We start from the raw sequence: 143,759 nt of genomic DNA, 5'->3' as shown, positions 1-143,759 counted from the left end.
TTAATGTCTTCCTTGGTGAAGAGAACAAGCCAATAAAGCCTTCTCAGGCTCTGTTACCTTTGTGGTATTTCTTTGCAAGTCAGAGTGAACGGCTGTGACACTTTGGGCGGCCACGTTTTGGTTTTCTTGCGAAAACGGACGCAGCTATGAGAATAAATGGACGAGTACCGTGGAGGAGCCTCTGGGTGGTGCAAACGGTTAACACGCTCGGCAGCTAGCCAAAAGGTTGGAGGTTTGAGTCCATCCAGAGGCCTCAGAAGAAGGGCCTGGCAATCTACAGCCAAAAAATCAGCCACGGAAAACCCTACGGAACACGGTGCTGCTCTGACACACGTGGGGTCGCCACAAGTCAGGGTCGACTTGATGGTAACTGGTTTTTAGGGTCAGGGAGGTTCCGGTTTCATGTCTCCACAAGCCTTGGCAACCTTTAGGTTCCCATGTTGCTTCCTCCCCCCCGCCCCCTACTCTCCCTTCTGCACTTTCTGGAACAACAGGAAGGTTTGAGTGTGGGAAGCTGAACAGGCCCTGACTGGTTTTCCACACTTGCCCAGCCTGAGCTCCATGCACTGCGTCCATTCATGGGGCCTTATTCAGGCCAAACACAGACCCACAATCCCACCCACCATCCCACCCAGCTCCTGTCACGTCCCAGAGCAGCCGGAATTATGCACCTTCTGGGGGAGGGATTTCCTGACCTGAGCCCTTTCTCCCCACTGGAAAAGATACAAGGGCTCCCTTCAAAACAGTGGTCACCTGACAGCATCCCTAGAGTAGCACCAATCCCAGTTGTCACCCGCAGACTCCTCCTGCGGGCAGCCCCACGTGTGTCGGAGTACAACTGTGCTCCACACGGTGTTCAGTGGCTGGCTTTTTGGAAGTAGATCCCCAGGACTTTCTCCCAAGGTGCCTATGAGGAGACTCCAGCCGTTAACCTTAAGGTTAGCAGCCAAGCGCAGTAACCATTTGTACCACCCAGGGGCCTCCACCATCCCAGGAAGTGAGCTGTCATTACCCTTGTCTTACAGGAAAAAGTCTGTCAGTAAATGGTCCAATAGCTCCCTGCTGAGAGAGGACAATATCAGGACTTCCTGGTCTCTAACTCCAAAGCCCTGCGTGTCACTTCTAAAGCTCAGCAGGGTCACCTCCCAGGCCATGGATTGAGTCTTTGCAGTGAGACCTCAGACCAAGGGAAGCATGGTCCCTTACTCAGGTCCTTGTCACCCAGAGCAGCTCTGGGCCAGACATCTTCCCAGTTCTGCCTCTGTACCCCTGTCCTCCCAGGCCATGCCCAGCCCCTCCAGCCTCAGCTGCTGGTCCAAGGTGAGCTCCTCAACCCCCACCCTTCCAGAAACCATTCCAAACATGCTCTTCCTGTCTCTTTGTGCCCCTCTCCCTCCAGCATTCCTGCGTTTCATCTCTTGGAAGCTCCATCCCCACCCACCCTGAGACTGCATGGTGCTTAATTCCTGCTGGTCTCAACCCCTGAGTTTGTATTCTGCTGGGTGGGCTTCTCCATGCTGACCCACAGCCACCAGGGGAGGACATGCAGCAGGCCATAGAGGGTCATTGTTGCCTTGGAGGAAGGGAAGGGGGGCATGGTAGCACCCCACACCCATTTAGGGCACCCACAACGAGGCTCCGTTTCACTTTGTCAGTCTTTTTGTCCTGTGTGTCTTGTGTGTGACAGCCAGAGACACACTGCCATGACTGGGCTACAGGGCTCTGAGGGAGTGTCCCGGGGTGGCCCAAATAGCCACTGGGTTTGCATGCTCTACAGCCCACCAGGGGGCCTCAAGGAGGGCTCAACATCCTGGTAATAACGGGGTGTGTGTTTGTGAGAGCCAAGGCCCCAGGCAGGAACATGTTCCCCAGGAGAAGCACCAGGTTCCAAGGCTCCAGGATACCTCTCTCTTTCAGGTGGGGCTCGGTGGTCCTGGTGGGCCTCTCAGCATTTCTGAGATGCTGCAGACACTGTCTGCTGGTCACTTGGTCAGAGTCAGTGCATCTCTGGTACTACTGGAATGGTCAAGGCCACTGCTACCCCCAAGGGGGAAACAGTCCTCGCCCCACTTTGTTGGCTGTTCACAGGCCCCGTCTTGAGAAGCTGTTTCCTAGGAGCCTGGAAAGACCACCCAGGGTCAGACTGAAACGCGGACACCAACACCTTCTGCAGCACAGAAATCTCATTTAGAGACCTCTTGGCTTAGGGAAACTGGGATGGTCGGCAAGCGAGTGGGTGGGGGTGGCGCAGCCCCTGACAATACTCACAGTCAGGCCACGGTGTTCTGTTGAGCATTAACGATTCCACAGAACTCTAACAATGTGACCAAGATGGGTCAAGACAAAAAAAGCCTGCTTGCACAGAGGAAACATGGACACAGATGGAACTGCACAGCGCCGTCTGCTGGCCAGAATGGGGAATTGCTGCTCCTTACCAATCCCAGCTTTACACCCCTTGACCCTCCCACTTTCTAGATGAGATTTAGCATACTTAACCAACATAAACGGCGACTATACACATGGACCTCGCCAGATGGAACACGCAGAAATCAAACTGACTACATCTGTGGAAAGAGACGATGGAAAAGCTCAATATCATCAGTCAGAACAAGGCCAGGGGCTGACTGTGGAACAGATCATCCATTGCTCATATGCAAGTTCAAGCTGAAACTGAAGAAAATCAGAGCAAGTACACGAGAGCCAAAAGATGACCTTGAGTATATCCCACCTGAATTTGGAGACCGTCTGAAGAATAGATTTGACGCATCGAATGCTAGTGACTGAAGACCAGAGGAGTTGTGGAATGACATCAAGGACATCATACATGAAGAAAGCAAGAGGTCATTGAAAAGACAGGAAAGAAAGAGAAGACCAAGATGGATGTCGGAGGAGACTCTGAAACTTGCTCTTGAGCATCGAGCAGCTAAAGCAAAAGGAAGAATTGATGAAGTAAAAGAACTGAACAGAGGATTTCAAAGGGCCTCTCGAGAAGACAAAGTAAAGTATTATAATGACATGTGCAAAGAGCTGCAGATGGAAAACCAAAAGGAAAGAACATGCTCGGCATTTCTCAACCTGAAAGAACTGAAGAAAAAACTCAAGCTTCGAGTTGCAATAGTGAAGGATTCTATGGGGAAAATATTAAATGATGTAGGAAGCATCAAAAGAAGATGGAAGGAATACACAGAGTCATCATACCAAAAAGAATTAGTCGATATTCAACCATTTCAAGAGGTGGCATATGATCAGGAACTGATGGTACTGTTAAAGTCCAAGCTGCTCTGAAGGCATTGGCGAAAAACAAGTCTCCAGGAATTGATGGAATATCAATTGAGGTGTTCCAACAAACAGATGCAGCGCTGGAGGTGCTCACTCATCTATGCCAAAAGATATGGAAGACAGCTTCCTGGCCAGCTGACTGGAAGAGATCTATATTTATGCCTATTCCCATGAAAGGTGATCCAACCGAATGTGGAAATTACAGAACAATATCATTAATAACACATGCAAGCAAAATTTTGCTGAAGATCATTCAAAAACGGCTGCAGCAGTATATTGACAGGGAATTGCCAGAAATTCAGGCCGGTTTCAGAAGAGGACGTGGAACCAGGGATATCATCGCTGATGTCAGATGGATCCTGGCTGAAAGCAGGGAATACCAGAAGGATGTTTACCTGTGTTTTATTGACTATGCTAAGGCATTCAACTGTGTGGATCGTAACAAACTATGGATAACACTGCGAAGAATGGGAATCCAGAACACTTAATTGTGCTCATGAGAAACCTTTGCATAGATCAAGAGTCAGTTTTTCGGACAGAACAAGGGGATACTGATTGGTTTAAAGTCAGGAAAGGTGTGCTTCAGGGTTGTATTCTTTCACCATACCTATTTAATCTGTATGCTGAACAAATAATCCGAGAAGCTGGACTATATGAAGAAGAACAGGGCATCAGGATTGGAGGAAGACTCATTAACAACCTGCGTTATGCAGATGACACAACCTTGCTTGCTGAAAGTGAAGAGGACTTGAACCACTTACTAATGAAGATCGAAGACCACAACCTTCAGTATGGATTACACCTCAACATAAAGAAAACAAAAATCCTCACAACTGGACCAACGAGCAACATCATGATAAACGAAGAAAAGATTGCAGTTGTCAAGGATTTCATTTTACTTGGATCCACAATCAACAGCCATGGAAGCAGCAGTCAAGAAATCAAAAGACGCATTGCATTGGGCAAATCTGCTGCAAAGGACCTCTTCAAAGTGTTGAAGAGCAAAGATGTCACCTTGAAGACTAAGGTGTGCCTGACCCAAGCCGTGGTATTTTCAGTCGCATCATATGCATGTGAAAGCTGGACAGTGAATAAGGAAGACCAAAGAAGAGTTGTTGCCTATGAATTGTGGTGTTGGCGAAGAATATTGAATATACCATGGACTTCCAAAAGAACGAACAAATCTGTCTTGGAAGAAGTGCGGCCAGAATGCTCCTTAGAGGTAAGGATGGCGAGACTACGTCTTACATACTTTGGACATATTGTCAGGAGGGATCAGTCCCTGGAGAAGGACATCATGCTTGGCAGAGTACAGGGTCAGCGGAAAAGAGGAAGACCCTCAACGAGGTGGATTGACACAGTGGCTGCAACAATGAGCTCAAGCATAACAACGATTGTAAGGATGGCGCAGGACTGGGCAGTGTTTCGTTCTGTTGTGCACAGGGTCGCTATGGGTCCGAACCAACTCAACGGCACCTAACAACAACAACAACCCTAGAATGTATTCCTCTTTCCCAACAGCATCCAACCCAAAGCAAAACCCCATTTCCTTGAACCTCCCCCAAATCACCTACCACTGCTTCAATCCTATAATAAATCCTAATACCCTCTTACTAAGATCCCCCCATGGTGTGTGGTGCCATAAACCTAACTTCGTTCGACTACAGGGTTGTCCCTAGTGGTCTGTAGCTGGATGGCAGTGACAGGACACAGGCCCAAAGATTCTTCTTTCCTCTCTCCAAACCTGCTTCTGGGTTCCCTCACACCTGGTCCCCTCTAGGGTTTGACACACTGACAAGCTGAATTTGAATAATTAATTCCAATTAATTCTAATGACTTGCTTACCATGAGTCAGCAGAAAATCCTATTGTTAACTCAGCACTTGAGTTCTCTGAGAGCCCCCGGGAGGTACGATTCACAGGAGAGTATCACCAAGGGGTGTATGGTATTCCTCAGGAAATTTAAACACCATTCTTGGTTTTGGACCAAAAAGCCAAAACCTGTTGCTGTCTAGTCCATTCGGACTCTTGGTGACCCCATGTGTTACAGAGTACAACTGCTCCATAGGGTTTTCTCAGCTACAGTGTTAACAGAAGCAGATCACTAGCAAATTGCTGCTGGGTGGATTCGAACCGCCGAACTTTAGGTTGTTGAGCACAGACCTTTTGCGTCACAGAGAGTCTGGGCAGCTGATGTTAATTAAGTACCCCCCAAAACAAACAGACGAATCTGCTGTTGTCGATCCCTGCCCCCCTCTCCCCCAAAAAACCTTTTGCCATTGAGCAGATTCCAACTCAATTTTTTTTAACTTTTGCTGAGGGAGTGCTGAAGAGCGGACTGGAAACTTTTTTTTTTTTTTTTTTGTCTTTTACCTAAAGTGCAGTGAGTAATTTTATATTTATTCTTATTTTACTGATGAAGAAATGGAGAGAAATTTGCTCAAGAACATAGAGCTAGCAGGTGGCTTTGCTGAGGTTCAAACCCAGGACAGGCTGGCCATGTTCACAGGGCTGCATGCGATTTAATATTCATGGCTAAGAAAGTACCACAAACTTAAAAAAAAAAAAACCCCAGTGCCATCGTGCCTTAAAACAACAGAAATTCATTGTCCCACAGTTCTGGAGGCTAGAGGTCCAAAACCAAGGTGTCAGTGGGGCCGTGCTCTCTCCGAAGGCTCTAGGGGAGAATTCCTCCTTGCCTTTCCAGGTTTCTGGCGGCTCCTGGGGTTCCTCGGCTTGTAGTTGCATCACTCCAGGCTCTGCTTCCGTCCTCACACGGCCGCCTTCCTTCTCTTTTATAAGAAAATACTCAGATTGGGTTAGGACCCGCCCGACTCCAGCGTGACCTCATGTGAACTTAACTGATGACATCTTCAAAAACTTTATTTTCAAACAAGGTCAGGTTCACAGGTACCGAGGTTAAGACTTCAACATATCTTTTGCGGGAAACACAATTCTACCCACAAAAGTGGACGGACTTCAGAGCACCCTGCTCCTCAATTAACCTGACCATCCAGAGCCCAGATGACTCTTCAGAACTGCGGGTTAAAACCTTCCCACCCACTGGGGAGTAAGCCTCTAAAGTTTGCATTTGCCTGGAGCTCTCAAGGCGTATTTAAATAGCGAATTGGGTTCTTTAACATCCTGGGATTATTTTCATATCAAATACCTTCATCACCGACTTGGAAATGGTACAAGTTTCCAGAACCTTGAGGAGCGATGGAAGGAGAGCTTTTAATTGCCCAGAAAAAGGGGGAACGTGTGAGGCCCTCCCCTTGCTGCTGGCGTTTGCTGTTTGGTGGCCAGGGAGGATAAACCCTACCCACCCCCGCTGTGGCCATGGAGCCTGCTGACTGTGTCCTGTGGCATTCGTATGTCTCTTTCTCTTCCTCTTGAGTTTAATTACAGTTGATAATTAAGAGTATAGCCTCTGCCTCAAAAAGCTGAACATAGAACTATCATACGACCCAACATTCCCAATCCCGGGTATATACTCACAGCATTGAAAGTAGAAATGCAGACAGAAACCTGTGCATCGATGTTCCCTGGAGCACAGTTCACAACAGACAAAGGTTAGAAACAACCAAAATGTCCGTCAACAGATGAATGGATAAACAACAGGTGGTGTATCTATGCAGTGGAATACTACTCAGCCATAAAGAGAAATGAAGCCCTTTATACACGCTACTACACAACATAACAATAAATGGCTACGTAAAAAAGAAAGGTCCAAAACCAATAACAATATTTATTTGAGTAGCTACTGTGTTGGCTTTTTAAAAAAATAATATTTCATTGTGTTTTTGGTGAAAGTTTACATAGCAAGTTAGGTTGCCATTTGACAATTTCCACACAAATTGATTAATTACATTAGTTACATTTTTCATAACGTGTCAACAATCTCTTTAACTGTGTTCTGGCTGTTCCGTTTCCAGTACTCTAGTTTCCCTGCCCCCTTATCTTCTCATCTTTGCCTTAGATTAAATATCATCCTTTTGAGCTCATAAGAATGTTGTTTTTTAGTAGAGCACTGATCTAATGGGCAATGACCTTTATTTTATATGTCACTGTGCTTTTCTGCTAAAAGGTGATCTCAGGGGATCATTAGGGTTCAAGGTTTAAAGAGTGTCTCAGGGTGTCCTCTGGTCTCAGGTGGTCTAGTTAGTCTGGGCTTTTTTAAGAATCTGAGTTTTGTTCTTCATTTTTCTCCCATTCTATCTGGGATCAGCTTTTGTGTCCCCAGTCAGATAGGTCAGTGGTTGTAGCCAGGAACCATCTAGTTCTTCTGGTCTCAGTGTAGTTAAGGTCATGGCTTGTGTGTAGGCTATTAGCCTCGTAGATTGTTTTGTCTCTGAGGTTTTGGTTACCTTCATACTCTTTTGCTGACTAGTAGAGACCAATAGAGACAAGCCTTTAGGACCCCAGACACTACTTACTTCATTAGGATGCAGAACATGAACTTTGTGAACTATATTAAGCCGATTGACTGAGTTGTCCCATGAGACTATGGTCCTAAGGTTTCAAACCTAGAAATCCAGTCTCAGAAGTTGTTGGCTTATGTCTGAGGAGTATCTGTAGTTGTGTCTTCAATGAATATATCTGCTTACCCACGTGTATGTATTTACACGTATATAAAAACTTCTGTCAGTCTCACCTATGTATACACTTGTACCTACCCATATACCTGTATGCTATACCCATCCATCTGTGATCCTAGACTCATTTTTTGGTCTTTGTTGGAGTTGTTGCCATCTTATATGTGTCCAATTCACATGCCCTCCAGGTCCATCCATGTTATGTCTCATGGACTCCTCATTATTCTTTACAGTTGTATACTATTCTGTTTATATATGTACCACATTTTGCTTATCCACCCATCTGTTGATGGACACTTTGGTTATTTTCATTTTTTTTTTTTGCCATTGTGAATAAAGCTGCAGTGAACATGGGTGTGCATATGGCTGTTCCTGTCACTACTTTAGGTCTGTAAGGTATACACCCAGGAGTGCGGCTGCCGGATTACTGTGTAGTTCTATTTCTAGTATTTTGGGGAAAGTGCCGTACCATTTTTCATTGCACATTTTACAGTCCCACCAGCAATGGGTCATTCCAATCTCCCCACATCCTCGCCAACATTTGTTATCTTTTTTTGTTTTTAATCGGTGCGATTTTAGCCAGGGCGAGATGGAGTCTCGTTGTAGTTTTGATTTGCATCTCCCTGATGGTTAATGATCGTGAGCATCTTTTCATGGGTTTGTTGGCTGCTCGAATGTCCTCTTTGGTGAAGGGCCTGTTCATACCCTTTGCCCATTTTATAGTTGGGTCGTTTGTCTTTTTGTCCTTGAGTCGTTGAAGTTTTCTATGCATTTTGGAACTTAGACCCTTATAAAAAAAAATATAGGGTATATAATTTCTGAAGATTTTTTTCCAAGTCTGTAGGTTCTCTTTTTACTCTTTTGATGAACTCTTTTGATGAGCCTAAGTTTTTAATTTTTATGAGGTTCCATTTATCTATTTTGTCTTCTTCTATTTTTACATTTGTTGTTATGTTTGTTATCCTATTTTTAAAGAAGATTAGGTCCCATAGTTTTCTCTCAGGAATTTTATAGTTTTAGGTTTAACATTTAACTTTGATCCATTTTGAGTTAGTTTTTGTATATATATATATATATATATATATATATATTTGTATATAGTGAGGCATGGGTCTCCTTTCACTTTTTTGCAAGTGGATATCTAGTTTTGCCAGCACCATTTATTGAAGAGACTGTTTCTGCCCCCATTGAATGGGCTTTGATCCCTTGTTAAAAATCAGTTGTCCCTAAATGGCTGGATTTATTTCTGAGTTCTCAGTTCTTTTCCACTTGTTTACATGTCTATCATTGAGCCAATACCAGGTTTTTGATTACAGTGTCTGTACAGTATGCTTTGCTCTCAGGGAGTGAAGCCTCCTGCTTTGTTCTTCTTCAATATTGCTTTGGCTATTCGGGGTTTCTCTCTTTTCCATATGAAGTTGGTCATTAATTTTTCTATTTCAGTAAAGAATGTTGTTAGGATTTGTATCAGGAGTGCATTGTATCTGTAGATCAATTTAGATAGAATTGACATTTTCACTATATTAAGTCTTCCAATCCGTGAGCACGGAACGTCCTTCCATTTATGTAGGTCTCTTTCAGTCTCTTGTAGTAGGGTTTTATAATTTTCGTTGTATAAATCTTTTATGTTCCTGGTTTGGTTAATTCCCAGGTATTTTATTGTTTGGGGCGGGGGGTATTGTAAATGGTATTGTTTTCTCGATTTCTTTTTTGGAATACTCCTTGTTAGTGTAAAGGAACCAACTGCAACATTGCTGAATTCTTCTATTGATTCCAGTAGTTTTCTTGTGAAATCTTTAGGGTCTTCTACTTGTAGAATCATGTCATCTGCAAAGAGAGATAGTTTTACTTCTTCCTTTCTGATTTAGATTTCTTTTATTTCCCTTTCTTGCCTTATTGCTGACTAGAACTCCCAGAACAATGTTGAATAAGAAGGGCGATAATGGGCATCCTTGTCTAGTTCCCGTTCTCAGGGTGAAGGCTCTCAGTTTTTCTCCATTGAGTATAATGTTGACTGTTGGTCTTTGTATATGCCCTTGATTTCGTTGAGAAATTTCCCGTCTATTCCTAGTTTGCTCAGGGTTTTTATTAGGAAAGTGTGTTCAATTTTATCAAAAGCCTTTTTGCTTCAATTGATGTGATCACATGGTTCTTTCCCTTTGTTTTATTTGTGTGGTGGATTACACTGATTGATTTTCTAACGTTGAACTACCCTTGTAGTCCTGGTATGAATCTCAGTTGATCATGATGTAAAATTTTTTCAATATATTGCTGAATTCTGTTGGCTAGAATTTTGCCAAAAATTTTTGCATCTAGGTTCATGAGGGATATTAATTTGTAACATTTTTTTCTTCTTTTTTTCGTGATGTTTTTGCAGGGTTTAGGTACCAGGACTATGCTGGCTTTATAGAAAAAGCTAGGGAGTGTTCCTTCCTCTTTTATGTTTTTGATGAGTTTGAGCAGAATTGGTGTCAACTCTTCTCTGAATGTTTGATGGAATTACCCAGTCCTGGATTTTTGTTGTTGTTATTGGCAGTTTTTTGATGACATTTTCAATCTCTTCCTTTGTAACAGGTCTGTTTAGATTTTCTACCTCTGTTTGTGTTAGTTTAGGTAGGTTGTGTGTTTCCAGGAATTTATCCATTTCATCTAGATTTTCAAATTTGTTGGAGTACAATTTTTTGGTAGTAATCTGTTATGGTCCTCTTTACCTCATTTGGATCTGTTGTAATGTCTCCAGTTTCATTTCTTAATTTGGCTATTTGCCTCTTCTCATTTTTTTTTTTCTTTTCTTTTCTCAATCTAGCTAGTGGTTTGTCTAGTCTTGATCCTTTCAAAGAACTACTTCCGGTTTTGTTGATTCTTTCTATTGTTCTTCTATTTCATTTATTTCTGCCTGATCATTATTATTTCCTCTTTTCTGGTAGCTTTAGGCCTCCTTTTGTTCTTCCTTTTCGAGTTGTTCAAATTATTCGTTTAAGTTATTGGTTTTGGATCTTTCTTTTTTACGTGGCCATTTATTGCTATGAATTTTCCTTTGAGAACAGCTTTGCTGGGTCCCAGAGATTTTGACACGTTGTGTTTTCAATTTCCTTTGATTCAAAAATTTTTTTAATTTCACTTTTGATTTCTTCTATGACCCAATAGTTTTTTTAATAGTGTATTGTTTAGTTTCCATGTTTTTTTTTTTTTTAATCATTGATTTCTAGCTTCATACTGTTATGGTCTGGGAAGATGCTTTGCATGATTTCAGTCTTTCTAAATTTGTTGAGACTCATTTTGTGCCCTAGCATTAGGTCTATTCTGAAAAATGATCCATGTGTGCTGGAGAAAAAAGTGCACTGTTCTGATGCTGGGTGGAGTGTTCTATATATGTCAGTTAGGTCAAATTTTTTTATGATGTTATTTAAGATTTCAATGTCCTTAGTGATCTTCTTCTTAGTTGTTCTGTCTAGAATTGAAAGTGGTTTCGAAGTCCCTGTCTTAGTTATCTAGTGCTGCTATAACAGAAATACAAGTGGATGGCTTTAACAAAGAGGAATTTATTCTCTCACAGTCTAGGAGGCTAGAAGTCTGAATTCAGGATGCCAGCTCCAGGGGAAAGCTTTCTTTCTCAATCAGCTCTGGGGGAAGGTCCTTGTCATCAATCTTCCCCTGGTTGAGGAGCTTCTCAGTGCAAGGACCCTGGGCCCAAAAAGCACAGTATTTTCTTGGCTCTTGTTTCTTGGTGGTATCTCAAAAAAGACTGACTTAAGATAAAACCAAATCTTGTAGATTGAGTCCTGTCTCATTAACATACTGTCTTTAATCCTGCCTCATTTACATCATAGAGGTAAGATATACAACACAAAGGAAAATCACATCAGATGACAAAATGGACAATCATACAATACCAGGAATCATGGCCTAACCAAATTGACAAATATTTTGGGGGGACACAATTCAATCCATGACATTCCCCAATTGTTATTGTGGAATTGTCTATTTCTCTTTTCATATTAGTCAGTATTTGTTTTATATATTTGGGGATTTGCTATTAGGTGCATATATAATTGTTATGTTTTCTTGCTGGATTGACCCTTTTATTATTATGTAATGTCCTTCTTTATCTCTTGTAGTAGATTCTGATTTAAAGTCTATTTTATATGCTATCAGTATGGCCACCGCTGCTTTTTTTTTGTTTACTGGTTGTATGGAATATTTTTTCCATCCTTTTATTTTCAGTCTGTTTGTGTCCTTGTATCTAAGGTATGTTTCTTGAGGACAGCAAAAGGATGGCTACTGCTTTTTTTTTTTTTTTTTAATCCATTCTGCCACTCTGTTTTTTGCATGGGGAGGTCAGACCATTTACATTTAAGGTCATTACTGCAAACAAAATGTCTACCTTATTCTTAGGGCTATTTGGTTTTTGGGTGTTTTGTACCTTCTTTGTCTTTTAATGGAAACCCTGGTGGAGTAGTGGTTAAGTGCTATGGCTGCTAACAAAGGGTAGGCAGTTCGAATCCTCCATGCACTCCTTGGAAATCCTATAGGGCAGTTCTACTCTGTCCTATAGGGCTGCTATGAGTCAGAATCAACTCGACGGCACTGGGTTTGGTTTGTCTTTTTATTCTCATTGTTCTGTTATTATTTGTGTTTGCTGCTTTCTTGTGATGAGCCTCTTTAATTTCTCCCGTGTATTTTTTCTTGGTGATTTCTTATTGGTTACCCCACATATTACATTATACAACTTGCAACTATGACATTTAATATATGAACAACAGATGAAATACAACATTAACATATTAAATGTACTCCTGATTTGCTCTTTCCTCCCCCATTTTTGTTGGTGAGTCTCCATTAGCATCATTCTATGTTCTATATCCCATAGGTTCATTTTGTACTTACTTCTTGTTCACTTGATGTTGTACTGCTTGCAGGATTAAATTATCGAGTTTATCCCCTGAATATATTGTGTACTTGGTTCTTATGATAGCCCATATATATATATTTTCCTCCTGTATGGATTTGAGTATTTGTTTAATGTTCTTACATTTCCATTTGGAGTACTCCCTTGAGTAATATTTGCAGAGCTGGTCCAGCAGTGACAAATTCCCAGAGCTTCTGTCCACTTGGGAATATCTTGATTTCCTCATTCTTGAATGACAACTTTGCCAGGTAAAGTCTTGGTTGGGGCCACATAAACCAAAGACTCCCATGAGCCTCAGACCAGAAGAACTAGAGGGTGCCTGGTTACCACCAATGACTGCCCTGGCAGGGAGCACAACACAGAGTCCCTGATGGAGCGGGAGAAAAGTGGGTTGCAGAACTCGGATTTGTGTAAAAAGACCAGACTTAATGCTCTGATTGAGACTGGAGTAACCCCCAAAGCCTTGGCCCCCTGAAACTCTGTTAACCCAGAACTAAAATCATTCCCAAAGCCCACTCTTCAGATAAAGATTAGACCAAACTATAAAATATAAAATAATGCTCGTGAAGAGTGTGTTTCTTAGTTCAAGCACATACATGAGACCAGACGGGCAGCTCCTGTACAAAGGCAGGTTGAGAAGGCAGGAAGGGACAGGAGCTGGTTGGAGGGACATGGGAAACCTGGGGCAGAGAGGGGAGTGTGTTGTCACATTATAGGGATTACAAATAGTGTCATGTAACAATATGCATATAAATTTTTGTTCGAGAAATGTCATGGATTGAATTGTGTCCCCCCAGAATATCTGTCAACTTGGCTAGGTCATGATTCCCAGTGCTGTGTGATTGTCTACCATTTTGTAATCTAACTTGATTTTCCTATGTGTTGTAAATCCTATCAATATGATGTTAATGAGATGGATTAGTGTCAGTTATACTGATGAGATCTACAAGATTAGATAGTGTCTTAAGCCAATCTCTTTTGAGATATAAAGGAGAGAAGTGAGCACAGAGAGAGGGAGACCTCATACCACCAAGAGAGAAGAGCAGGAGTTCACATCCTTTGGACCCGGGGTTCCTGTTCTGAGAAGATCCTTGACCAGGGGAAGATTGATGAAAAGGACCTTCCTCCAAGGCTGACAGGGAGAGAAAGCCTTCCCCTGGAGCTGGCACTCTGAATTCAGACTTCTAGCCTACTAGATTGTGACAGAATAAACTGTTTGTTGAAGCCATCCACTTGTGGTATTTCTTTTATAGCAGCACTAGATAACTATGACAGGAAATTAATTTGGGCTGTAAACTTTCACCTAAAGTACAATAAAAAAAAATTTTTTTTAATTAATAAGAAAAAAAGATTATCAGGATGCAAACAGGAGAAGAAATACAAAGAGTTTTTAAACTTTTCACTCATCTGATTAGCAGGAATTAAAAAATAAAAAGAAGTCTTGGTTGGCAGTTATTTTTGTTCAATATTTTATATATGTTGCTCCATTGTCTTCTCACCTCTAGAATTTCTGGAACTGAAATCTGCACTGATTCTTATGAAAGACCCTTTGTATGATATATTATGTTTTTCTCTTTTTGCTTTCAAAATTCTCTCCTTGTCTTTAGTTTTTTTTTTAATATAATTTTTATTGTGCTTTAAGTGAAAGTTTACAAATCAAGTCAACACACTCCCAATTACTCTCCCCCTAATGAGGCAGCCTGCTCTCTCCCTCCACTCTCTCTTTTCCTGTCCATTTTGCCAGCTTCTAACCCCCTCCACCCTCTCATCTCCCCTCCAGCCAGGAGATGCCAACACAGCCTCAAGTGTCCACCTGATCCAGGAAGCTCACTCCTCACCAGCATCCTTCTCCAACCCATTGTCCAGTTCAACCCATGTCTGAAGAGCTGGCTTTGGGAATGGTTCCTGTTCTGGGCCAACAGAAGGTCTGGGAGCCATGACCACCAAGGTCCTTCTAGTCTCAGTAAGACCATTAAGTCTGGCCTCATGAGAATTTGGGGTCTGTATCCCACTGCTCTCTTGCTCCCTCAGGGGTTCTCTGTTGTGTTCCCTGTCAGAGCAGTCATTGGTTGTAGCTGGGCACTATCTAGCTCTTCTGGTCTCAGGATGATGTATTCTCTGGTTTATGTGGCCCTTTCTGTCTCTCAGGCTCAAAATTACCTTGTGTCCTTGGTATTCTTCATTCTCCTTTGATCCAGGTGGGTTGAGACCAATTGATGCATCTTAGATGCCTGCTTGCTAGTGTTTAAGACCCCAGACGCCACTCTTCAAAGTGGGATGCAGAATGTTTTCTTAATAGATTTTATTATGCCAATTGACTTAGATGTCCCCTGAAACCATGGTCCCCAGACCCCTCCCCCTGCTACGCTGGCCTTCAAAGCATTCAGTTTATTCAGGAAACTTCTTTGCTTTTGGTTTAGTCCAGTTGTGCTGACCTCCCCTGTATTGTGTGTTGTCTTTCCCCTCACCTGAAGTATTTCTTATCTAGTATCTAATTTTTTTATCTAATTAGTGAATACCCCTCTCCCACCCTTCCTCCCTCCACCCTCTCGTAACCACAAAAGAATGTTTTCTTCTCAGTGTAAACTATTTCTCAAGTTCTTATAATAGTGGTCTTATACAATATTTGTCCTTTTGCAACTGGCTAATTTCACTCAGCATAATGCCTTCCAGATTCCTCCATGTTATGAAATGTTTCACAGATTCCTCACTGTTCTTTATCAATGTGTAGTATTTCATTGTGTGAATATACCATAATTTATTTATCCATTCATCCATTGATGAGCACCTTGGTTGCTTCCATCTTTTTGCTATTGTAAACAGTGCTGTAATAAACATGGGTGTGCATGTTTCTGTTCATGTAAGGCTTTTATTTCTCTAGGATATATTCCAAGGAGTGGGATTGTTGGGTTGTATGGTAGTTCTATTTATAGCTTTTTGAGGAAGCGCCAAATTGATTTCCAAAGTGATTGTACCATTTGACATTCCCACCAGCAGTGTATAAGTGTTCCAATCTCTCCACAGCCTCTCCAACGTTTATTATTTTGTGTTTTTTAGATTAATGCCAGCCTTCTTGGAGTGAGATGAAATCTCATTGTAGTTTTGATCTGCATTTCTCTAATGGCTAATGACCATGAACATTTCCTCATGTATCTGTTAGCTACCTGAATGTCTTCTTTAGTGAAGTGCCTATTCATATCTTTTGCCCGTTTTTTAATAGGGTTATTTGTCTTTTTTGTAGTTGAGTTTTTGCAGTATCATGTAGATTTTAGAGATCAGGCACTGATCAGAAACGTCATTGCTAAAAACTTTTTCCCCTAGTCTGTAGGTAGTCTTTTTACTCTTTTGGTGAAGTCCTTGGATGAGCATAGGTGTTTGATTTTTAGGAGCTCCCAGTTATCTAGTTTTTCTTCCGCATTCTTAATAATGTTTTGTATACTGTTTATGCCATGTATTAGGGCTCCTAACATTGTCCCTATTTTTTCTTCCATGATCTTTATCATTTTAGATTTTATATTTAGGTCTTTGATCCATTTTGAGTTAGTTTTTGTGCATGGAGTGAGGTATGGGTCTTGTTTCATTTTTTTGCAGATGGATATCAAGTTATGCCAGCACCATTTGTTAAAAAGACTGTCTTTTCCCCATTTAACTGTTTTGGAGCCTTTGTCAAATATCACCTGCTCATATGTGAATGGATTTATGTCTGGATTCTCAATTCTGTTCCATTGGTCTGTGTATCTGTTGTTGTACCAGCCCCGGGCTGTTTTGACTACTGTGGTGGTATAATAGGTTCTAAAATCAGGTAAAGTAAGGCCTCCCACTTTGTTCTTTTCCAGTACTGCCTTATTTATCTGGAGCCTCATTCCCTTCCATATGAAGTTGGTGATTTGTTTCTCCATATCATTAAGGAATGTCATTGGTATTTGGATTGGAGTTGCATTAAATGTATAGATCGCTTTTGGTAGAATAGACATTTTTATAATGTTAAGTCTTCCTATCCATGAGCAAGGTATGTTTTTCCACTTATGCAAGTCTCTTTTGGTTTCTTGCAGAGGCGTACTGTAGTTTTCTTTGTATAAGTCTTTTACATCTCTGGTAAGATTTATTCCTAAGTATTTTATCTTCTTGGGGGTTACCGTAAATGGCATTGATTTGGTGATTTTCTCTTCAATGTTCTTGTTGTTGGTGTAGAGGAATCCAACTGATTTTTGTATGTTTATTTTGTATCCTGATACTCTGCTGAACTCTTCTATTAGTTTCAGTAGTTTTCTTGAGGATTCCTTAGGGTTTTCTGTGTATAAGATCATGTCATCTGCAAATAGAGATACTTTTACTTCTTCCTTGCCAATCTGGATGCCCTTTATTTCTTTATCTAGCCTAATTGCTCTGGCTAGAACCTCCAACACAATGTTAAAGAAGAGCGGTGATAAATGGCATCCTTGTCTGGTTCCCTATCTCAATGGGAATGCTTTCAGACTCTCTCCATTTAGTGTGATGTTGGCTGTTGGCTTTGTATAAATGTCCTTTATTACGTTGAGGAATTTTCCTTCTATTCTTATTTTGCTGAGAGTTTTTATCATGAATGGGTGTTGAACTTTGTCAAATGCCTTTGCTGCACCAACTGATAAAATCATGTGATTCTTGTCTTTTGTTTTATTTATGTGGTAGATTACATTAATTGTTTTTCTAATGTTGAACCATCGCTGCATGCCTGGTATGAATCCCACTTGGTCATGGTGAATTATTTTTTTGATATGTTATTGAATTCTATTGGCCAGAATTTTGTTGAGGATTTTTGCATCTAAGCTCATCACGGATATAAGTCTATGATTTTCTTTTCTTGTGGTGTCTTTACCTGGTTTTGGTATCAGGGATATGATGGCTTCATAGAATGAGTTTGGTAATATTCCATCCTTTTCTATGCTCTGAAATACCTTTAGTAGTAGTGGTGTTAAGTCTTCTCTGAAAGTTTGGTAGAACTCTGCAGTGAAGCTGTCCAGACCAGGGCTCTTTTTTTGTTGGGAGTTTTTTGATTACCTTTCCAATCTCTTCTTTTGTTATGGGTCTATTTAGTTTTTCTACCTCTGTTTGTGTTAGTTTAGGTAGGTAGTGTGTTTCTAGGAATTCATCCATTTCTTCTAGGTTTTCAAATTTGTTTGAGTACAGTTTTTCATAGTAATCTGTTATGATTCTTTTCATTTCAGTTGGGTCCGTTGTAATATTGCCCATCTCATTTCTTATTAGGGTATTTGCTTCCTCTCCTGTTTTTCTTTTGTCATTTTGGCCAGCGGTTATCAATTTTGTTGATTTTTTCAAAAAACCAACTTTTGGTCTTGTTAATTCTTCCCATTGTTTTTCTGTTTTCTGTTTCATTTAGTTCAGCTCTAATTTTTATTATTTGTTTTCTTCTGGTTCCTGTGGGTTTTTGTTGTTGTTGTTGCTCTCTTTCTGTTTGTTCAAGCTGTAGGGATAATTCTTTGATTTTGGCCCTTTCTTCTTTTTGGATGTGTGCATTTGTTGATATACATTGACCTCTGAGCACCGCTTTTGCTGTGTCCCAAAGGTTCTGATAGGAAGTGTTTTCATTCTCATTGGATTCTCTGAATTTCTTTATTCCATCCTTAATGTCTTCTATAATCCAGTCTTTTTTGAGCAGGGTATTGTTCAGTTTCCAAGTGTTTGATTTCTTTTCCCTGCTTCTCCTGTTACTGATTTCCACTTTTATGGCCTTATGGTCAGAGAAGATGCTTTGTAATATTTCAGTTTTTTGGATTCTGCTAAGGCTTGCTTTATGACCTAATATGTGCTCTATTCTGGAGAATGTTTCATGTGTGCGGGAAAAGGAAGTATACTTGGCTGCTGTTGGGTGGAGTGTTCTGTATACGTCTATGAGGTCAAGTTGGTTGATTGTGGCATTTAGATCTTCCGTGTTTTTATTGAGCTTCTTTCTGGATGTCTTGTCCTTCACTGAAAGTGGTATGTTGAAGTCTCCTATTATTATTGTGGAGCTGTCTATCTCACATTCAGTGCTGATAGAGTTTGCTTTATGTATCTTGCAGCCCTGTCATTGGTGCATAAATATTTAAAATGGTATATCTTCTTGGTGTATTGTCCCTTTAATCATTATACAGTGTCCTTCCTTATCCTTTCTGATGGATTTAACTTTAAAGTCTGTTTTGTCAGAAATTAATATTGCCACTCTTGCTCTCTTTTGATTGTTTGCTTGATATATTTTTTTCCATCCTTTGAGTTTTCGTTTGTGTGTTTAAGTCTAAGGTGTGTCTCTTGTAGGCAGCATATAGACAGATCATGTTTCTTTATCCAGTCTGAGACTCTCTGTCTCTTTATTGGTGCATTTAGTCCATTTACATTCAGCATAATTACAGATGAGTATGAGTTTAGTGCTGTCATTTTGATGTCTTTTTTTGTGTGTTGTTGCAAGTTTCTTTTTCCCACTTGATTTTATGTGCTGAGTAGATTTTCTTTACATATTGTCTTTTCCTCATATTTGTTGTTGTTGATTTCGTTTCTGCTGAAACTGTATTTTCCCCTTGTATTTTATTTTGATGAGTAGGATAGTTTGCCTCCTTTGTGGTTACCTTATTATTTACCCCATTTTTCTGAATTTAAAACTAACTTTTATTTCTTTGTATTGCCGTATCTTCCTCTCCGTATGGAAGTTGTATAATTACATTTCTTAGTCTCTGCTTATTATTTTAATGTTGTCTTCTTTTATATAATAATATTGCTGTTACCCTGTTATGAGCTTTTTTTTTTTTTATAATCTTGCTTTGTTTTTTTGATTTCCCTGTCTGGTTTGATTTCTGGTTGCTCTGCTCAGTGTTCTGGTCTTGGTTTGATACCTGATATTATTGATTTTCTAACCAAAGAGCTCCCTTTAGTATGTCTTGTAGTTTTGGTTTGGGTTTTACGAATCCCCTCAACTTGTGTTTATCTGGAAAGGTCTTAATTTCACCTTCATATTTAAGAGACAGTTTTGCTGGATAGATGATTCTTGGGAGGTTATTTTTTTCCTGTAATTTTTAAAATATGTCATCCCATTGCCTTCTTGCTTGCATGGTTTCTGCCGAGTAGTCCGAGCTTATTCTTATTGGCTCTCCTTTGTAGGTGACTTTTTGTTTATCCCTTGCTGCTCTTATAATTCGCTCTTTACCTTTGGTTTTGGCAAGTTTGATTATAATATGTCTTGGTGGCTTTCTTTTAAGATCTGCCTTATGTGCAGTTCGATGAGAATCTTGGGTAGATAGCTTCCCACCTTTCACAATATCAGGGAAGTTTTCTGCCAACAAATCTTCAACAATTTTCTCTGTATTTTCTGTTATCCCTCCCTGTTCTGGTACTCCAATCACTCGTAGGTTATTTCTCTTGATAGAGTCCCACATGATTCTTAAGGTTTCTTCATTGTTTTAAATTCTTTTACCTGATTTTTCTTCAAATATATTAGTGCCAAGTGATTTATCTTCGAGTTCAGAAATTCTAGCTTCTACTTGCTCAGTTCTGCTCCTCCTTCTATTGAGCTGTCTAATTCTGTAATTTTATTGTTAATCTTTTGAATTTCTGATTGCTGTCATCTATGGATTTTTCCAGCTTATTAAATTTTTCATTATGTTTCTGAATAATCTTTCTAATTTCTTCAGTTGCTTTATCTGTGTGTTCCTTGACTTGTTCGGCGTATTGCCTCATTTCCTTCCTGATGTCTTGAAGGGTTCTGTATATTAAAGTTTTTTATTCTGCATCTGGTAATTCCAGGAATGCACTTTCATCTAAAAGATCCCTGGATTCTTTATAATGAGAGCCTGTTGAGGTGATCATGGCCTGTTTCTTTATGTGACTTGATATTGACTATTGTCTCCGAGCCATCTAGAAGTTATTGTATTAGTTTATGCTTGCTTACTTTTTTTTTTTTTTACTGTGTTGTAGCTGCTTGCTTTGTTTTGTTCTGGTATACCCCTATGGGTTGCTTGAGTGAGCTAGCTTGATTATTTTCACCTTTGGGGCTCTGCTGTCCTGTCCCCAGCTGGCTAGAGCTGTTATCAGGTATATGAGTCTAGGATTCCATTCAGTTTTCTTGTATGAATTCTGCTCAGGTTTCCAGGTAGTTGATCATCAAGTGTGTGGTACAGGCTCTGTCCCACAGTCTTAGAGGGGCAGGGGTGATTGCCATATATACCGGTATCTGATTGCAGCAGGGAGTCATGCTCTGAACAAGGCATGGGGCTGAGAACCAACCCCCAAGTGTCTCTGAGGAAAACATGTCCCTGTTCCCTAGAGCGTGCTGGTGGGTGGGTTCTGCAGACCTACCATGGGCACCCAAAATTTTTGGTTGTAAGGACTGGGAGGTACCAGTTATCTTTGGACCCCTGTCGTGAGTGGCTGGGTGACCTGAGTGGAGCTACCAGTTCTTAGGTCCCTGATGTGGGTAGGTGAAGACCTTGTTTAATAGGCAAAGCAATGTCAAACGTCAAACACACACCTCTCCACCACACAGTTGAAATGGTTGGAGTTTGCCAACAAGGGCCTATTCTCCTGAAATAGGCCCACACAGGTCCATGCAGAAGGGAAAGGTGCTCAAGGTCCACGCACAGTTTATGCCTGGACAGAAGCCGCTTCTGTCCTGAGCTCCCACGGTTAATGAAGCTAGCAAATTATCTTTTCACCCAAATGCAATTTTTTTCCTTCCCCAAGGCCAGGAGGATGGCTCTAGGTGCTCAACAGGGCCTATCTCAGGCCCAGGGATTCAGCCGCTGAAGCCGGCTTGGGGGTCAGGAGGTGCAGTAAAATATACGGAAGTCCTTAGCTTTTGCTGAGAGCGCCGTTCTTCTCAGGTTCCGGAGGTGTGAGCAGGCTGTGTGGCTGGCTGCTTCTCCCTGAGGAACCTGAGGCCGAACACTAGGACCAGCCCGCTGCCCCCGCTCCGGGAATGATGCCTGAGGGCTCCCCATGATTCAGGTCTGGTAACTCCTCTCTGTTTCTGAATGGTCTCTTCGTCCCCCTGCCCCTCAGTTCGCTGTCTAAGCTTGCCTTTGATGCTCAGTGCTCCCAGCTTGCCACAAATATACTTATTTCACTTGTTTTTTCTGGTCTTTGTCGTAAAGAGGGCTCGCTGGAAGCGTCTGTATGTTCCACCGTCCTGGCTCCACCCCCCTCCTTGTCTTTAGTTTTGAGGAATTTTATTAGAATGTGGTACGGGGTTGATCTTTTTGTGTTTCTTCTAATTGGAGTCACTGTAGCTTCCTGTATTTGCAGGCTTGATTCTCTATGTAGTGCTAGGAAATTCTCTATGATTATCTCTTGGAAAATTCTTTCTATTCTGTTATTATTGTCTTGGCACTCTGGAATTTCAGTAATTCTGATATTAGATTTTTTAAGTGAGTCCCATATTTCCATTTGGCTTTGTTCACTTTTTTTTTTCTCTTGTTTTCCTTGAAACTTGATAAGTTCAGTTACTCTTCTAGTTCACTAATTCTATCATCTCTATTCTTTTTGACTCTGTTGAGTGTTTCTCTTGCATTTTCAAATTCAGTTGCTTTATTCTTCAGTTCCAGTAATTCTTTTTGTTTTTTTATGTTTTCAATTTCGCTTATTGAGTTTCTCATTTTGTTTCTCAATTTGTTTCCTGATCTCTGTTGGTTTGTTTTCTGTATGCTTTTTTGCTTTCTTTAAACATGTTTAGCCCCACTGTCTGAAGCTTTTCTATTTTTTCCATAATCCTGATCTCCATGGGAGAAATTTCCTCTTCTTTGTTTTTCTTTTGAAGACTGATAATGACCCTATAGTACAGAGTAGAACTGTCCCATAGAGTTTCTAAAGAGTGTCTGGTAGATTTGAACTGCCAACATTTTGGTGTGCAGCTGTAGCTCTTAACTACTATGCCACCAGCTCATATATATATACTTGAATTCTAAGCTTCCTGATTTTCATGGCAGTTATACTTATTATATTTATCTCTGCTAACTTCTCCTCATCTGTGTCAGTCTGGAAGCTCCTCTGAAACCTGCCCACCATGGGTGACCCTGCTGGTATTTGAAATAATGGCAGCATAGCTTCAAGCATCACAGCAACTAATGGTACTGAAGGAAGAAGTCCAAGCTGCCCTGAAGGCATTGGTGCAAAACAAGCCTCCAGGAACTGACGGAACACCCGTTGAGATGTTTCAACAAATGAATGCAACACTGGAAGTGCTCGCTCCTCTATGCCAAGAAATTTGGAAAACAGCAACCTGGCCAACCGACTGGAAAAGATTAATGTACATGCCTATTCCAGAGAAAGACGATCCAGTGGAATGCAGAAATTAGCAAACAATATCATTAATATCACACACAAGTAAAGTTTTGCTGAAGAAATTAAAAACACGGTTGCAGTAGTACATCAGTAGGGAACTGCCAGAAATCCAAGTCAGATTCAGAAGAGGGTGTGGATGGAGGGATATCATTGCTGATGTCACATCTATCTTGGCTGAAAGCAGAGAATACCAGAAAGATGTTTGCTTGTGTTTTATTGACTACACAAAGGCATTCGACTATGTGGATCATAACAAATTATGGATAACATTGCAAAGAATGAGAATTCCAGAACACTTAATTGTGCTCATGAGGAACCTGTACTTAGACAAAGAGGCAGCCATTTGAACTAAACGAGGGGACACTGTGTGGTTTAAAATCAGGAAAGGTGTGCATCAGGGTTGTATCCTTTCACCATACTCATTCCATCTGTATGCTGAGCAAATAATCCAAGAAGCTGGACTATATGAAGAAGAACAGGGCATCAGAATTGGAGGAAGACTCATTAACAACCTGTATTATGTGATGACGTAAGCTTGCTTGCCGAAAGTGAAAGAGGACTTGAAGCACTTACTGATGAAGATCAAAGATGACAGTCTTTGGTATGGATTACACTTCAACATAAAGAAAACAAAAACCCTGGCAACAGGGCCAATGAGCAGCATCATGATACATGAAGAAAACATTGACATTGTCAAAGATTTCATTTTACTTGCATTCACAATCAATGCCCATGGAAGCAGCAGTCGAGAAATCAAATGAAGTACCGCATCAGACAAATCTGCTGCAAAAGGACCGTTTAAAGTGTTAAGAAGCGAAGACATCACTTTGAGAATTAGGGTAACCCAAGCCATGGTATTTTCAATAACTTCGTATGCGTGTGAAAGCTAGACAACGAATAAAAAAGACCAAAGAAGGAATGACGTCTTTGAACTATGGTGTTGGCGAAGAATATAGAATATACCATGAACTTCCAGAAGGAATGTATCTGTGTTGGAAGAAGTACAGCCAGAATGCTCCTTGGAAACAAATAGAGAGACTGTCTCACTTACTTTGGACATGTTATCAGAGGGATCAATCCCTGGAGAAGGATGGTGAACAAAAAAGAGGAAGACCTTCAACGAGTTGGATCGACACAGTGACTGCACCAGCTGGCCCAAGCATAACAATGATTGTGAGTATGGTGCAGGACCAAGCAGTGTTTTGTTCTGTTTTTCACAGGGTTGCTGTGAGTTGGAACCATCTTGAAGGCACCTGACAACGTCTTCTCCTACGAACTGCTAGAGGGCACTCTTGTCCTCAGGGTTTTTCAGCGCTGAGTGACACGTTCTTACCAAAAACAAAGAAACAAACTTGTTGCCATGGAGTCAGTTCCAACTCAGAGCGACTCTATGGGACAGAGTAAAACTGCCCCATAGAGTTTCCATGGAGCACCTGGTGGATTCGAACTGCTGACCTTTTCGTTAGCAGCTGTAGCTCTTAACCACTGGTTTTTATGTGGATGCTTAAGTCTCTGTGTGTTTATTCTGGCTGGCTCTCCTTGAGGTGGCTAACTTTGCTGGTGTGTTAACTCTTTCTGTCTTCCAAGGTCTTGGTTGTGGCCCTGGCTGTATCCCAGGAGTTGGTTTCCTTTCCCCCTTTATGCTGAGTTTGGGATGGCTTAGCTTTTGTGTGTGTGTGTTTATTTTCCTGGCCTAAGACCTGACATAAATCAGTGGGGCTTGGCTTTCCTGAGGCAAAGGTGGAGAGCGCTTTATGTCTTTCCTGCATGGGAGCCCTTCTACAGCCTCTCCCACAGTGCCCTGCTGTGGACAGGGAGTTAGTTGTTTCCTTCTGAGTTGCCTGTCTGATGTTTTTTTTTTTTTTTCCCCACCCTGGCTGAAGGCTGGGTTTTGTGGACTCCCAATATGTCAATTTCTAGAGCCCATCTGCCTTAGGACTCAGTGAGGTTCTACAGTACTCGCTCACAGCGCCTAGGCCTCTCTTCACTCTCTCCCAAGTGTGTGGTCTGTGAATTCCCACAGCCAACCTGTGCACCTTAAAAACTGGCTATGGCTTCCTCGGTTTAGCTCCCATCCTATGTTCTTTGTTCAGGGAGTTATCCATCCCTGTCCCTAAATGACCACGGTGAGCCTAGTCCTCTAGGTGCCAGCAGCTAGTCTCTCCCATCTTCTGTGTTACCCCAGCTTTTCCTTCCCCTGTTTCTGGTCTCACCTCAACTCTTGAATGCTCCAGGTGCCACCCGGAGTCCTGAGATCTCAGTCTGTGCTTGTTTTCATCTGTTGTTCAGTGGGTTAGTTGCTGGGGATAAATGGGAGTGACTACTTATTTGCCATCTTGCCCCGCCCTCTCCAGAGCGTCTTTGATATTCACTTGGGACACCACTCTAGTCCAAGAATTCTTAGTCTCTTAATGGTTTAGAAAGGAGGATTTTTCCTTCAAACTTGGACACTAAAACATGATCAGAGGAGCAGAGTTTCACTGGGGGACACCTGTGAAAGATAAAGGAGGCAGGAACAGCTGGAAGTCTCCAGACCTGGATTCAGACATGGCACCTGGGAAAGAGGAGGGGGAAGGAAGGCTGGGGGGAAGAGGTTCAGATCATAGCTCAGTGTCTTAGTTATCTAGTGCTGCTGTAACAGAAATAACCCAAGTGGATGGTTTTAACAAACAGAAATTTATTTTCTCACAGTCTGGGAGGCTAGAAGTCAGAATCCAGGGCACCAGCTCCAGGGGAAGGCTTTGTCTCTCTGTCAGCTCTGGGGGAAGATCCCATTCAACAATATTCCCCTGGTCTAGGAGCTTCACAGCACAGGAACCCTGGGTCCAAAGGATGTGTTCCCCTCCTGGTTCTTCATTCTTGGTAGCGTGAGTTTCCTTTCCTCTCTGCTTGATTCTCTCTTTTATATCTCAAAAGAGATTGACTGAAGATACAAACTAATCTTGTAGATTGAGTCCTGCCTCATTAACATAACTGCCTCTGATCCTACCTCATTAATGCCATAGAAGGTAGGCTTTACAACACATAGGATAATCACATCAGATCACCAAATGGTGGGCAACCACACAAAACTGGGAATCATGGCCTAGCCAAGTTGATACACATTTTGGGGGGACACAATTCAATCTATAACACATGGTTTGGACTGGCCATGGAGAAGGCTCAAACACGTGCCCCATCAAGGCTCTGAGGAATCCTGTGTTGTGCAGGAAGGGCCTGGCCGGGGGCAGTCAGTGCAGTGTGGTCTGGTGTGGTGTGATGGTGGTGGATTGAAGGCATGGCAGCTGGGGCATTGGTCAACTGCTCCAGCAGCAGGTCTTCTTGGAGGGACATCTAAGGGCATGGCACATCTCCAGGGCTTCCACAGAGCCTCTGCCCTCCTTCGGAGCATCCGCTCTGAGACCCTAGGAATGCTCAGCCATGACCCCCTTCAACCTCTGTTCTTTAGGGTTAGAGAGGCTCTGCCATGTACTGGAAAGAGTCGGAGCCCTCTGAGCCTTGAAGTCCCAACTAGGAGAATGGAACAATTACAATAGCTGAATTGGAGGGTTGTTGATGGCTCACTGAGTTCAACGAGATGCAGGCTAAAAAAAAATGCTATTCACATGTGGTCATACTCTGGTGGGCAGGGGTCAGTCAGAGCCAGCAAACCTAGGCCAGCAATAATGCTTTAGCACAGCGTTCTCAATCTTTTTGCTTTTAAACCAGACATGAAAGGGAATATATTGTGTAATTCCATTTATATGAAATGTCCTAAACAGGCAAATTCGTGGAGACAGAAAGAAGATTTGTGGTTGCCAAGGGCTGGGAGGAGGGGAGAATAGAGGAATCATTGCTAACGGGGTTGGAGTTTTCCTTTTGGAGTGATGAAAATATTCCGGATTTAGATAGCAGTGATGACTGCACAGAATTCCCTGGGTGGTTCAAACAGTTAACACACTCAGCTGTTGACCAAATGGTTGGAGGTTCAAGTCCACCCAGAGGCACCTCAGAAGAAAGGTCTGATGTTCTGCTTTAGAAAAATCAGCCATTGAAAACCCTATGGAGTACAGTTCTTCTCTTACACGTGTGGGGTTGCCATAAGTCAGAGTCAACTCAACGGAACAGGATAAATGGTTGTACAACCCTAACCAAAAAACCCAAAGCCACTGCCATTGATTCTATTTCATGGATACCCAATAACTCTGAATATATCACAAAGCACTGATCTGTACACTCTAAAAGGGTGAATTTTTGTGGCATATGAGTTATGTCTCAATTAAAAAATATATACAAATCTAAATGTGCTCTCTGCTGGTTTGCCAATTTTTAGAGTGCGTCTTTGACCTTCTGCTCAGAGAATTGAGGGTTTACCTTCAAGGGCACACCAAGTGCCAAGATGTGGGCTGACTCATCGGGTCCTCGAAGTCATTGGTCCTGCCAGGTGGCCTCTGAGGTGGCCTTGTCTCCTTCTGGGTGGCCCCTCAGACTCAATAGCTCTCTCTCCCTTTTCTGGACCATACTTGGGCACACGAGAGATTGTGTTCTTCCTGTCTCTCCTTCTGTTGGCCTGGGTGCTGCAGTCTTCCCCCCTTGGGTTTTTCAGGGTGCAGCCTCCAGGAGTGGGTCACAGATGCCCTGATCCCACACACCCTCTACCGGGTGCTCCATTCTCCAGGGAAGGAGCTGACTGGCTCCTTGCCCCCACTGTGCACAGCTCCAGTGCCCACTGGAGGGAGCCCTTGGACATTATCCATCCGTTGCTTCTCTGCTTCCCACCCCAGCCCTCACCAACCCAGGGAAATTCTTTAGTATTGAGATATGGGGAAATGCCTTTTCCTTCTGAGGCCTGCTCTCACATCTGACAACTAGGTTGTTGACATACGAAGAAATCAAAAGGAACATATCTGGACTCATGCTCACCCCAAGCTCCAGCTGCTGACACAGAGGGCCATGTAGCACTAAGAACCCCACAGCCGATTCCTGGGGACGTCCACCTACCATCTTAGCCTTGCAAGTGTCTGGAAGAAGGAGTTTCCACTACGTGTCTGCTTCCCAGGGAAGGGAGTATGCCCAAGTGGCAGGAGCTCTGGCTGTTCAGCTAGACTACCACCGTCTGAACTCTGTCTCCACCACAGGGCAGCTCTGTGGCCTTGGGCCAGTTGTCTAATCTCCCCAAGCCTCGGTTCCCTCATCTACAAAATGGGTACAGTGGTGGCTCTGTCCCTCCGAGGTTGATGGTTAGAGGGATAACATATGAAAAGGCCGTGACATTATGCTATTGCAGGGCAAGTGCTCAGTAAGTGCTGGTGCTGTGGTTATCATCAGCATCACACTGATGTTTCTTCTAAATCCAGTATAGTATCTAACAAGGGGATGAGGGCATTGGTGTCCAGTGGTAGATAGAATTTGTGCAGTTTCGTGAGGGAGACGTGGGTTCGATTCCTGGCCAAGGCACCACACACACAACCATCCAACAGTGGAGTCTTGCATGTCGCTATGACGCTGAAGAGTTTTCAGTGGAGCTTCCAGGCTAAGACAGACTAGGAAGAAAGGCCTGGCGATCTACTTCCAAAAATCAGCCCAAGAAAATCCTATGGATCACAGTTGTCCAATCCTGTTCGGCATGGGGTCACCATGAGTCAGGGCCGACTAGATGGCAGCTAACCACAAGGGAATCGCTGTGTTAGTAGTGAGGGGGGGGCGTCTTGTGGCATCTGTTTTCTCAGTTTGGAGGCTTAGGGTCATGGTTTCGTGAGATATTCCAGTCCATTGGCCTAATATTGATCCGGGTGCTTCTGCTTTAACGCCTAGTTCGTTGTGTAGTGCTTGGGGTCTTAAAAGCTTAGGAACGGCCATCCAAGTCACAACAATTGGTCTCTATTTGCTAGGAGCACCAGAAGAAGAAGAAGGGTCAGGAATTGATGGAGGACACAGAATGGGTGGCTAATTCCCTCCGTGAACAACTGCCTCCTTTGCCATGAGACCAGAACAGGATGGTGCCTGGCTACCATTACTCAACATTTAGATCAGGGATTCTGGAGTAGAATCCTGATCAAAAAGGGGAAAAATGAGGAGCAGAATTCTAAATTCTCATGGAATGCAGATTTTCTGGAGCCACTGAGGCTGAAAGACTGCCCGGAACTATTACCCTGAGGAAATCTTTAAACCTTGAACCAAAACCATCCCCTGAAGTCACCTTTGAACCAAACAACAGTTTAGCCTGATAAGAAAAGAATGCCTGCATGAAGCATTATACTCTCTTAAAGAATTATCTTAGGCCATCAAAGTGACAACATTTCAAAAGGATAGACGAGAATCTTGGGGGGCAGTGAGTTTGTATTAACGATGATGAAATGGTCTGGAAAAGGTTACCTAGAAAGGTAGCACAACTTGAAGAATGTAACTGGTGTCCCTGAATTGCACATGTAGAAAATGTTGAAATGATGTATGCTTTGTTGTGTATGTTTTCCTTAAAAAAAAAACAAAAGAGAGAAAGAGAGTGCAGTGTAAGAAGGAGAAATATCCCAGGCCTAATTTCACCAGCAGGTCAGAGAGTGGATGTCGCTGAAAGCAAACACAGAGAGAAGTAGAAATCTGAAAATAACGATGCTTTATTTGATTTATGTCACATTTTCATAAATGTCATCTAATTTCAGAAAACAAAGTTCAAGTCTGCAAAAAACGCACATACAAATCATCTAAGGAGGAAACTCTACAGAAATATACAAAGCAGGACCAAGGTCTTTGAGTTAGAATGCTCACATCCTAGGGTCTGTTCAGGTGGTGTTCCAATGGAGGAAAACAGGAAACAAGTACCTCAAAGAGCCGATATGATTTTTAAATAAATATATATATATATATGTACGTATGTATATGTGTCCTGTTTATCTACGACAGTGCAAATCTCTCCCAGCGTGCAAGCAACTGTATTTCCTAAAGTAACAAAGTTAAATCAATGTCAAGTTCTCCATACAGCATTATAAAAACAGATATTATATCATTACCTATTAGATATACAGATCTATACACATGTTTGCACGCTGATTAAAAATGTCACTTGCATTGATTCTTGCTTTGGAAGGAATAACAGGAAAAACATTAAATAGTGCCTAACCAAATAAAAATTAACAGTCCACGACAGATTCAACTAACATCAGGTCTTGCACCAATATATCTAAAAAAGAAAACTAGGGCAAGTTGATCAGCAACATAGATGAATGTTTAAACATGTGTGTTCTAACGAAAGGAAAACAAAACTATCCCCAGTCACCTCCTTCCACAAGGGAACATGCAACTATAAAAATGGGAAACCCATGACGTGGGTTTCGTGGTCTATTTTATCAGCAGTTTGGATGAGAGGATGTTTTGCTCCGATTTGTAATTGGCCAGGGACTTAAAAACGAGACACGTGCTTATTAAACTTGGGCAGCTCATGTTCCAAACATCAGAGAAAAGGGACCACCAACACAGTGACAGAATTGGAAAAAATCCAAAGGTTCAGAAACAAAATAGCCACTGTGGCCATTAAAATACTTTGAGAAAAACCAGGGCATGGTACTGTTCAGATTAGGGCCACCCTGGGGTCTCGAGGAAGCCACGAGTTCAGGGTTCCCAGTCTTAAGCCCCTGGAATCCATGACTTCCTAACAGTATGGCAGGTGAAACACTCTTCCTTTCAAGGTCCAACATGCTTTAACCAGCAGGCAAGGACAAATTCAGGGTCCTCCAAAGAGGGAAAATGGCCTTGGTGGCTTCTCCCCAAGAAGGTTCAGAAATGGATGAGACTGCCGTATCTACCACCCAAGCAAACTCCCATTTGGCAAACTTATGGTTTTCTCATAAGCTCCATGTAACCCACTATGCAAAGAGAAGATCCTTTTGGAAGGGGCTCAGGGGTGGACCAGGGCCTCAGGGGTGCACTGCCCTTGGGCAGGTAAAGTGCAAAGGTGAATAGTCCTGAGGGTGAAGCCTCATGAAGTCTCCTCCAAGGATGAAGGGCTCATCTGGGGACGTGGGAACTGGCTTCCAAGCAGGTCACCCATGGAAGGCCATGCCACATCACACCACCTGGATGCCAGCGGCAGAGCTTCAGTATCTGTGTCCCAGCTCACCTGAGCCCCTGCACAGGTGAGGAACGATTCCTTCTAGCACGTCAAACCCCGGTGACTGGCATGCTGGACAGAGGGAGCAGCAGGTGGGTTACAAGTACTCAGAAATCAGATCTCACCATAACATCAGTTAGTGTAAAAATCAATGCCATCTCTACCTGTATACAATCACATGGCCCTGTTTTAAATTCATGGGCAAGGTAAAAGCCAAAGGCACCCAAAAGTGACCAGCTGGATTCTGTATTTATTCAGTCAGACATGTCAAACTGAGGATGGTGCTGCCCCAATGAGAGAAAACTTCAGCTGAATGTAGTAATTGTGAGTTTTGCTATATTTTATTTACATGACTCGGGATAACACCTATCTCAAGATCTGGTCTTCCCCCTTAAGGTCTGAAAGGCTGGCCCAAAACAATGAAACAAACCCACATGTGCCTGTACCCACGTCCTGGACTTGGGTCTGGAAGGATGGTGGCCAATGATGTTTCTCCCCAGGGAAAGAGGAACAGACCACACCATCTCAAACCTATAGCCTTGGCAGAACCTCAGAAGAGGTGACTGTCCCCCCAGGGAGCTGTACACCTGCACAAAGCAGAGCCCAGAGCCAGTTTGGCAGCCCCACTGTGTTTGTGACAAAGAGAGCGCTTTGCGCTTCCTCTCCTTTCTCTCCAGCTTTACATGGTCATTCTATCCTGGGAAAGCCCCATTGCTGTGCCCCTCCAGATGGCAACCACTGGACAGGGCTGGAATGTGGTGACCAGGGTGCAAGGATTTCAATTGTTTTCTCCTTTTCAACTCACAACCAAATCAAACCAAACCCACTGCATTTGAGTGGATTCCAACTCATGGAGACCCCATGTGTTCAGAGTAGAACTGAGCTCCACAGGGTTTTCTTGACTGTAATCTTTACAGAAGCAGATCACCAGACCTTTCTCCAGTGGTGCCACTGGGTGGCTTTGAACCACTTTAGGTGATCAGTTGAGTGCACTATTTTTGAGACTAAGGAGACATCAAAGTACTTCACCCTGACCTCTGCTGACATGCATTATTTACATAAACTGTGTGCAAAGCAGGTTTCCTTGCTTGCTCTCAGGACTGACCAGGGTAGGCCCCAAAATGTGTATTCTGAGGAATGATTTCAACTTGGCATGACAGGCAGTGCCCTTGTTGAGAGATAACACAAAATATTGGGCTTAGGCTAAGCCCTTCTTTTTCCTCAAAGATTAAAAAAGAGAAAGAAAAGGAATGGGGAAGAATCTAGAACAGTTATCACAAATGAGAGCATGCATGTGTCATCTTCACGCTCCCTCCTGCCAGAAGGCATGGGTTTTAAGTACAGGGTGAATGGCACTTGCAAGAGCCAACTTGCAGTGGGGCGTGGGGCTCTCTTCTCTGCTTCTCGTCTCAGGGAGGGTCCCACAGTAGTTCCTAGACATACAAGGTAATCTCCAAAATACAAGCTAAAAATCCATTTTACTTAGTAAAATTCAAGCAAATCATTTGAAGCCCAAATCACTGGAAGCAAACAACTCCAGTCTCTGCAGATGGCAATGCTTCGGGAGAATCTCCGGGAAAGCGAGCTCCTTAAAGAAAGCCAGGGACCCAGAAGGACCATGGCTTTAATCTAAGCTGCACCCAGGAAGCAAAGTGAGCTGGTCGGCAGGCACTGCCACTGCCATCTTGTTTGTCCACCTGTGCACCCTCTGATTATGCACAGCACGCATCTCTCCCAGGACCAGGAGGACTGCAGGGGCTATCCTGGTCGCCCTGGGGACTGCGCCTGCCCAGCTTTCTGCTCTAGAGGTGGGAAGGAAACCCAGTCTGGAAGGCCCTGCCCTAAGCTCTGCCACTGTGACTGCCCGTTGGAAGGCCTGCTGTGTCCATGTGTTCACACGGCCGGAGCTCAGCAAGCTAGGGAATTGACTGCGGCATTTGACACCAGGCTTCTTCCAGGCCCTGCACAAGTGGGCTTTGGGAGCCAGGGCCTCGGGCGGGAGGGCTTTCCCCATTAGTGAATGCCAGGGCCTGAGAAATGGATTCCCGCAAACTAGAGCAAGGAATAAGGGTCTCCCTCTCCTGTGACTATCACCCAAGTGTCAGCCTCGGTAGTGACCTTTGCAATGGTGGAGAAGACCAGGAGGAAAGGCGTGGCTCAGGCATTTGGGGCTTCGGCAACATTTCCATTACAACAAGCCTTTTCTGGGCAACTTTTGAGGTCACAGCCACCACTACTAAGGAGGCAGGGAGAAATGGGTGAGGAATCGGGTGAATGGAGGGAAAATACAAAACTTTAAAACAGTTGCACATAAAACATACAACTCACTGATAGAGAAAGCTTATTATTTACCAGCGGGGTCAGCCCGCAACACTAAGTAATAAATCGAAACTCTTACCAGACCTACCAGGTCTACCCAAAATACAACCAAAACATCCATTTTACTTAGTGAAATTCCAGCAAGTCATTTGAAGCATTTAACACTGAACACAAACAGTTTCACAGAAAATATTTTATTAGCAGTCTATGTCTTAAAAGAATCTAGCATGTGTAGTCATACACTCCGTGTCCTTCCCCCACTGGGTGGTTTTCTTTTGCTTTTTGTCACATTCTAGTTTACCTGGCATTTGATGGAAGTCTTAATGGGTTTGATTACACTTTTATCATCTGTACCACAGGCAATGAGAGAATTTTCTCTTTCCTTCCTGGGGTAAAGGAAAATTGAGTGAAGATTTAAGGCTCATATTCTACTAAGACTAAGAAAAGACCACAGAATAATACTAGTGAACACACACCGGAAGCAAGCCTGCGTGTGCGTACGCATGTGTATGGGTATATGTGTGCACACATGCGTGTTTATGCACTGGTATGTATGTACACACACACACATGCATACCAGTCCCTCTTCACACTGAGCTAGTTCTCAGGTGTGTTGCAGTCAGAAGCTAAGACCAGGGCAAGGGCAGAAGAAGGTACCTCTCCACTAAGACAAGGAGTGAGACAAGTCCCCCAAACCAGCCAGTGATACTCCTGGGGTGCTCTCGGATGCATGGCAATTGCAGGGGTGAGAAGGGAGAACCTCTCTCCCGTCTCAGCCATCTGTTTGTCCAGAACAAATAGCCAAACTAACAACATCTAAGCTAGTATTGCACATTCTATCTTACAAAGTAATTTCAGGTACGTTTGTACATCATGAGCCAGAGACAGTGCGGTGAAGCAAACAAATAGGGATGCTGGGATCAGACCTGGGCTCAAATTCCAACTCTGCCTTTCCTAGCTCTGGGATTCTGGGTACATCACTAAGCCTTTCCCATCCTCAGTGTTCCACGTCTGCAACTTGTAGGCGCTTTATCCACCTTGAAGGGTTGTCCAATGACCTAAAGCAGATCAAACACCACCTCAGAGGAGGTTCTCTGACCCCACACCCAGTGCAGCTCTAGCACTTACCGTGTGATGGCTGCTATTGAAGCAGCCATCTGGTCACCTTCCAGCCTGCACTAGAGAGCACTGTGAGGGCAGGCCCATGTCTGAATTGAACCCCCACTGAACCCCCAGTGCCTGGGGGAGTCCCATGTACATGGGATGGTCAGTAAACCCCTGTGGAGTGAGTAAATTAATAAGGGATTCCTAAGGGATTCAACACAGTCCCTGGACACTCAACAAGAAAGGGTGCTCAACAAACTGAAGCTCATTGTTTTATCTTCTCATTGAAATAGCCCAAGGTGTATTTTGCCCCATGCACACAGCCTGTCTGTGGGTCTCTGAGTTTTTACCTAACAGCTCTACATCCAATTTCCTGGACTGAAGACATTTCTCCAAAGGTCATTTCATCAGATCCCAGTATCTACGACATAAAATGTTTTCTTGTATTACTTCTCTTTCTCCCTCTTCTGAGGAGAGTTTCCCACTCCACCCATGCAGGAACTTTTGAAGAATTAAATTCCCTGGTTGATACTCATTCAGCAAGAATAGAAGGAAGGGAGGTACAAAGTACTTTCCTGTGGATACAGGTGAAAGGTTTTATGTATGGGATTGGTTAGCAACATTCCCCGGGAAGATCTGAAGCTTTCTTGAAGCAGTGTTAGAATCCAGTGCTGCTCCGCCATCTCCTGAAAAGTTCCATTTAAAAGTGATTTTCTTGGGACTTTTTTATTGCTACTAACAACTAATGAGGCTGCACATCTTTTATCCAAGGTTTAATCCTTCCTTCCAAATGAAGAAACTCAACCAGAGGAAAAAAGGAATATTTGGATCATTCCATCCAGAACTCAGATGAATTATATTTGGGAAGTCGGTCTGGGTTTGAACTCCAATGTATGAAAGACAACATGTCATCAAGTACCTCACTATTTAGAAAAAAAATTCAATAAGTTGCTTGGATATTAGGCCACTGGAATAAGGCATTTTATGAATCTACCCTAAAACAGAAAGCAGAGGGAACATATCTGGAAATTCAAATGAAAGAGGGAGGAGATATTTCACTTAAATAAAGACTGGGAGAGGTTTATAATGACCATGGTCCCACAAGGGCACTTGTTGATGCTTGCAGAGGGACACAGGCAGCCTCCCAGGGCCGACACACCCTCACCTATCATGGCTTTAGATCCTCCTCAAGTCTACAGTGGAGTTATAAGCCAAAGTACCCTGTGGTGGTGGCCTTCAGAAGGCTTGCTGTACTCTAATGAACATCTGGAGTTGCTCTGCATATACATTTCCCTTCTAGCACCCTAATAGCCCTAGCATCCCCCAAGATCCACCCCTTCAGGGGACCCCAATTGGTTCCTCATCTACTAAGGAATGGATAGAATCTTTTAACAGAGGAGAACTGAAATATAAGGGAGCACGAGCACCTGGGGAATAATGCCCGGGAGGGCTTCAGTGCTTTTGGAAACCATTTCACAACACTGTGGTTTCAGCAAGTGAGATGAAGTTGCCTTTGGGGCAGAGATGGTCGTCCGGACACAGCAGTTCCTGGCATGCACGTCCTTATTAGGGTCACGGACGCACTACACAAATCTATGGTTGGGAAGGCACACCTGGAGGGAAATGGCTCTTTAAATATTTACCTCATCCAAGATAATTCTGGGAGTGATCACTGACTTTTCCCTCTTTCCAATTCTATATTCCACAGTTCAAATCCACCAGCCACTCCTTGGAAACCATATGTCTACTCAATCCTATAGGGTCGCTATGAGTCGGAAACGACTCGATGACAATGGGTTTGGTTCCTCTTTAGGTCCCCCCGGATATGTGATGTCTTCTAGGCAAATCTATCTTGAAATAAGATGAAGACTTTTTTTCTATAAAGGCTAAGTTTGCCCCTGGTTAAACAACAACCTGGAAGGCAATGCCATGTTTCTACATGACAAACAGGCTTAAAATTAAATTTTAATATATCTCAACTGAGTTCACGCAAAAAGATCTAGGGGCGAAAAAGGAATCTCTAAGCATTTGCAGACCGAATCAGTGTGTATGTGGAATTTTTTTCATCCATTTCATTCTCTCCAAGTAGGAAATAAGAGCTTTGGAACACAACTGGGGAATCTCAGACCCTTTTAGACTTGAAATGGCCTTGAAGGTGGTCTAGTGTAACTGTTTAACAGATGAGGAAACTGAGGCTCAGAGAGGTTAATTCATTTGCCCACAGAATTACAATCTTTCATGAGGAGACCCTGATGCCAGGATAATGGCATTCTAGAAGGGAAAAATAATTGCATTTTCCTAAAGATGGCTTTCTCCGGCTAGCATCACCTTCCACCCCTGCAGTCAAACTGCCTTTGGGACAACTGATGAATACATGAGCAGCCCTGTTATGAATTCAAAGGTCCTTTAAAGGATGCTCATTGTTCCCGCCCTAGAGCGATTTTAGTGACATTAAGGGGCTTCCGGTCTGAGGATAGGCCAAGTTTACACAAGCCCAACATCTGAGAAACTAAATGCCTATAAAAGGGATAACTTGTACCTCATACAAGTCATACTTTAGATTTTTGTAGCCAAGATGCTGTAAACCCCAAACCTAGGAGATGACGTTACCCACAACTCTGAACGCATTGTTTGTTCAAGCTACAATCACTTCCACCATACTCGGCATCTTCCTCAAGCTCTTTGAAGGTCTTGGATTCTCGTTAAATTGGGTCAGCATCTTCCCCTCTCGCAGAGCTAGCTTATCTTTTACTGACATCCAACCGGCCATGTTTACCCCTGAAATTGCCCGAAGCCCAGCTTCCCTAGGTTCACTGGAGGTAGTTGATGTGAGATGTGAGGAGAGAGAAAATATTTTTAAAAAATCAACAAGGTTGATCTTCTAGAAATCTTTTTTTAGGCAAAATTAAGGTGCTCAGAAAGTTAGACAGAAAAAAATATATATTTTTTTGCTTAAAATAAGAAACACATGAAGAATAAGAGATTTTGAAAGAGTTGGCCAATATCATTCTACAACTTTTTTTTTAAAAATATTCTGCACTGTTTAGTGCCCACGGTTTCAAAGTCCTCACTTAACCTGGAGCTTGCGTTTGACTCTTTGCCAAGTCCTGTCTGTAAACCAGACCAGCTCCGTGATTGAGTTAAACCCCTGTATCTTGAAACAAAGTATGTCATTTATCCTGAAGAATTCTCTTCAACAAGTACTAAAAAGATACAATTTCTTAAAAGGCATGAAATTTATAGACTTTTGGCTTGGAAAGCGGCTTCTCACTGGAAAAGAGACAACCTTAAAAAGACGTAACTATGAAAAACAACAGTCATAAAATGGAATCACTCAGCGTTTCAACTTTCTCCCACAAGACACCCACGTGGCTGCTCAGCGAGCAACCAAGCTGTTTGCAATCCCCTGCCCAGGACTAAAGTTATCTGGTCATAAGGATGGATTTTACCAAGGAGACCTCTTGTCACAAGCTGTTTCGCAGTTTTAAATTCTGCCCCAATTGTGGCTTTACATTCTGCGTGTAAAAAACAAAAACAAAAAACCTTCCTCTATCTTCTTCCTAGTTAAAGCTAGAAAGGGTAATGGAGAGAAGACCCAACCCCACTGGGCGGAGAAGTTGAGCACTAGATACCCACAAACCAAGTGTGGTTTCTAGGAGCTGGGTCACAATAGTCTCTGTGTCACCGGGCGCAGGCCTGCCACCACAGTTCTAGAAGTGCCCTTGGCCACCGTGTCTAATTTTTCTCTCGATGGGCATCCAGGCATTTTACCTCTCTGCCCGGATTTTGTACCTCAGAACAAAATAGGCAATGAGGCGCAGGGAGATGAAGAAAATCCCAAGGACAATAAAGTCCAGGTACAGCTTGGCATTTTCCACATCTAGTTCTCTCAGGATGGCCTCCGACTTCTGAAAGTGGCACGTCTCATCAATGTCGCAGTGCAGGTCTTCCCGGTCAAGGCCATAGATGGAGAGAATGACACCTTCAAACCCGTACCTACCACGGAAAGGGAGAGAATGAAGCAGGACTCAGACCAGCCAGCCAAGCTGACTCGCCCCTGCTCCCCGATTCCTGCTGCCATTTGCCAGAGGAAAACACTGCTGTGACTCTGCCTGACTTTCCTCCCTCCCTAAAGGGCTTTCTTCACCAAAACACATTTTAGCCTTTCAACAACTTCCTAAGGTAAACCCATCCAACAGCTTGACTATGTTTTTCCAAATGTTGCTTCCTCCAGAGCCTCCAACTACCACCACCACAACAAAAACTCAACCTGAACTAAGAGTAGGTATGGCTTCAGTGGTGAAATAAACAGAAAAATACATTGATTGCTTCTGATGTTACATAATTTTTAACAGGTAGCTATCACAAAGGCTCAGATAGCTTTCCAAGGACTTTGGAGCATTTAAATAAGACCTTTTGGTACCCTATATTATTCTGTTCCAGCCCTACATTGTTAGAACAAAAACACTGGTTTTTGATTTCTTAGTATTGGAGAGCATACAGATCGCTGATACTCTGTACAACAGCTTTGTTTTGACTTTGTTTTTCTGAACAATATACCTGGGTTTGGATTGACTTGCTAGAAAAGCAGAGCTTGGTCCCAGCTTTGCATCTTTTGTGTCATGTGGAACCACTACAGATGAGGGAGAAAGGTTCTACAGACAGGCATTGGTGACTGAAGGGCCAACGTGCCAAGGAACCACTGGGCAGGGAGGTTGGAACCTGATAACCTAAATGTCTGAGGTGCTAGAATATTCTTTTTTTTTTTTTTTATTGTGTTTTAGATGAAAGCTTACAGCACAAGTAAGTTTCTCATTCAAAAATGCGTACACAAATTGTTTTGTGACACTGGTTGCAATCCTCACAATGTATCAGCAGTCTCCCCCTTCCTTTTTACATCCCAGGTTCCCAGTGTCCATTCAGCCAGGTTTCTGTCCCTTTCTGCCTTCTTAGCTTTGCTTTTGGGCAAGTGTTGCCCATTTGGTCTCGTATACTTGACTGACCTAAGAAGCACGTTCTTCATGTGCGTTACTTGTTTCATAGGCCTGTCTAATCTTTGGCTGAAAGGTAGACTTTGGGAAGGGCCTCAGCTCTGAGTTAGCAGGGTGTCTGGGGGCCACAGTCTCAGGGGTTTCTCCAGTCTCTGTCAGACCAGTAAGTCTGGTCTTTTTTTGTGAATGTGAATTTTGATCTACATTTTTCTCTCACTCTGTCCGGAACCCACTATTGTGATCCCTGTCAGAGCCGTCAGCGGTGGTAGCTGGGCACCATCTAGTTCTTCTGGACTCAGCCTGGTGGAGACTGTGGTTCATGTGGTCCACTAGTCCTTTGGACTAATATTTTCCTCCTGTCTTTGGTTTTCTCTGTTTTGCTTTGCTCTTAACGTGATTGATGTATTTTAGATGGCCGCTCAAAAGCTTTTAAGGTCCCAGACACCAGTCACCAAAGTAGGATGTAGAACATTTTCTTTATGAACTATGTTATGTCAGTTGACTTAGATGTCCTGAGACCATGGTTCCCAGCCCTCAGCACCAGTAACTCAGTCCCTCGGGATGTTTGGATGTGTCTAGGAAGTTTCTGTGACTTCGCCTTGGTCAAGTTGTGCTGATTTCCCCTATATTGTGTATTGTCTTTCCCTTCATCAAAGTTAACATTTTCCCCTCCCCACTCCTCCAACTCCCTCATAACCACCAAAGATTTTTTCTTCCTGTGTGTAAACTTTTTCTTGGGTTTTTATAATAGTGGTCTTATACAATATTTGTCCTTTTGTGATTGACTTACTTCACTCAGTATAGTGCCCTCCAGATTCATCCATGTTGTGAAATGTTTCTCAAGTCCATCATAGTTCTCTACTGCTGCGTGGTATTCCACTGTGTACATGTACCATAATTTGTTTATCCATTCATCTGTTGGGGGCACTTAGGTTGTTTCCATCTTTTTGCTATTGTGAATAATGCTGTAATGTGCATATGTCTAGGCGTGTGATGGCTCTTATTTCTCTAGGGTATATTCCTAGGTAGGCTATTCTTAATCAAAGATATTAGAAAACAAAAAAACCAAACCCGCTGCCGTTGAGTCGATTCCAACTCATAGTGACCCTATTAGGAGATTTAAAACATGACTTATTTTATTTTCCCCTGGATTCCTTATTACAGTTTACAAATACCTGGAGCCGTATTATAAGCATTGTTCATTTCAGAGAGGAACATGAAGCTTACCTAGTGGGGTGAAGTTTCTAAAAGATGAAAACACTCTCTTGCTAAGGCAGCTTTCAAATACCCAGAATATGGGAATATACCATGGTTTCTTCTGAGTATGAATTCCTTGTGTTTATTTTACCCTTGTTTTGTGTGTGTGCTGGTGAGGGTGGGGCCACAGACAACAAGGAAAAAAATAAGTCATCGATATCTTCGGATTCATGACCAGCATTTAGCTGACGGCCAAGAAGTGGCTTTTGTGAACAAGTACACATTGGCCCCAGGCCCTCCCCTCTGTCATGATGAAGTCCCCTCCCACACTACCTGACGTAAGAAATGTAGGACATCCACTGCAGGTATGTGGGGATGGTGTCGAAGCTGACGAAGAATCCCGAGAAGAGGAGGACAGGGATGGCAGTCACAGGGCCCACAAAGGTCGCCACCTGGGAGTGAAGCAGGGACACAGGAGAACTTACTCTGGGGACAGGCAGGAAGTCTTGCCTACTTCCTCCTCAAGTGATAGGCAGGTGAGACCATGGATAGGATGACTCCCCCAAGCACCACGGTGTTAAGGATGGGTTGGTACAAGAACCAAGATGGTGGCCGAAAAGCACCTTGTTTCCATCTTGTGAGGAGCCGGTGCCCTGGTCCATGCATGGGGAAGGGACTATGTTTTTATGCCTAGACAAGGACTGTGTTTTTATACTTAGACAGGGACTGTGTTTTATGCCTATGGTTTAAAAACCAAAAATAAAATAAAATACAGCTTCCACTGAAGAGCAGAGGCAGGTGTCTTCTGGGAACGGTAATTAGGCATGTTTAATTAAGCACAGGGGACGGGGTCTCCCTGAGGAGCTGACAATTAAGTGGCGTCACCGTATCTGAAGGCTCCGCCCCCACCTGGAGTCAGACACACGGCTGTCTGCTGTGACATCCATCGCAAGTACCCAATGAGCCTCCTTTAGACCCCAGAGGAGCGGGTGGGAGAGCCCTTGGACGCTGTCCTTTAGCCAGGCTGAGTGTCCTTCCCATTGGAGACCCATGGGGAGGGAGGCCACGTGTCAAAGGTAGGACTTCTTGGCACTGGGCCCCAGGTTTCAAACACCAGTGCTTGGCACATGGTAGGCTCTCAGCCAATAGTTCCAGAACGAATGGATTAAACCAACTTCAGCTTCCTCTGTGTGACCACCTCTGTAGTACCAGTAGCCACAGATAAATCCCCACCACCAGCGCCACACAACTCTTGTCTTAAAAGTGAAACAAAAATCCAGTGAGACGTTGTGGTGTGTATGTGTGTGAGTGTGTGTGTGTGTGTGTGTTTGAGTGTGAGTGTGTAGTGTGTGTATGTGAGTGTATGTATGAGTGTGTGTGCATGTGTGTAACTGTGTGTGTGTTTTGTAGGCGGGTCTAAGTGTTGTGTGTGCCTGTGTGTGGTTTGTGGGTGTGCACACTTGTAAACAGGAACATCACAAATGGTGCTATGGGTATACTTGAAGCCCCAAAGGAGGGCTGGGGAGTCTCCCTAGGGCCAGTGGGGCTGGCTCTTTGGGGGGTGTCACTGGGCAGGTGAGGAGGGGTTGAGCTTTTGTGGTGGGTGGTGGCTCTCCAGGCAGTCCCGGGCATGCCAGACTGAGGGAGCAGAGACAACAAAGGACTGCAGACACAAGGTGCCCCTGTCAGCAGGTATTTCCAGGGTAGCTGGTGGTGAAGCACAGGGCTGAGTGAGCCGAGTGGTTCTGAGGGCCAGAGGATGGCGCATGTGGTACACTGTGCTCATAGTGAGGACTATGTCCTGTGGTGGTGTCCCGTGGGGTGTCCCAAGGGCGGCTGAGTGGAGAAGGGTTAGGAACCCTGGAGATAAATGCCTGTACAGTCTGGGCAACAAACGCTTGTGAAATGCCTGGGATGTGCCTGGCACTGTGCTGGGCCTTGGAGACAGGGTTAAACTAGATAAAGCGCCTGTCCCTAAGACATGAAACCAGCAATCTTCAACTACAAGGCAAGTTCAAGGGCAGAGATGGGGGGCAGGGGGGCAAGCAAGGAGGCCCTGACTCAGGGCCAGGGCCTGGGGTAGCAACCGTGCTGTGAGAGCATATCAGACCCAGGGAGGAAAATCCACCTCCCAGCTGGCTTGCTGAGACCAGCGCAAACCACACAGGAGAGCCCAGCCCTACTTCTCCTTTAAAAGCCACTTGGTACCTGACTCCTCACAAAGATGCAATGAGGTTTTCCTTTGTGCAAGATGCTGAGGAGACTCTGCAAGGGAGGCCATGGTGAGGGGAACAGTGGGGATTATGGAAGGAGTAACTAGCACCATTTCTTGGGTGCTGACTGTGGGCCCAAGCACCTGACGTGGAGTGTCATATTTAGCCTCACCACAACCCCAAAACCAAACCTGTTGCTATAGGGGTGATTCTAACTCATGGTGACCCCATGTGTTATGGAATAGAACTGTTCCATAGGGTTTTCTTGGCTGTAATCTTTATGAAAGCAGATCACCAGGCCATTCTTCACAGTGCCACTGGGTGAGCTCAAACTGCCAACCTTTATGCTACTATTCGAGTGAATACTGTTTGTGCCATCGAGGACCTCATGACAATCCTACAGGATCAGTATCACTGCGATTCCCATTTATGGATGGGAGGCTGAGGCCCTGGAGGTTCAGAAGCTCATTCAGAATGGATTGTGGAGGTGAAACAGGAATACCAGCACACAAGCAAGGGAGGGGCAGAGGGCCCCAGGTATCCTCACTGACCAAGGAGTTCTTTAGTTTTTGTTTAAAAGGATAGAACTCGAGTTAAAGAGGAAGGAGCACAGAGGTGAAGAGTTGGAAACCCATGTGGGTTTGGGATGCTGGGGGGGCAGGAGTGGTTCCAGGAGTCTTGGAGGCGAGGGGGAGGAGGAACGGGCATGTGAGGCCAGTGGTGGGGTATGTGTGTGGAGTGTGTGAGTGCCACAGGGCAGGTCTGAGGATGGCTGAGTGGATCACACAGTGGCAGCAAAACACAGGTGTGTGACCCTGACCAAATCATGTCAGCACTCTGGGCCTCAGTCCTCCCACCTGTGAAGTGGGGATAGTACAGCATCTAACTCATGGGATGTGGTCAGGACTATGTGAGTTAATATATGCAAAGCCCAGGAAACAGCACCTGGTCTACAGTAAGTGCCATGTAAGGGAGTTCTGGAGGTCCCTAGTTGGCACAAATGGTTTGTACATAGCATAGTGGTTAAAGAGTTCAGCTGCAAACCAAAAGGCTGGCGTTTGAATCCACCAGGCACTCATTGGAAACCCTATTGGGACAGTTCTACTCTGTCCTACATGGTCGCTATGAGTTGGAATCGACTTCATGGCAACGGGTTTGGTTTTTTTTGGGTGGGGGACTAACATAAAGGTCAGTGGTTAGAACCCACCCAGTGGTTACCACAGAAGGAAGCCCCAGAGATATGCCAAGAAAACCCTATGGAGTAGTTCTACTCTGTAACACAAGGGGTCGCCATGAGTTGCAATTGACTTGATGGCAGTTGGTTTCTTGGTTTGGGAAGTCCCTGGCTGGTGCAAACGGTTAAGGCGCTTGGGTTGGCCATTCAAGTCCACCCAGGGGTGCCTCGGATGAACGGTCTGGCAATCTACTTCTGAAAAATTGGCCATTGAAAACCCTTTGGAGCAGAGTTCTACTCTGACACACATGCGGTCACCATGAGTCTGAGTTGACTCGATGTCAACTCGCATCAAGGGCACCTGCACTTTCTCTTTGTGCCAACACTGATGGTCCATGGCCACGTGATTGTCTCCCATGGGAACAGCCTCGGAAAGCCAGGCTAGGAAGTCAGGGCAGAAGGGGAGGAGGGGTCGCGGGAGGAGGGTCTAGCCTGCAGTGTCCCTTGGACAGTACCTGCAAGGATGTGGATGCGGCCCCGATAAGCAGGCCCAGGGACTGGGCCACGAGCGACGTCATGGTGCCCAGAGCGGCGAACAGGACAAAGCGCACGGCATCACAGGGCTGTGAGGTCATCCAGTACACAATGCTGCAGTAGGCCACTGGGAACATGATCTGGGGACAGACACAGAGCGTCATGGCAGCACTCAGAACAGGCAGAGCACCACTGCCCTATAAACCCCTAGGTTCCAGGGAAAGTCCACCATTGAGAAAGCCCTGTCGCCCTGCTGTGTGCCCCAGCTGATCCCTCTTATGGGATTCAAGGTCCCTCACCCTGCTCTGTAGGGTACAAACGAAGAACCCTTCAAGTGACACTCTCTTATACCACCTACCTGGAAGGGGACGTCAGCCATGGTCTTGGCCAGGTAATAGGCCTTCAGGCTGTACCAGTAATTCAGGTGTTCCCGAAGGAATACTCCCATCTCAAGGGGAACTGGGAGAATAGGAAAATGGAGAAAAATGGGTTCAAGCAGACAGGTATAGTGTGCCAAATGTTTAAGTAGGGCGGTCTTGTGCTGAACTGCTTCTAGCCCCATTCTACGTAGGCCTTACAATGCTTTAAGCAATTACAGTTTGAGCAAGACGATGGGAAACATTTTACCAGCCTGGAAAGGAGTCCTGGTGGTGCAACGGTTAAGCACTTAGCTGCTAACAAAAAGATCAGTGGTTCAAATCCACCAGCTGCTCCGTGGGAGAAAAGACCTGGCCATCTGTTTCCATGAAGATTTCAGCCTAGGAATCCCCATGGGGCAGTTCTACTCAGTCCTATGGGGTTGCTATGAATCAGAATTAACTTATCGGCATATAACACCACCACCACCAGCCTGGAAGGACTGTCAACCATCTTACAGCCTGAAGAGTCACTGAGTGGGGCGTCATGGGTGAACAACATCTACGAGAGTGATGAGCATTATTTTAGTTATTAATCCAAGTATCCACCGCTAATCTTATTCTCATCGAATCTGCCTCTCCTGAAACTCTGCCACAATGTGGCTCCTTCTCACGGGCAAGTCTTCCCAAGCTGGTCTCAGAAAGTCAGGGCAATTTCAAGAGGGGTCACAGCAGGGAGGGGGTGCTTATACTGGAGCGCTGCTAAAACAACATCTCTCCACTCTATCAGCTTCAAGTGACTTAGGGAAGCCTACTTTGAGAGCAAATTAGAATTACATGGAAATCTGTCTGTAAGAGCATTACCCGCTCACAAAGTTGGCCATACAAGGGCTATTTTAATAGCTGAACTGTTGTTGTTTTGGTTTGCCCCCGACTCGGCAACCCCATGCACAATGGAACAAAATGCTGTCCGTTCTTGTGCCATCTCAATGACGGGTTGCGGATCAGACCCTTGGGATCTGTAGCATTTTCGCTGGCTGGTTTTTGAAAGTAGATTGCCAGGCCTTTCTTCCTAGTCCATCATAGTCTGGAAGCTCTGCTGAAACCTAGTCAGCACCATAGCAACAGACAAGCTTTCACCGATAGATCAGGGACAGCTGCACAAGAGGTGCACTGGCCAAGAGCTGAACCTGGGCTTCCCGTATGGAAGGCGAGAAGTCCACCACTGAACCATCGGTGCCCTCATAACCTAACCAGGTAATGCTTAAGTAGTAGAATTTGAGGGGCTCCTGATGAGTGCACCTTTTGGAAATATCTCCCCATCAGCCTTTCCACCATGCTTCAAAGCCTTCATTAGCAATTCATTCCTTTGGCTTAAACAATGCATTTTCTTGACTAATAGCAAAGATAATAATATCTGTATCTGTCCACAAAAGAGATGGTCTTCATAAAAGAAGACACCATGCTTGCAGGAAATTCACCTATTGGTCAAGCCGTGACCTCAGTCCCCATTCTTAGGGAGGAAACACAGGTAACAAAGCAGAGGGTCTGGGGTGGTCACTCACAGGTGAGGACGGTGGGCATGAGGGCAGCGAACATGAGGAACAGCATGGAGAAGAAGAGGAAGCCGGAGTTGCTGAGGACTTTCTTGGCTTCGTTCCCAATCCCCAAGTAGAGCAGGCCAATGAGAAGGCCGATTCCAATGTGTGAGGTGATCCGCAGGTGTGTCAGGACCTGGGGGGCAAACACAGCTCTTACCCAGCGTGCATGGAAGTTGGGACTGGGCGTTCCCCGAGAGCAACGAGGCCAAGGCCTTCAGAAGCACTGGAACCTGGCTCCATCCTGCTTCATCCTGCCCCTCTCCTCCAGAAAAACAATCCCCAAACCCTAAACCACTTCCAACACATGCATGGACACACATACACACACAGGGCAGGATTTTGTTCCTGTCACAATAGAAGTCCTTGTTATCCTTTGTTAAAGTCCTTCCAAAAATGACAAACCAACAAGGGCAGTCTACATTCAGAGAAGCAAAAAGGATGGTGGGGAGGGAGGCAAAGAACGGAGAGACCAAAGGCTCACGCTTGAAGAGCCCTACAGTCTTCAAATTAGGTCCTGGAGGCCCCACTGAGCGCTCAGACCCTCCTAGGCTGGTGGCCAGATTGTCCACTTTCAAGGTGGGTACTATTATGGTTCCCCATTATCAAGTATGCCTCCTTTCTTGCAAGGGATTACATATTCAGTCCATTGCCTTGTGACCTACAGTGGTTTACTGAAGGAAGAATATAGTCCCCCATTTCCCCTGGCATCAGGAGTAGCCATATGACTTGTTTTGACCAGTGGAACATGAGCCAAGTGACAACTGGCCACCTTTGAGCAGAAGGCTTCAGGGCGGCCACTTGGTTTTTCTCTTGCCCTTTCCCTTCACCATGGGACAGGCACAGTCCAGAAAGGAGGTGCTCTTTATTCTGGGTCCCAGAAGGAGAAGACACATGAGCAGAGGCACAACCAGCCCCCAGCTGCCAACATGTAACACGAGCAAGACACAAATAGTTACTGTTGTGGACACTGGCGTGCAGGGTTGTTTGTTACTGCAGCATACCAGAGTAAAAGCTGACTGATAAAAAAAGAGGAAAAACAGTCCAGCAGTTTGGGCAGGACGAGCTTCCTTGGCCATGAGAGTAGTCTGAAGCACCCTTACCGAGTCTCTCATGATGCTGAGGAACGTTCTTTTGAAGAGGATGCAGAACTGGGTGAGGCAGCTGGCTGAGAAGCTGTGGCAGCCTTCCACGGACGCGGAGTCCTACGGGCATATCCAAGAAGGGAAACGAGGTGAAACCCCACCCCCAGGTCCACTGCATCTCGGCGAAGAGTCCCGTGCAGCCAGGTGCTTAGAGCAGCATGCAGCTCTCCCCCAGGCGTTAAGGGGTCTGCGTTACCTTTCTCCACCCCTTTAATCATTTTGCCTGCTTTACCTCTTCAGAGGGCCGGTGCCAAAGAAAAGGGTTCGCCTCGGCGTCACCCTCAAGGTCTTTCCTGTAGGCGGCGTTGCTCGTGCCCTCCCGGACAGCTCTCACCAGGCGGCTGTTCTGGTCCCCATACTCGCCGGACGCAACCTCCATGACTGCACAGAACACAGACACCGCTTAGGCCCCGGCGTCGGCAAGGTGGGTGCCTGAATACTGCTCATACGCATTGTGGGTCGCCTTGGTTTTATGACTGACCAAACCCAGCTGCCATCGAGCTGACCCTGACCCGTGGTGACCCACATGTGTTGGAGCAGGACTTCGCTTCATAGCGTTTTCAATGGCTGATTGTTTGGGAAGTAGATCGCCAGGCCTTTCTTCTGAAGCACCTCTGGCTGGACTTGAACCTCCAACCTTTCGATTAGCAGCCGAGCACGAGTGTGTGAACTGTCTGCATTACCCAAGGACTCCTGATTGTGCAACTACAAAGTCCTTATTGTCGAGGAAAGGATGCGAGTGGAAATCATTTAAAATGATTACGCAGGTGCCACACAGTGAGGGGAACGATGGCAAAATCATGTATCGATCAGCGTTAGACTCTAAAACCTGGAGCGAGGCCACTGACCATGTGGGGAAGTGGAAGATGCAAAGGTGTACTGTGAAGTCGGAGACTCTGAGGAGCCATCCGCTCAAGCACCTAGGAATGTATTCACCACCTGGCATTTATGACCTACCAACGTGACAGTTGGTGCTGGGAGATAAGCGGGACCAAGCAGCCCTTCTGTTAGAAGAGCTCGAAGTTTAGCAGGTGTGAGTGATGAGGGCAGTGACCGTTCTACAGGGACACAGAGTACCTGGGGCCAGATGGGGTGCTTGCCACCCAGTGGCTTTCAGATCGTAGAATGATCTGCCAGCACCTCTCAGATCCCCACGGAGTATCCCCTCCTTCTCTCCACTTCCACCACTTGCTCCCACCATCACCCCTTCACCCTGGGCATCACCCAGCTTAAAGGCCCTCCAGGATCACTACCTCTGCCGGTGCCATCACATCCTCTCTGGCCAGCTGGCATGTTCAGCCACTCCCATGATGCCGGCTCTTCCAGTCAGCCATCTGGTCTGCCCTCTCCTTTCCCCACGTCCCTCCTTGTGCAGCACCCTTCCCTCCAATAACATTCTTGCTCACCTCCAATCTCCCTTGTCCCCTCGCCTTTTTGTCACAGCTTTCTGGCAAAATCAGCTCTCTGCATCGGGGCAGCCAAGCACGCCCGAGAAAGTCACAACCCAAGATGCCTTGCCCACTAGAAACTCATCATCAATGACATCAACAACACCCTCACCACTCCAGGCCATCTCTGCCTGCTGCCCTGACACTCACACCTGCCACATCCCCTTGCCTCCTGCCCTCTTTTCAGATGCCCTGGACTCCTGTCCTCACAGAGGAAATGGAGGCCCCCAGAAGGGAGCACCCTCATCTTTCCAGGGTCTCTCCCCATTTCCTTGCGCGCTGTCTCTTCCTGCCTGTTCGTTCTCCCTCTAAGGTCTCATCTCTTCTCAGGCTTAGGGTCTCTGCCTCCACCTGCTCAGGAGCACCCCGTCACCAACTGTCCCTTCTTCTCTTCTGCATCAACAGGCAACTATCGAGCAGATCCTTCCCACTGGCGTTTCTACACGCTCAAGTCTTCCCTTTAAGCAAGGCTCTCCCTCAGCCTCACCTCCTTCCAGCTGACTGCCTCGTGTCCTTCCCTCACAGCCTACTTCTTGCTAGTGAGAAGCATCCCCTGGAACAATGTCTTGGGTGACGCCAGCTGGGGAACAGTGTAGAAAATAAGGACTCGTGGGAGTGGCATATCCAGATGTTTTTAAGAAAAACAACTGAACGGGAAAGGCTAATGGCAGAAAAAGCAAGGAGGAGGGGATGGCAACGACAAAGGCTTGGATTCCAAGCACAATGGCCAAGGGGGCCCTGGGGAGTGAAAACACTGGCTATCTCCAAATATGAGAAGTCAGGAGGGACGCCAAGGGCTCCTGCTCAGAGAGCTGGGCAAAAGAGGATGCTATTAACTAAGAACAAGATCAAGGAGCTGGTGGTTCAGTGGTAGAATTTTTGCCTTCCGTGTGGGAGACCCAGGTTTGATTCCCAGCCAGTGCACCTCAGGCACAGCCAACACCCAACTGTTGGTGGAGGCTTGTGTGTTGCTACGATGCTGAACAGGTTTCATGGGAGCTTCCAGACTGAGATGGACTAGGAAGAAAGGCCTGGTGATCTATTGCTGAAAATCAGCCAATAAAAACTCTAAGGATCATAACAGTCTGATTCACAACTGATCACAGGAATGGTGCCAGACGGGGCAGTATTTCCTTCTGTTGTGCACGGGGTCGCCATGAGATGGGGGCCAAACCGATGGCAGCTAACAACACTAACTGAGACCAGGGGCACAGAAGGGGCAGGAGCAGATGTGATGGGAGGAAAAGAGCGAGCTTGGTCTTGGAGACCCTGAATTTGAAGAGACTGTAGATTATGTTGATAGATGTGTTGGGGAATATGAAGCAGAGAAGTGGGTGCCAGGGACAGGGATTGGGTGGGCACTGGTATAAGTGATGTCTGATGGTGGAGTGAATGCCCTGGTGGGTTAGGGCCAGGAAGAGAAGACACCAAAGATGGAACCTTGAACCACGTTGATGGCGTTGGGTATTTGAGCTGTAAATACGGCGAGCACTATACAAGCAACAGGATCCTTTGGTGGTGCAAACAGTTAACACACCGGGCTGCTAACCGCGAGCTGAAGGCTTAAGTTCACCCAGATGTACTTCGGAAGACAGGACTGGCAATCTACTTCTGAAAAATCAGCCACTGGAGACCCTGTGGAGTACAGTTCTACTCTGATACACACGGCGTCACCAGGAGTTGGCGTCGACCCCACCGCAAGTGGTTTTTTATTGCCAGGCATCGAGGCCAGCCAGTCTCCAGGCCTCTTTTAAGAGATGGGAGCTCAGACGATTAACTCAAGCTCTGGACTGCAAAGGTCAGTTTTTTTGTTTGTTTGTTAAATGCTCTGTCAAAATTTAAATCACCACTTTCCGTGTGTCTGTTAATTAATGCAAAAAAGGCTGCCTAAATGTGAATTCAAGCCTGATTCAGAAGAGGAAGTGAAACCAAAGATATCAGTGCTGAGGTCAGATGGCTCCTGGCTGAAAGCAGAGAATACCAGAAGGATGCTCACCTGTGTCTTACTGACTATGCAGAGGCATTCGACTGTGTGGATCATAACAAATGACGGATAACATTGCGAAGAATGGGAATTCCAGAACACTTAATTGTGCTCATGGGGAACCTGTACGTAGATCAAGAGGCAGTCATTCGAACAGAACAAGGGGATACTGCATGGTTTAAAGTCGGGAAAGGTGTGTGTCAGGGTCGTATCCTTCCACCATACCTATTCAATCCGTATGCTGAGCAAATAATCAATAAGCTGGACTATATGAAGAAGAACGGGGCATCAGAATTGAAGGAAGGCTCATTAACAACCTGTGTTATGTAGATGATACAACCTTGCTTGCTGAAAGTGAAGAGGACTTGAAGTACTTACTGATGAAGCCCAAAGACCACAGCCTTCAGTATGGATTGCACCTCAACATAAAGAAAGCAAAAATCCTCACAACTGGACCAATAAGCAACACCATTACGAACAGAAAAGACTGAAGCTGTCAAGGATTTCATTTTACTTGGATCCACAATCAACACCCACGGAAGCAGCAGTCAAGAAATCAAAAGACGCATTGTATTGGGTAAATCTGCTGCAACAGATCTCTTTAAAGTGTTAAAAAGCAAAGACCGGCACCTTGAAGACTGAGGTACACCTGACCCAAGCCATGGTATTTTTAATCGCCTGATATGCATGTGAAAGCTGGACTACGAATGGGGAAGACTGAAGAAGAATTGATGCCTTTGAATTGTACTGGAGAAGAGTATTGACCGTATCAGGGACTGCCAGAGACCCAACAAGTCTGTCTTGGACAAGTACAGCCAGAATGCTCCTAAGAACCAAGGATGGCGAGACTACGTCTCACATACTTTGGACGTGTTATCAGGAGGGGTCAGTCCCTGGAGAAGGACATGCTTGGTGAACTAGAGGCTCATCAAAAAAGAGGAAGACCCCCAACAGGGTGGACCGACACAGTGCTGCAACAGTGGGCTTAAGCCTGACAACAACTTTAAGGATGGCTCAGGACTGGGCCGTGTTTAGTTCTGTCGTACGTGTGGTCGCTATGAGTTGGAACCAACTCGACGGCACCTAACAACAACAACAACAAACGTAATCTTTTGTTTTTTTTCTTTTTTAGAAATGGAGCCCGGATAGCACAGTGGTTCAGAGCTCGGCTGTTAATCAAAAGGTCAGCAGTTCGAATCCACCAGCTGCTCCTTGGAAACCCTCTGGGGCAGTTCTACTCCGTCCTACAGGGTCGCTATGAGTCAGAATCGACTCGATGGCAAGGGTTTTTTGAGAAATCACTTTCATTAAACCAGAGGACTAATAAGGAAATGTGTTAGGAAACACTGCCCCTAACATGTAGCTAAGGAGCCTTGGTGGTGCAGCAGTTAAGCATTTGGCTCCCAACTGAAAGGTCAGCGGTTCCAACCATCAGCAGCTCCACGGGAGAAAGATGTGACAGTCTGCTTTTGTAAAGATTACAGCCTTGGTAACTCTATGGGGCGGTTCTAATCTGTCCTGTAGGGTCACTATGAGTCGGAAGCAACTCAACGGCAATGGGTTTTGAAGGTCCACCACAGAATGAAACTTGAGCCATTTGCGGGAGATTCAAGTAATTCCTGATTCTGAGCCCAGGGACAAGTGGAGACCCACAGAGAGTGGGGAAGAGCCCCAACCTTCTCCTTCCTGCTGGTCAAGGTCCTACTTACCAAAATCTGCTGGATTGTGGTAGGTCGGGCAGTTCAGACCTAAATCCCTCAGATAAGGGACCAGATTGGAGACTTTCCCCCGATACACACACTGTCCTTGACTTAGGACGTAAAGCTGGAAAAAAAAAATGAGCGGAAAAACATCAACCCCTGCCTTCCTGTTTCGAGAGCAACGGGCACTCTCAGTCAATCCCAGCCTCTCTGTCTCTCTTGTTCTGTGTCTGTCTCTGTCTCCTTTCATCTCTCAGTCTCTCTCTTGCTTTCTCTTCCTCTCATTAGATCTTTAAGCTACCTCCCCAGCACCCTGTTAAAGCTCAAAGGGAAATCCACAATGCGACAGGGAAGACGGAAGATGCTGCGTACCCAAGGATCATGCTACCATATTGCTCTTTTTTTTTGGTCACTAACCACCTGCTAAAGAGCCCTGGTGGCGCAGTGCTTAACATTTTAAATTAGGCTACTAAGCCAAAAAGTTAAAAAAAAAAAAAATTGCCATCAATTTGGTGCAAATAGTCCATGCACTTGGCTGCTAACCAAAAGGTTGGCAGTTCGAGTCCACTCAGAAGTGCCCTGGAAGAAAGGGCTGGTGATCTACTTCCAAAAAAATCAGCCGTGAAAACCCTACACAGCACAGTTCTACTCTGACACACAGGGGGTCACCAGGAGTAGGGGTCAACTGGATGGCAATGGATTCTTTTTTTTTTTTTTTTTTTTTAAATCACAGCAGGACTAGGCAGGTGGGGTCAGGCTGGCATACCTGGTCGAACAGTTCGAAGAGCTTGGCGCTGGGCTGGTGGATGGTGCAGATGATGGAGCGGCCTCCTTGGGCCAACCCTTTCATCAGGGAGACCACCTGGAAGCAGGAGGCACTGTCCAGGCCGCTGCAAGTCAAAGGCACTGTTGAGACCCAGTGGGCAGCGGGACCAAGCCCACTGGCCCAGGAACCCTGCGCCCTAGAAGGGCTTGAGAGCAGAGACTTACAGCTACACAGCCCCTCCCCGAGGTCCCCCTCTGCTTCACCTGCTCCCAGTGGGGCCTGTGCATATGGTATTTGATGCTTGACAAGGACAGGGAAAATGCCCAGTAGTTCTTGCCAAAGGGACCCAGGATGAAAATGGTGGAGGAGTCCCACCTGTCCTGGCAGGAGAGGACTCAGCACTGTCCTAGCAGCTGGCTGGGCCTCCCAAGTGATGGAGAGGGTTGGCCACCGCAGCCCTGGTCCCTCCCCATACCAAGGGCTGGGGCAGAGAGGGTAGCTGTCCACGCAACTGCAGGCCAGGGCTTTCTCCAGCAGGTGTTCTACTGGAGCTCACTGAGGGCTCTTGCTGGGGCCCAGGGTGCCCTTTCCTCTTCCCTCACTCCCCCCAGCACCTCCTGACCCCCTTAGGCTCTGTACCCTCCATTCCCTGTGATAGATAAGGTGACTGAGTATGTGACAGGCAGCCCCCCGCAGCCCACGCCTCCCTCGCCAGCGACACCAATGTTCTGCCCAAAGGTGCTATTTTAAGGGCTCACTGCAGTCACTTGTTTTGAAGTATCTTTACAGGGCTGTCTTAGTTCCGCCCACCGTGGGCTGGGCACTGTGCAGGGCCTGGGCACAGAAGGCACAGACCCCTCCCGAAATCTAACTGGGCGGGGGAGTGGGGGAGGCAAGTGGGCATAAACTGGGCAACATGGAGACTAGACAGAGGCAGTTAAGAGGATCCCCGACCCTGCCTGCCCATCGCTGGCTGTCCTGCACTTGCTGCAAGGGGCAAGTGAGTATCATACAGTTAGGAACAGGCATGGCCGAGTTACTGCCTGTGGGCGTCAGAGCCAGGGTCTTGGAGTATCATCCCAGCGTACACCCACAGGAGGTGAACAGGCATCTTGGGGAGAAGGGGCTGGGCTTGGTTAGCCACAGAGAGCCCAGGTGAGCAAGGTGAGACCAGAGTCTTCCTCCAGCCTTCTCTGAGCCTCTAATGTGCTGAGGAGCACGGTGTATTAGGATCCAGCGTTCCCAGAACACATCTGACCCCAGGACCCTTCTCCAGGGCACTGCAGCGCACTGGCCCTCAGAGCGGTTGTGCTACTTCGGGGCCCACTTTATCACAGGGCCCACTCACATACAGAAAGCACCCTGTGGGGGTCTCCCCATATAAGCCGAGAACTTGATGTCTCTTGAGGAAGAGGGAAGGAGGTGGAAGTTGGTTCTCGGCCCTATGACCCCAGAACACAAGCAGAAAGAGGGGAGCAGCATAGCATGCCTCCCCCTGGGAGGCCACGTGACAGAACTTAGTGTTAGGGGCCCCCCAGAAACTGCCGAGCTGGGGGTACCACCAAGCAAGGAGGCACAGCCCCTCCCAGATGCTCCCCTGCACTGACTCACCTGGTCGGTTCATCAAAGAACATGACGGGTGGATTGTTGACCAGCTCCAGTGCAATGGCCAGGCGCTTCCGCTGGCCACCTGAGAGGCTACCCGTCCGCGTGTTGGCACAGGATAGCAGGCCCAGCGCCGTCAGGATCTCCTTGACCTGGAGGAGCAATGCATCTAGGGTCATCATGAAGACTGTGAAGACTGCCTGCCCAATCCACCCCGCAAGGGCCCGGAGGAGAAAGACCACCTGCCCTCCTCCAGCTGGAGACAACCCTCATTTTCTCACATAGATGCCCAAATTGGGACTCAGCCAGGCTGCCCATTACCAAGGGGGCATGCTCCATTCCTCTAGGCAGCGCTGCACAGAGGGCATCGAGTCAATTCCAACTCATGGTGACCCCACGTGTGCAGAGTAGAACTGCTCCACAGGATTTTCAAGGCTGTGACCTTTTGGAAGCAGATCACCAGGCCTATCTTCCCAAGCACCTCTGGGTGGATTCGAACCGTCAACCTTTCAGCTAGTAGTCAAGTGTTTAACCATCTGCACCATCCAGGGATCTAAATATTTCTGTTGGGTGGATGGACTAAAGGATAAACAAACAGATGGGTGATCAGGTTTCTGATCAGCACAAAGGGGGTCATGATGGTATCACAGGGTTGCTGTGATGATTAAACGAGAAAATGAATGCCAAGTGTTTGCCATGATGCTGGGCACACAGCAAGCATTCAAGCCAAGGCCAACTATGAATGACGTTAATACTCTTCCTGCTAACAGGAAGCAGAGCAATGGTGGTTCAGTGGTAGAATTCTCTCCTCTCTTGTGGGAGACCCGGGTTTGATTCCCGGCCAATGCATCTCATGTGCAGCCACCACCCATCTGTCAGTAGAGGTTTGTGTGTTGCTATGATACTGAACAGGTTTCAACAGAGCTTCAGACACAGGGAGACTAGGAAGAAAGGCCTGGCAACCTACTTTTGAAAATCAGTTCATGAAAACCAAGTGGATCACAATGGTCCAAGCCCCAGCCGATCATGAAGTGGCACAGCACTGGGCAGCATTTTGTTCCTGGGATTGCCATGAGCCGGAGGCCTACGTGATGGCAGCTAACAGCAGCAACAAATGAGGAGAACGTGAATGGAGCTCCCGGAGACACACAAAGCTACAGGCCAGTCCTCTCAGGAGGGAAGGAAGTCATTTGTGCACTTATAAATAAGAATCCAGGTCTTTGAACAGCAACCAGACCTTGAAGCTGACTTGCAAGGATGAGGGTGTCTGATTAAAGCAGTCAGTGCAACCCAAGCAAGCATCAGTGCTGGCTCCCCGCCACAGGGAAGCAAGCTGGACACCAAGATAGAAACGGTGCACCGTGGACGAGCCCTCCCTGTCTGCTTTGATGATTGATCCAGGAGAGACTCCGGAAGGGGAAGGTCAGCCAGCTTCCATGCAGGCTGTGGGGCTGGTTTCAGCAGCAGTGTTCAGAATCCGCCTCCAAGGCAGGCCCACAGGAAGGTGGGGCTGGGCAGCAGTCCCTTCCCTGCCTCCACACCAGGCTCCCCTCCCGGGGGCAGCCCACCTCGGGGCTCCAGCCAGAATTCACCCACTCCAGTCCCTGTCCCTGGCAGGCCAGCCCTGGGTGCCAGACCCTTGTGGCCACAGCGGGCGACCCCCACCCAGCAGGCTCTCTGGGGAGATGAGGTCATCCAGAAGGAGGAAGAGCTTGCAAGGAAGAAAATTTTTACTCCAGCTCTTGAATTGTGTATGCACGGTCAGTACAAAATGCAGCTTTGGTAGAGAAAGAAAGAGGGCAGTGCTGCTCAATGGCTGGGAAGCAGGTGGTGGAGTGTGCACCTGGGGTCAGAAGGAGCCATGTTCAAATCCTGCTGCGGCCTCACTCTGGATGCTCCCCTTAACCCAACTCCATCACCTCCTTCTAGAACGTGTTGCCTTTGAGTGATACGAACCTGGAAAGAACTTCAGTGAGCTTCTTCTGGAAAAGGCTTATCAGGTGGGGTGGAGCGGGGAGGACGGTTTCTCCTGATCCCTGGTCGCTCTCTATCTCGTGCAGACCCCAGCTGCTGGTTTTCCCACAGAGAGGCTCGTGTGGTCCTCTTCAACACTGGCCCAAGTTGCAGGACCCCTGGTTGCTACAGCTTGCTTCTGTGGCACTCCACAAAAATAGCACACCCCTTTCCCCCACCCACTGTCCTTTAGTCCTCATAGTCGGACAAGGTTCAAGACCGACTCTAAATACTTCGGAGTCCCCGGTAGTGCAAACAGTTAATGCACTTGGTTGCTGGCTGAAAAGCTGGGGTTCTTATTCATCACGAGGTGCCTCAGAAGAAAGGCCTGGCAACCTACATCTGAAAACCGGCCAACGAAAACCCTATGTGTCACAACTGTCGGATCCCATTGTGCATGGGGTCGCCATGTGTTGGCAGCTGACTCAGTGTTGGCGAATGGCAACAACAGCAACAGGTCAGGAGCCTGAGATGGTGCAAATCGTTAACGAGCTCAGCTGCTAACTGAAAGCCTGGAGGTTTGAGTCCACCCAGAGGTACCTTGAAAGAAAGGCCTGGTGATCTACTTCTGAAAAATCAGCCATTGAAAACCCTATGGAGCACAGTTCTGCTCTGACACACACGGGGTCATCGTGAGTCGGGGTTGACTCGATGGCAACTGGTTTGGTTTTTTGGTTTGGCCCGATGCTTTCTTCTTAGGCAGCTCCTCGTGCTCGCTGAGGGTCTCCTGGGCCCACCCCCTCATCCCTCCAAAGAGGGCGTTGGAGATAGGGACCACACAGTGGGCCATTTCCCTCTCCCTGGCTCCTGTCTTCACCGCCAAGGGGCCTACCACCCTTTTTTTCCAGCATTCTCTCAGAAGGAGATCTACTTCCAAAATTCAGCCCATGAAATCACTATGGATCATAAGAGTCTGATCCACGACCCATCACTGAGACAGTGCAGGACCAGGCAGTGTTTTCGTTTCCTTGCGCATGGGGTCGCTGTAAGTCAGGGCGGGTACAAAGATTGGTTTTGCTTTAAAACCAGTGACAAAGAGCAAACAATGGGATTATTTATTTTTATATCCTCCCTAAACAAAGCACTCCACCAGAGTCCACCTGAGCCACCCGGGGCCCCTCTTGTATGCTCCTTCCTCTGGGAGTCTGTCTCTGCAGCCTCAGGCCAGCCTCTGAAGACCCTGCTCCTGATGAAGCCACCTTACTCGTTGGAGAGCTCCCAAGGGCCAGGGCTGCTTTTCCAGGAAACAGGAAAGGCCATGGATAACACATTCCACCACCTACTAGAACATTCCATTCCATTGTGCTTCCACAAGATATGAAGAACTTTGCACCCATGTACACACAGGAGCTGGAGGGAAATGAGTCAGGGCATGAAATCCTATTTTGTCCTGGAAGCAGCCCCATGGATGAGTTCTCAGGGAGGTGGGGCCCGCAGTCCAGATGAGAAACAAGAGGGCCAGTGAGTTACGGAGCAGCCCCAGGCCATCCCGGGCTGGGGGCTTCTGGTGAGAGACGTGTGCAGGACCGTTTGGTACCTGCAGATCCTGCAGCGACAGCTTGGTGTGCTGCTCAACCCAGAGAAGATGAACCTGAAGGGAGGCGAAAGTGTTTTACCCTCTCAGAGACGGTTTCACCACAGAGCAGCACTAAGAACCCTTACCCAGTCCACATTTTTGCTCTTATAAACCCTGCTGAGAAGAGCACGAGGCTTTCTTAAGCCTTTTTCATAGGCCAGGTGTACAGGGGACGCCCACAGTGGTAAGCCCCTATCCACCTGAGGGACTGCACTGTGGCTCCTCCCAGGAGATGGCCCCCACTCCCACCATGGGTGCCATCTTTCCCCTGTCCCATCCCTTCTGGTCGAGTAGGCACAGCAGGCTCTTGTGGCCCACTGCTAGGACCCTCACCAGCCTCGCCAGATAAAGGGCTGCACGCTGGACTCTGAAGGTGAATAGCTTAGAGTCATGGACAAAGCTGAATAAGCCCGGCTGTTGTGTTCCTCAGTGCAGAATGCCTGCCAGGACATGCTCACTGGTCCACCCAGCCCTTTACAAGATCAACTTTGGCATACTGTGATGGCTTTCCTTTTGGTATGATGCTGGGAGCTATGCCACCAGTATTATAAATACCAGCAGGGTCACACATGGTGGAGAGGTTTCAGTGACGCTTCCAGACTAAGAGGCCTGGTGATCTGCTTCCTAAAATTAGCCAATGAAAACCCCATGGGTCACAAGAGAACACTGTCTGATATAGTGCTGGAAGATGAGCCCGTAGGTAGGAAGACACTCAAAATAAACACTGGCTGCAACAATGGACTCGAGCATACCAACGACTATAAAGATGGTGCAGGACTGGGCAACATTTCTTTCTGTTGTGTGTGGGGATGCCGTGAGTTGGAGGCTATTTGATGGCAACTAACTACAAATTGCATTTGAAAAGCCTGATTGAGTTAGGCTAGGGCTGCACTGAGGCCCTACCACAGCCTATACATGGACCACATCTGCTCTGATGAGTTCAAAGACTGTGAAGACATCATCTAACTCAGCTTCGCATTAGCTCCAAAAGGCAGGTGGGGCTGGTCTTATGACCTCACATGACTGCCGGGAAGCCCAGAGGACTGGAGGCAGGCATTCAAGGCCAATAGTGGGTTCCAGGAGGCCAGGGCTGGAGGTGGCTCTGTATACCTACAGGGTCTTCTCTGTGTTACCAAGACCCTTGAGGACCTCCCTCATTTGCTCAGCCCACAGGGTGTGACTCCCAAGCTGATCTTCTCTGCCGTCACCCCTGTCATTAGTCCTTTGGTTCTAAGAGACAGAATTCCCTCTCCAGCTCCTCACCCTTCTCCTCCAAGTCAGGATCAGTGCTGTTTCTGCAGTGTCTCTTGGAATCTCAGAATCCAGTTACTTATTGTGGAGGCAGCTATCTGACGGCCCTGTGGAAACCTGCTGGGGCTAGTTGAGTGAACAGACTGGACTGAAGCTCCTACATTCTGTGGATGTTTCTCATGTATCTTCAGGCCCAGGAGACTGGAAGAGGAACATGACATGGCTTGAGAGGGGCCAGAGGACACCACTATCCTCTCCTGGCCTTTCTTCACAGTGCCATCTTGAGCTCCTGACAACCCCTCTCTCCCAGCCCTGCAGTGGACAGCTTTCTCCTGCCTAGCAGTGGGGACCCTGAGCCTGAGGTGGGAGGAGAGGTGGGGCACTCACTCCATTTCTCTCCAGCCAAGCACGGTCCCATCCTTTTTTTGATATAAGTTCATCTTCAGGCTTACCCAGAGGTCTCCGGGTGGTGTAAATGGTTTGCGCCCAACTACTAACCTAAAGGTTGGTGGCTCGAACCTACCCAGTGGTGCCACAGAGGAAAGGCCTGGCCATCTGCTCCTGTAAAGCCTGGGAAACCCTATGGGGAAATTCTACTCTGTCACGTAGGGTCGCTATGAGTTGGAATCGACTCAGTGGCAACACGTTTGGCGTTTGGTTTTCAGCCTAGCCAGAGCCAGGTTTCTCCTTGGACTGTGTTCTGACACTTGGTTTCTCCTCCGTTCAACCCCGTAACTAAAACCAATCCTTTGTGATTGACACTTGTCTTCTGTAAGTTGGCATAATAAAGATTCTCGGGTGCAGCTGCCGAAGGCCTGGGAGGTGGTGTGTGTATTGTACGCAGGTGTTCAAGGTACGCCATTTAGAAAAGATCAGCCGTCAAAGCAGCCCTCTCCTTTAACCCAAACAATGAAGTCACGAGACCTTTCTGCCTCCATCAAGTGACAGAAATGCATGTGGTTTCCACATCTTGTTGTTCTGGCTTCCAGAAATCCATTTTAAGGAGTCCCCGGGTGGTGCAAACCATTAAGCCCTTGACTACTAACCGGAAGCTTGGCGGCTTGAATCCATCCAGAGGCGTGCCTCGGAAGACAGGCCTGGCAATCTGCTTCCAAAAAGTCACACCCTTGAAAACTGTAGGGAGCAGAGTTCTACAGTGCACACATGGGGTCGCCCTAAGTTAGAATCAGCTCCACGGCAACTAACGAGACGCCACCTTACTGCTTCCAATCTCAGAATAGGAACTCAGAGGCGCTCCACGCGAAACATCTGGAGTAGCAACGAGAGGCCCCTTACTTCTCACATAAATCAGGTTCTACCTGCACCACGCACTCCAACCGCCCCCTCCAAATGTCATGGGCTGAATCAGAAGAGTTCTGAAGGGGCGGTGTGGTGAGGAGTGGAGAACGTGGAGGGAGAGCAAGCAGTCCAAAGGGAGCCCACCACTTGTCTCATACCAAAGTGGTTTAATTTACTTTATACCAAAGTGGTTTAATTTCCGTGTAAGAGGAGAGGGCACAAATGCCATGACTAGAACTGCTATTGATATTTCCTTAGCATATTGGACCATATTCTATTAATCATTCTGTTTGATATCAAAACACAAGGAGCCAAGTTATACCACTGATATTAACCCTGCAAATCCTACGCTTTCAGCTGGCAGCATTGTCATCCTTTAAGGGTGTTAAAAGGCAAAAATAATATTTTATAAATGGAGTCCATCAAATCCTGCTCTTAGGCTGAAGATTACACGAACATTTGCCTGCCAGGGGCCCATCACTGACCCATAACACCTGGGAGAGGACACAAGACAGGTTTCCGTTCTAACCAGTTGCCATGGAGTCGATTCCAATTCGCGCTGACCCGAGGTGTGTCAGAGTAGAACCGTGCTGCCTAGGGTTTTCAGTGGCAGATTTTTTGGAAGTAGGACGCCAGGCCTTTCTTCTGAAGTGCCTCTGAGTGGACTTGAACTGCTAACCTTTCAGTTAGCTACCGAGCATGATGGAGTCTACCCAGAGGCTCCTCAGAAAAAAGGGCTGGCCATCTACTTCCAAAAATGCAGCCACTGAAAACCCTAAGGAGTACGTTCTACTTGGATACACATGGGGCCACCGTGAGGTGGAGCTGACCACAGCAATTGGCTCCCGGGGGAAGGAACTGTCGACAATCAGTCAAAGGAGTTAGGAGGTCCCAGACATCATAGAAACTTGTTTATTTTTTTAAAAAAGCCTTGTTAATAGCAGGCAAGAACCAAATTTCTTCTTGTGTGGGTGGGTGGGTGGAGGGTGGCTATTTTTAAATAAGTGGCTAAGCACCATCATTGTTAGTATTTTATATATATATAAAAAAAAATTAATCGAAAGGGTATTACATACAGAAACAAGCCAAGCACTTGGCCCAACCCTGATGCTGGTTCTGGCCACCTCCACTTTCAGACCACTGACCCGCCACGTCCTGGCTACTCTTGTGCCATGGCTTCTGGCTTGGAGAATCAGCGCTGTGACTCTCTCCAGAGCCACCTCTCTGGGCCCCGCCTGCTCGGCCACAGCCCTCTCCCACACGCAGAAAGCGGTGAAAGACTAGGCGAAAACAAATCAACAGAGACTCAAAAGAACCCTCCTGTGCATGTTTTCAGTCTAGAACCGTGGCGCAAAAAGTTAAGTGTAGCTCGGCTACTGACTAAAAGGTTGACAGTTCAAATCCACCCAGAGCTGCTTCAGAAGAAAGGCCTGGCGATCTATTTCCGAAAGATCACAGCCTGGAAAACTCGATGGAGCACAGTGCTACTCTGACACACTTGGGATCACCGGGAGCCAGAGTCAGCTCGACAACAGCTAGGTCTTTTTTGTTTTGTTTTGCTTTAATGGTTCCGTGGTAAAATTCTTGCCTTTCATACTACAGACCTGGGTGTGATTCCCAGCCATGTACACACCTTTTGCACAGCCACCGGCCATCTGTCATTGGAGGCTTGTGAGTTGCTATGATGCTGGACAGGTTTCAGTGGAGCTTCCAGACTAAGACGGACTAGGAAGAAAGGCCTGGCAATCTACTTCTGAAAATCAGCCAGTGAAAACCCTATGAATCGCAATGGTCTAATCCATAACCAACCATGGGGATGGTGCTGGACTGGGCAGCATTTCCTTCTGTTGTGCATGGGGTCACCATGAGTCGGGGCTGACTCGACAGCAGCTAGTAACAACCAAACGACAAGGACCCTTTGCAGCCCCAAAGCATCGCACTCACCATCTCTCTTCTGCCTTCGTCCTTCTCCTGAAGCTTCAGATGTGCAGACACCTGCAGGGGACAAGAACAGCTGTGTCGAAGCAGAAGGCATGGCTCCCGGCAGGGCCACAGAAGCTATGGGATGAAGTTCCCTTAGGAGCCTCACACGGCCACACTCTGAGCCCTGAACCCGAGGGGCTTTCTGCATCGCCTGGATGACTGAGGAAAGCCTGGGGGAGGTCTTGGCTTCCTGCTTCCCTTGGCTTAATAACGGCAGGGCCATAGGGGAGCACTGGGTGCCTTGGACACTTCCTTTTATCTCAGGAGAATTCTCAGCTGTGGCAACGAGGCAAGTTGAATGCTGGCAATTCAGAGCTAAGGAGTCACCAGGCATCAGGGCTTGATGACCGACCACAAGCCAGCTGTTAAGCCATTGGTATATTCCCGCCCACAATGGAATATTAACACCACAGAAGTTGGCAGATGCTACATATCAGGGCAGCTTTTTCTTTCTTTTTTTTTAAGGTCTTGTTTATCAGCACACCACTGGGCCCCTGATCTGGCACGATAAAACCCTGAGGTATAATTCATCGTGCCTGGCATATCTGCCTTGGTTTTGCTCCACTGACTTCTGTGGCCTTGGGCAAGCAAATAAGGAGCCTTAGTTTCCTCATTGGCACAACAGGAGATTAAAATATTCTCACCTCAGGAGCTAGTGAAGTTGCTATAAGCATCAAACAAGAGTCCCTGAGAAGCTGAGGTGAGTGGTGGTGCAGTCAGGACGCCAGCCCGAGACAGGGCCAGGCCCAAGCCAGCAGGGCAGAGGACAGCCACCTGCTGTGTAGCACCTGATGTCACTGCTCTGTCTGCCACGTGGTGATGGGGATCCCAAGTGATACACACATGTGCACTTGTGTCTGATAGGTGAGTGAGCTTCAGGAAAATTGGCAGCCACTCTATTCTACGCATGTCATGGTGCCTTGAGAAGTAAAGGGTACTCTAGTCTCAAGTTAAAAGTAGTAGGCAGAGGTACTGTGAAACTCTCAGAATCAAGATCCAATTGAATGCCATTTTGAACCTAAAAATACTTCACATGGCAGAGCCTGGTGACAAGGTTAGGGGGAGGGCAGAGATGACAACAGAAGCCACCAATCTTGCCTGCAAACAAAAGCAGTGACTGAGCTGGATATTAAAGCCACATTTCTCAGCACGAAACGGTGTGCTTAATTCATCAGGTGGCTGAGCAGCTCAGCCCAAGGTGAAGCAGCAGTTCAGGAACCAACGAGGTATGTATAAAGCTTGCATTTACCAAATACACAGAACAGGGAACGTCCTGGTGAAGAGAAACATCCCAAGGGGCTGCTTCACCTAGCTACTTGCAAACTTCCCCAAAACTCCCCTGCTCCCATCACTGTGCCCATCTAGAGGCCGGATAAACATCTGGTCTGCCCAGCACACAGGCCTGCCTCAAAGGCCGAGCCTTGTGGGGAGGTATCTCCCGCCTCCCAGAACACTCAGTACTCAGGAAAGGTGAATGAGAACAGCCCTACGGGAACCTCCCTTTCTGGTTCCCCACAAAGCAGCTTAGGGAACAGATCATGTAACTGAAAAATGAACCTGCTTCTCTGAACTCAGCTCAAAGCCTCTTGGAATCGCCCTTCAGACAAAATGCTCTACAGCTGCCATGCTCTGACACCGCCAGGCAGTATCAAAGCCAGGCGCTCAGGGCCCGTCCTTGCAAGCTGGGAAAACCAAGGCAAACACCTATCTCCTAACCGAGGGTACAGAGCAGGCCAGGCTGAGAATCGTGTGAGGGCAAAGCAGAAAAACAAAGAGCCACCCCCCACCCCCACCCAAAAGAACCCTGATAAGCAACCAAGGCTGCCCACTAACTTTCAACTCTTGGGGGCCCTTCCAGAGAATTCTGCTGCCCACAGTTAAGTCAGTGTGGCATAGGTCAGCGTGAGTTGGACCTTTTTAAAAACATGGCTCTGGAAGCCCAGGATCATAGCACCAGACTGGATCATGGTCTGTTCAAAAAGCACAGCCAGGCTGTTCTGGAAACTTCTCGTATAGAAAGCCACCTGGACACTTCTGTGACCCCAAAAGGGTGAAGCCATTTTTAAACTTTCACAAATGCTGACCTCATCCACCGAGGGCTTAAGTGAAGACATTACAGAGAACCTTATTAGGAGTGAGAAGAAATGGTGACTGAGTTTTAATAGCAACGGGCATTGACTGAGCATTAACTATACACTGGGATGGTATCTCTGTGTTACCTGCATTATCCCACAGTAGCAATGAGCATTAACTGAGCACCAACTGTATGCTGGGACTCTCCTTCTGTATTACCTGCATTATCCCATGCAATATTCAAGGCAACCTTGCATGGTCTTACCGAGGGGGAACCTGAGGATATAAGAGGTAAAGCAAGTGCCTGGCAAGGAAGTCAAGCTTAGCAGTTAAAGGCAACACCTTGAAGTCAGAGAGACCTGTCTCTGAGTCCCAGTGCAACCATCATCAGCAGCTGTGTGACTTTGGGCTAATGGCTTACTCTCTGGGGCTCCATTTCTATTCTGCTTTCAGAGGTTATAATAGCTCTTGGCAGAGTGGGTATGATGGCCGCATAGAGCTGTGTGCATGCAGGGCCTGGGTCTGGCAGGGTGTAGCTAATGCTGGATTCATTCCCCTACCTGAAAAATGGGCGAGTTGGTGATTATGACCCTTGGAGCCCAAACTAAGGAAGCAGGTTCACCAGGACTTGGCCCCCATGTCACAGAACGACTCAAGGATGGACTGACGGGGAAGGCAAGGTCCTTGGCCCACTGGGGGAATAGTACTGTGGCTTCCCAGGGAATGATCAGCTCTTCTCAGAAACTTGAGCACGATTTGACCGTCCAAGGACTATGAGAAAGCAGGGTCTTGGGCGTTGGTTTTCAATGACGCTGTCCAAACAGCATGCCTCTTGTGTATTAGAACAATGCTAGAAGGAGGGGTTGCTGACCACTTGCAGGTGGCCTGGCAGAGCCGCCAGCCCCATGTGTTGCTGGGTACTTGACAATGCCTCTGTCTAACGTGGAGGTGAGAGGTGAGCAGCCAGGTGGCTGGAGCAGCAGGTCGGCAGGGGGACTCACCATCATGGCCTCCTGGACAGTGAGGTGCGGCAGCAGCATATCATCCTGCATGATGTAGCAGGACACCTTTCGGAAGCAGCGCAGGTCCCGGGGCATGCCGTTGATGAGGACTGCCCCTTTCATGCCAGTCTCCCTGCAGGGCGACAGGAAGAGAAGTGTCATCATCCAGTCGCCAGCTCCTCCTGCTCCTCCACCCCCTCCCAGCATCTTTCCAGGTGAACCATCTGCCATAGAAACACTGAGGGGAGCCCTGGGAAGAGAACCCCAGCAACCTGGAGGAAGGAGTCACACAGAGAAGATGTCCGGCAGGGGAAAGAGAAGCCCAGTACCCGGCCTCCCCAGGGATGGTCTATTTATAGACAGTGGTAGCAGCTACGTTTTCTTTGCCTGTTAACACACAACAAAGACATTCATGGATGCTCCTCCACGCGCTGCCACGAGCTGGGAGGTGCACCTCCTGGTTGTGCAAGGGTTTGTAAGACTGGCTTCTAAGCAATGGCCCCAAAGGCCAAAGACTTCTGCAGTCGGGATGGCCAGTATGTCAGAGCCTATTTCCGAAGACCCTACTCTGACACCAACTGGGAAGGAGCGCCCAGCTTAGTCTTCGGGCTCAGGTGGCTCAGAGAGAAGAGGGCCTGGGCCCTGGTCCAGCTCAGCCAAGCAACGGTCCTTCTCTACCAGGCGGGGCTGTTCTTTCTGACCAGAGTGTACAACTTGGGAGCATCCCATGTGGAAATGTGAAGATGGAAAGGACATGGCCTCACCAGCCAGACTCGTTCATTTGTTCATTCATTTATTCACTCAAAGACCCTTTACTGGGTGTCCATACTGCCTGACACTCTTCTGAGTGCAGTGGCCTCGCCCTGAGAAGTGGATGTCTTAGCCTCTCTACCCTCATCTCCCGCTTTGGATTCATCTTTTCCAGCCCTGTCTCCCAGGTGCTAGGGAGAGCAGAAGCATAGAAGAGTCCACAGAGACCAATGAATGAATGTACATTCTGGTTTCCCCCTTCATTCAGCCCATCACTGTTGACTGAGGACCTGGTTGGTGGGTCTCTTCTTTCCTCCACGGATTGGGCTGGGATCCAGGGCTGCTCCCTGGGTACCAGGCCCTAGGCTGCCATCTGGAACGCTGGAATATACAAGCACAATTCAGGGGCCCCACGGCTGGAAAAGAGCTGACCCGCAGGAAAGACTCCCTTCTCCTATGCCCTGTCATGACCTTGGGGAGTGGGAACTTGACTTGAACCTTTAGAGGTGATGGCAACAGGAAGGAAACTGTCGTAACTGAGATGTCTTAAGTTCTTAATTTCCATTATTAAAGAGTAATTTAAAAGTCCTAAGGAAAGGGGTGATAGTTATCTTTTTTTGTTGTTTTTTTGGTAAATTTCTAATTATCGTTTACCCTTTTCTAAAGATAACAAGTATAACTCATGGTAACTGAAAAGAGCTGGCGCAAGAGAGTTTTGTTTTTTTTTTCAAACACTTCTAAAGATCCTGTTTTCTAACCATTCACAATGAATCACATTGGGCATGAAATTGTGGTTTCCAAAATGCCAAACAACTAACGTAATCCCAGCAAAAGGTTCAGGAACTCTGGGCCTCAGCCAAATGGTTCTCCTCATTGTCTTCGGAAAATGCTTTGTCTTACTCTTCGACACTCAGTCATACTTGTTCTCGTACAATCTCCTCCTCCCGACCTTGACCTTTCTGCTGCTTCTTGTTCCATAAGACCTAGCCAAAGGCTGAGCTCCTTCAGGATACCACACCTGTTCATCCTGCCCCAGGGACCCCTCTCCCCTGAGCCTGTATCCGTTCTCCACCCATTCTGCAGCAAACATGCCGACTATCATGAAGGTGGCGCAGGACCTGGCAATGTCTCAATCTGTTATACATAAGGTCACTGTGAATCAGAGCCAGCGGAATGGCAGCTAACAACAACCGCCTTGTCATACTTCAATGTTATTCTCTTCCCTGAGCTGTTTCCCTCACAGATTTCATAGCTCCTTGATGGTAAAAATCCCCCTCATGTTCCACTGGAGCCATCCTGAACCGTAGGAAGTTACCTCCTGTGGACAAGAACATTCCCAGGTGACCGACTGAAGTAGCATCACTGTTCCCGACCAGCCAACACACCTGGGTGAAAACCTTGCTTACCCATCTGTTTGCTCACCTGTACCCAGCCAGGATGTTCATGAGTGTGGATTTTCCAGCCCCAGAAGGGCCCATGATCGCCACCAGTTCACCACTGTTGAATTTTCCAGAAATTCCCTTCAGGAGGGTCTTGTATCCTACAAAAAGCAGAACGTATTAATTTTGTAATGATCACAGGATTCATTTTGTCTCACACAGGTATGCTTGGCTGCAAAACTGTGTCAAAAGGCAACACTTTTCTTGCCACGTTATAAAATGAGAAGTTCTAGTCAAGAAAATGGACCTAGCATCTTCTTCATGCCTTTATCTACTTTCTTAATTGCATTTCATGATGTATAATGATGATAATTACCAGGACATCTATAATACTTTCGAGTTTGCAAAGCACTTTTGCATTCATTATTGGATGGGCAAAGAATCTCCCATGCCCATTTGGAATGAGGGAATGGTTGTCCACCACCCATCTGTCAGTTGGTGGTGGCCTGCATGTTTCTGTGATGCTGGAAGCTATGCCACCAGTATTTCAAATACCAGCAGTGTCATCCATGGTGGACAGGTTTCAGCAGAGTTTCCAGACTAAGACAGACTAGGAGGAAAGGCCTGGCAATCTACTTCCAAAAATTAGCCAATGAAAACCCTATGGAACGCAACAAAACATTATCTGATATAGTGCTGGGAGATGAGGCCCCTGGGCTGGAAGGCACTGACAATATACAGTGGCCACAACAATGGACGCAAATATACCAGCAATCATGAAGATGGTGCAGGATCAGGCAACCTTTTTTTTTTTTTTTAATTTTTATTGTGCTTTAAGTGAAAGTTTACAAATCAAGTGTGTCTCTCATACAAAAATTTATACACACCTTACTATATACTCCTAACTGCTCTCCCCCTAATGAGACAGCACACTCCTTCCCTCTACTCTCTATCTGCGTGTCCATTCGGCCAGCTTCTGGCCCCCACTGCCCTCTCATCAACCCTCTGGACAGGAGCTGCCACATAGAATCATGCATCTACTTGATCCAAGAAGCTCATTCTTCACCAGTATCATTTTCTATCCCATAGTCCAAACCAATCCCTGTCTGAAGAGTTGGCTTTGGGAATGGTTCCTGTCTTGGGCTAACAGAAGGTCTGGGGACCATGACCTCCGGGTCCGTCTAGTCTCAGTCAGACCATTAAGTCTGGTCTTTTTATGAGAATTTGGGGTCTGCACCCCACTGTCTCCTGCTCCCTCAGGGGTTCTCTGTTGTGTTTCCTACCAGAGCATTCATTGGTTGTAGCCGGGCACCATCTAGTTCTTCTGGCCTCAGGCTGATGTAGTTCCGGTTTATATGGTCCTTTCTGTCTCTGGGTCTTGTGATTACCTTGTGTCTTTAGTAGTCTTCATTCTCCTTTGGCCCAGGTGGGTTGAGACCAATTGATGCATCTTAGATGGCCGCTTGCTAGTGTTTAAGATCCCAGAAGCCACTCTCCAAAGTGTGATGCAGAATGTTTTCTTAATAGATTGTATTATCAGGCAACATTTTGTTCTGTTGTATATAAGGTTGCCATGAGTCAGCGTCTATTCAGTAGCAACTAACAACAACAATGGTTATCCGGAAGGGCTGGGTGGCTTGACCAGGCCTGGCAGCCCGTGTGAGTGGGTCCTAGCCCCACACCCCACCACTGCCCATCTTACACTGCCCCTACCATGGCAAACATGTGCATTACCAATGTATTCCTACAAGAGTTTATCATTTGAAGCCACATAAAATCGCTTCAGGATTTCTGACAAGTCTCCATTTGACAGCATCTTAAAAAAAGAAAAAAAAAGTAGACATCCCAAGCAAAACTACGGTCATTTTTTTTCCCCCAAGTAAACTGTTTAAATGTACAATAAATAATAGAATAGAAGCAACCAGGTTCATAAAGGAGTCCCTGTTTGGTGCAAATGGTTAACACACTCAGCTGCTAACCAAAAGGTTGGAGTTTCAAGCCTACCCAGAGGCACCTCAGAAGAAAGGCCTGGTGATCTATATCCAAAAAAATCAACTATTGAAAACCCCGTGGAGCGCAGTTCTACTCTGACACACGTGGGGTCGCCAGGAGTCAGGATCAACGCAACGGCAACTGGTTTGGTTTAATGACTCCTAATTCAGAAACACCTCTCAGTGCAGTATCAGATCAGAAAGTACCCCTGGGTGATCAAGAATCATCAAATATAATATTTAAGCTCCCAGACTTGATGTTCAAAGGGATTTGATGGGAAAAGGGCTATCAGGCTGCTGTACAAACTCGCTTGGCTTGTACTGTCTCCCTCATCGTTGACCGGCCCCTCCCTGAAGCCCCATACCAGTGTGTGCACAGGACCCTGGCCAGATTCTGGGGAGTTCTCTACCTGCCATTCTCTCACCTCCCACAGGTAGGACACAAGGACATTTCCAAGCTGTCACCAGGTGCCTCCTTAATTTGGACTGGGAGTCCCTGAGGCCTTGTTTAAGTGAGGCAGAGAGAAGAGGAAGCCAGAGGCAGGAAGCCTGCAGCTCTGTGATTCTGACTCATTATGGACAGCACCTGTCGCCTGGGGAGGGTGGAGAGTCCTCCCGTGAGGAAAGGGCAAGAGAGAAGATGGAGCTCAGTCTAGGAGAGCAGCGTGGAACCGCAAATGGATGAGAGTCCTGGGGTCAGGATGTGATGAAGGAGGTTAGCAAACACAGGACACACGAGAGCCAAAGAAGACTAGTCCAGAGAAGGGGACAGGGAGCCCCAAACCCCTCCATCCAGCAGGGGCTGAGTCTACCCTCAGCAGACAGGCGGACAGAAGAACCACGGGCAGCGGAGACCATTCCTAAGTATAGCCACTTGCCCCACAGCTGGCAGGCCCCTCAGGACGGCGCTCCCGGCCTTAGGACCAGGCACGTTGGGGACTTCAGCCCCATGAGCACCTGGATGACATCAACAAGGGAGCGCTGTTTTCCGGGTGCTGCTCATTACGGGTCTCCTGCTGACTCAGTCAGAGTCTGGGTTACTCCCGAGCAAACCCTTCTGTGAGTTGTTCCCTCCCGAAGCTCAGAGATGACTCCAGGCTGACCCCATCAACAGAGCTGCCTGAGGACACAGAGGGTGGCTTAGGTGATCACTGGCCCCTTGGGCCCCAAGCACAGTCTACACACTGGAGTCATGAAGCTCATGAGGAAAACCTCCTTGCACCTCTTTGGGGCTCTGGAAGGTTCTTTCCCTTGGGCACCAGAAGGAGAGCCCAATGGTCCTCCTCAGGTACAATCACTGCAGGGCAAGGCTCTCCACTTTGACAGGACCTGGTGCTGGCCCTCGGATGTTGAGGTCCACTGGGGCACGAGATAATAGGACTAGCTGGAGGAAGCTCAAGGGGCTGGGATTCCAGGGCGCTAGGAACAGGATATGGGGTGGGAGCAGGGGGAGCACTCAGCCTTTTCAAGGGAAAAGGCAGAATGGTTGAGGGCATGCTATCGACCATGGTCTCGCTGTTTGGACCACCACACTGGAATCTGGAGATCGGCATGTGAACCCCAGTGCTGAACTGAGGCTCCAGCAAGCAGTTACTTTGCCTGATAAGGTGGATGACCCAGAAGGAAGACAGACGTTGGCCCCAAGTTTATGGGGGAGACTGGGGAGTGTGGGTAAGGTGCCGTGGAGCCGTACCCGGGGTTCTCTTTGTGTGAGACCTATGTGGATCCTGCAGTGGAGAAAACATTAGGCTTAACTGAGGGCTGGAACCTATAATGCTAGAAACCCACTTTTCTTTAAAAAGCAACACCCACACATTAAACCAAAAAACCAAACCCACTGCTGTCAAGTCGATTCCGACTCATAGCGACCCTATAGGACAGAATAGAATTGCCCCATAGGGTTTCCAAGGAGCTCCTGGGGGATCCGAACTGCTGACCTTTTGGTTAGCAGCTGTAGCTCTTGACCACTGTGTCACCAGGGTTTACACACACACGTTAGGGAGTGAAAAATCTTAAAAGTGACCTTTGAAACAGAAGTCAAGTAAAGAGTGATTTGCCCAACTCCTTGACAACCAGAGCCGATCCCGGTGGGACAGTGCATATTTAGAAGGGGTTTTGTAGGTCTCAGTGGGATGTGGAGGGATGAGATAAACACCTGTTAGAGGCTTTCCTGTTATAGCCATATTTTGTGTCTCCACAAACACATGTATCTATTTATGTAATGAAATCATCCTTTACAGAGCCCCAGGTTTTGTTCCTCTTACAGAAAAATAAAATGAAGACGCAACGTCTCAGGGCTCTCTGCCCTGCTTTCCTGCCAACGAGGCCTGCTCAGGCTGGTTTTTGGCATGCTGGACACACTGCCTGCCTTCACATACTTCTCCACTCCTGTTCACAATCCTGCATGTGCTCCACTGTCTTTGTGGTTGGGACAGCAAGTTCCCAGATGACAAGCCCAGAATCACCCAAGAGGCAGGGCCATCAGAGGCTCATTATCGGTCCACACAGGGTGCTGGTGTTCTGTCTTTATAACAACTAGACCAAATTCAGACCACCACAGCCAGACCAAAACCTAGACCATCGCAGCTACCAAAACCCAGACCACCACAGCCACCAAAACCCAGACCACCACAGCCACCAAAACCCAGACCTCCACAGCCAGACCAAACCCAGACCACCACAGCCACCAAAACCCAGACCACCACAGCCAGACCAAAGCCCCAGAGACCCAGGCCACATGCGGGGCCTCTGCAGGTCCAGATGGGAGGAGGAAGAATGCTCCATTTAACTATATTGCTGCCATTTCCTCCCTTCCCTCCACTAACCCCAAGGTCTTTATCAACTGCTGTGTCCCTCTGAATGCTGCCTGCTAAGGAGTAATGGCGCATACAATTTAATGCCTTTTTAGGGGACATGAACCCGGTTTTGGTTAATCACGAAGATCAAAAGAAAAGCTGTTAGTTCGGTTAGGCAGGATGTGTTAATTCCATCCTCTGAGAAACGGAAAGAAAAGGAGGAACCAGAACCAGAGGTGAGTGTGGGCTCTGAGCTGTGGCCCTGGTCTGAGGAATTAATTCACTGCATAATGATGTGACCAGGATTGTCTGTCTTCTTAATCACCACGTCCGGTGTGCCTATAACTGTGCTTGGCACACATTGGTTACTAAAAAATAAATGTTTATGGAGTTAAGGAGCTGAAGGTTACCACTTTGCATAAGTGGACTCAGAGTGACACCCACCATCCCTTGGGGAAGCCACTCATGGCATACTGAACCAGAAGAAATTCTGAACGGCCCCTGGAGGACCCGCTGCCTGGGCTCCCCTAAAGTCTACTCACAGGATGGACTGACTTCTGGGCATTGAGCTTGTAGAGGGGCCACAGGTGCCTCTCTGTCTTCCCGTATGTAAGCATAAACCCATCCCTAGGCAGATGGCACAAAATCACAGGTAAACCTTTATATAACAACAATCAAAGCAGGGCTTCCAACTGGCTTGAACCAGTTCAGTCATGGCTGACAAAGTGAAGCCAGACCCAAAGTTTTAAAATTTGGTTGATGTGAAACGATAACCAGAATGGGAAAAATGGAATGTGAGACTCGGAAGAGGCTTAGTGAGCCCTTTCAGGAGCCTGATGTGGGAGACTGGGCTACTGGCAGGACTGTGGAGAGCAACACACATTCAAAGCGGTGTGGTCTGCCGCCATCTTTGAGCGGGGCACCACTGTTTCTGACTCTGCTTAGAATCCAAAGGGAATGACAACTGGTTGCTATGCATTTACACTGCCCTTGGTTTCTAAGAGAGAGATTAAGTTTTGACCTGTAACTTTTCCTGTTCCGGTTAAAGTTCCAGATCACTCAAATTTTGAAAATTTGGGTCTGTTCTGATTTCACTTCCTCAGCCATGACTGGACTAGGAAGAACTGGTCTGAAGCCGTGAATCAAGGTGTGCATATTATTTATTTGAGAGTGATCACCCTTCAATGCAATTTTGACTGAAGTTTAGGGCAGAGAAAAGTGCACATGGCGTAAGCCATGCCGCTCAGCTTGATGAACTTTCCCAGACAGAACAAACCCTTGTAACCTGCGCCCAGACAAAGAAACGGGGTGCAACCAGCCCTAGAAACCCCTCGTGCCCCCTTCCTGTCACTTCAGTAGGTAATTGCTTTGAATCGTACACAGAAGCCCAGGGGTGATGATTTTTAGACAGAGGAATAAATGCTTTCCCAAAGCGGGGGGGGGGGGGAGTCTTGCCCTCCTTTGGAAATCAAGACAACACTCCTTTGCTCCTGGGAAAAATTAGGGAGCCCCCATTTGATGTGAATTGCTCCCCAGTAATCCCATGAGCACTTGTTGCCTGCTGTGTGATTCTGCCCCCAGGACAGACTACAACCTCCTCCACTCAGCAGCTCCTGGGATGAGATGATTCTTAAGCCGGATGTATTTCAGGAATCCAGGGATAAAGAGTATGTATCCACTGTTTACATTTGCTATATAAGCTACGCCCCTTTGCACCTATCAGCCTGTCGTACTGTGCTGGCTTGCATGTTGCTATGATGCTGGAAGCTATGTCACCAGTATTTCAAAAGCAGCAGGGTCACTCGTGTTGGACAGGTTTCAGTGGAGCATCCAGACTAAGAAAGACTAGGAAGAAAGGCCTGGCAATCTACTTGAGAAAATTAGCCAATGAAAACCTTAATGGATCACAACAGAATGTTGTCCCATATAGCACTAAAAGGTGAGCTACCTAGGTTGGAAGGCACTCAAAATGCACAGTGGCCCAGTGGCCACAAAAATGGACTGGAGCATACCAGCAATCATGAAGATGGTGCAGGACTAGGAAGGTTTCATTCTGTTGTCCATGCGGTTGCCATGAGTTGGAGCAAACTTGATGGCAACTAACAACAACAACGTATCAGCTAAAGGCATCTTACAAAGAGAAACACTATTACCAACCTACAGGGGACGTGCAGCAGTGCAGCTTCAGTCTCAGATGAGGGAAGCAGTTTTTCTAATTTTGTAGAAATCTTCCCTTGAAGGGGGAAGGTCAGAGAGGTCAGCACTTGGGCAGAGGCCCAGGATGGCAGGGTGTGGGTTCCAGGAACCACCAGTGCTGGGCAGGCACTCCCTGAAAGGCAGCAGGGCACCAGCCTTGTTCACATTGTTCCGTTTAACCCTCTCAGCAAGGGGAACACCGGGTTCTTTTCCATGTTTTTCAGATGAGAAACAAGGGCTCAGAGAGGGTTAATGATCTGTCCAAGGCCACATGGCTGGTCAGCAGAGGAGTTAAGATTCTAACCACTTCTGTGGACTGAAGAGGTGGGTTCTTACCCTCGCGGTCACGTGCACCCTTGCCAACCCAGCCCAGCCCAGCCCACACCAGCTTCCCTTCCTTCCCTACCTCCTCCTATCTGTTGGCAGGTTCCCGGTGAACCCCCCAGTCTTATGATTCAGGAGTGTGTGGTTAATAAAATGGTTAAGAGTGTTTTATGGTTTGGACTGTGTCTCCCAAAAAATACGTTTAAGTCCTAACCCCCAGCACCTATGGATATGCTCCTGTTTGGAAAGAGGGTCTCTGAATATGTTACATGTTAATGTGAGGTTATACTGAAGTAGGGTGGTGTTATGGATTGAATTGTGTCCCCCCTAAATATGTGTCAACTTGGCTAGGCCATGATTCCCAGTACTGTGTGGCTGTCCTTCATTTTGCGATCTGATGTAATTATCCTCCATTTTGTGATGTGTTGTAAATCCTAGCCTCTATGCCTGTGGTTATGGTCCTATTTGGGAGTGAGCTGTCCGTTATGTTAATGAGGCAGGATTAGGGTGGGATGTATCTTGAGTCACCTCCTTACTAGACAGTGTGACACAAGTCACCACCCTTACCCCAGTTACCACCCTTACTCAAGTCATGCCCTTACTTCAGTCACACCTTTTATCTTACATGAGATAAAGCAGAAAACAAGCTAGCTGAGATAAGGGCCTGACTACCATCAAGAAAGAAGACCCAGGAGCAGAGCACATCCATTGAACCCAGGGGTCCCTGTACTGAGAACCTTCTAGACCCAGGGTAAGATTGATGCCAAGACACATGGAGATCCCCAAGGAATGCTGGACCCACAGATGTTCAAAGCAGACAAGGACCTTCCCCCAGACCGACAGAGAAAGAAAGCCTTCCCCTGGAGCTGGCACCCTGGATTTGGACTTCTAGCCTCCTAAACTGTGAGAGAATAAATTTCTGTTTGTTAAAGCCATCTACCTGTGGTATTTCTGTTATAGCAGCACTAGATGACTAAGAGAGGTGGAGACTAATCCCATCTAAATGGTGTCCTTATAAAGGAGAAGAGACACAGAGACACACACAAGGCAACGACAGCCATTTAAAGATGCATCTACAAGCCAAGAAATTCCTGGAGCTACCAGAAGCTGTGAGAAAAGATAAAGGATCTTCCTCTAGAGCCTTCGGAGAGAACATGGCCCTACCAACACCTCAAACTCAGACATCAAGCCTCCAAAACTGAGAGACAATAAACTTCTATTCTCATAGCCATCCATCCAGTGTGTGGTATTTTATTATGGAAGCTCTACAAAACAAATGCAGAAAAGTGGGGCAGAAACGACATACCCTTCCCCCAAAGAGAAGAGGCCCACTAGGTCACCAAGTTGAGGCTGTCACCGAATAGCAGTCAGAGCAGTTCTGAAAGCTGACGGGGGTGACGTTCAGGAAGTTAAGGCTTTGACAATCCTCTGTGTTCATCCAAAGAGCTCTTAATTTGTCCAATTGTCCCTCATCCTTCAATTTCTTTTTCATCCTACGAAACATTCTCAATTAAAGAAAAAAATTTTTTGCCAGGGTGTCAGAAGCTCTTCTATCATTTGGGGAAGACTCGAGTTCTGTTTCACTGATGAATTTCTGGCGCATCCACTAGGAAATTTACATCTTCTGACTCAAATGGACCCGTTCTAGAGCAACTTGTTATAAAAGCATCTGCTGCCTCCAGCCACTGCAGGCAGCCGAGCAACAAAGCGGGATTGGAGCAGATGTTTCAATCTGCATAGCAGCCCCTCGACAGCAGAGAAGAGCCTGGTGATGGAGCTCCTTGGAGACCCTCAGGCTCCCGATCCTGTTTACCTGCAGAAAATAATAAGCAGCTTGTCCCTCAAAACCCAGCTAACGATTCCCTTGCTCAGGTTTCATTTAACAAGCTGCGGTTTCGAAAGGAGCTGGCGTTTCTCGTGCTGTCCCAGGGTTAAGGAGCCACTGGGTTTTGTTTCCCAGCTGAACACAACAAAGCCGTGTTGTCTGTCCGTGCTGAGCGGGGCTGTGACCAGGTGAAGTGGGTCCCCCCACTAAATGTGGGGCCCTGTGTGTGGTTGATCACAAGCCAAATGCCTCGTCAGTGACTCAGTGCTCTGACCCCTCCAGGGCTTCGAGAATGCCATAAAAATCATTGTTGTAAACAATAGGACAAAAAGCCACCCCGTGTTTACAGAGCTCTGTAGGCAGAGCCCACAAATGTGGTACAATCTTCATGTTGTTCACACTGCTAAGAGCTTTCAGAAGAAGCTGGGTCAGAGGTAATTATTCCCCTTCTAGGCTAATTGCAAAGAGGTGTGTCTTGTTACAAACAAGGAGTCCACAGCAGGTGAGAGAAGCTCCTGTCTTCAGTGGAGAGAGGGTGAGAGGAACTTTCCCAATTCTCCTCTGGTCCTGGGCTGTTCCCCTTTCACCCACCCTAAGGGCCAGGAGGATTGAGGCTGGTTTCAGATCCTGCCCTTTCACCTTCTAGTAGGAGACCCTGTCTCATGTAGAGACCATAACACACTGATTGTACAACGTCTCTGGCCCCTCTCCTGTCACATTATACCCTTCGGTAGGCTTTCCAACTACAAACACCAAAATACTACCTGCACACCTGGCCACATATGGATAGCCAAGTTTACATTAGCAAATGCCTCCTCGTTGTGGATTGATTTGTGTCTCCACAAAAAGAAATGAGGAGCTCTGGTGGCACAGTGGTTAAACACTCAGCTGCTAACCGAAAGGTCAGCAGTTCGAGCCCACCAGCCGCTCTGTGGGATAGTTTTATGCTGTCCTTTGGGGTTGCTATGAGTCACAATCGACTGGAGGGCAAAGGGTTTGGCTTTGGTTTTTCCAGAGGGATTAAGACTCACTCAGCTTGAGCATGACCTAATTAACATAACACAAAACCTATTTCCAAACAGGGTCATATTCACAGGCACAGGGATTAGGACTGCCATATTTCTTTTTCCAACCCGTTACCGTTGAGTCGATTCCAACTCACAGCGACTCTATAGGAGACTGTAGAACTGCCCCATAGGGCTTCCAAGGCTGTAATCTTTACAGAAACAGGCCGTCATATCTTTCTCCATGAACAGCTGGTGGGTTCAAACCACTGACCTTTCAGTTAGCAGCCGAGCACTTAACCACTTCGCCACCAGGGCTCCTTAATCCCTTCTGAGGAAGTCTTATAAAAAGAACAGACTAGACATAGGGACACCCAGACAGGAGAAAGCAGACTCTATGTGAGAATCGTTTACAAGCAAAGGAATGCCATGGATTGCTGGCAGCTACTATAAACTGAAAGAGATAAGGAAGGACCTTCCCCTAGAGCCATGCCCTGAATTTGAATTTCTGGCCTCCTGAGCTGTGAGACAATAGATTTCTATTCTTTAAAGCCACCCACCTGTGGCATCTTTTGCTACGGCAGCTGTAGGTAACCAACAGAATCCTTGTTTGGCAAACATGCTGAGGTTCAGTGAACGACCTGAGGTTGGCTATGTGGGTGTGCCTAACTCTCCCGAGAAAGACGGTTGTTCAGAATCCACAATGGAATGCGCGAGTGAGGGCAGGAGAAAGGAGGGGGAAGGAGGCCATAACTGTGGGGAAGACCTGGTATTTCACAGCTGACAGATGGAGGGTTAACTTTCTGGGTACTTTTCCAGTTTCTGGAATGTCCCTTTATTTTGTTGTTCTTGCCGATGGATACTTCTGACTCCTTGGCATCTGTGGGGCAGAAGTTGGGATGGGATGAGAACAGGAACTGGAGGGGAAATGAGAAAGCTGCCCTGCTTCAGGTGACCAGGTTCCCGTGTGATCTCTAACGCAAGCCGTTGTCCCGGGAGGCTGTTCGTGAGCATCCCTGCTCTCCTCTTCTCCTGGTACATAATATGGTTATAGAGATACAGGGGAGCTTTTTGGCATTCTTTTCAATTGCAAAGAACCCAAACAAATTCACTTAGAGGGAATTCTGGGAAGAAAGAACAGTCACTGCTCAAGATCTCCTCCTGGTTCTGCACAGCTCAAGTCGTCAAGGGTGACCCTCCCTGGGCTTTACGGTACCTGGCGGAGCAGCAATGCTAACAAATCTCAGTATCTCAGGTCCCTCATAAGGGTCCCCGTCCCAGCTTAGCCACTGCTGAGCTATGGGGCTTACAGCAGGTCCTGGAAATGATCAGATTCCTAATCCCACCCACAGGGCTGAGGCAAAATCTGCTCTCCAGGCCATGTTACTGACCTTAACCAAGAGGCCACTGGAAGAACCCTCACCTCCCTCCAAGCCCTTTGCCCTTCCAGCCCCTTAAGCCACTGACATGGTGTTGCTGGTGATAGAACAGCACACCCAGGAGACAAGGACTCTCTCTCTGTCGGGGCTGACCCCGTGCAGAGGCAGCACCAACTGGAGATGCCAACAGAAAAGGAGAAAGAGCGAAGCAAATGCCACGGGCCAACCCACAGCCGCAAAGCTTCCTGGGGACCCCGCACATGGCTGAGGACCTCTGTCTCCCTCCTTCTGTCTCCACCCCTTTGACCTCCCCCCCTGCTCTCCTTTTGTCTTCTCCTTTAATCTATCCACCAATGTCTCAGGGAAATCACCCCAAATCTGCTCTGACCAGCCCTGTGACCTGGGGCAGTGACAAGTCATTGAGCCACACTGCTCTCTGAGAATGCCCCTCACTGGGTTATGTGTACAGGATCAACTGGGTGCTTGAGGATCTGCACAGAGATGATTCTAATGGTCCTGCAGGAGCCCTGGTGGCACAGCGGTTAAGCGCTCAGGTGCTAACCAAGAGGTCAGTGGTTCGAACCCACCAGCCGCTCCATGACAGAAGGGTGTGGCAGTCTGCTTCTGCAAAGATTACAGGCTTGGAAACCCTATGGGGCAGTTCTACTCTGTTCTATAGGGCCACTCTGAGTCAGAATTGACTCCATGGCAACAGGTTTAGTTTGTTCTTTAACGGTCCTGCATTTTAATATAAAGAGTGACGCTTAGAAAAGCAGGACAGCGCCAGCTCCTCAAAAGCTGCACGAACCTGATTCACCTCGGGCAGTCTTGGGACCACCCCAACCACAGTCCGGGCAGCGGCTGGCCTGGGGGACCCAGGCCACCCCGTGGATTCTCTGTCATGCACCAGCCTGCTCTGCAGATACCAGGCTGCTGCAGGGGGGCTCCTCCCAGCACCTGCAGCTGGGCACACCCCGTGATCCCCTCGTGGACGGCTGGGTTCTCCCCTCCCCCGTGTGTGCCTTGAATGTGGGCCCTGTGTCTCGTCTGCTGTCACTGGGTGCTGTCGGTACCTGGAAATACACAATGAACAAATGAGAGCCCAGTCCAGCCGTGCCTCACAGGACTAAGCCAATCTTTAGCCAGATATTAACATCGACCCTTTCTTTTTTAAACACACCAATTCTTTCCATAAAGATCAACGTGTACCTACTATGTGCTGGGCACTGGGAGTCCCAAGAATATAAGCTGTTTCTACCCTGGGCTCATGGAGCCCACAGTGTGTCCATCTGCCCCATGGATGAGGAAGGTCAAGGGGGGCCACCTGAGCTAACCACCAAGAGAGGGTCATCGCAAAGAGAGAAGGTGATGCCTGCATCTCCTTCTTCTAGGCACTGTGGTCGCCTCTGGCTCCCTCATCTCCCCAACACAACCAATTCCTAAATGACCAGCTTGCTACGCACACTGCAGCAGAATGCTGGCTGAGTGCAGCCACTGTCTCCAACAGCACAACCAGGGGCAGTGGTGGGTCCATGGTAGAGCTCTCACATTCCACGCGGGAGACCTGGGTTAGCTTCCCAGCCACTGCACCTCAGGCACAGCCACCACGCGTCTGTCTGTGGACGTTGTGCATGCTGCTATGATGCTGAACAGGTTTCACTGGAGCCTGCAGACTAAAATGGACTAGGCAGAAAGGCCTGGCAGTCTACTTCTGAAAACCAGCCAACGAAAACCCTATGGGTCACAACAGAATATCGTCCACTGTAGTGCTGGAAGATGAGCCCCCTAGGTTAGAAGTTACTCGGAAATACACAGCGACCACAACGACAGACTCCAGCCTGCCAACAATTGTGAGGATGACTTTGGGACTTGCATGTGGTTGCCAGGAGTTGGGGCTGACTTGACAGCAACTGGCAACAACAACAAGGAAATGAAGACACCAGAAGACATTTATTCAAGCTGGCCAATGGAGCTAGCCAAGGCTCTGGGTGTGAGCTCCTGCCCTTGAGCACGCAGTGCCTGCAGCAGTTCCTCTCAGCAGCCAGCTCTGCTCCCCACAACACCCTGACCTGACAGCCCAACCCCACAGGCAGAGGCTCAGCGCTGCTAACCTGGAGTCAACTCAGTGTTGCCTTCCTGTTCCTCCTTGAGGGATCCATTTCCCTTTCTCATAGATAAATATTTTGTAAAAGTTATGCTGTCTTCACCAGCAAACCTTCCCAGGGAGAGGTTCTACGTGACTGCCCATTATTCTGAGAGAGGAAACCCCATGTTGTCCTGGAAGAGATGAGAACTGCCATCTTGCAATTTTCCCTGGAGTCCTACTCTGACCCAGGGAGATTCTCTACAGGGGCACAAAGTTTACTTTAGGACGCATCCTCAGTGAATAAGCTTTATAATGAGGTTAAAGAAGCAGATTCAGATCTGTGCTCTTAAATGTGAGAAGAAAAATGGGCTTCGAGTTTCCCAGAGAGCCCCATGGAGCAGAAAGAGCAACACGGTAGGAGACAGAGGCAGCCTTGGGGCTGAATCCCAGCCATGGCCACGGACAAGCCGTTTTACCCATCTTAGCCTCAGTTTCCTCATTACAATGGAAGAAGTCTACTTTCCAAAGCCCCTTCTAGCACCGGAATTCACGAGATTTCAGTCACACTGGGCTCGAGTTTCATTTGCAAGACAACCAAAGGTTACTGCCCAGGTTACTACTGAAATGTCCAAGGGATCCTGACATAAGGGCCAGAGACAGAAAATTCCCACAGCATGTGCCATGCCTGTGGCGACTGAGACCAGACCCAAGTTTACTCGACAGAATTCTCCCCTCCATCTGAAGTCAGTCTTTCATTTCACATACGTGTTTTTCAGTTGTTTCTAATCAATGACAACCATGACAAAACAGAAGAACTCCAAGCAAATTATAGAGTGAGGTAAAAAAACACAGGTCATGGACTACTTTAAAATGGATATCTCTTTAATTGTTTTTTAAGTGGTAAAATTTTGTACGACACTTTCATGGAATTCTTGAGCTAGAGATTTTTTGGTTCTACCAGGCAAGACTTGGCCAAACCCAACAGGTTATTCCTTGTACCACATCCATCAGTGACCCTCCATTACCTGGAACTGGATTTTACTGACACTTTCTTTGCCCCAAGGTAGACAGGCAGTCAAACTTTCCCACCCTACTGGAAAAAATATTAATGCCAAGATCACAGGATGCAAAAAAGTATAGCCCTCAGAAGACAATCTCATCTGGTTGGCACACAGATTCCAAATCCTTCTCAATGGTTGGAAACAGGAACATACGGCAAATCATTTGCATGATGGCAAAGATGGGGAGCTGGGGGGGCATGTGCAGATCTGGAGGGGCTGCCTCTGTCATGCATGTGACAGCAAGTCATGTTCTGACTCTTCATGTCACCAGTCGACGTGTAAATATCCTCTGGGCATGCCAACGTCCTCCACTTTGAATCAGATTGCACCGAGCCTGGCTTAGTCCTGTGTGCACACGCCGTCTTTATTAAGTCTCACTCTGTGCCTGAAGGATGCCTTTCCCACCATGCGGGCTGAGACTCCTCGATGCATTTCAGTGGCCAGTTGAATCGCATCCTGAAGGGTGTGGAATTCTGCAGAGGCTCCTCAAGTGTTTTGCCACTAATTTAAGTGCATTCCAATTTCTGGAGGATTCCATTCATGGTGAGCAAGGCTGGGATGTGGTCAAAATAAGGGGGTTGGCTAAAGGCTGAACCCAACAGCATGTCCCTTCCCAAGGTCTCTGACCATCCCCTCCACAGCTGTCTCAGCAACACGCCTTTGGGACAAGAGCCTTTAGGGAGGAGGGTGGGCAGGTCCCGGCATATCCACCTTAACCACCAAAGGGACTCCAGGTACACACCCTGCTGCTGCTGTGTTTGTATTCACCAGTTCTAATGCCTTCTGTGAAGCAGTGGTGATTCTGTGGTAGAATTCTCCCCTTCCAGGTGGGAGACCCGGGTTTTATTCCTAGTCAATGTACCTCATGCACAGCTACTACCTGTCTGCCAGGGGTGGTTTCAGTGTTGCTATGATGCTGAACAGGTTTCAGTGGAGGTTCAAGAATAAGAAAGAGTAGGGAGAAAGGCCTGGCCCTCTACTTCCAAAAATCAGCCCATGAAAACCTAGTGATCACAGCAGTCTGATCCACAACCAATCATGCGGATGGCACAGGACCAGGAAGAATTTCCTTCCATTGTGCATGGATGAGGTTGGCGTGAATCAGGACCTGACTTGATGGCAGTCAACACCACCACCTCTTTAACACTAGCGCAGCTAAGCAACAAGAACTGGTAACAGACGAGATGCCATACATTAAACTAAACAGCCTCCAGCCCAGTGGTTCCCAACCTTGCCTACACATTGGAGTCTCCTAGGAAGATCTAAAAACAATTCTGATGGAGTTGGTCTGGGGTTTGGCCCAGGGGATTTGAATGGAGACCTAACGTTCCCAATCAGGGCCCTGGACTTCCGCTTTTAATTAGCTGTGTGACCTTGGGCAAGTTTCTAAATCCATTTTTCTCATCTGGTAGTAGGAATAAACTAGTAAACACCCCTAACGGTGTTTGTGAAGACAAAGTGAGATAATGTATATGAGACACCTCGTGTGGAGCCTGGCAACATAAAAACCAAAAAATCAAACCCGTTGCCATTGAGTGGGTTCTGAAGCATGGCGACCCTGTGTGTGTCAGAGTAGAACTGCTCCATAGGGTTTTCTTGGCTGTAATTGTCACAAAAGCAGATCACCAGGCCTTTCTTCTGTGGCACTGAATGGGTTTGAACCGCCAATCTTTAGGTTAGTTTGTTGCTGTTAGGTGCTGTCAAGTCAGTTCTGACTCATAGCAACCCTATGGACAACAGAACCAAACACTGCCCGGTCCTGCGCCATCCTCAGAATCATTGTTATGCTTGAGCCCACTGTTGCAAGCACGGTGTCACTCCATCTCATTGAGGGTCTTCCTTTTTTTCAATGACCTCTACTTTACCCAGCATGATGTCCTTCTCCAGGTACTGTTCTCTCCTGGTAACAGAACCAAAGTATGTGAGATATAGTCTCATCGTCCTTGCTACTAAGGAGCATTCTGGTTGTACTTCTTCCAAGACAGATTTGTTCATTCTTTTGGCAGTCCATGGTATATTTAATATTATTTGCCAACACCACAATTTAAAGGTATCAGTTCTTCAGTCTTCCTTACTCATTGTCCAGCTTCCGCATGCATATGAGGAGACTGAAAACGCCACGGCTTACCTCAGGTGCACCTTACTCTCCAAGGTGACATCTTTGTTTTTCAATACTTCAAAGAGATCTTTTGTAGCAGATTTGTCCTATGCAATGCATCTTTCGATTTCTTGACTGCTGCTTCCGTGGGTATTAATTGTGGATCCAAGTAAAATGAAATCCTTAACAACTTCAATCTTTCCTCTGTTTACCATGATATTGGTTATTGGCCCATTTGTGAAGATTTTTGTTTTCTTTATGTTGAGGTGTAATCCATACTGAAGGCTGTGGTCTTTGATCTTTATCAGTAAGTGCTTCAAGTCCTCTTCACTTTCAGCAAGCAAGGTTGTGTCATCTGCATAACGAAGGTTGCTAATGAGTCTTCCTCCAATTCTGATGCCCTGTTCTTCATATAGTCCAGCGTCTGGGATTATCTGCTCAGCATACAGATTGAATAAGTATGGTGAAAGGATACAACCCTGATGCACATCTTTCCTGACTTTAAACCACGAAGTATCCTCTTGTTCTGTTTGAACGACTGCCTCTTGATCTATGCACAGGTTTCTCATGAGCACAATTAAGTGTTCTCGAATTTCCATTCTTTGCAATGTTGTCCATAATTTGTTATGATCCACACAGTCGAATGCCTTTGCATAGTCAATAAAACACAGGTAAACATCCTTCTAGTATTCTCTGCTTCCAGCCAGCATCCATCTGACATCAGCAATGATAAACCTGATTACATGTTCTCTTCTGAATCAGGCTTGAATTTCTGGCAGGTTAGTCGTCAAGCCCAAATTGTTTGTCACCCAGGGACCTTGGCAACATAGAATATGCTTAATTAGTGGTGATGGTTGGCCTTCTGCAGGTCAATGGGTTTCTCTTTAAATATGGCCTTTCTGGCCCTGGGTTTGTATGTAGTTCTCCCAAGATGATTTGCTAGACCATAATCTTGCAAAGGGATTGGACAGTTTACTATGCACATAAGGTACATAAAATCTTTGCAGGGATTGGTCAATTACTATGCAAACTAGGTGACTGTGGCCAACTGAGATTGGTCAGTTTTGCTATCCCACTAGGTTTAAAAGGGCTTAAAAGGGCTAGTCCCACACATGTTGAGGGGACCTCACTACCATCAAGAAGAAGAACCTGGAGCTGAGCACGTCATTTGAGCCTGGGGTCCCCGTGCTGAGAGCCTCCTAGACCCAGGAGACAGAAAGAGTTGTAACGCCGGAGATGGCATGGGTTGGTGCAAGACAGTATGAACCAGGAGACCCTCGAGAGATGGCTGTGGTAGGCTTCCCAGCCCACAAAGCAAGGTGGCTGTAGTGGGCCCACTGGCTGACCCATGGAGAAAGAGAGCTGAGGGCTTTTGGGCAGGAGGCTTGCTGGCAGAGTGAGGTGCCGCCACGTATTTGACAGCAAAGCCAAAAGAGCTGTAACACTTGCCGGAGTGAGGGCCAGTAGCAGAGCCCAGGTCCAAGCTGGGGGCTGGCAGCAGAGGCCCAAGTGTGGCCTGTTGGCTAACATGGCCAAGTAGGAGCTGAGAGCTGTCTTGGTCGGAAGCTATCCTGATTTACCAACTATATTCTGAGTTGCATCCTGTTACTTCCAAGTTAATCCTGATTCTGAGCTGTAGCCTAATACTTCCCTAATAAACCCATAACTGTGAATATGGTCTGTGAGTTCTGTGTGACCCACTGCGATGAATTAGCAACCCCAGCAGAGAAGTGGCGTGCAGCGGGAGGGACGGCTGGTGTCAGAAGTGGTAAAAAGGTTGCAGAGAAGAGGTATGCCCGACCTCCACCTCATGGGAATCAGCTGTGGGCTGATCTTGATTCTCTTCTCTCCTGCCAAAAATAACTTTTGACGCTACTACATTACACCTTTCGAGTTGAGACAAAACATTACAGCAAAACACACCCTGGAAATGCAAGCAATGTGATAACCAGGTGAACGCTGTTTCCGGGACGGACAGCTGAATGTGCACACAGAATCCTGCTGTGTCCCGGTGTGTATGGAGCGAATGAGGCACCGCTAGGAGTGTGGACCAACTTTTAACATTGCAGATCTAGATACTTAAACCTGTGATTGTTCGCAAATCTACTGAACCTCCTCTTGGCCCGCTTCTGGATCCCTCCCACTGTTTCTCTGTGCAAAGATACTCGACCTGGTCAGTCTTGGAGAGTCCTCTTCCCAGCCTACTTTTGTCTGTTCCACTGTGAGAACTGCTGTCTCTCAGTGGGTCAGAGAACACTGACGGTACATTGGCTGTGACATTATTCGTTGTCGTCCAGGTACGTGGATCACCTGGAAGCACAGCCACCGGAAGCCACCACTCCTTGGGCATGTGCTCCAAGCTGCTCTGATGCTGATGCTGAAACCCATGGTGCCTCTGGGGACCCCAGCAGGCAGGTGCGAGTGGGACGAGGGCACAGACACGACCACTGGGACAAGAGGATGACGAAGCACAGACTGGCCTCTCCAGGCCACTGTCATTGAGCCATCCAAGGATAGCCTGCTCGGCAGGTAGAAAACCCATCTTCCCTGGTGATAGGGAAGGCAGGTATGTGTGCTGCTGGTGATATTGTGGAGCCCTGGCAGCAGGTGTTGTGGTTAAGAGCTTGGCTGCCAACCAAAAGGTCGGCAGTTCAAATCCCCCAGCCGCTCTTTGGAAACTCTATGAGGCAGTTCTACTCTGCCCCATAGGGTGGCTATGAATCAGAATTGCCTCGATGCCAACAGGTTTTTCTCTTTTTTTTTTTTTTTTGGGTTCTGGTGACACTGTTAGCATCTTTCCTGTGTGAGGAGCCATTTATGGGCCCTCTACGTGCTAATTTACCAACCAGCTGCTGTCGAATCAACTCCGACTCATGGCAACCCTGTGTGTGTCAGCGTAGGACTGTGCTCCGTAGGGTTTTCAGTGGCTGACTTTTCGGAAATAGATCACCAGGCCTTTCTTCTGAGGTACCTTGGGGTAAGCTCATACCGCCAACCTTCTGGTTAGCAGCTGAGTACGTCTGCATCCCCCAGGGATTCCTGTGTACTGATTTAATCTACCTTAATGATCACAACAGCCCTAAGCGAAAGACAATGTTGTGCTCATGTTTCAGAGGAGGGGCCCAGGGCTGGGGAAGCCGAGGGACTCTCCCAGAGTCCTGCAGGGAGGAAGGGGCCACACCCAGATCCAAATCAGGGACTCTTGACACCCAGGCCCTGCCCCTCCCAACGGCAGCTACTTCTTCAGAAGCCCGTGAGGTAACAACCGGGCCAGCCTGGTCCAGGAGGCTTGCTCTGGGGGAGGCAGGGAGATGGGCCAGAAAACAAAGCGGCACGCATCTCAAAAACAAAATTATGAATCCTGCCCCAAGTACTTTCTAGAACCAGTCAGGGCATACATTCATCCCTTAAGAAGGAAACGGTCAATTCAGAAGTGTCGTTTTAGTGACACTGAGGGCAGGGCTCGGGAGCACATGGAAGAACCTTAGTGACAGGAGGGTTACTTCTTCCCTAGAAGAAGGATTGACCCTCCACTAAAAAGGAAAAAAAGAAACAACTCACAAATAAAACAAACAGAAACAAATTTTCTGTTCCCAGGGAGTCGCTCCATGATTTCTATAACAACACTCCAGCCCTAAGTGGAGAACAGAAATCCTCACAAATTACATTCTGACTTCCATTTCAAAGTGTTCATGCCTCTTCTGTAATTTACATTTGAAAGAGCTCTCAGACTATAAAAATCTGCCTCTGTACATGTGCACACACATACACACCATGTACACACATGTGCACACCATGTACACACACACACCATGTGCACACAAGCACACTCCAAGTGCACATATACACACACATACACATCAGTTATATACATGCACACACATGTGCAGAGCATGTACACATGCACACGCTCCATGTGCACACACATACACACCATGTACATGCATGCACACACCATGTACACATATACTATGTACACACATGCACACGCTCCATGTGCATACATATAACACCAAGTACATACATGCACACCCCATGTACACACATGCCCATGCTCCACATGCACACACTCCATGTGCACACACATACACACCATGTATGGGCATGCACACACCACATACACACACAATGTACACACACATACACACCATGTATGGGCACGCACACACCACATGCACACATACTATGCATGCACACACACCATGTACATTCACGCACATGTATACACACCACGTACACTCACATCATAGCCCACGGGCTGGCCAGTTCATCAAATCCGTGCCTGTGGAGTTCTGCCCCAGTGTATCCACTAACACACAGATGAAAACCATCTACATCTGCCTGTCAGGCATGAAGGGATTTTCTCTCACTGCAGTATTTTTATACATCTAAAAGCAGAACTGGTTTTTTTCACAGGCTTCTAAACCCAGCTAGAGCAATTAAAAAAAAATCCTTTTGCTTATTTAAATTAAATCAACAGTACCAATCAAGCTGCTGGACGATCTTTAAATATCACGTCAACCTCAATTTGAAAACTGCGCAACAGTACCCAGTTTCTGCACCAAAGCAGTGATTTTTCCCAGATGCCGACATCTAGAAGATGAGTTCCCCCTCCTGTCTGTCTATCTGTCTGTCTGTCTGTCTCTCGTTCTCTCGAGCCACCAGTGTCAGCCTCAGAGCTGAAAGAGGCTCCCGGTCAGAACAGACTGTCTTTTTCCTCTCGACCCCTTCTTCCTCCTCTCCCCAATGGTAGCCTCAAGTAAAAAGGACCAAAGTCCATATTCCTGCAAGTGCCGGTGACATGTCATTTACCCTACCTGCTTCTTCAGCTGATGCCCAACAGCCTTCTGACTAACCAGCCCAGTCTTCCATATTATAGGACAAAGCCAACACCCACTGGTCAAACCCCTTTCTTCTGGTTTTTTGCAACTTCTGAAATAGTAAGGTGGCTTTCGAGTTGGCAAACAGGGTTTAATAAGATCAAGATGAACCTGAAAATAATGTGAAGGCTTCTAAGCCACAGGAAGACAACTCCTTGTAAAATGCAGACGTTCTAATTATTTGTGCGCAAACTGTGCACATAACACATCGCCTCTCATCTGCCCTCAGCTGAGTGAGTGCTTGGGGCAGGAAGTCCGGTCTGGCTTCAGGAGGACAGCTGATTTAATTTCTCGGACTGTGAAAATCTACTTGTGGATTTTTACCAGGTGCATCACTCTGGAAGTCAGTGTGATAACTGACAAAGCGGCAAGCATCTTCTCTAGGCCCCGGCTTAACGGACCTAAACGGTCACCTGGCCACAGCTCAAGGGTTACTCTCCATCCTTTGCCTTTTGAGCTTCTCCCTGCCTCATCATTCTGGTTTGCCGGTGTCCTTCGCGTTTGGTGTTCCCTGTCTGTCAGGCAGCCTGTCCACCACTCCCAAACCTCCCACCTGGCCTGCTCCCACCTCCTCTGCCTCCTGGGTTTCATTTCTGCCCCTAACTCTAAGCAGAAGCTCATTGTTCCTCTCTTGCTAGGATCCAAGTACTTTGAACTGTGCTATGTATAGGCTGGGAGCCCTGCTGGTGCAGTGGTTAAGGGCTCGGCTGCTAACCCAAAGGTCGAGAGTTCAAATCCACCAGCAGCCCCCTGGAAGCCCTATGGGACAGTTCTACTCTGTCCTACAGGGTTGGAATTGACTCAGTGGTAATGGGTTTTGGAGTCCCTGGGTGGTGCAAACAGCTAACACGTTCAGCTGCTAACTGAAAGGTTGGCTGTTTGAGCCCACCCAGAGGTGCCGCAGAAGAAAGTCCTGGAGACGTACTCCAAAAACACCAGCCAGTGAAAACCCTGTGGGGCAGCGTCCTGCTCTGACGCGCGTGGGGTTACCGTAAGTCAGGGTCAACTCCACAACAAGCGGTGTTTTGTCCTTCGGGGCAGCGTTCTGCTCTGATGCGTGTGGGGTTACCGTGAGTCAGGGTCAACTCCACGACAGGCGGTGTTTTGTCCTGCGGGGCGGCGTCCTGCTCTGACGCGCGTGGGGTTACCGTGAGTCAGGGTCAACTCCACGACGAGCGGTCCGGGGCGGCGTTCTGCTCTGACGCGCGTGGGGTTACCGTGAGTCAGGGTCAACTCCACGACAGGCGGTGTTTTGTTTTTTTTTTAATGCACAGGTCAATATCCCAAGAAGTAACGGGGACTGATCACATCAATAAGCACGATGCAGAATGACATTCCATCTCCCTTACGGGCCCCAGGGAGCTGCACACAATCTCTTCTCTTGCCTCTAATCCCAGCATGTTAATTGGCAAATCCACTTACATCAACACACACACACACATACACACACGGTGAACCCAGGGTTCAAAGCAGAGCTACTCTGCAGGCTAGGAGGACAGAGGACAGTGGCAGAGCAACCACAGGGGCCACTCCGCAGAGGCACAAAGATGCAGCTTCCCTCCTGCTTTCCCCAGGGACCCATCATGGTGCCCTGGGTATCGTGCCCAGGCACCCACAACCCTTCCAAGCACCTCTCAATGAGCAGTTCCTTGCCTGTGGGGCCCGATGGAACTTTAAAAATGAACTTTATTGGGGAAAAATATCTATAACAACACATTTGCCATTTTAACCATTTTTCAGTGGTAACATTCACCATGTTTTACAACCGTCACCACTATTGGTTTCCAAAAGTTTTTATCATCCTAAACAGAAATTCTGTACCCCTTAAGCAATAACTCCCCATTCCTCCCTTTTCCCAGCGCCTGGAAACCACTAATAAACTTTTGTCTTCATGCATTTGCTTATTCTAGATGTTTCATGTAAGTGGGATCTTACGATATTTTTCCTTTTGCGTCTGACTTATTTCACTCAGCATGATACTTTCAAGGTTCACCCATGTCGTAGCACGTATCAGAACTTCTCTTCTTTTTATGTCTGAATAATATCCCATCGTGTGTATATACCACTTTTTGTTGACCAGTTCGTCTGTTGATGGACACCTGGGTTGTTTCCACTTTTTTGTTGTTGTGAATAACGCTGCAGTGAACATTGGTGTATAAGTATCTGAGTCCCTGCTTTCAATTCTTTTGGGTATACCTGGAGTGGAATTGCTGGGTCATCTGGTAGTTCTATGTTTAACCTTCTGAGGAAGAGCCCAACTCTTTCCCACAATGGCCACACTAGTTTACATTCCCGGCAGCAATGGACAAGAGTTCCAATTTCTACCCATCCTTGCAGATACTTGTTATTTTCCATTTTTCTGATAATAGTCATCCTAGCAGCCACTGGGATTTGGACTGCAACTGCCAGGAGGATCTGGTCACACAAAAGCGTTTCTCCCTGACATCATCCAAACAGGATCTTTTAATGGAAGACACAGGAGAGAAAATGCACCGGGTGGAATAAACATCATTCCACACCTTGCAGGATTGGAGCCAGCATGGTTCGGGCTTACTCCTGGCCCCTCCACGGCAGCTACGATGACACCCGCACCAGGCCAGCACCTGCTGGTTCCTCGTATGACTTGAGATCTACTTGGGACATGGGCCCTTGCTGATACAATTTTGGACCTGGTCTTTGTCATTGTCGCCCCTTCCTCATGTGCTCCCTGCCTCGGACCACACGCCCCATGCCCGCCTACAGCATCTCCCACCGAAGCAGCCTCCCTTGAGCCAGAGCAGGTGCACTTCCCGGGGGAGCAGCCTTAGGCTCACCAGTTGTTCCAAGGATGGAATCTGAATTTTAGACGCCTCGTTCACTGCATTGCTGAAGCTCCAGCTATGTCCACGCCCTTGCACTAATTCTCATATCCTGGCAGATGCAAGGATTTTGGAAGGTGAGACGCTCCTTACTTGTACAGGTCAGGCCAGTGGCAGCCTCTGGCACAAATTTCTCCTTTTGCCTACCATACCCAAGAAGCAGCTTCTGCAGGTTTCAGAAACTTACTCACTCCTAGGACCACCTGGGCCTAGGATGTCATCCAGGAGGAGGGTTTCCCTCTGATACCTTTCCTAAGCCCATCACCAAAAAAAAAAAAAACTGTTGCTGTCGAGTAGATTCTGACTCATAAGTACCCTATAGGACGGAGCAGAACTGCCCCATAAGGTTTCCCAGGAGTGACTGGTGGATTTGATCTGCTAGCCTTTTGGTGAGCAGCTAAGCTCTTAACCACTGTGCTACCAAGGCTCCAACTCATCACGAAAGCGGGATTAATATCCAAGTGTGGGACACCCAACTCCAGAAGAAGGGCCCTCAGGGCAATGAAGAGGAGGCAGTTGCCCTGGAATTAGGGAGGGAAAGTTGAAGAGAAGGAAGAATGAATGACTCATTTCAGTTCTGTTCTGGCACCAACTGAGAATGCACTCCTTCTTCCTCTGACCTGAACCACCAGAGCTGGATCAGAGCTCACCAATCAAAGGGCACAGTCCTCCAGATGCCAAGTCAGCCCAGATGTCAGATGGCAGCTGCAAGTCTTGGGGTCCCCATGACACCCTGACTCCTGACCTGCTGGCTACAAATTCAGGAGTTCCCTCTAACCCCCCAACCCAGGATGCCAGCTGTAAGCCTGGGGATTCCTAGGGCCCCCTCACTTCTGACCTGCTGGCTCCTGGTACTCCCTCGGATTTAAAACTTCACTAGAATGACTCAGATCTCGGGAAAACACTATACAATTATAGCTTTATTATAGCAAAATGAATACAATGAAGAGAAGCGTCAGGGGAGGCCTGGGAGAACTCTCAAAGTGGAGAGTCCATGTCCCAGAGGAGGAGCTACCCTCCTGCTGAGTCAATTTCCATCACCAACCAGGAAGCTCATGGAGCTTCTGTGTCCAGAGTGTTTACACTGGAGTCTCCTAACACAGGCACAAATGATGGACTCACTGTCCACATGGTTGAATGCAACCTCTATCTACCTCCCCTGAAGCTGAACTGGTATTATGTGGTGGGTCTTTCTGGCCTGGCCAGCCCCCACCCAAGAGTCACTTCATTAGCATCGATTCTCAGGTGTGGCTGGAAGCCCTCATGAAAAACAGGCTCCAATTACCGGGAAAATTCCAAGGTTTTAGAGTTATCTCTCAGGAACCAAGGGCAAAGACCAAGTTCTTTGGGGAGAATTCATTGTAAATCTCACAGCAGGTCACCCCTAAATTGCAGTCCCTTGTGCCAGGAAGTTGCCCCTATGTTCTTCCAAGCAGCTTTTCCGGGATGGAGGTTTGTCTTAGGACACATTTTAAAGCTGGATGACCTCAGAGCCACCCTCTGCTAAGATCACAGTACAACACTTATCAGAAGCTATAATCCCTCAAAAAGGCCCGAGAGAGACTCTCAAACACCAAAAAGAAATTTAGTTAAGCTGCCCCATCAGCCAGGCTGTTGTTGTTGTTAGCTGCTGTCCGGTTGGCCTGACTCATGGTACCCCCTACAACAAAACACTGCCAAGTCCTGTGACCTCCTCATGATCGCTTGGGAATCCAAATGTTATTTTCATTGGTTGATTTTCAGAAGTAGACTGACGGCCTTTCTTCCTAGTCCATCTTAGTCTGGAAGCTCTGCTGAAACCTGTTCAGCATCACAGCAACATGCAAGCCTCCGGTGACACACAGGAAGCGGCTACATATGAGGTGCACTGGCTGGAATCAAACCCAGATCTCCCACATGGGAGGTGAGAATTCTACCTAGACTTGAATAAAACACTTAACAAGCAGCCCAACCTCTGTGCTTCTCTTGTGCTTTCAGGCTTTACAAACTGATTTGGCTTATTGGTACTTAATACATCCATACAAGGACAGTGATGAAAACCATGGTCACTGTCCTACTATTAAATCACTGTGTTCCCAAGCCTAAATTTAAACTCTGAAAGAAAAAGAAAAAACAAGGCAAAAAAAAACCCTCACACATGCATAATTTTAAGTGCAGGGAGCTTTGGATGGCTCCCAGAAGCAGGATTGGCTGAAAATCACTGACTGGGCTTTATCGCTCTCCTTGGATATTTACATTAATGAAGTTCCTCAAACAGAAAATAGCAGTCAACAGCTGGGTCAAACCATGGAGAACTGGAGATACTCTCATCAGCCACTCACCACCATGCATGGCCACACCCAAGAAGCATTTTGGAGAAGCTTCAGAAGAACTGGCCCAGGGATTGCTGTATGTCCCCAGTTGGGATTTCTGACAACCCAGTGGCATGACCAAGGTGGCCCCCAAGTTAAAGGACGCAACAAATCCTTCCCCTCCTGCACCTGCCTTGTGAATTTTCCCTGGTTTTGTAGATTAGACAAACATGGAAAGGATACCACCACCAAGTGTGGCTTCTTGATTTATCTTGTAAAATAAATATCTCGGGTCAAAGCACGACTCAGGTGAACCGCTCTTCTCCAGAAGGAATTCTGACATGGTGCATTCCGGACCAGTGGGATTCTGAGCATCTCTCAGCTATCTTTGGGTTCTCTGTCATGCCCTTTCTGCTGTTCCAAGTGGGTCCCCACTGTCTCCCTACAGGACGAACTCTAAACTGCTCCATCAGCCAGGCTAGATTTGCATTACACACTGAACAGGCAGTTCAAGTTTTGTACTTTCTCTCATATTCTCACACACTGCAAACCAGTTTGGCTCCTGCCCATTTATAATGGGTTCAAAATGTGACGAGAGGTGCCAAGCTCCCCAAAGTCCCAGATCAACTGTAGCCTAGGTCCCTGCTTTCCCCCCTGGGAATATGGCTTCAATAGGCCATCCTTCACTACCAGGTGAGTGGTGGAATTTGTCTCAAGAGAAAGTCAACATGCCCAAACACAAATCATCAGCTCCTTCTGCTTCTTGTTTTTCCTTCCATCTTCATATAGTCTCAGTTTCATCTTGTCCTCAGTCACTCAGGCTTATATCTCAGAATTCCTTTAAAGCTGGCCCTCCTCTCCCTGTGTGTACCCGCATTGTATACCATGTCATGTACCTGTACGTGTGTCTGGCATCACTTAACAACAACTCGTCATTCTGCCTCTTTTCTTTACAGTTCCATCTTTCCTTCTTTTTGATCTCAAACTACTTTACACTTACCAAATGATAATGATGAAGATAACAACCATAACGACAATAACAGCTAATGCTTATATAGTACTTACTGGTTTTGTTTTTCTGGCTCTGGCACTATTCTTAGCTCTTACATGTAGTAATTAATTTAATTTTCACCACAAGCCAAGGAAGTTCCTACTTTTAACACTCCCATTTTATAGATGAGAAAAGTGAGGCACAGACAGCTAAAATAACTTGCCCAAGGTACCGTAGCTAGTAAGTGGGAAAGCCAAGGCTTGAACCAAGCAATCTGCCTCCAGACTGCATACATAACACTATAGTGACTTTAATATTTAATACCTGTGATATTTACAGAAGAAAAATAAATGAAAATGCAAGTGCCCACCACCCAGCCTAAGAAACGGAACCTCAGCAATACTCCGAGCACCCATGCCCTCCTTGATGTCAGTCCCCTCTCTCCACCCTAGACATCACCAGTCTTGGATTTTATCATTTCCTGGTTTTTCCCCCAATTGTATCACATTTCTGTTTATCCTTCAACAGTTTTGGTTAAGTCTTGCGTGTTTCTGAAACTTATATAAATGGCATCATAATGTATGTATTCTCCCAAGAGTTGCTTTGTTTCACTCTCTTTCATTTTGTCTGTGAGACTCATTCTTCTCAATACCTCTAACTGTGCTTCATTCGTTTTCACAGCTCTATGACGTTTCACTGTGCGCCTAGGTGCAGTGTGCTAACCTGTTCTTCTTCTGGGTTGTTTCCAGTCTCTTCACTGTTGTAAACAGCACTTTCAAGAGTGAAACTGCTGGACCATGGAATGCATGCATCTTTAGCTTGTCTTAATGAAGCCGAAATATGTTTTATATGTTTGTACCAGGTACACTCTCATCAGCAGTGCATAAGTCTGTCACCCGTATCCTTGCCAAGACTTAGTACTACAGTTCTTTTTCCACAATGTCTTATTGATATATTCTCATATTGATCCTTTATTCTCATTTTTATTAGTTTCCTAGGGCTACTGTAAAAATGACCCCAAAATTTTAGTGGCGTAAAACAACAAAAGTTTATTCTCTCAAAGTTCTGGAGGCTGTAAGTCTGAAATCAAGGTGTCAGCAGGGCCATGCTCCCTCCGCAGGCTCCAGGGGAGAATCTTTCCTTGTCTCTTCCAGCATCTGGTGGCCCCAGGCTTTTCTTGGCTTGTGGTGCTTCTCTCCAGGCTCTGCCTCCGTCTTCACAAGGTTATCTTCCCTCTGTGTATGTGTGTGTTTCCCCTTATCTTATCAGGACTTGTCACTGGATTTAGGGCCCACTCTAATCCAAGATGATCACAGCTCAAGACCCTTAATTTAACATCTGCAAAGCCCCTTTTGCTAAATTAGGTCATATTTACAGGGGCTAGGAGCCCTGGTGGTGCAGCGTTTAAGCACTCTCCTGAGAACTGAAAGGTCAGCGGTTCGAACTCACCAGCCGCTCCACAGGAGAAAGGTGTGGCAGTCTGGTTCCGTAAAGACTGCAGCGTTGGAAACTCTGTGGGGATAGTTCTACTCTGTCCTCTAGGTTGTCTACGAGTCAGAATTGACTAACGGCAAGGGGTTTTCTTTTTTTTTTAGGGGCTAGGACCTGGACATATTTTCGGAGGGTCAGCACTCAAGCGGCTGTACCATTATCAGTATCCTAGTCTAAGATCTTCACCCAAATTGTTCCAAAATGTTCTTTGCCAGGCTTCCAGCCTCTTCCTTCACAGCATCCTACATACTGGCCTCCGGCAGCTCCCTGAAAGTCCATTTATCTTCCTCCCTGCACATCGTGGCACTTGCCCTGTACCTATCTTCAAACCCAAGACCAAACTCGCTGCCGTTGAGCTGATTCTGACTCACAGCAACCCGATATGAGAGTAGAACCGTCCCATAGAGTTTCCAGGGAGCGCCTGGTGGATGTGAACTGCCGATCTTTTGGTTAGCAGCCGTAGCTCTTAACCACTGCACCACCAGGGCAGGAAACTGCGTTATATATCCAGCCTCTGTAAAAACCCCACATTTGCCTCCTTGCAGTGTTTGGACAGCAAATTCAATTAAAGCCATTTCACAACAACTTACATGAGTTGTCCAGATGTCAGAGCTAACTGGAGGAGAAGTAGCCTCCTACCCCCTCCCATACATACACTATCTCCACCCGCCTGCCCCTGGCCTCTCAAGGGCTCTCCTGCTGAGGACCGCTGTTTGAGATCTAATTCCAGAACATTCGGTGGAAGAAGAGAGCAGAGACTGTTGCCCTGAGCAGCTGACATGGCATGTGCACCTGGCTCGTGCCCCTGTCTGCTCCTTTATCAGGGCCCTCCCATACAATCCAATGTAAAGAGGACTTCAAGAAAGGAGTGGGCCTCAGGGGCAGATATGGGGAAAGTTTGAGTTCCTTGGTTTTCCCCACAGAGGCTTGGCCTATGAACTCATGACTCACCCAAACTTCCCTTGTCTCATCTCGGCTCTGACCCACCAGCTGCTCTCCCTCTGCCCCTACTGCAACTCCTGTTGGCATATCCAGCCTGCAGGACCTCTCCCTGCTTCCCTCACACAAACGCAAACTCGGCACTGTCGTTGCCCTGCCCCACTGATTGGCTGGGGAGACCACCTCGAAGGCACTGGATTTCAGGATGTGATGTAAGGCCCTTCTCCAAATCAAACGGCCCGCTCTCCAGGAAAGCCATCTAACCAGGCAGCATCAGAAGGCATGTTGGGGTTAAAACACTCTGTTTCACATGCTTCGTATTTCTTTTAATTTAGACTGAATGCCTAAAGCCAACGGCAGCAAGATAGTTTTATGGTTCCTTAGTAGTTCTTATCCACCACCCGTCTGTCAGTCTGTCACACTGTGGCGGCTTGTGTGTTGCTCTGATGCTGGGAGCTATGCCTCCTGTATTTTAGATACCAGTAGGATCACTCATGGTAGACAGGTTTCAGTGAAGCTTCCAGGCTCAGACTAGGAAGAAAGGCCTGGCGATCCACTTTCAAAAATTAGCCATTGAAAAGCCCAAGGAACTCAACGGAATATTGTCCAATACAGTGCTGGAAGATGGCACCCCTAGGTTGGAAGGCCCTCAAAATATACAACAGCCCAACAACGGGCTCCAGCGTACCAACGACCCTGAGGATGGCACAGGACTGAGCAACTTTTCGTTCTGTTGTGTGTGGGTCACCAGGAGTCAAAGCCAACTCGACAGCAACTAACAACAATAGTTCTTATGACTACAAAAGCCTCAACCCAAGAGTTTCCAGACAAATCAGACTTATTCCCCATCCAATGGACAAGCTCACATTTTTTAAATAATCCCACTTTCTTTGGCTCTGGTATGTGTTGATTGCCAAAAGCCCTCTGATCCCGACATTTCCTTCATCCTACCCACACTCTGGTGCAAAGAGAGGACATCCAGAATTCACTGGCGGAGGCTGCAGAAGCAGCCCCAGGTGTCTTAGTCATCCGGTGCTGCTGTAACAGAAATACCACAAGTGGATGGCTGTAGCAAACAGAAATTTATTCTCTCACAGTCTAGGAGGCTAGAAGTCCGAACTCAAGGTGCCAGCTCCAGGGGAAGGCTTTCTCTTTCTGTTGCCTCTGGGGGAAGGTTCTTGTCATCAATCTTCCCCAGTTGAGGAGCTTCCCAGCACAGGGACCCCAGGTCCAAAGGATGTACTTTGCTCCTAGTGCTGCTTTCTTGGTGGTATGAGGTCCCCCGTCTCCCTGCTCACTTCTCTATCTCAAAAGAGCTTGGCTTAAAACACAACCTAATCCTGTAATTGAGTCCTGCCTTATTAACATAACTGCCTCTAATCCTGCCTCATCAACATCACAGAGGTAGGACTTATAGCACATAGGAAAATCACATCAGATGACAAAATGGTAGGCACAATACTGGGAATCATGGCCTAGCCAAGTGATTTTGGGGGGATACAATTCAATCCATAACACCAGGGAACACAGAAAACCAGAAACAATGAGCAGATGCTATCCAGTTGATTTTGCCTCATGGCAACCCCATGTGTGTCAGAGTATACCTGCTTCATAGGGTTTTCAATGGCTGACTTTTTGGAAGTAGATCACCAGGCCTTTATTCTGAGGAGGCTCTGAGTAGACTTGAACCTCCAACCTTTCAGTTAGCAGCCAAACGTGTTACAGTTTGCACTACCCAGGGCAAACACCGCACTCCATTTCAGATGCTCGGCTCCCACCTCAGGGCCTTAAGTAGTGCCTGGAAGGCAGAGTTGGGGTGATGACTGCGGGACCCAGGACACTGCCAGGCCTGGAGTCATCTTACTCTGGGGTCATGCTCAGTACGGCCAGTCAGGAAATGGTGGGATCACAGGGGGAGTCCATGTCACTGTGTGACTCCAGCCAAATCCACAGGCCTCTCTGAACTGGAAGCTCTGCAGCAGCTGGGGGACTGTGTTGGCCTGCCGTGGTTCTCTATGGGAGCTTCCCTGGCCATAGGGCACTCTCAGCTCTATGTGGGTGTTTTCCCAGCCCTTTGTGGCAGGGAAATGGATATTATGCAAACAGCCCTTCCCTTTCAACAGCATTGGCAAGAATACATCACCCAGCTCTCCCTCTAACAATTATGACCACACCCATGTTCCAGGCATAATTGTTAAAATTCATTCATTACGGTCCTCCCGTTCGGGAATCTGCCATTGTTTAGACAAGGAAGAACCTCAAGTTCTTTGCTGTACCAAAAACAGAGTAGGGATTGCAATATCCAAGGACAGTGAAACTTGGGCTTTGGGAAGGCTGTATGGAAGAGGACCAAGGCTGCGTGCGGTCTCTTAGAAGCACGGATTTAATGGCAAAGCAGGGACTGTTTCCTGCCTGTGTTTCTTATCTCGTCTCTAGGGCAGGTGCAGAGGATGTGGAAATGTCTGGCCTTATTCTCTTACAATCACATGTTCATAAAGACTGAGAAAATGAAATGGGCTCATAATAGAACCTGGCACTGGGAAGGGGCAAGGGGAGCCCAGAGTCCAGCTGCCCCCATCCTCCGCGAGTGCCCGCGTCCACTTTGGCCATGCTCTCCTCAACCCAGACCAACCTCACCCTCCAGCCAACGCAAACAATGTTGCTTACACTTTCTTAGCCAGGAAAGAGCAAAGATAAGGAAGGTTTACTTGTTACCAGGTGCTGTTAAGTTGACTGAATTCATGGCGACCCCCTGTATGTCAGAGTAGAACTGTGCTCTATATGGTTTTCAGTGGCTGGTTTTTTGGAAAGTGATTGCCAGGCCTTTCTTCTGAGGTGCCTTTGAGCGGATGTGAATCTCCAATCTTTGGTCAGCAGCCAAGAGCACTAACCATTTGTACCACTCGGGTTCCCAGGGGGTTTACAGAAAAGGAAAGCAAGTACCGGGTGAGAACTGTACCTCTCTCAGCCTCTCTCTCGCCCCCTCTGTCTCGACAGGACCCAAAGGAGGCCTCAACAGACACATCTCTAATTACACTATGATGCTCTGTGGCAGCCCCTGACTCTGAGCTCTCTTTCTAGAATTTACAGAGCAGCTGGCCAGTGGATACGTCATATGGTGATGGAGATCACACTGCCTTATTGGGGGTTTGAACAGGTTTACAAATAAGCAGAAGGAAACATTATTTTCTTTATCCCATACAGGTCAGACTGCAAACCTACACACGTCAACATACATGTGGGGCTATCTAAAAATGTGGTTCTCTGGGTCAGATCAAAATAAAACCTGCACTCTCTTAGATAAGTGCAAGCTGCTGAATCCAGGCATTTCTACCCTATTGTGGCATCCCCAAGTGGTACAAATGGTTAAGCACTCGACAGCTAGCCTAAAGGTTGGTGGTTTGAACCCACCCGGAGGTGCCTCAGAAGACAGGCCTGGCAATCTGCTTCTGAGAGATCACCGCCTTGAAAACCCTATGGAGCACAGTTCTGCTTGGAATCAACTCAACGGCAACTAACAACCATTACATCCCACAATCAAAAGCTCGCTCTCCCACACAGGTGTCCTGGAGGAGAGTGAGATCTTACAAGGGTCCTTGAAGATGGAAGGGGCAGACAAGCACCCCAAAATCCACAGTGGGGCTCATAGACTGTGTCCTGACCCTGCTACCCTTGCACAGAGCTACCGTCTGCATATTTGTTCAACTGTCCCAGACTCACAGTGAAAGCTGACTTTGAGGTCCGGGGAGCTGCTGAGACTCTGAGACCCCTGGCCTTGGAGAACAGCCCTCCTCTCCCCAGCAAGACACCTGCCAATGCCTCCTACCTCCCAGGGCCTGTGCACAAGCCCTTTCCTGCCCCAGCTTGTAGAGGGTCAAGTGAGGCTCTCAAGTGGCCATCAGCTCCCCTTTGCTCTAATCCAGCAGTTCTCAAAGTGGGGTCCCCAGACCAGCAGCATTAGCATCAGCTGGGCCCTTGTTGGAAATGCAAATTTCAGACCCTTGGAGGCCTACTGAATCAGGAACTCTGGGGTGGGGCCATCCAACTCTGTTCTCCCAGCCTTCTGGGTGATTTGGATGTACACCCAGGTTTGGGACCGCTGCACCGATTGCTTCATTTCACCTCAGCTTCTGAAAGCACCACAAGCAAACAACAGGAAACAACTCTCTGGTGTACTGCCCTGCTTGGATGATCAGTTCTAAAAGGAACTGTAGATGTGGCAGGTGTGAGATAACAAGTTAGGTACTCAGTTCGTTAGCTCATGAGTTAGTTGTTGTGGACTTGGCTCTGACTCATGGCGACCCCACATACAACAGAATGAAATGCTGCCCCATCCTGGACCATCTTCACGATCGTTGGTCTGCTTGAGTCCATTGTTGTGGCCATTGCGTATTTTGAGTGCCCTCCAACCTAGGCGGCTGATCTTCTAGAATCATATTGGACAATATTCTGTTATGATCCATAGGGTTTTCACCGACATATTTTCAGATATAGATCACCAGGCCTTTCTTCCTAGTCTGCTGAAACCTGTCTATCACAGGTGACCCTGCTGGTATTTGAAATGCTAGTGGCATAGCTTCCAGCATCATAGCAACACACGTGCCACACAGTATGAAAAAGTAACTGACAAGTGAGACCAAAGTAAATGAGCCCCTAGAAGGTCAGTATTCTTTTCTCAGCAAATTCACTTCATTTATCTGTAGTCATTCCTCCATCCCTGGACTTACCATTTGGCTCTGGATATCAGAAATCTATGTTGTTAATTGCTACAGCACCCCCTTGTTCCCCTCATTGCATGGTTAAAAGAAAAAATAAAAGCCAGTATTCCCTAATGGAAACTTGTCAGAACACACCAGTAAAACTGCGTGTGCTTTGATAACTCTTCAGGGGAGTCTCCCTTCCAGGTGGTCCTTAGAAATGGATCTCATTCTTCTACATTTTCAATGGCATGCACAGTTGTAAAAGAGTAACCCAGCGAACAATGGGGTAATTCTTCACACAACTGAGTTTTTAAGAAATAGCAGGAAATAATTAATGGCCTATGGATTTTTAGGCTCCTCGCATTCTCCTCTTTCAGTTTTTATTGAGTTCATGGTCAAAGAAGAGTTTCCGCCAGACAGACATTGGTTTTCATTAGATCCTACTGAGAGCTGGTGGCCAGCTTGCACTGCCTCGGTCATCATCCTGAGAGGCAACCACCTTTGAGCATGGGCAATGTTCTCCCAATATGTCCGCTGAAGTCAGTATAACAGCCCAACGACCAACAATGTTAAATACCTGGGACTGAAGACCACAGGAGTGGTAGAGTCCAGCCCTGTTTCCCTCTGGAGAACCTGCCCACGTCCCCTCTTAAGCAGCTGCGGTCACTCTTAAATGCCCATGTGTGCCCCTCAGTCAAGCAGGGCAGGCTCAGCAGGGCACTGAGGGCACCAGCAGCCGCATAAGCGACAGTGGTGTGTGTTAGTCATGGCTGCCGTTCATCTTGAAGATGGGAAGCAGAGTTTAATCTGGGTCAGGACCTAAGGCCCACTTGGCAGGCAGCCTCCACCACTCCACAGCCTTCCACGCTTACCCTATTCCTCTCTACCACTGCTCCCTCTCCTAGGAAACAGCTTTTTTTTTTTTATTGTGCTTTAAGTGAAAGTTTACAACTCAAGTCAGTTTCTCATACAAACACTCACACACACATGGTTATATGACCCTAGCTGCTCTCCCTACAATGTGACGGCACACTCCTCCTCTCCGCCCTGTATTTCCTGTGTCCATTCGACCAGCTCCTGTCCCTCTCTGCCTTCTCATCTCACCTCCAGACAGGAGCTGCCCCCTTAGTCTCATGTGTCTACTTAACCCAAGAAGCACATACCTCACCAGTGTCATTTTATGTCTTATAGTCCAATCTAATCTTTGTCTGAAGAGTTGGCTTTGGGAATGGTTTTAAGTTTGGGGCTAATAGAGGGTCCAGGGGCCATGACCCTTGAGGTCCCTCCAGTCTCAGTCAGACCATTAAGTCTCGTCTTTCTACTAGAATTTGAGGTCTGCATCCCACTTTTCTCCTGCTCCATCATGGATTCTCTGTTGTGTTCCCTATCATGGCAGTCACTGGTGGTGGCCGGGTACCATCTACTTCTTCCGGTCTCAGGCTGATGGAGTCTCTGGTTTATGTGGCCCTTTCTGTCTCTTGGGTTCTTATTTCCCTTGTGTCTTTGGTGTTCTTCATGCTCCTCTGCTCCAGGTGGGTTGAGACCAATTGATGAATTTTAGATGGCCACTTGCTATCTTTTAAGACCCCAGATGCCACTGAACAAAGTGGGATGCAGAACGTAGAAAATAGCTTTTTAAGGCACAAGCATGCAAGAAGTAAAAACTTTAACGTCTTCATTTTACTAAAAACAAAATGTGGACTTAGAAGGTCCCTGGATTCATTTCACATTACCAAGGCAGAGAGGATGGAGCTGGGGTCACTCGGACTGGAGTGGTCCCAGGTTCCGTTTCTGGTCCTGACAGTGACTCTGAACATGTTGCTTACACCTCTCCACCTCTCCAAGCCATGGTTTCCTCTTTGACAGCATGGGAACAAGGCCCCATGCTGGTGCTGGGCACTAGGACAAGCAAGAATGTGGCAGGGTAGGCGTGACCGCCTTTGCAATAGAGCAGGACTTACAGGTTGTGTCCCCACCTCCTCTCCTATCTGTTCTGGAAGCCTGCACAGCCCAGGATCAACACACACAGGGTTGGTCCCCTCCTTCATAAGGCTCAGCACCCTCCAGAAGGCCCACTGGCTCCCAAGACCCCGGTGCAGGTAACTGACATGACATCAGGCTTCCCTCTTTTGGTTCACATTTGGAGGGTCAAATATTGGCAGCCTGCAATCACCAGATACCCCAAAAATGACCAAAGAGGAATCTTCTGGGTCTAATGACCCTCACCTAACTCCCTCATTTTTAAGACACCATGTGTCTTAGTTATCTAGCGCTGCTATAACAGAAAATACCACCGTGGATGTTGTTAACAAAAAGAAGCTTAGTCTCTCACAGTTTAGGAGGCTAGAAGTCAGAATTCAGGGTGGCAACTCCAGAGGAAGGCTTTCTCTCTCTTGTTGGCTCTGAGGGAAGGTCCTTGTCATCAATCTTTCCCTGGTCTGGGAGCTTATCAACTCAGGGACCCCGGGTCCAAAGGATGTGTCATTTCCCTGGCTCTTCTTTCTTGGTGGTAAGAGGTCCCTCTCCTCCATTCTCTCTTCTGTATCTCAAAAGACACTGACTCAAGATACAACCTAATCCTGTAGATTGTGTCCTGCCTCATTAACATAACTGCCTCTGATCCTGCCTCATTAACATCATCAAGGTAGGACTTACAATACACAGGAAAATTACATCAGATCACAAAATGAAGGACAACCATACAATACTCGGAATTATGGCCTAGCCAAGTTCATACACATTTTTGAGGAGCACAATTCAATCCATGACACCAGGTAACAAGGGCCTCATCACTTTAATGTCAAGAGTGTCCTTCAACATCTACCTAAAATCAGCCGCACGGGGAGTAAATGGCAGACAGCTGGTTAACCATGGCAGGGGCCCTGTGGCTCTTCTCCTCTAGCCTCAGAAGGTACTCTAGGAGCACATGCTACCCAAACGTACAGAGGCGAGATGCAGCTGGGCTGGGGGACCGACCCCAGCTCTGGAGATAGGCTGCCCAGCCCCCTCCCACTGTGCGACCTCCCTGAGTTCTGTAGGCCTCTGCTCCGTCCCTTTTCTCCTTCACAGGCTGTAGTGAGTTTGGTGTGATCACATACGTGTGAGGCATTTAGAAGAACACCTGGTGCCCGGGAAACACCCAGTAAGTCAACTTGCACCATAAACTGTATGCCAGCTTATTCCCTTTTATTTTTAAAGCTTCGAGTTTTGCCCCAAACTTACTTTTAGAATGTTAATGAAAAGGCTTAGATTCATTCTGTTGATCCTAGGTTATTATTATTTCATTACATATATAAATCATATCATTCATATGAATTATAAAATAAGCAAACAAAAAAAACCCATTGTCATTGGGTCTATTCTGACTCAATGCAACCCTATAAGACAGAGTACAACTGCCCCATAGGGTTTTCCAGGCTGTAATTTTTATGGAAGCAGACTGCCACATCTTTGTCCCATGGAGCAGCCGGTGGGTTTGAACCACTGACCTTTGGTTAGCAGTGGAGCACTTAACACTGCGCCACTAGGACTCCATAAAAACCAAAACCCATTGCTGTTGAGTTGATTCTGATCCATAGTGACCCTACAGGACAGAGGAGAACTGCCCCATAGGGTTTCCAAGGAGCAGCTGGTGGATTCGAACCGCTGACCTTTTGGTTAGCAGCTGAGCACTTAACCACTCAGCCACCAGGGCTCTCTAGTTATTATTTATTAAACACTGCATACCAGGCACAGTGCTTCATATGTATTAACCTATTTAATCCAAAACTACAGCATGAGTAGATTTCATAAGTATTTATAAATCCAAGAGCAACATTCATACACCAGCGACACGGCTATGGTGTCTCCTCCCCTAGCTTATACAGGGCTGACCACCTGCACCTGGGCCACAGCCGCTCCCCCTCACAGCCTTCCAATGGGAGCAGTGGGTACCACATCTTTAATTTTCAGTCATGAAGATCTAGCCACGAGACCAAAATACACAGGACCGGATAAAATCTCACATCCTCCTGAGATACCCTGGAGTAACCTCTCTCGTGAGCCAAACTGTGAAGTGTGATGTTGCTGCAAAGCTTTGTTTCAAAGGTGGAAATTTCCATCCAATAACTAACGAATGTAGATGCTTAAATATAAATAGTCTCAAAGTCGAAAAACTCATCATCCAGCGATCTCAAAGTTCTTTACGGCCTCCCCAAAATAATGAAAACTCTATCTGTGTTGTACACGTAAGTGCACAAGTCTTAAATCAGAAACACGAATGTCTTTGTAATGTTAGGGATTGGTTTAGTCCTAATATTAGCTATGAGCAAGAATCCAGGGAAGGCTTAGAGAAGGAACAGTATAAAAACAATTCCAGGAAGCATATAAACTGTCTTATCTGGGGAGAGCTGGGGACTCAGGGCAGCAAGATTAGAAATCCCAGGCTCTCAGTAAGAGAAGACCAGGGTGAAATGCTGGTGCCATCTCTCCCTCTCTGTGCAGCCTGGGCAAGATAGTTCACTGCTCTGAGCCACACGATCCTTGTCCCTCACATGAGAAGAGTAAGAAAATCTTCCTACAGGGTTTTTGGGAGGACTGGATAACTTAACTGTTCATTAGCTAATAAACATCAAGTTAGTATTACCATTGTTATTATTATTATTGTTTATAAGTATGTTGTTGTTGTTGAGTGCTGTTGAGTTGATTCTGACTCTTAGCAACCCCATGTGACAGAGTAGAACTGCCCCATAGGGTTTTCTCAACTGTAATCCTTACAGAGGCAGCTTGCCAGACCGCTGAGTGGGTTCAAACAGCCACCCTTTCAGTTAGCAGCTGGGCATTTAACTGTTGAACCACCAGGGATGACTTTTTTCCGTAAGTTTAATCTTTAATAAAGCCAACAACTCAATAACCAACCCTTGAGCAAAATCTGACCTACAACTATAAAAAATGCATTGCACACCACTTCGCACCAGCCACTGTTCTCACTCTGGCCCTCTGAGGTTGGCATTCTTTTCACTCCCACTCTGCAGATGCACACACCAAGGCTCAAGGTCATATGGTTAATAAAAGGCAGAGCCAGGGTTCAAGAGCAGGTTGCTGCCTGACCCAGAATCTAGGCTCTCGCCACCACTCAACAGCCTGTCCACCCATCCATGATGGTGTAGGTGAGCCCAGTGGCTGGGGATGACGCCAGGAAATGGCACCTAGAAGCCCCCTCCCTGATGGTTAATCAGAGGTGGCTCATGTTTCTGACTTAGTAGGGAAGATCAGGGCACTCCATCTCCTCAGGGTTCTTGTTTTTCTCCCCACTTTTCCTAAGATCTCTTCTGGAGTAAAGGCATGCTCTTCTACAATGATTTGGGTTTTTCTTATTTCATTCATTCATTTGGCAAACACCTATTGAGCACCTGCTCTAAGCCAGGTACTGGGCTGGCAACAGGGATAGAGAGAGAATGGACAGAGCCCTGTTCCCAGTCAGGGGAGGAGAGGTGGGATCCTTGCAGAGGGTATGGCCCAGGTAAGGAAAACAGAACTGCTTGAGTGAGCAGACCCCTCTCCCAGGAGGCATTTCGATCCGGCTAGCACATGGGAGAGGCTGCAGGGAGGAGAGGAGGCTGGGAGAACGGCAGGGCGAGGACCATGAAGAGCTCTTTTGTCTAGGCTAAGAGAGATTTTTTAAAATCTTTTTTTTAAGCAGTTTTAAACAGACAGGGATATATACAATTCAGAAACCCATGTATGGTTCTCAAAAAACCACAGAACGCCAGGAAGAGAGAAAGTGACCAGATGACAATGGCCATCAACATCTCTAAAGCAGATAAAAATCCACAGTGAGGAAAGGTTGCACTTTGGCCCAGGGCACATGGCGCATCTGTGACAACAGTTCTCTGCTCAAACCATTGAAGAAGGAACCACTCTGAACAAACTGATATGCAGGTCTTTAGAAACAGGAAACCCACAAGCTTCCTCTCCAGTTTTTAATGGAAACGTTGATAAAATATGAAACTCAGAACTCTCTACTTTTTAGCCAAACTTTTGCATAGAGTACGTTTTCATGTTAGCAATATGCATTGTAATTGCCTTTAGTAATGTAACATCACAGCTACCAGAAATGTATACTTCCTTCTTTTTACAAAGCTTTTCACCCAACTCACCAGGAAAACCCCAGGACAAAATAAAAGGAAATCTCCTGCATAAAAGTTATCCACCATCATCTCTGGCTTCCCATACTTACCTTTAGCTCACTGAGTTTAGACATGAAAACTAAAATCTGTACATAAAACCCAATAAACCAAACCGTCTAGTCGATTCCAAGAGGACAGAGTAGACCTGCCCCATAGGGCTTCAAAGGAGCAGCTGGTGGGCGCGAACCACCAACCTTTTGGTTAGCAGCTGAGGTCTTAACCACTGTGCCACCAGGGCTCCACACTCTGTACACAGACTTACAGAGAACTCACAATCACAAAACCAAATAAGCAAGCAAACAACTAAAACCCAAGGTGATGAGAAAAATTAAGAGCCTTTTGGTCAGGAGCCCAAAAGGGTGAGCCAAGCATTTGAATGATTGTGTTTAACCCTTCACAACACACCTAAATTAAGCCCAAAGGAATGAGTCAATCCAGGTGTCTAGAGAAGGCGATGGTCCCCATGGAGGGAAAAGTGTGGCACCTTCAGGTCCACCAAGGTGTTCCCAGGCCTCAAAATATTTGAAGGAAGCACAATTGGCGGAAAGCATGTTTATTATCACATGTGGCAGTTCACAATAATTCATGTAATAGATGCTACAGAAAACACACCTTATAGCTCAGCTATCATTTATCCTTACCTCATCAAACACACCCATGATGGAGGTGACTCAGCAGGCAGTCGGGGAGGCTCTAACCTGGCAGCATGACCCCTCTGAATTACAGCTGGCTTACTAGATCCACCACCGCAGATTCCCAAGGGAATCCTAGGGCTGCAAAAACACCCTGGACATTTTTAAATGCTGACCACGAAGAATGGCTGGTTGCTTCCTCCCACACCTGCCTGGCCCAACCCTCTGAGCACCTCACCCTATAGTGAAGCAAGATTTTATATGGAATCAGAAATCAATTATCTCAGCAGATCTGTGTGACTGAAGTCATTTTAAATAGAAAACCAAAAAAACCCCAACCCAGTAGCTGTGGAGTTGGCTCCAACTGACGGCAACCCCATGTGCGTGTCAGAGTAGAACTGTGCTCCGCAGGATTTTCGGTGGCTGATTTTTTCAAAAGTAGATTGCCAGGCCTTTATTTCTGAGATGTCTCTGGGTGGACTCCAACCTTCAGCCTTCGGTTAGGAGTTGAGCACTTAACCATTTGCGCCATCCAGGGTCTCCTACTTTAAATAGAAGTCTGGAAAATTCATGACTGGTCTGTACTGGGTTGAGAGCTGCCAAGATACAGCTACTATAGGGAACACCAGCCTTTTTCCTGAGGATGGTGGTAATTCTAAATATTTGTCTGTTATTTCCATTCCAAGGAAGTCTTCCAATTAAGTCTGAGCAAACTGGGACATAAAAATAGTAATAATCGAGTAATAAAGGGCTCCCTCAGATCCATTTTAGTCAAGTCTTCCAGAGCGAAATTATGCTACTGGAACGGTTCTCGCCATTTCTGGGTCCTGGCTGTTCACTAGACCCAGGTTTGCCAACATGCTCACACCCGCGGAGCTGTGGGATTTGAACCCGTCTGTGACCCCGTGTGCACAGGGCGGTCCCTAACCGGCAACCCGGAACGTGCCGCCGCCAGACAGGAGGGGCTGCCTCCCGCTGCTCAGCATCCTCTCCTCTTCATCTTAGCAACAGCGCCCGCGCGCGCAGCCAATCAGGTCGCTCCCCGCCGCCGCCGCGCCGCCGCTAAAGCAGAAGCGGCGCCGAGGTTACCAGCGAGCGTTGACCGACAGTAACCCTAGCGCGGGCGCGCGGCGGCCGCCGCCGACGGGCAGGCGGACACTGCGCACGCGCCAGGCGCCGCACCAGCCCCGCCCGCACCTGACCACAGGAGAGGGACCGGCAGGACTGGGATTTCTTCCAGTTAATTCTCCCAGTCCTTCAGAATTTAAAGTTCCAAGGAGCACAGAAATCCTCCAGGCAACCTCCACCCAGCCTACAGCCAGATCTGCAGCGGAGCAAAAGGCAACGATGTCGCAGCGAGTCTGTCCCTTCGCCTGAGCCTGGCCGGGAACGGCGGAAACCTCGCCCTGGATCCCCGTCTGAGCCCCCGACAGCTCAAGGCAGCACCTGCACCAGCCAGAGACAGGATCCGTGGTTTACTCAAGATTTAAAGCTGAAAGACCTACCTCTCAGCCGGCCAGAGCTCACCTTCCCGAGGGTGAGGTGACAACTGGAAGGAATGAACTCGATTCTTGGTGACAAACCAGTGTATCGCCTTTGCAGCTTCTTTTGGGTGGAAGACAGACGGCCTAATAACCCCATTCCTGGAGAGCCAGGGCGGGCCCAGGTGCCCAGTGCAACTCCCAGCCTGGTGCGGGTAGTTTAGGGACTCAGCCACGGCCAAAGTTGAAATCCCAGAAGGTAGCGAGGCATTTTAAAGCCAAAAAAAAAAAAAAAAAAAAAATTTTTTTTTTTTTTTTTTTTTACTGTCTAGCAGTGGTGGTTTAGACCAGGCTGGAAGCGGATAGTGGTTTATTTCCCAGGCAAAGAAAACTTGTGTTGGAAGTAAATCGAATAGCTCATTTTACGAGGGTCTGGGAAATACCCAACCAAGATGAATTCTCAGTGGAGCTTCTTGAGAGGCAGGTAGTTAAAGAACTGAGGTTGACATCTGAGTCCTAGATCTGCCCTTACCTGCGAGTGGTGCTGGGCAAGTCCCTCTTTCTCCAAACCTCCTTCCCTCCTGTGTAGGCTGGCCCTACTGATAACGTTCCCCCAACCACGGGGTTCCTGTGAGGACTTAATGAGACAATGCGCTAACACAAACAGCATTTGCTCAGTGAACATCAGTTGTTTTCAATTTAAAAATAAACACTTCTCCAAAAAAGGGAGATGGGGGAGAGATACCAACTGAGAAATCCCATGAAACTTCTGCAGTAAGGTCCACTTTCAAGATAGACAGCTGAGGGGACTTTTGGTCTAAGCACATCAGTTTGCCATTTGACAGTAAAAGAAACAGAGTGACTCATTCTGCTCTTGTATGGGGCTCCACCCTTACCAGTTTACAGACAGCAAGAATGTTCCAGCAAGGGCTCCTGCTCACTGCCCCGCCCCCCCAACCCCTATGGATGCCACTGTGATGCCCACCTCCCAAAGCAGGACTCTGGCCCCGTGTCCTCCAGGGGCCACAGGCTTGCATCTTATTTCTTCCTTTCCAGGTAGCCCTGGATTTTGATCCCCTTATTGTTTTTTTGCACTTGGTTAGGTTCCCTATCCTCCTCAATTTGTCTGTTCAAGACAATGATTATACTTGTTCTGTGGAGTTCCAGAAATCAGACCTTGGATCCACAAATGAACATTACTCAAATTCCGATTTCAGCTCTCCATCCAGTAGCATTTTCTAAGAATTAGAATTGTGCAAACATAGACTGCCTGCCTGGAGGTGTCAGTGCCTGGTTGCTAGAAGTGCTCAGATGGAGACTGACTGCTGGCTGAGAGGAGTAGGGCAAGAGGGATTCTTCCCCAGGGTGGGCGGTCAGAAAGGGGAGCGCCAAGTTCCCTTAAAGCCCCAAGACTCAGGCTCTAAACATAGGTCTCAGTTGGATGTAATCACAGTCTTGAAGTCACCCTGGCATGTCTTTATTTTTGACACCACATGCCATTTACCCTGCGGAGCACAAAGGTGACTAATAACACAGCTGATGAGGTGAGAAGAGAAACTAATGGTTCTGCATCGGGCTGGAGCATGAAGGGGGATCAGCAATCCTCCTGACCTCCAAAACACTTTGTGATGCCTTTTCTCACGACATTGGCCAAAGCACTGAGATATATTCGATTTGAAGGTAACCTTTTCTGTACAGGTTTTGGAAGTTCATCAGCATGGATTTGATTGAGAAGGCACCCCTATTACCAACTCTTATTTTGCACAGTTAAGTCCTTCTAAATGTATTTGATCTGACCCACATGGTTACCTTTGTTCCTTAAATAAACTAATCTGTTGATTCTAGAACCGAACAGGAACACAGCAGGTATATGGTTACTCGACATTTTTTTCTGCCAATTTAAAAACAAAAGAAATGGCATCATGTTCAGTAAAATGTCACCTTATTTCTTGGGTGTAGTGAATTCGGTTCTGGTTTAGAGGGAGGAGCTTTGTTCAAGAATGGGCAGTTTTCAAGAGACAAGTACATCTGAGGTGTTAAAGGAAGGCAGGAGGGCACCTTCCAGGTGAGTGAAAATGAATGTGGCAAGACTGACCTCAGAAAGTTAGTGAAGCCAACCGTCCCACTGAGCAGAGCATAGTTCTGCAAGATCGCACTGAAGAGGCCAGAGTTCCAAGAATAGGAGGACCCCCTGGGGAAAATGATAAAGTAGTAGCATGGTGAATAAAGACCCAAGGCCAATGTTGGAAGGGCCATCTAAGCCATGTCCAGGGAGAGCGTGGGCAGTTGAGCCTGATGGTGCCACACGTTTGGATCATGGAGCTCCGATCCAATCCCAGATGATGAGGGTTTGGCTTCTGAAGCAGTGTGCCAGTGGGGAGAGGATGTGCTGGCTGCCCCTCTGGATGTTCACATTCTCTCCGTACACTAGCAAACTACTCTCTTGGTTTTGTATATCAGTCAAAATGAGTTCATCTGACATGCAGTCAGCCCTGAGAACTGGTCCACGCTAAAGATTTTTGCAAGGCCTGTTTTTAAACCTATAGGGAAGAGGATCAGAATCAGCTTGGAAAACCTCCTCACCCAAAGGGATGCTGACCTGGGGGCCCAAGTAGGTGGCCTGCCTATCTGCCTGCCCTAGGGAGCCCCAAGTACTGAGAACCCCTGCGGGGAGAGAGGAGCTATCCAGTCCTCTGGATTCCACCAAGGCAACCTAGGGCCATTTGGCTCCCCTTTGTCAACCCCCCAGCCCCAAGCCATGAGTCCGTGCAAGCAGACTGGGGCCACCACACTGCACTAAAACATGAGCTACACCTGAGATGAAGACAAAGACAAAAGGATTAAAAGCAATTTCTTTTTGGACCTGTGATAGCTCCCAAGAAGCACAAAAGTAATTCATTATTCTAAAAATAAATAGCCAGTTGCCACTGAGTAGATTCTGACTCCTGGAGACCCCGTGTGTCAGAACAGAACTGTGCTTCATAGGGTTTTCAATGGCCGATTTTTCTAAAGCAGATTGCTGGGCCTTTCTTTTGAGGTGTCTCTGAGTGGACTCTAAGCTCCAACCTTTCAGTTAGCAGCCAAGCACATTAATCGTCTGCATTACTCAGGGACTCATTCATTCTAAACCCAAAAAACGCATTAAAAAAAAAAATTCATTCTAAGGGACTACAAATCCCCTTCAAACCTGAGCAACCTGCCTCTCTGAAAACCCATAGCTCTCTCAGGATCTTTGCAGTCTTCCTATAACTGGACTTCACTTCCTGTCTCTGTTCCAGAGGATTGGATCAAGTCACCCAGCACTTGGTTGGGATCCAGTCTTCCCTTAATGGAATTCCTGAACGGGATTTATTAATAACACATTCCATTCATTTTGGCCAACCTGTCATTACAGGCACCTGCCTTGTGAAATAGTTATGGAAACTAAGAGAAAGCGAACACTAATTTGAAAAGGGTGTTAAACACATTTTTATAGCTTAGAAGCAAACCAATAAAGATAATCTGGCTTGAAGCTGCACAGAATGTTTAACTCCTTCCTGGGTTTTGGCAAGCATGAGGCTGAAGAATTGGATTTCAGAGCAGAAGATGATATTCCATTCCACGAGGGGTGTTACCACTTTGAGACAAGGGCCTAACTGAAGAATAGTAAAGAGAACTCTGTAAAGCCCCAGATATGATTACTTTTGTTCTCAACCTGAACTTCATCACAAGGTAATCTTGGGAGGTGTATTTAATTTCTAAGAACGTGTCACTTGTGTGAGAGCAGTCACACCGTACATATCAGCCCTGCCACACTGGTAAGGGAACAGGATGGCTAGAGTGTCTGCCTCCCAAGGACTGTAAAATTCCTTTATGCAAACTTATGAATGACAAAAGGTAACAGGCATTGAAGAAGACCAACGGAAAGAAAAATAAGTCAGAGTTAACATTCAAGGCAACCCCTAACCATTCTGTAAAAAAAGGATAAGGCACATCCATGGCCTGGGCGGGTCTACTGGTGTGCCCACATCTGGGCTAAGCACTTAACCAATTTCCTTGTAAACCCTGCTGGTGACTTATCTTGGCCTGAGATCCTGTAGCCTTGATTTCAAGTCCCATCTTGTCCACCACTATGACCTTGGGCATGTCCCTGAGCCTCACGTCACAGTTTTCCACTGGTAAAGTAGGCATACTCCCCTTCCCCCCGAATCAACCCTATGAGCCAAGCGGACCAAAGAACTGCTTTAGGTTTGGTCAACTGTACTCGTAAACTGTTCAGACCTCTTTGAGGAGGGGACAGTATACAGAATACCCCCACGTGCTCCATTTATTAATTGAGACTCATCACTCCCTAGTAAACGAGATTCCTGGGTGAATGGGAGCTGAAAGCCAGATTGCACTATTTAAACATAACGTCTTCTCCTCATCACCATCATCTTCACCTAAGAAGTATTTCATTATGTGGATTCTCTTCTTAAGAAGAAGTTTTCAGAGTCACCAACCCAATATCTACCTTACAGGAAGCGAAAGCTGCTTTCAAAAGAAAGTTACACGGAGGGGGTGAGGGAGAACAGCTAAAGCATATTTTTCTAGTACGTCCCCTGACATAAGAGTTTGTTTTGGGGCAGCACTGAAGCCACTACTGTTCCAAGTCATTCGTCCCACCAAACTTATGCTACAAGAGGGAATTCCTTGAGGGAAAGTAATTACTGTATCAGAAGCATGTGAAATTATCCTTGGGGTATACTTCTCTCCCCTGAGAATAGCTCCTTTCAGAATTATGTTCTCTACTAGGAATCTATTACATGATCTAGTTTCTCCTCCAAAGACATCATTAATCATATGGTGAAAATGTGACTACAATTGAAAACACAAGATGTTTTGTGAAACACCATATTCAGTGCTTGGCAATCATCAAGCTCAAAGACTGATTTAGAGAATCTGTCTTTGGCATCTTTTGCTCAGAAATACTGTTTATTCACTCGTCACCTTTTTTCTAAGGATTGTGAAGTCCTCTTCATCTTGTCTTCCTTTTTTAAAATAATTACGTAGGAGTTTATAATGCTATTCTAGTCACAATGCCGAACTTTGCTAGAATATTCTGTGTTGAGTTTGTGTCCTAGCACCATGTTTTGAGTAAAAGAGTGTGGGAAAGGGCTTTCCTGGAATTTATGGTGAGTGGTCCAACATCTTTATAATGGAAAGAAATCTAGACTGTAACTCAGAACAGCTGGGTGCCAGCATTGGCTTTCACCTTGAGTAAATCACTTCTGCTTGCAGGCTCCTGTTTCCTTAGCTATTCAATGACGGGGTTGGACCAGGAGCTTGAAAAACTCCTTCAGCTATTTTACTTGGAGATGCTTTGCCCCTAAGCGATGCCACGGTGCCCAATTCCAGCATGATCATCATAATTATCTCAACACATAAAGCTGAATTAAAAAAATTAAGAACAATCAGCTTTCCGTAGATAGTAAAACTACTAGGATGAAAGAAGCAAGAAGAGAAGCCACCTCCGTCTCAAAGGCTGTACTTGGAGTCACACAGAGATGATGCCAACTATAAAATCGCCACAGTAAGAAAAGGAAAATGCAGACAGTGACGGGGATTCAACCGCTCAGCTTGACCTAATCATCCGTGAGGACTGAGACACTCACCAACTATCAGAGGGACAAAAACGGGAAAGGGAAGAACCCATGTTGGACCAAAGGAGACTTCCAGAATCAGCCAGAACAGAAGCAGACAAAGAGACCAGTCAACTGTGGAAAGGCATAAATGGAATTTGCATGTTGGACCAGGGCCATGGAGGAACTCCAAGTGAGCAGCCCTGCTGTGGGGCCCATACCTAATACATGCTTTATTCTTCAGCCTAGGGGTGGCTATTAGTTGGGAAGATGCATTATTCAAGTTCAGAGTCAACTGGAGGTAGCACCCAAGAACATGGTGGTCATGAGAGAGTGGTGAGCTCTGAGAGGAGCTTCTGCAGCTAACTCCCTCAGCAGGGATAATTCTAGATTTTCCTGGCTGCAGCCTCCAACCCGATGTGGCCACAACAGCAGGACAGGGCATTATGGGCAACCAAGCCTCCAGGAAGAGCCCTGCTTCCCCAGTGGCCACGTGGACTCAGGGACACTGGGACCCCTGAAGGCCCTGCTCGAGGCAAGGCAGGGTCACTCTGTTGGGCTACAAAGAGGTAGAGACCTCCGCTCTAGTCTCAGGCTTGCCTCTCACCAGATCCGGAGCATGGGCAAGCCCCTAAACCACTCAGTCTCAGTTTCCTTTCTATCCCACAAGGAGGTGGGCAAGTATTTTCCACCCTAAGTTCACACTGGAGTGAGAAATCACCTAAGTTCTCAATTTCAGGAACAGGGAAACAAAGGGGATGGGATGTAGAGAGGAGGTGGCAAAAGGTGAGAAGTCAGACACAGCTGCTGTTGCTGCTGAGAATGAGAGCTGGGCAGGAAGCCGGCCACAGATTGAGAAACCAGCAGCTGTGACACACCGGACCGATCATGTCTGTAATCCCCTCTGGCTGTAACCATCTCTGACTCATGGGCAGGTCCCTCATGCCCATTTCCTACTCCTCCCCCTCCTGAGCCCACACAGGGTTACTGCAGGGCAAGTGTTTATCTGGTGGCCACCTGGGCTGAGCTTCCTAGAGAGTCACCTAGAACAAACTGGTTATGGCCCCTCCCGTGCTGATAAGAGACCATCACCCATTCGTTAACTTTTTGACTACTACCCTGACAGATTTTAACTCTTAGAGAATATATGGTTTGCCAACCACATGCATGGCTGAGAATGAGTTTTTTCCCTTTGCAAACATTGACTGAGCACCTGTTTTATGCCACAGCTTAAGTGTTGGATTTCAAACCAAGATTCTGCTACAGTTTTCAAGTGTTTGTGTTTCTGCATTGCAAACCACCTTCCACTTACAGGATACCTGTGCAGGCATTTTCAACCACCAGGACAATGTTTTCCAGGTCACACCTGACAGATAGACAGAAATCACTCCATGTCATTCACAGGTTTGCCACAGTGCATAGATTTATAAACACACATGGAGCCAAAAAAAAAAAATTGTCCTCCTGACTTATCAGTGCATTTTTCTATAAAATCTTTCTTAAGTTGAGAAGGAAAAGGCTGTCCCTCTATAAACACATGGACCCAGCCCTAAGCCAGCCACAGAATTTCTTTCTTCACAAAACAGCCTGGCATTCTCTAAAAATGTATCAGATAACGATACTGTACAATTGACCGTTGAGAAGGTATGGGAGCTGTTCCTAATCCTTACATAGACATAAAATCATCCACAACCAACCCGGGCTGGCAGATCCCAGAGACAAGTCCATCTAGTTTCTAAATTACCTCCAGTGCCTGCATCTGTGGTCTTAGAGGTTTAGGTGTCAAGAGAGTAGGCAAACAAAATGAAGGTAACAGAAAAAAAAGAAGAAAAATTAAAAATAAACAAAGCAAGTCTTGGTTGATCATTCTTCTTCAAAAAGAAAGTAGGATTGAATCTAGACTTTAAGTTGAGAGTCTTAAAAAATTAACAATTTTCCAGTGGTACCGGAGTCACTTTCATTGTTCAAAATTCCTCATATATGTTCAAGTTGTTTTAATTGATTCATTAGAAACTAGGGACCCTCATATCTTGGTGATGGCCAACAAGTTGTCTTCCCATCAGCTCTCCCTCCCACCTGAAAGACAGAGCACTCCTGGACAGATTATGGTCACACAGACCAGAGGGAGATGAGGAATATATCCCATAGGAAGAGCTAGGTCTGGCTGGAAGAAGAAGTGTCAACCTAAGGAGAGATTAACTCTATTAGACGTTGTGAAAATATACAGCTGGGAAAGGAAGCAACCAAGTTGCTGAGAAAACTCAAAATACAAGCCAGTTGTCAATTCCCTATAACGTGCAACATGCCTACGGCAAATTCCTGTACTGTGTGTTTTTTCAGAGACCTCCTAAATTCCAGCCCTCTCTGTTTCTTCCATTTGTGTCTATATGACTCCTTTTAATACAGTTTATTTATATTTAGTGCATACCAACACCAACCACTAAAAAGTCCTTACAAGATCCTTAACACAAATAATTGGTTTCCAGGGATGCCACTCTAGGTCACAGGCTACTTTTGAACACTTCGAACTCAGGAGGTAGTGCCATTTTCCATTTGATCTGAAGTGTTAAAGAATAGTTCCATCGTGAAAGACTAACATAAACAGCATTCACAGAAGTTGACCCTTGGAGCACAAACGGAAACAAGCACACACTGACTATGGTCAACCTTGGTGCTGTTCTTTTTTTTTTTTTTTTCCAACTACAGGTCATTTGTAACAACATCACAGAATTTTAGCATCACCGTGAACTTTGAGGTCATCTAATCCAACTTCTTCATTTTATAGCTGAGAAAAATAGAGCCTGAAGAATTAAATAAGTTGCCTTAGCAGTAACAAACTTGGGAAAAGACTCTTGGCCTCTCAGCTTCCAGACCCAAGATTTTCCTCAAACAACCTGTTGTTTCCTTCACAGGACCCTCCCATCTCTTAATGAACAAAGTGGCCTCCCTCCCTACCTTTCTTCCTCCACCAGGGACCTTCAGGAACGGAGTAGGAGAGGTCCTTGAATTCAATGTTCACAGCTGCCCTCCGAGGCAAGGAGGAGAGGCGCTGGGCCTCAGTGAGGTGGTTGTCCACTTTTTTCAGGTGCCCATTCAGCAGCTCTGTCTCACTAGCATCCATGCTGCTGGAGACCACCTCGTCCACTGAGACGCACACCGACTTCGGCTCCGTCATTGCTGCGGAGTAACTGCTGGCGTTCTAAAAACAGGGAGGAAGCAACACGATATGTTATAAGCTACATCAAGAGATCCACCATCAGGCCCAAGGTCACTGATTAGTAATTACGACACTTCCGCAACTACGAGAGTGCCTTTGGCACAAGAACAAAGGTGCTTACTTAAAGGAATCTGTCATCTCTGTCTGACATTTTATGTTCTATTCAAAAAATGCTGAAGATAAAATGTTAAGCTGATCTACCAGTCTTACACGGGAATCATAAAATCTAATCACAAAACTGTAATAAAGTAATTATTTGCTTTTTTGCCTCAAAGAAAATAACAAGGGCCACCATCAAAAATGATTATTTGCAGTCCCTGGGCGGTTCAAATGGTTAAGCACTCGGCTCTTTTTTTTTTCTTTAATTGTACTTTAGATGAAGGTTTACAGAACAAACTAGTTTCTCATGAAACAGTATACACATTGTTGTATGACACTGGTTAACAACACCATGAGATGTCAACACTCTCCCTTCTCAACCCTGGCTTCCCCATTACCAGCTTTCCTGTTATCTCCTGCCTTCCAGTCCCTGCCCCAGGGTTGGTGTGCCCCTTTAGTCCTGTTTTGGTCCGTGGGTCTGTTTAATCTTTGGCTGAAGGGTAAACCTTGGGAGCGACGTCATTACTGAGCTGAAAGGGTGGCCGGGGGCCATACTCTCAGGGTTTCTCAAGCCTCTGTCAGGCCAGCAAGTCTGCTCTTTCTTTTTGAGTTAGAATTTAGTTCTACATTTTTCTCCAGCTTGTCTGGGACCCTCTATCGTGATCCCTGACAGGGCAGTCAGTGGTGGTAGTCAGGCACCATCTAGTTGTACTGGACTCAGTCTCGTGGAGGCCATGGTAGATGCGGTCCTTTAGTCCTTTGGACTAATCTTTCCCTTGTAAGCACTCAGCTCTTGAAGCAGCCTCCTAGTTGGAGGTATGAACCCACCCAGAGGCACCTCAGGAGAAAGGCCTGGTGTTCTACTTCCAAAAAATAAGCCACTGGAAACCAACCCTTTGGAGCACAGCTCTATTCTGACACAACGTCTCCATGAGTCAGAGTCGACTTGAAGGCAACTAGTGGTGGTAGTGGATTTGCAGTCCACTTATAAAATACTCGGTATGGAGGCATGAGACTAGCTCCTGAGAAATGTATAACTGAAAAAGTCTTCCTTAAAATGAGCTATTTTAATGCTTTCCTCCATGATCTCATAAAAATTCTCAAGAGAAATAACACCACTGAGCTCCCGGGTTTTGTGGGGGTTGGTTTTTGCATTTTACTTTTAAATTTTCCAAATCACTTACAACTCTACTCTTTCATTGTATCTTCACAATAGCACTGAAAAGTCAGAAATGTTGGTATTTTTTTCTCCATTATATGGACAAGGGAACTGGGGCACAGACAATTTAAGGAACCCACCCCATGCCCTACAAACAAGTAAGGGTTGTTTCAAGAGTTTGAGTCATCAGAAAACAGGTGTTCTTTCTACTGCATCGCAAGAGTGCCTAATATTTTGTAGCTAGCATTGGCTTTTAACGACTCCATTGGGAGTCAAATGAACTGTAACAGATGTGCCAAGAACCGAAAGTATTTATGCAAAGAAAGGAATATCCTCTTCTAATGGCTTGGCACTCCGAACCAATCAATATGCCCAGGTATCTCCTAAACACAGAAGAACCCTGGGGTAGACAAATATTATGTTGTACTTTTTCTAGCTGCTTCCACAGGTCCACGGTTCTAAAAGCATGGGCCTTCTGCATCAGTCCACCATACTGTTGAAGGCCTCAACAGAAAAAAAAAAAAATTTTTTTTTTTTCCCCCAACAGAAGAGCCCATCAAAAGCCATCTTGGATAAATCAAGCTATTCTGACTGCCCTGGGGACTGAAGAGACACCACCAGGTCGCTGTTTGTCCTGAAGAGGAGCCACAATGCACTGGGTTTTTCCATAGCTTTGGTAACTATTTCTTTTAGAGTTGCTAGCTTTGGTCACTAGTGTATCTAATCAAAAAGCCAAAACCAAAATAAAGAATGAATCACCCAAGAAAAAACAAACAAACAAAGAGAGCCCACAAACCCCAGCAACTCAAGGGATCAAAAACAACTTCCCTATTAGAATGCCTTCTTTAGGGCAGACAACTGTATCACTGAAGAGCTGGCATGATTTCCCTTATGGTGTTTAAGGACTCAAAAATCCATCTCTAAGCTTGAAGGTTTCAAATGCGGGGCTGAGGAGAAGTGGGCACAGATTCTTTTGATAGTTGAAAATGTAGTTTTGCCATTTTAAGAAAAAGACATGCAAACACACACGTACACAATGCACAAATACACGGACAGACACAAATGCATGCATGCGCACACACACAGGCACACACGCACATGCACTCCTCACAGGCGTTGCCTGCTTCTGAAAACCTGAACCAAATAAAAAACTAGCTCATGGACTGTAACATTCTGTGGATAAAAATAAAGGTGCAGAATGCAACGCTGACAAAATGAGGCTCAGCTGCCTGCCGGCACAGAGGATATGAAACGCTTCAGACACAAAAGTAAGTAGGCTCATCAATTCCTGAAACGAAGTTAGTGAAGATTTGTCTTTGTTTGTCAACAGGACTCCCCATAGCCTTGGGGTGACCGTGTGGCTAAAGGATCCTGGACAGAGGGTTACGGTGCAGCCTCTGCCTTCTGTGTTGGGCAACTTGGAGGATTAATAGACAATCCCACTCCTGCTCAGGTATACCCTTGGCTCTGGCAACAAAGCAGGGCACCGAATGCCACCCCTTTGCCCATTCACCCTGCTCTCTGGAGACCACATGCTGCTATCACAGGCTTATAACCCACTTTGACTTCAAAGGAGCCCTGGGAACTCCAAATCCTGGCTTTGGGGAGTGGGGGAGGGAGCAGTGGGACAAGACAATTAGCTCTTGGCCACAGAAATGGAAAGGCAAAAAGGGCTGGTTCCAAACCCATATTCTGCCATAGGCTTGGGGCTCTAACTCTGGAGATCCCCAATGGCTGTGCGCTCAGTTGTGGAGGCAGGGGGTGGAGATGATCCAGCAAGCTCCTCTCCAGTCGTAGGACCCCCTCAAGCTCTACACTCAGCGTTCCAGGTGCCATGGACATCCATACCCTCCCCCCAGGAACCCACCTCAGGCATCTGTCGGGTCATTTCTTTCCTCATTGAAGAAACCCAAAATAATGTGTAGGGATGACAGCATTACTCCATTGATCTACTGACTGGCAGATATACCAGTCTGACCTATATTCTGATGAGGGTCTGACTTCCCCCACTGGCCAACCGTGCTAACGATTTTGGACTTCATCTGGTGGTCTCCAAGCAGCCAGGACTGGGTCTAATGCCAGGGAGTAAGAGAACCAGATTTGCAGCTGAGAATGGTGGCTCCTGCAGTGCCGTGGAGAGGGAGTGGTGGGGGACAGACAGGTGGCTGCTGCTTTGGCAGAGGGGCAATGGTGGCTGTCGAGACGGAGACAAGTGGGCAGGTCAGTAGGACAAAGTTAGGTGACTAAACTGATTCAGGAGTGAGAGAGAGAGAAGCCATAGAGTCAAGCACTTACTATTTGAAATATTAAATAATAACACCTCATGCATCCTAGATAAATGATTATAAACAACAGCTACTACTGATTCAGCAATTACAATGTACCCATTGAAAACTCCATAGTGTATAAACCATACCTCTAATTCTCTCCCCAACACTAGAAGGTGGGTATTACCATCTCCATTTCCGAGAAGGACTCAAAGGAATGGAGAGACTGCTGGACTGGCATAAGATCCCCCAGTTGGTGAGTAGCCAGGCATCCTGGCTCCCTGGGGTCCAGCTCCAGTGGGGCTTCCAACTCTATATCCCCTCCTTCCACCTGACCTCCCTAACAACAGAAGCCTTCTCAGCTCCTGTCCAATGGTCTGAACATTGCTGAGCTTTCTATAGGCAAGTTGTAGGTGACCCTGGGTCAGCCCTTTACAGGATGACCATTATAGGGAAAGCCACAACACACTTAGGAAATCATCCGTCCCCACCTCCAAAGAAACCAACCCCAAGCTATGCACATAGGTTCCTGCCTTTCCTGCCTTTCCACCTAGGTGCCAGAGAGCCTTGCTCAATTAATAAAATCAGAAAAATCGGTATGATGTGGGGCAGGGGCCCGTCACTCTGAAATGGACTCGTTCTCTGGAAGAACACCCTCAGACGAGAGCTGCCAGCAATGCAGGTTGCAGCTAGCTTTTGCTTTGCCTCCTGAGCTCATTAAAAAGAAGACAAGTACCACTTCCCTTCTCATTTATTTCCTTTCATTGCTCTGTTTCCCTGTCGTCTATGAACTTCCCCCTCCACACACACTTTGTGCTGCATAATACATTGCAAATAATAGTAGGTTCATTCATGGAGGTTGAATGCAGAGACCCTGTTTGGAGCTTTCCTGGCTGCTGGTCATGAGAATATTTTCGTGGGCACGAAGCAGAGTGACCCAGAATTTCTGTTTCAATGCTGGACATATAGAGAGGGATCTCTCAGGATCAGTTAGCCACCCCCAGGCCATTTGGAGACTAAAAAAAAAAAAAAAAGTTGCCATCAAGTAGATTCTGACTCATAGCGGCCCTGTAGGACAGAGTAGAACTGCCCTGTAGGGTTTCCAAGGAGCACCTGGTGAGTTTGAACTGCTGACCTTTTGGTCAGCGGCCATAGCTCTTAACCACTACACCACCAGGGTTTCCATTTGGACACTAGTTTGCTCTGTTGAGTCCAGGAAGCAGAGTTAAAGACAGAAACTCTTTCCTTAGCATCATGGGGAAAAGAGGCAAGAGGAAGACAAACAAGTGGGCACTGGGGGCTCGGCATGTCTACTTCATCACTGCCAGCTTTGGTGTCCACTTAGACAGTGGGCTTTGCTATTTGATGGGCAGATCCCTCCCTGGCATTCCGCAGCACTGGGTCCATAGTGTCTGACCAAGTATCTTCCATGTGACTGCCCATGGGAAAATCACCAAAATATCGCCCCTTTAACTAAGCAACAAGGGCAGATTCCACTTGGGTTGCCACTCAGAACACCAATCTCACCATCAACAAGAGTGCTCTTCAAGCAGCCCTAAATCCCACCATCCCACTGGGAAACCTGTGCCCACCCTTCTAGGCCCCCAGCTCGGGGATTCCAGCACCTCTTCTAGATGCTTCTCTCATTCTCCAGAACACCTTCTCCAGACACACACTTCCTGGGGCCACTACACGGCTGGACCTGAAGGAGGAAGGGTGTGGAAGGTGAAAACACCAAGCTCAAGATCCTGAGTATCTTTCAAGGGCTCTTTGTTTATAATTTGGATAAAATATTTTTTGATAAACAAAGTACAAGGTTTTCAGGAAGGGGAATGACTTTCAAACAAAAGATTGTTCTCTGAAATGAAAAGAATGAGCCCAGCCCTAAACTGTCTACAAGCAAGGACAAAACACTTGAGTTCCAGGGCTGTAGCAAAACCCAACATTACTTGACCTACAAGAACGATCTACATCTGAAAATATTTGGATTCATTCGTTTTTTTTTTTCTTTTCCATGTGTACAAGCCTCCTTTGCCTCCCTAAAAGGATTTCAGTGGCCATTCAGCAACGAAAAGATCTGAAATTTTCCTTACGTAAAACGAGCATCAATGATCTCCTTAATCTTCCATTCTCCACATCATTTAGGATTTCCAAATAAACCAGTGTAAAAGGAAGACTTCCAAGGAAATGTTACCCAAACATCCAACCAGATAAAAGCAAATAATCTGAGGAGACTGGCTTTTAAGTTTTTCATTGTCTCTTAAGTAACAAAGACAGAGTACTCCCAGAGATGGGGGCTGGCCGGCGAGTTCCCTCTGCCCCTGGGCTTCCCCTCCTCTGCCAACGGACTTAAGGGTTCTGGCGGCCGCATTCTATCGGTTTACACAAAATCATTACATAATGAGCTGGCGAGGCTCGGTATGTTCTACAGTAACCTGTTTGGAATCCTAGGATGCAGTTGTCAGAACAGAGCATGCGCAGAAACCCGGCTACAGTGTGTTTTTTTTTTTTTTCCTTGAGCATAAGGCAAGAGGTAACTGTCGGTCAAACCCTGCTGAGCCCAGCTGACTTCAAATAGCATCCTGCTAAAAATGAAATAAAGGGGGAGGGGGGCGGAGACGATGAAAACCCAGTGCGTGCTGTGCACTGTGGGCGCACAGCCTAAGGGAAGTAACTAGCAGGATAGTAAATACAAAAAGAAAGATGGATGGATGGATAGTGCGATACCAACAGAAATACCGAATACTTTCTATGGGTACTTAAAAAAAAAACTTGCCATGGAGTTATTCCTACTCATAGCGACCCTGCAGGGCAGAGAAGAACTGCCCCATAGGGTTTCCAAATTATAATCTTTATGGAAATCTTTCTCCCTCGGAGCGGAGCGGCTGGTGAGTTCGAACCGCCGACCTCTCGGTTAGCAACTGAGGGCTTTAACCACTGCGCCACCAGGGCTCCTGCGGGTACTTCAGACAACCTAAAATCTAGTCCGTAACTAACTAACGGCAACGTTAATGTGCTAACCACGGAAATGAAAGGCCCCAGGCGGGGTGGGGTGGGTGCGGGGTTGACAGTAAAGCAAGCATGATTAGTTTTGTTTTTGTTTCTCCAATATGAGTTTATGGAGATGTTACAAACGCGCAAGAGGCGTCTCTTACCTTTCGCTTGGAAAAGCGCTTGCTTTCATTGTGTCTAGCCACAAACCACTCCGGAGCTAGCACCCTCAGAACAAGTGAAGTGTGCGCCTCTCTTTACACCCCATCTCTCTCCAGGGTGCAGAAAGGGGGCCAGCAGGCATCCACCTCGCCCCATGTCTGCCTCCCTGGGAACTCCGCCGCCCTGTCCCCCATTAGGTCTGGCAAAAGCTGTCTGTTCCCCTGCCCCCCACCAGAGCGCAGGGGGAGCGCAGGCTCCAGCTCTCAGGGAGCAGCTCCCTCTTTTTGTTCCCTTGATCGGCGCTCCGGAGGTGGCACAAGGAGTCTCTGCTCCCCGCGCCCTGGCCGAGCCAGCCGGCAGAGGGATCGGACCTCCCTTCCCTCCGGCGCAGGCTGCGGCCACTCCCAGCGCGCTCAGGGCACCCCAGGCTGCAAGCCCCTCTTCTGCACGCGGACAAGGTCAAGGCCATCAGTCCACTCGCGGGGCTGTCCGGCTGCCTCCCGCCCCTCCTGTCCCCGGTCGGCCCAGGAACATCCTGAGATGCCAGGTGGCCAGGGAAAACGCTATAGAAGCCGGGCGGGGCGCCTAGGTCACCCCCGGAGGACGCGCTCCCGGGAGCCGCAGAGCGAGTGCGGAGCGGGTTTACGGCGAGGGTCTTTGTAGGTTTCTTGCTCTCCTGGACAAGAGAGCCAAGCTCGCGGGCGAAGGATCCGCGCACTCACCATGGCGGTGCCGACCGAGAAAGCGGCCATCAGACAGGCCATGCCCCGGGGGCGGCGGCGGCGGCAGGGATGGGGCTGCGGGCGCCGGGGAAGAAACGGCGGGCACGGGCGGCGGGGACGAGGCTGCGCTCGGCCTGGCTCAGCTGCTGCGCCCGCACCGCTGGGGCTCCGGCTCGGGCTCGGGCTCGGGCTCCGGCTCCGCCCCACGCCCGCGATTGGCCGACGCCCAGGGGGTGGGGCCGCGGGCAGGTGCGCGTGCTCTTGTTGTGCTCCTGCGGGGAGAGCATGGGCTCGGCCGCCCCTAGCTGCGGTTTTCCGGAAGGCCATTGCCCCTACAGTTCAGAAAACCGCGGGGGCTGGCCAGAGCGCCTCGGACGAGGCCGCAGGGGGTCTGGACAGACACGCAGTTCCCAGGACTCAGGACCACCGCCTCCAAGTCCGGAGGTTTGTGTAGATGGAGCCAGAGGGGCGTCCTGGTGGGAAGCGGGGAGGGGCAGGGCTTTCTTTTTTCTTTTCTTTTTTAGTTCCTGGGCACCTCTCTGCCATGTAGCAGCTTGAGGCCTTACTGCTGCTAGGACTAAAGACGAGGGGAAAAACAAAAACAAAAAAACGTTGCTCTCTAGCCAATTCTGACTCATAGCGACCCTATAAGACAGAGTGAAACTGCCCCATAGGTTTTCCAAGAAGCGGCTGGTGGATTCGAACTGCTGATCTTTTGGTTAGCAGCCAAACTCTTAACTACTGTGCCACCAGATGAGCTGAGGCAGAGCCATATGTGGGGTCCCCACCCTCCTCAAGGCTACGCAGGCACTCATACGTGCAACATTATCTGCACACCAGAGTATTAAGTGCTGGGGAGCAAGGGGTGCTAGGTAAAGATGGCCAAGCCTCTGCCTTCCACCCCACCGCCACCAAAGAAAAGGCTTATTTTTGTAGACTGAGGTGTTTCTCCAGCCCTTGTGCCAGTACCCGGCTCAGTACCCAGCCCATACCTGTGTTCATTGTACCTGCATAAGCAGTGGGCCTCAGGTACCCACCCTTTTTGCCCCAGAAGGGAATATCAGGTGGCCTGACATCTGCTAAAGCCCTTATTATATATTGTTGTTGTTGTTAGGGGCGGTAGAGTAGGTTCCAACTCATAGCCACCCCACACACAGCTAGACACTGCCTGGCCCTGCGTGATACTCACAACGCTGCTATGTTTGAGCCCATCGTTGCAGCCACTGTGTCAATCCATCTCATGCAGGGTCTTCCTCTTTTTCACTGACCCTCTACTATCAGACGTGATGTCCGTCTTCATGGACTGGTCCCTCCTGATAACATGTCCAAAGTAAGCAAGGCTAAGTCTCACTACCCTTGCTTCTAAGGAGCACTCTGACTGTACTTCTTCCAAGACAGATTTGTTCATTCTTCTGACAGTCCATGGTGTATATTCAGTATTTTCACCAACACCATAATTCAAATGCATCATTTCTTCTTCAGTTTTCCATTATCCAGCTTTTGCATGCATATGAGATGACTGAAAATACCATCAGGCACACCTTAGTCCTCAAAGTGACATCTTTGCCTTTTAACACTTTAAAACGGTCTTTTGCAGCAGATTTGCCCAATGCAATACAACGTTCAGTTTCTTGACTGCTGCTTCCACGGGTGTTGATTGTGGATCCAAATAAACTGAAATCCTTGACAACTTCAGTATTTTCTCATTTATCATGATGTTGCTTATTGATCCAGTTGTGAGGATTTTTGTTTTCTTCATGTTGAGGTGTAATCCCTGCTGAAGGCTGTAGTTTTTGATCTTCATCAGTAAGTGCTTCAAGCCCTCTTCACTTCAGTAAACAAGGTTGTGGCATCTGTATAATGCAAGTTGTTAATGAGTCTCCCTCCAATCCTGATGCTGCGTTCTTCTTCCTATAGTCCAGTTTCTCGGATTATTTGCTCAGCATAGAGCCTGAATAAATCTGGTGACAAGATACAACCCTAACGCCCACCTTTCCTGATTTTAAATCACCAAGTATCCTCTTGATCTGTTCAAATGACTGTCTATTGGTCTAGGTCTATGTAAGGCTTCCCCATGAGCGTAATTAAGTGTTCTGGAATTCTCATTCTTCTCAATGTTATTCATAATTTGTTATGATTCACACAGTATAATGTCTTCACATAATCAATAAAATATAGGTAAACATCTTCATGGTATTCTCTGCTTTTAGCCAAGATCCATCTGACATCAGCACTGATATCCCTCTTTCCACTTTCTCTTCTGAATCTGGCTTGAATTTCTCTAAGTTCCCTATCAATGTACTGCTGCAACTGTTTTTGAATGATCTTCAGCGTAATTTTACTTGCATGTAATATTAATGATATTATTTGATAATTTCTGCATTCCGTTGGATCACTTTTCTTTGGAATGGGCAAAAATATGGATCTCTTCCAGTCAGTTGGCCAGGTAGCTGTGTCCCAAATTTCTTGGCATAGATGTGTGAGAGCTTCCAGCATTGCATCCATTTGTTGAAACATTTCAGTTGGTGTTCCACTAATTCCCGGAGCCTTGTTTTTCACCAATGCCTTCAGTGCAGCTTGGACTTCTTCCTTTAGCAGCATCAATTCTTGATCATATGCTAACTCCTGAAATTGTTGAATGTCGACGAATTCTTCTTGGTACAGTGACTCTGTATATTCCGTCCATTTTCTTTTGACGTTTCCTGCGTCATTCATTTTTTTCTCCATAGAATCTCATTTCTTGGTAACCATGGTGACAGGCCTTCTGGACTCCCAGTCTCAGACTCAAAGGCTTGTGTTCAGTGATTTGGAACCACAGACACAAATGTGTTTCTTCTCACCTCTGCCACACCTGGGTCACTGTTCCCACCACACCTCAGATGATCAAAGCCTCACCCCTCCTCCTCACACTAGGCTTTTCACACCAGACAGGTGAACTTCACACCCACAGGCCTGAAGACCATAGCCAAATTCTCCCCCTCAACTCAAAGAGAAAAATGGGGTATGATCTCTTTTTGAGTTCAAACTCATTTTGAGTTTGCGGAGGAACTCACTTTGTGTGTTCTGAACAGTTTTGCTTGAAGAGTTGATCAATTACCTCTATTTTACCCTTGGCTGTGGCAAGGGACATAAAACAGCTGTAGTTCTAGGTGCCACTTTGTGGGTGCCAGGCACAGGATGGTGTGTAGAGGGCCTTGAAGGTACTGAACAGAAACAATAGCAAAGACCATGTGTTCCAGAAGGAGGATTGAAATTCACAAACCTCTGGGGAGGGTTTAGGGCAAAAGGCAGAGGGAAGAGGTGCCTCACCTCTGGGGACCAGGATTGCTACCCAGCCCTGCCACTCTGCCGCTGGCTCCAGGGGCAGTGTTATGGAGTGAATTGTGTCCCCCCAAAACATGTGTTGGAATCCTAAGCCCTCTACCTGTGGATGTAATCCTGTTTGGAAATATGGTTTTCTTTGTTATGTTAATGAGGTCATACCCAAGTAAGATGAATTCTAAACCTAACCACAAGAAGAAAAGAATGGACACAGAGACACACATACGTGGGGGAAGACAGGTGACATTTGAGAGTTGTCTATGAGCCAAGGAACCAAGGAACGCCCAGAGCTACCGACAAGGTAGGAATTGACAAGGCTGAGACCCTGATTTGGACATTTAGCCTCCAAAACTGTAAAAAAATAAATTGTTCTTCTTTAAATCCACCCACTTGTGGTATTTGTGTTACAGCAGCTCTAGGAGACTAAGACAAGCAGAACGGGCATAAGCAAGGAGAGGAAGACACAGCCTGTTGTCATGGGCATCTATTTTCTGCTCAATATCCACTCTCCTCATTTCTGTGAATGGGCCCAGAATGTCCATCTGGAGTTAGCCACCCCCCAGCTCTCTGCCCTGTGATTAGTGCAGGATTGACCAATCTCCAGCTCCAGGGGAGGCCAACTGGTTTCACCCAATTTGGATCTCCCATTCAGCCTGGCCACGGTGGTTGGCCAGGAATGGGAGATGGATGTTACTTGCTGGGCTTCTAGGAGTGGCCAGGAGTCTTGTGTGGAGCTTGAGGATGAAGCCAGAGAGGAAACACAGTGATAAAGTGGGCCCTTGGTGGTGTGACTGGAGCTGCTGGATTTCCTGCCACTGACAGAGTTCTCACTGATACATAAGTGCAATGAGCAGTAACAAACTCAACCATGTGTGGTTGTTGGGGAGAATATGACGTAAATCACAGAAAGCACTGTTCCTGGTGCCCAGCACAAAGCAAGGGTTTCAACTTTAGTCCTTGTTATTGCTATTCCTCTTGTGTCCAATCACAGAATAAGAGATAATGTGGAAATAGGGCAGATCTGTGGGGTCTGTATCAGGGCTCTTCTGGTTGTAAGTGACAGAAACCAACTCCAACCAGCTTAACCTTCTAAACCTGCCTGGAACCTGACTCCTTTCTACCACCTCACAGTGCTGGCCCAAGTCCTCTTCCAGCTGGAAAATTCCAGAAGCTTCCTAAGGGGTCACCCTGCTTTAAGAAGTTTTTCTCTTAGACCCATTCTACCAGGGTGATCTTTACTTTTATCTTCAGATTATTTTTAATTAAACAACTCTTCTGATTACTGTTGTTGCATAACAAATCAGCACCAAACTTAGTGGTTAAAACAACAGTAATTTTTACCCCTCATAGTTTCTGTGGGTCAATAACTTGTGAAGGGCTTGGCTGGGCAATTCTGGTTGAGATTTCTCATGTGGTTCAAGTTAGATGGCGATTGGCACTGAAATAGTGGGGACTGGAGTAACTGAGGGTAGCTGGACATCTCTCTCCATTAAGTCTCTCCATATGGGTTACTTTGGGCTTCCTCCCAGCATGGCAGACTCAGGGAAATTACAACTAATACTTGATAAAAAATTTGAAGTATGATGCAAGTAAGGCTTTAGCCACTCCCCACATTCATTTATGTGTTTATTGTCTGTTTCCCCACACTAGAATGTAGTTCTATGAGGGTAAGGATTTGGGTATTTTGTTACTACTATGTCCCCTGTGCCTAGAACAGGGCTTAAGAGCTTTATGCTGATCATGATGGTTAATTTTTTGTGTGTCAACTTGGCTAGGCTATGGCTCCCAGTGGTTTGATCAAACACTAGTCTAGTTGCTGTTAGCATGTGATTAAATCAGGTAGCCTTGGGTAGAGGAGGTTACCTTCCACAATGCAATCTAACGTAATGTAATTTCCTTATATGGGCTCGAACATAGCAATGATTGTGAGGATGGTGCAAAACCGGGCAATGTTTCATTCTGTTATACGTAAGGTTGCCATGAGTCAGAGCCAACTTGATGGCAGCTACCAACAACAACCTTGTATCTAGTTTAATGTAATCACTTTCCATAATGTAATATAAGGTAATCAGTCAGTCAGTTTGAGTCTTACCAGTGTAGGGTGGATCCTAAACATAATCACTTCTGAGATATAAAAGGACCATAATAGACACACACACATTCACAGGGAGAAGATAGATAATGTGCGATCATTTTCTACAAGCAAAGGAACTCTCGGGATCACCAGCAGACACCAGAAACTAGGAAAGAGGCCCACAGAAGGAATCCACATGGCTAAGACCTGATTTGGACTTTGAGCCTCCAGAACTGTGAGAAAATAAATTCTCTTCTTTAAAGCCACCCACTTGTAGCATTTCTGTTAGGGCAGCACTAAGGAACTAAGACATTGATGGAATAGAAGGAAATGCCCAATACTCTCATTTCTGCTTAGTTTAGGGCAATGCATTCTTCAACACCCAGCTCACATCCCTCCTCTGTGGCTGAGGCCAGGGTGGCACAGTGGTTAAGAGCTCAGCTACTAACCAAAACGTTGGCAGTTAGAATCCATCACCTGCTCCTTGGAAAACCTATGGGGCAATTCTACTCTGTTCTATGGGGTCACTACGAGTTGGAATTAACTTGACAGCAGTGGTTAACAGGTAAAGTCGATTTATCTGCCTATTCAGTTAAGAGTTATTTAGTCCTATACTAAGTTGTGGCACCTTAAAATACAGTGTAGTGTTGTGGTTACGAGCTCAGCCCCAGAAACCAGATGAGGTGAATTCAAATCCCAAATCCCAACTGTCACATGAACTAGCTGTGTGACCTTCTTCAAGAAACCTTGCTGAACCTGTTTTCTTCTCTATAAAATGGGCGTTATAATAATAGTACCTACCTCTTGGAGTTGTTGTGAGAATTAAATGAGTTAATTTAAGCGAAGCTCTTGGAACAGCCCCTAGCCTCTAGGAAGCACCATGTAAGTGTTAGCCGTCATTAACTCTCATTTCTGCATTACGGAGTTATTTATCCATTGCATTTTCCTTTTTAAAAATAGTTTTGTTGTGATATAATTCATACACCAAACATTTCATCCATTTAAAGTATACAATACAATGCTTTTTAGTATGTCCACAGAGTTGTGCAACCACCACGACAATCTAATTTTAGAACATTTCATCACCCTAAAAAGGAACCCTGTAGCCATTAGCAGTTGCTAATGGAAAGAGAGCCTGACAACCTCTGATCTACTTTATCTATGGATTTGCCTATGTTCATTGTATTTTATTTCTTGTATTGTTTCATTCTTGACTGTCTCATCTTCCACCCTTTAATTCACCCTTCCCAACACTAATAAACCCTAAGATCCTGGAGGTTCTGCCTTCTCTTCTTTTGTATGCCCTCCTGAGGCTCAAACAGTGCTCCATCCAATGGGAACCTGGTGGTAAAGTAATAAACTGGTCCTTTGAGTAAGAACAAACACAGAGCACCCACTATGTGCCAGGTAATATTCTAGGTGCTTTGTGTATGTATATATATATGTATATATACACATATTTTTTTTATTGTACTTCAGATGAAAGTTTACAGAACAAACTAGCTTCTCCTTAAACACTTAGTACACATACTGTTTTATGACATTGGCTAACAACCCCACGACATGTCAACATTCTTCCTTCTCGACCTTGGCTTTCCTGTCCCCTCCTGCCTTTTAGTCCTTGCCCCTGGGCTGCTGTGCCCCTTTAGTCTCGTTTTGTTTTATGGGCCTGTCCAGTCTTTGGCTGGAGGGTGAACCTCAGGAGTGACTTCATTACTGAGCTAAAAGGGCGTCCGGGGCCCAAACTCTCCGGTTTTCCCCAGTCTCTGTCAGGCCAGTAAACCTGATCTTTTTTTGTGAGTTAGAATTTTGTTCCACATTTTTCTCCAGCTCTGTCTGGGACCCTCTATCATGATCCCTGTCAGAGCAGTCAGTGGTGGTAGTCGGGCACCATCTAGTTTTACTGGACTGTCTGGTGAAGGCCATGGTAGTTGTGGTCCATTAGACCTTTGGACTAATCTTTCTCTTGTGTCTTTAGTTTTCTTCATTCTCTCTTGCTCCCAAGTGGGTGAGACCAGTGGAGTATTTTAGATGGCTGCTCACAGGCTTTTAAGACCCCAGATGCTACTCACCAAAGTAGAGTGTAGAACATTTTCTTTATAAACTGTGTTATGCCAGTTGAGCTAGATGTTCCCCGAGAAGATAGTCCCCACAGCCCTCAGCCCAGCAATTAGGTCCCTCAGAGAGTTTGGATGTGTCTATGGAGCTTCCATGACCTTGCCTTGGACAAGTTGTGCTGGCTTCCCCAGTATTGCATGCTGTCTTACCCTTCACCAAAGTTACCACTTATCTATTGTCTAGTGTTTTTCCATCCACATCCCTCCTCTCCCTCAAAGATTTTTTCTTTTCGTGTGTAAACCTTTTCATGAATTTTTATAGCAGTGATCTCATGCAGTATTTGTCCTTTAGTGAATGACTGGTTTCATTAAGCATGATGCCCTCCAGATTCATCCATGTTGTGAGACGCTTCACAGATTCATCATTCTTCTTTAGCATTGTGTAGTACTCCATTGTGTGTATGTACCATAGTTTATTTACCCGTTCATCTGTTGATGGGCATCCTGGTTGTTTCCATCTTTTTGCTCTTGTGAACAATGCTGCAATGAACATGGGTGTGTGTATGTCTATTCATGTGACGGCTCTTATTTCTCTAGGATATAGTCCTAGGAGTGGAATTGCTGGATCATATGATATTTCTATTTCTAGCTTTCTAAGGAAGCACCATATCAAATTCCAAAATGGTTGTATCATTTTGCATCCCCGCCAGCAGTGCATAATAGTTCTTATCTCCCTGCAGCCTCTCCAACATTTGTTATTTATTTATTTTTTATGCCAGTAATGGTGGAGTGAGTTGGTATCTCATTGTGGTTTTGATTTGCATTCCTTTAATGGCTAGTGATCTCAATCATTTCCTTGTGTGTCTATTAGCTGCTTAAATGTGTTCTTTGGTGAACTGTCTGTTCGTTTCCTTTGCCCGTTTTTTAATTGGGTTACTTGTCTTTTTGTTGTAGAGGTGTTGGACTTTTCTGTAGATTTTAGAGATTAGACCTTTGTCAGATTTGTAATACTCAATTTTTTTTTTTCCAGTCTCTAGGTTCTCTTTTTACTCTTCTGGTGAAGCCTTTGATGAGCATAAGTGTTTAAATTTTAGAAGATCCCAGTTACCTAGCTTATCTTCTGGAGTTTGTGTGTTGTTAGTTATGTTTTGTATCCTGTTAATACTGTCTATTAGGGCCTCTAGCATTGATCCTATTTTTTCTTCTATGATCTTTATAGTTTTTGGCTTTATATTTAGGTCTTTGATCCATTTTGAATTAGTTTTTGCGTATGGTGTGGTTGGATGTGTATGGGTCGTGTTTCATTTTTTTGCAGATGGACATCCAGTTTTTCCAGCACCATTTGTTAAAAAGACTATCTTTTCCTCATTTGATGGACTTTGGTCCCTTGTCGAAGATCAGATGATCAAAGGTGGATGAATTTACATCTGGGTTCTGAATTCTATTCCATTGGTCAATATAGCTGTTGTTGTACCAGTACGAGGCTGTTTTGACTACTATAGTGGTATAGTGGGTTCTGAGGTCAGATAGTGCGAGCCCTCCTACTTTATTCTTCTTCAGTAGTACTTTACTTATCTGGGGCTTCTTCCCTTTCCATATAAAGTTAATGATTAGTTTTTCCATCTCTTTAAAGAATACTGTTGGTCTTTGGATCGGGATTGCATTATATTTGTAGATTCCTTTGAGTAGAATTGTCATTTTCACAATGTTGAGTGAACATTGTATCCATGAATACAGTATGTTTTCCCATTTATGTAGTTCTCTTTTGATTTCTTGCAGTAGTGTTTTGTGGTTTCCTTGGTATAGGTCTTTTACATCCCTGGTTAGATTTATTTCCAGGTATTTTATTTTTTTAGGAGCTAATATAAATAATATTGTTTTCTGATTTCCTTTTCATAATTCTCTTTATTGGTATACAGGAATCCAACTTATTTTTGTATGTTTATCTTGTATCCCACTACTCTGCTGAAACTTTCTATTAGTTCCACTAGTTTTCTCACGGAGCCTTTTGGGTTTTCTATGTATACTATCGTATCATCCACAAATAGGGACAGTCTAACTTCTTCATTACTAATTTGGATGCCCTTTATTCCTTTTTTTTTTTTTTTTTTTTTGCCTTATTGCTCTAGATAGGACTTCCAGCATAATGTTAAATAGGAGTAGTGACAAAGGGCATCCTTGTCTTATTCCTTTTCTTAAGGGGAATGTTTTCAGCCTCTCTCCATTAAGAATGACGTTGGTTGTTGGTTTTGTATAGATGGCCTTTATTATGTTGAGGAATTGTCCTTCTATACCTATTTTATTGAGAGTTTTTATCAGGAATGGGTGTTCGACTTTGCGGAATGCCTTTTCTGCATCAATTGAGACGATCATGTGATTCTTTTATTTATGTGGTGGATTACGTTGATTGATTTGCTAATGTTGAACCATCCTTCCATACCTGGTATGAATCCTCCTTGGTCATGGTATATATTTTTTGTTTGTTTTTGATACGATGCTGAATCTATTGGCCAGAATTTTTGCATCTGTATTCATGAGAGATATTGGTCTGTAATTTTTATTTTATTTTTTTTGTGGTTTCTTTGCCTGGTTTTGGTATCAGGGTTATGTTGGCTTCATAGGATGAATTCAGGAGTATTGCTTCCTTTTCTATGTTCTGAAATAGTTTGAGTAGTAGTGGAGTAAGCTCTTCTCTGAATGTTTGATAGAATTCTCCAGTGAATCCATCTGGGTCAGGGCTTTACTTTGTTGAGGGTTTTTTTAATTGCCTTTTCATTCTCTGCTGTTGTTATGGGTCTGTTCATATTTTCAACATCATTTTGTGTTAGGTTGGGTAGGTAGTATGTTTCTAGAAATTAGTTCATTTCCTCTAGGTTTTCAAATTTGTTTCAGTATAGTTTTTCATAATACTCTGTTATGATCCTTTTTATCTCAGTTGGGTCTGTTGTAATGTCCCCCATTTAATTCCTTATTTGGGCTATTTGCATTCTCTCCTATTTTTCTTTTGTCAATTTGGCCAGTGGTTTATCGATTTTGTTGATCTTTTCAAAGAAACAACTTTTGGTATTGTTGATTCTCTCTATTGTTTTTCTATTCTCTATTTCATTTATTTCTGCTCTGATTTTTATTATTTCCCTGTTTTCTGGAGGCTGTGGGCTTCTTTTGCTGTTCTCTATTTGTTCAAGTTGTGTAGCTAATGTTTTGATTTTGTCCCTTTCTTCTTTTTTGATGTGTGCATCTATTGCTATATATTGCCCCCTGAATGCTGCCTTTGCTGTGTCCCAAGGTTTTGGTACGATGTGTTTTCATTCTTGTTTGCTTCTAGAAATTTTTAGATTTCATCTTTGATTTCTTCTATTACCCACTGGTTTTTAAAAAGGGTGTTATTCAGTTTCCATGTAATTCATTTCTTTTTTCCTTGTTCTTCCTGTTGTTAATTTCTACTTTGATGTGTTTTGGTCAGAGAAGGTACTTTGTATTTCTCAGTGTTTTGGATTTTGTTGAGGGTTGTTCTGTGGCCTACGATGTGGTCTATTCTGGAGAACATTCCATGTGCATTGGAAAAGAATGTGTACTTTGCAGCTGTTGGGTGGAGTGTCCTATATATGTCTGTGGGGTCAAGTTGGCTGATTGTGTCCTTTAGATCTTCCCTATCTTTGCTGAGTTTCTTTCTAGATGTTCTGTCCTTTACCAAGAGTGGTGTGTTCAAGTCTCCTACTATTATTGTGGAACCGTCAATTTCCCTTTTCAGTGCTGTTACAGTTTGTTTTATGTATTTTGGAGCCCTGTCATTTGGGGGTGACTTTTCATTTTTCTCAAGCTGCTCTCAGGATTCTTTGTCTTTGGTTTTAGTGAGTGTGATTATGATATGCCTTGGTGATTTCCTTTGGGGTCTATCCTATGTGAGGTTTGTTGAGCTTCTTCGATGGTCAGCTTTTCATCTTTCATGGTATTAGGGAAGTTTTTTGTCAGCAATTCTTCAATGATCCTCTCTGTGTTTTCTATTTTCTCTCCTTTTCTGGAACTCCGATCACTTGCAAATTTTTGCTTTTGATTGCATCCCATGTATTTGCAGGGTTTCTTCATTTTTTTTTTTTTTCATTCTTTCTGAAACAAAATTAAATCCAAGTATTTGTCATCAATTTTCCTGATTCTGTCTTCCATTGCTTCAAACTTGCTCCTCAGACCTTCTATGATACAGTCCATTTCTGAAATCTTGTTTATCTTTTGGATTTCTAGTTGTTTTTGTATGATTTCTAGTTGTGAATTTATTTTGGCATTTTGTTCCTGTATTATTTTCCTAAATTCCTCCCCTTTTTTTTGTCCGTATTTTCCATGAATTTGTCTATTTTTTCTCATTTCTGTCTACTTTTTGCTTCAACTCTTGGATAGCTCTGAGTATTAGACATTTGAATTCCCTATCAGGTAGTTCTAGTGCCTTTTTTCCTACTGAAAAGTCATCTAGTGTTTTATGTTGGATGGCTACTGGAACCATCCTATCATTTTTTAAAAAATATGTTCGGATATTGTCTGCTGTCTTAGGGACATTCAGTAGTTATTTGCTTCATTTAATGACTCTAGATTTGTTTGTTTTGTCCTGATTTTTTGTTTTATTTGGTTATGTCTGAGCAGGCGGGCTATGCATTTTCTGTTGTTTGCTCCTCTGTGGGAACGATAATTTTCACCTCCTTGTCCAATGGACTGGGCCAGTCGCTCAGCTGTGGTGCAGCAAGACAGGCACAGCTGAAGGGGAGGGGCTGGGATGGGTTGTTTGTGGCATGTACTGAGGTCCACAGGGCAGGCCAGTGGTTGTTGCAGGGCGGGTTCTGGTAGGCCATGCCTGTGCTGCTCGGGGGTGTAATGTTCAGCATGTGGTGCAGGTTGCCAGGAGCAAGGAGGGAGGTTGTGATGTGTGGAGCTAAAATGGGTATAGGAAAGAAGAGAGAAAGGAAAGAGAAACAGGAGCCAAACAAACAAAAAGTGCTGAGGGAGCTTGCCATTGGAGTGGAGAGATGAGAAACTAAGAAATGAAGAAAAACACAAGAAAAAGGGGAAAAAAAATTTTAATTTTTCAAAAAATGAAAGAAGTTCCTCCAGGAATCCCACCGACAACCACGGAAGTAGCTCCCAGTCCTTGGGGCACAGCCCATCTAGAAGGAGTGAAGATGGCACCGAGCACAAGGTTTTCAGGAGACAGGAAAAGAAGGAAAGCAGAAAGAGGTAAGAAACTGAGAAATGAAGAAAAACAAAAAGGAAAAGAGAAAAGAAAAAACAAATAAATAAGAAAAGCCCCTAAATGCTAGCAAGCAGCCATCTAAGATGCTTCAATTGGTCTCAACTCACCTGGACCAAAGGAGAATGAAGAACACCAAGGACACAAGGCAATTATGAGCCCAAGAGACAGAAAGGGCCACATAAACCAGAGACTACATCAGCCTGAGACCAGAAGAACTAGATGGTGCCCGGCTACAACTGATGACTGCCATGACAGGGGACACAACAGGGAACCCCTGAGGGAGCAGGAGAGCAGTGGGATGCAGACCCCATATTCTCTTAAAAAGACCAGACTTAATGGTCTGACTGAGGCTAGAAGGACCCTGGTGGTCATGGCCCCCAGATCTTCTGTTGGCCCAGGACAGGAAACATTCCCAGACAGGGATTGGACTGGACAGTGGAATGGAGAGGGATGCTGGTGAGGAGTGAGCTTCTTGGATCAGGTGAACACTTGAGACTATGTTGGCATCTCCTGCCTGGAGGGGGGATGAGAGGGTAGAGGGGGTTAGAAGCTGGCAAAATGGACACAAAAAGAGAGAGTGGAGGGAGGAAGGGGGCTGTCTCATTAGGGAGAGAGCAATTGGGAATATGTAGCAAGGCGTGTATAAGTTTTGTGTGAGAGACTGACTTGATTTGTAAATTTTCACTTAAAGCACAATAAAAATTAAAAATAAAATAAAACAGAATAGATTGGTAAGAAATGCTCTGAAAAAAGAAAAGCCCACAGGAAAGTCCCCAGGGACCCCCACTCTCATGCCTTCGCAGTCCGGGTAAGTGGCTCCCAAGCCTTGCAGTACAGCCTGGCTATAAGGGGCAGAGATGGCACACAGCACCAGCTATTCAGGAACCAGGAAAAGAAGGTAAGTAGAGAGAGATAAGAAACTGAGAAATGAAGAAAGACAAAAAGGAAAAAAGAAAGAAAAGAAAAGAAATGCCCCCAGGGATCCCACTGGCATGGATTCGCAGACTGGGGAAGTAGATTCCAAGCTGCGCAGTACAGCCCAGCTAGAAGGGGCTTTCTAGCCACAAAAAGAAAACAAACAAACAAAAGGCCTGGGGACTCTACCAGAGTGGCAGCTTAGACCAGGGAAGCAGTTCCCCAGCCGAGCAGCACTTCACAGCCTGTCAAGAAGAAGCAAAAATGGCACATGGAGCAAGGTGTTCAAGAGAAAGCAGGGGCAGGAAGTGAGAGGCAGGGAAGAAACCAAAAGAAGCCAAAAAAAGCAACACCAGCAACAATGAAATGGCATTGAAGGAGCCCGCAGTGTGGGTGGGGTGAATCCAAGCAGCATGAAGCTGGTGTCTCCTGGGCTGCAGTCACTTGGCCAGCCGAGAAGCGGCAGAGGTAGAGCAGCAGGGAGAGGATGGGGGGTGGTAATGCATATATTGCTGGCTACCAGCTTCTCTGTCTCCTGCTGGGCGCTCCGGGAAGCTGCTTTCCTGTACTCCCTGCCCACCAATCTCCAACAGAAGTCCAAGATGGTGAATCTGTACTGCATTAGCTGATAGGGGACCTCTGCTCGTATCTCTCCTCTCTCTCTGTTGCCTGTCAGTTTCTTATTCCATTTGGTGCTTGGTTGAGTTCTTTATCTCTTCATTTGACACTTAGGGTTCCAGGATTGATGTTTGTCTCCGTTTACTTAGTGTTTTGGGTCTTTGCTGTGGCGGGATGGGATGATGCCGAGTTGGCTCTGCCTCTGCTTTGTATATGTTACCTTACATTATCGTCACAAAGAAAAATCTATAAGGCAGATACTTTTATTATCCCTATTTACTGATGAGGAAACTGATGAGTCTATTTTCTCTTTTGGGAATGAAGTCCAGTGGTCAACACTCTTTTACAGAGATAACACTGCAGAGCTTAATACTGACCCTTGACTCTCTCATCTTTCCCCTCCATTTTCTGTCCAGGAAGGACACCCTACAGTCTCAACCCCCTTCTTGTCCAATCCATATCTTTAAGCTAGAAGGGAAGGTATTGTCTTAGGTAACAGGTTCAAGGTATGCTGGTTTCAGGCCTGAGGGAACCTAGAGCCTAACAGATGTCCTCAGACCTTGTTCTCCTGCTCTGGCCATGGCTCTGCTTTCCAAAAGATGACTTCCCCACAGGTGGGCTATCTCCACATGGCTCTCCCTGCGAGGCTTGCATCCTATCATCTGGCAGCGAACCATTCTGCCCAGGGGGGTGCCAAACACTGACTGGCACACACACACAAAAACCACAACCAGTTGCTGTCCAGTTGACACCAACTCATGGTAATCCCATGTATATCAGAGTAGAACTGTGCTCCATATGGTTCTCAGTGGCTGATGTTTTTGGAGGTAGATCGCCAGGCCTCTCTTCTGAGGCACCTCTGGGGGGACTCAAGCCACCAACCTTTCGGTTAGTAGCTGAGTACTTAACTGCTTGTGCCCTGATTGGCCCTGCCTGGGTCAAATGGCTCAAACAGGCCAATGGGAAAGTCAGCCCAAATGAAACCAGGAGGAAAGATTGGGGCATGGGTGCTTCACCAAGGCCATTTTGAAGTGCTCAGAGCAGGCAAACCCCAGAGGAACTCATCACAGGACTATCCAATCCAGACTCCAATCCCAACTGGAATTTCTGCTGAGACTTCACTGGCAGGTGGTCAGCCAGGAGAAGCTTGAGAACTTCCAGTGGGAAGCCACTCCCTTCTTCAGTAGGCAGCTCATCCATCACTAAATAGTTATAATTGTTAGCAAGTTATTCCTGTGCCTAATCGGACTCCCTGTTACTCTGACTGCTCTGTGTTCTGGAGCAACAAAATTATTTGTTCCTCTTCTGCAGGATACACCTTTAGCTCTTCAGTCAGGGGACTATGTTCCTCTCCAAATCTCTCTTCCCTGGACCATATATCCCCAGTCCCTCCATCATCTCTTCCTAGAAGATGCCCCTCCACCCTGCTTACTCTTCTCTGGAGGAGTTCCAGTTCCTTAGTGTACAATTTGGAGTCCAAAGCTGAACACCTACTCAATGTACGTC

At 46.5% G+C, this 143,759-nt stretch overlaps 1 protein-coding gene across 1 annotated transcript; it reads right to left on the bottom strand.

Annotated features, from left to right (window-relative positions):
- Nucleotides 1-34,365: 34,365 nt before the first annotated feature.
- Nucleotides 34,366-128,166, bottom strand: ABCG1 (ATP binding cassette subfamily G member 1). The gene is made up of 15 exons (XM_003419025.3): nucleotides 128,033-128,166; nucleotides 120,371-120,614; nucleotides 68,670-68,787; nucleotides 66,498-66,630; nucleotides 63,385-63,435; nucleotides 55,308-55,453; nucleotides 53,697-53,820; nucleotides 52,940-53,054; nucleotides 48,031-48,179; nucleotides 47,757-47,858; nucleotides 46,621-46,789; nucleotides 45,058-45,158; nucleotides 44,681-44,839; nucleotides 41,112-41,230; nucleotides 34,366-38,586 (listed from the first exon to the last, which is right to left on the bottom strand). Exons 1-15 carry the CDS (start codon nucleotides 128,072-128,074, stop codon nucleotides 38,358-38,360), a joined length of 2,001 nt encoding a protein of 666 aa, XP_003419073.1. The 5' UTR covers nucleotides 128,075-128,166; the 3' UTR covers nucleotides 34,366-38,357.
- Nucleotides 128,167-143,759: the final 15,593 nt, after the last annotated feature.

Source organism: Loxodonta africana, chromosome 2 (assembly GCF_030014295.1).
Source record: "Loxodonta africana isolate mLoxAfr1 chromosome 2, mLoxAfr1.hap2, whole genome shotgun sequence".
NCBI lineage: Eukaryota > Metazoa > Chordata > Mammalia > Proboscidea > Elephantidae > Loxodonta > Loxodonta africana.
The sequence above is the reverse complement of the archived record's forward strand: the minus strand, read 5'-3'. Positions and strand labels throughout refer to the sequence as shown.

What these genes read in the sequence shown, in the direction of transcription:
- ABCG1 (XM_003419025.3), bottom strand. Translation starts at nt 128,074, where the DNA reads ATGGCCTGTCTGATGGCCGCTTTCTCGGTCGGCACCGCCATG. An exon ending in TCAGCATCATGAGAGACTCG is followed by an intron (nt 46,790 to 47,756) that starts GTAAGGGTGCTT and finishes TTTGCCCCCCAG; the next exon opens with GTCCTGACACACCTGCGGAT. An exon ending in CATGCCCACCGTCCTCACCT is followed by an intron (nt 45,159 to 46,620) that starts GTGAGTGACCAC and finishes CTATTCTCCCAG; the next exon opens with TTCCCCTTGAGATGGGAGTA.